This window comes from Mobula birostris, chromosome 2, assembly GCF_030028105.1.
Source record: "Mobula birostris isolate sMobBir1 chromosome 2, sMobBir1.hap1, whole genome shotgun sequence".
Taxonomy (NCBI): Eukaryota; Metazoa; Chordata; class Chondrichthyes; order Myliobatiformes; family Myliobatidae; genus Mobula; species Mobula birostris.
Window position 1 is genome coordinate 55579389 of NC_092371.1, and position 144179 is coordinate 55723567.

At 40.6% G+C, this 144179-nt stretch overlaps 3 protein-coding genes across 6 annotated transcripts in view; all 3 read right to left on the bottom strand.

Moving 5' to 3' along the window:
* Window positions 1-1562: 1562 nt before the first annotated feature.
* Window positions 1563-42993, bottom strand: LOC140186784 (protein-tyrosine kinase 6-like). 2 transcript variants are annotated; one of them, XM_072241360.1, is made up of 8 exons: window positions 42446-42993; window positions 41094-41212; window positions 38265-38428; window positions 35254-35422; window positions 31224-31382; window positions 26566-26747; window positions 6322-6475; window positions 1563-4989 (listed from the first exon to the last, which is right to left on the bottom strand). In XM_072241360.1, the coding sequence occupies exons 1-8, from the start codon at window positions 42760-42762 to the stop codon at window positions 4970-4972; spliced, it is 1284 nt and encodes a 427-aa protein (XP_072097461.1). In that variant the 5' UTR covers window positions 42763-42993; the 3' UTR covers window positions 1563-4969. The 2 variants fall into 2 exon arrangements, with proteins under 2 accessions (XP_072097461.1, XP_072097453.1); XM_072241352.1 differs by lacking the exon at window positions 1563-4989 and adding an exon at window positions 5088-6220.
* Window positions 42994-47670: 4677 nt separating this feature from the next.
* Window positions 47671-101831, bottom strand: srms (src-related kinase lacking C-terminal regulatory tyrosine and N-terminal myristylation sites). Its single transcript, XM_072277067.1, has 8 exons — window positions 101449-101831; window positions 65257-65378; window positions 63277-63437; window positions 58174-58318; window positions 55678-55836; window positions 49678-49859; window positions 47966-48122; window positions 47671-47885 (listed from the first exon to the last, which is right to left on the bottom strand). Exons 1-8 carry the CDS (start codon window positions 101829-101831, stop codon window positions 47671-47673), a joined length of 1524 nt encoding a protein of 507 aa, XP_072133168.1.
* Window positions 101832-113902: 12071 nt separating this feature from the next.
* The window catches only part of LOC140186793 (peroxidasin homolog), a 271446-nt gene continuing 241169 nt past the window's right edge, over window positions 113903-144179 (bottom strand). For 2 of the 3 annotated variants that reach the window (XM_072241373.1, XM_072241381.1), the window contains exons 19-23: window positions 144116-144179; window positions 133690-133813; window positions 128713-128800; window positions 120961-121074; window positions 113903-118031 (exon numbers count right to left, since the gene is read on the bottom strand). The exon at window positions 144116-144179 is cut by the window's right edge and continues 145 nt beyond it. In XM_072241373.1, coding sequence (XP_072097474.1) covers window positions 117933-118031; window positions 120961-121074; window positions 128713-128800; window positions 133690-133813; window positions 144116-144179 — 489 coding nt within the window. In that variant the 3' untranslated portion in view covers window positions 113903-117932. Of the gene's footprint in view, window positions 118032-120960; window positions 121075-128712; window positions 128801-133689; window positions 133814-144115 lie in introns of those variants that run through there. The other variant, XM_072241390.1, reaches the window with a different exon arrangement.

The following is a 144179-nucleotide window of genomic DNA, read 5'->3' on the forward strand; positions in this document are numbered from 1 at the left end:
TAATGAAATCTGGAAGTCCTCTACACATAGTAGAACTTATTCTCAGTTCAAGTTGTAGAAGTACTCTTAAGGAAGTCTTCCATACACTTAATCATGATAATTTTGCCTATAAATAGTCCTGTGAAATAAACACGTATCCTTGATCATTGTCTGTTCCTTTCATGAGTTGAAAGGAACTACTGCTGGATTCTAGAAATATTTTTCAAATAGCTTGTGTTCCTTCCAGCTGTTCATTGCAAAACTTGCTTGATATGACTTGACATTGGTGTTCTCTGTGCAAATGGTTTAGAATAACTGGTTCTCCTAGTGGTGAAACAGTTCTGGATCCTCAAAGAACCTTAGCATTCTGATTTTTTAGCTCAAACCTTTTCCTTTAATATTAGAAAAAGATATTGTCTTCACGATCTCCTTGGCCGTCTTGCTCGATGTATCTGTACATCCAGGGGAGGACAGGTTTATGCCTTGCCATGATAGTCAGCCGTTGACAGAGGAGGAGTTGAGACCTGTTATAGATCAGTCATGGCCATATTGAATGCTGAGACAGGCTTGAGGGTCCAAGTGGTCTACCCCTGCTCTAATTTTCTTGTGTTCTTGTTTGTTGAGACTAGAATTTGATCTGTGTATTCCAGCAAAGGCACAATCTCACCCGTTACTAGTGTGTCACATGAAGGGGCACCAGCTGGCTGTCATCTCATTCTGATTAGATTCACTTTTTGACTTCAGAATGTCATCATATACGCAATGAGTTATTGACCAGCTTTTCATCCCGGCTAAGACCAGTTGAGTGTGCCCTGGAATTCATCAAAAATACCAGAAATTGGCATGTGCTCAGTGAAAATGTTACAGAACTTCATATGACTTTGTGGATGATAGTTAATCTTTCTGGTTCTGAGTGTCATTGCTTTTCTTTAGTTTAAAGAAGTCATAACACCCAGTGACTCAGCTCTATTGTGAACATGTACAACAATGCTAACTCTGGATGTTCAAAATGAATCTGTATTGCCAGGGAAATGTATCTACATGTTCCCTTATCCATCTCCACAATGCCTTGTGATTTGTCAGCTCATGAGAAGTTTCTAACATGGAAACATCCACAATAGTTGAGTAGTCTTAAATAGTCCCCAACTCTGTCAAACTGGTTGGATAGACTCATCTAAAATTGTTTGTGTCACAATTAGGCAACTGATGGGCTTCTATGATGTTCTAGTTCCCTCGCACGTTTGAAAGATATATAAGCTGGTAGGCTGTTTGGACACCATAAATCACTCTTAATATGTAGGTGAGCAGCAGAATCTCGGGGAAGTTGATTGGAATGTTGGTGAGTTAAATGGAATTAATGTAAATGGGTGCTTTATAGTTGGCATATACTCATTGGGAAAAGGATTTATTTCCAAGCTGTCTGACTCAATGTTCGAGCTTTTGTCTCGATTGAGCGGATTCCTCCAACATATAGCTTCCTTTAGAGACAGCACCTATATCATGGAATCTCCAGATCATTGAAGTAAAAACAATACTTACAATTCAGTATTTGAACTATCAGCAGCTCTGTAAATTAACCTGTTTTTATTTTATGCACTTAATCATTGCAGAGCGTTGACAGCAACAGGATCACAACCGAACATACGCAGGTTCCAATGCCCTCATATTGTACATCCATGATTGGATTTCATTCAAATGACCCACTAATGTACATATGGTGGATGAATCAAGAGAGGTCAACTGAAGAGAGCTAGGTGATGCCAGTGCAAATGTAGAAACCATGTTTTTATCCTTATCCCTGAAGATTAAAGATTAAATATTAGCTTTATTTGCCACATGTACATTGAAACATCAAAACATACAGTGAAAGCTGTCATTTAGCATCAACAACCAATACTGTCTGAATATGTGCTGGCAGAAGCCCACAAGTGTTGCCATGCTTCCAGTGTCAACATAACACGCCCACAACTTACTAACACTTACCCACATGTCTTTGGAATGGGAGAGGAAACCAGAGGACCTGGAGGAAACCTACGGGGTCATGGGGAGAATGTTCAAACTCCTAGACAGTAGTGGGAATTGAACCCAGGTCACTGGGGCTGTGTAAAACATTACACTTACCAGTATTTTATCGTGCCACACTAACTCACTTATACCTGTCGTCAGGAGTGAAAGTAACTTAAATTTCTTATTGGTGCAGTCGAGTAAATTTCTTGCAATGTAAACATAAAATTGTCCACTACCTTCCTGTGTTTCCATTTGTATTGCAGGCGTACATTTATCTCTAACTCTAGTTGGCATTGGATCACAAAGTTAGATTGCTCAGCAGATTGCCAGGATAACCCATCATGATCTGGTTCAACGTGGAGACCAGCAATGGAGATGTGCTGACATTTGTCACTTTGAGTGTACTTGTAGTATTATTGACCAGAGACAGCTTGATTTTGGCTGGTTTAATTTTCATGGAGTACTAATCAGTTGAGAAATTCATTCATATACCATAATAAATATATCACCATTCCAAATTCTACTTTGACCGATTTAATCATTGTAAATAACTTTTACATTGTCCTGTGATTCAGCAACTGAGGATCAAAGATGACCTCCAGTGCAAATGGCCCTTTCTGTAACAAACGGAAAATGAATTATCTGAAGTTGTAGAATTTGATATTCAGTAAGAAGGTGCAATGTGCCCATACGTTGCTGTTACTCACACTCGGCTCGACTCATATTCGGCTTTTTAGAACAGGTGCAGGATGTCACAGACAGATAGTTAGGAATGGAGTGGGATGGATGATTGAAGTAACAAGCAACCCAAAGCTAAGATCGTCCCCAGTGTCTGAACACAAGAGCTCTGCAAAGTGGTCACCTGATCTGCATTTGTTTTCTGCTATACAAGGGAAACCATATTGTGAGCACTGGATACAGTACCTCACTTGGAAGAACAATTTTGGTCTCTGCAGTGTGAGAAGGTAAAAGGTAAAAGGATTTGTTGCATCTTCCCATGACGTCTTTGAGCCATGCAACGAAGACCCAATCCCTCATCTATGCCAATCTTTAATTACCCATCTACACTAATATTCCCTGTAAACCTCTTTCGCCGTACACCTAACCTATGTCTTCTAGTTTTTGACACCTCTGTTATAACATAAAGTTTGCTGCTATCTACCCTTTCTATGCATCTCATAATTTTGTATAGGGTCTATTCCCAGCCTCCTCTGTTCGACGGAAAACCAATTCAGCCTTCGCAGTGTCTCCTTCTAACTGAAACACTGATCTCAGGAAAAGCCACGACAGGCTTCCTCATTACTCTCTTAAGTGCAGTTGTTACTTCCTTAAAGTGTGGTGACGGAAGGAGATGATTGCACTTCTCCGTGGCAGAAGCAATGTTTCATATGAATATGCAGAACCTCCTCACTCTCATGTTCCATGCCACTGTGAATGGAAGCGGGAATCCAGTCTGCCTTCTTAACCATCTTATTTTCCTGTGCTGCCACCTTCAGGGATCTTTGCACATGTACTCCAAGGTATCATTTAACTGAAACAGTAAGTGATGGGAACACTCAGAGGTTTAGGCTATATCAGAGGGAAGGGAGAGTCAATATTTCATGCCAGAGACCCTTCATCAGAACTGAAAGGGAGTCAAAGGAAGCTAGTTAATCTGCAGGGAGGATAGGTTAGGGGGTGTCTCTGATCAGGTAAGACCAGGAGGTTTCAGGGATATAAGTTGTGAACAGGATTACCCATTGGTCACCCAATGATCAGACAAACATGTTTACAGCTTATTCCAATAGTCACCCCAGTTTTACCCTCTCAGAGATACTCCCCTCTATCTGTAGCTGGGCAAACTTCTTTTACCTACCTCACAGGTCTTCAACATGAAATGTTGACTCTATTTCTCATCCCAAAGATACAGCCTGACCTGCTGGGTATTTTCATTATTTTCTGTTTTCTATTTCATACTTTCAGCATCTGCAGTTTTTCTTGAAGCTCTCTCGATCTTTCAGTACTTCCATCTGTGCACCCATGGGGATGTCCCAGAGGGAGGGAAGTACTTGTTGAAGACAGAAGAGCAGATCAGAGAGTAAGAAAGAGAGTGGACCTTTTAGAATGCTGAGAAGGGAGGGAAGAGGGCAATGTATCTGATTGTAGAATCCCATTGATTCACTGGTCACAACTTTAGCATATTTATTGAAAGCCCTTTCATGGTGAATATTTATCTTATGTTCTATCAGTGAATTGCAAGTGCTCATTATCGATAAAGTTTGTGCTAGCCATCAAATGGGAATGCAACAGCGCACGTGTGTTGCTCTTGCCGAGAGTTTTCTGAAGGGGCAAGTGGTTGGTTTACTTCACCCACAATGTTGAGTCAACACTATATTGAGCCACATAGATCCATATAATGCCAGGAAATTTGTTACTAGCAGGAAAAAGAATTTCCTCCACCCACCCGCACCTGCAGCCCACCAACCATGCCAATTGGGAGAATTCTCATTGATTTGTATTTTTGATGATAATTGAGTAGAAGCATAGTTTATTGTGTACATTTGGTGGCTACTCAGTTTTGGAGACCGTTGTAATTTCAGAACTTGTGAGCCTTTACCTCAGCCTAAACCATTTGTATCATGATATTGGGATGTGGTAAGGCCTGCCTCCATTCTTCTGCATGGCAAAGTAGAGGAAAGGGCCCACAGGGAGGGGTGACACCCTCAGAAGAGAGGAGAAAATTTTCTCCATGAATGGCCCTGCAGTAATCTGCTGCCTGTACTGCAATCCAGCAGGACAACGTTCACTTTCACAGTAAGCGTACCACCGAATTTCTACACCTGCAAGTCTTCCCCTCCATATTTAGTATTCTGAAACGGCCATTCACTCTGTTTCTTCCTGGTTCACTCTTGCATCTTCTTCAATACTGGAAGTGCAACATCTGCCCTTTAACCTCTTTCCTTTTCATTTTCAGGGTCCCAAATAGTCCTTCCAGGTGAAGCAGCTATTCATTTGCACTTTTCCCTATTTACAAAGTTAATGCAAACCATTTGGTAAAATATCCAAGACATCAATATACTTTAAAAGAAGAAAATATACACATTTTATTTGCAAATGTCTACCTAAGAACCATTCCAAGCAAAAAATATTGGATTTATGCTCTGACTCGAATGATTCTTTCATATATTAAATGATTTGAATATTTCAATATTAACAGATGTTTATAAATCACACAATCATTTTGTCTATCTAGTGACTTGACCCCATTGCCACCTGACTTCCAATGCCTATTTTGATAGGAGTCTTGGTTGGGGTGCTACTGTATCTGGATGCCTACTTCACCGAAGGGAAAAAAATACTGCTGACCCTCGAGTATTTTCACCAGTTCCAAGGAAAGAAAATGTATTTACAAATATATATTCCAAAGAAAGTGACTTGCAGTGGATTTGGATGTTTTCAATTCATCTCTTAACCGAACTTTCATTACAATCATTAAAATATGTTTTGTTACGCTTAATTCAAAGAGGCAAATATACCCAGCCCTCATCTACACAACTTTCCTCTCCTCCCACAAAAAAATGATCAAAGTAAAATATTTTAAATTTTTAAAAGGTTTCTCCTAAGTATCCACAACACTTATAGGTAATAATCATTGGATATAGATAAGATTACTTTCAAGATCTTTATAACAGGGAACCACATGTTGCTAATGGTAAGAAATAACTTGTATTCTATGTTTTGTACAGCTCTGGTGATGCCATAGAAATTTAACTCACTATTTAATGTTGTAGAAATTTACATTTGAATGCAGTTAGATGCATTCCAGAAATAATACTGCCAAAACAGTTCATAGTTCTGAGATTAAAACAGAAAATGGTGAACACTCATCATTTATAGAAAGCGAGACAGAGGTGACATTTCACTAACAAAGGCTCTATTGAAAGGCATTGAACATGATGTGTTAACTCTGTTTCTCTTTCCACAGCTGCTGCCTGAATTGCTGAGTAATGCTGAGAATTTTCTGTTTTTATCTCAGAATCAACAGTTGCTTTAATTTTCACATTTCTGGCTTAACATAAATGATTTATGTTGAAGGCTAGCAGTTTACTTATTAACGTCGCAAATGATGGGCGGTTGGATGCTACTTTCTCCCAGCAGTCTAACATGACTTTGTGCAGCATCGTTGGACATCCATTAGGACAAGGCATTCGGTAACCTTGAGAAACCATACTCACTATTTCTTGATTTTTCATACCTGCAGCAAAATGGTTTAAGATAATAACATTAATTCTAAAAGACTTTTTTAAAATGCTTTCCGATGTGCAGAGCGATGTGGTAACAAAATATAAAGCTAACCTGGATATGGAGTTTTGCCGTAAGTTACTACTTCATAAAGGAGAATGCCAAAAGACCACACATCAGACTTCACAGAGAAATAGCCATGCTCAATAGCTTCCGGGGCAGTCCATTTATATGGAATTGTAGTAGATTGTGACACATACATGTCATCCTGGATTCAGACAAAAAAATGACATTGCAAATGAACAAGGAAAATGTATTTGGTCCCAGACACAATCTCTTACACAATAGATTCTGCAGATGCTGGAAATCTAGAACAACACATTCGAAATGCTGGAGGAACTCAGCAGGTCAGGAAACTTCTATGAAAATGAATATGCATTCGACGTTTCCGGCAGAGACCTTTCATCAGGACCAGAAAGGAAGGGGTAAGGCGTCAGAAGAGAAATGTGGGTGACAGAGGCAGGAGGACAGGCTGGGTGGCACGATAGTGTAGTGGTTAGCACAATGCGTTACAGTACCGGGGCCTGGGCACATTTCCTCCCGCTGTCTATAAGCAGTTTATATGTTCTTCCATGACTGCTTGGGGATCCTTTGGGTTTCCACCTACAGTCCAAAGATTACCAGTTGGTAGGTTGATTGGTCACTGTGAATTGTCCCACTTTTGGGTCAGGGTCACTGGGCGGTGTGGCTCAAGGTGCTGGATGGGCCTGTTTCACACTGTATCTCAATAAATAAATCACCCATCAATCAAGTGTGATAGGTGAAGACAAGTGGGTGCAAAATTATAATTATAATTTGTTGCAATGAAATGATATTACTCCTTAATTCACACCAAGCAGTAGAATATGGTACTAAGCCAGCCATATAAAATCCTTTCCTGGGTGATATATCTTTAAAGGGCAAATAGTTAAAGTAAGCAGAGAACTAAAAGCGATTCCAGGTATTAGCTATAACACTGCAGTACCACTAGATGGCGGTGCTATTCCAAGGAGCTTTATGTAGAATAAATTAGAAAAATCTCAACCTAAAAAATGGGATTAGTTAAAAAGGTACACCAATTCTTTAAGCCAAAGTCATGCATAAAAGGAATTTAGCATGTGTTCTAATATGTTTTCTCCCATCTTCAATGGAATCCTGTCCGTCTGGAAATTGATCTCGGAATTTTAAGCTATTATTTGTTCAAATGAACGTGTTATTTCCCCATAGTATTTTGCAATGTGATAACATAAGCAATGAGCCTGGTGTGCAGTATGAACTATTGACTGGTTTTGGATAAAAGGGTTGTGATCTATGGCATATTGTTTATGCTTAAATGAAGGGCAAGCCACTCAATATGTTGGGAGGGATACGCGAATTGGAAGGTCTCTGCTGGGACATTTACGCTCAGTGACCACTTTATTAGGTTCACCTGTATACCTACTCATTAATGCAAATATCTAATCAGCTAATCGCATGGCAGCAACTCAGTGAATAAAGTATGCGGACATGGTCAAGAAGTTCAGTTGTTGTTCAGACCAAACATCAGAATGGGGAAGAAATGTGATTTAAATAACTGATCATGGAAAGATTGCTGGTGCCAGATAGGGTGGTTTGATTATCTCAGAAACTGCTGATTTTCACGCACGATAGTCTCTAGAGTTTACAAAGAATGGTGCCAGAAATCAGTGAGCAGCAGTTCTGTGAGTGAAAATACCTTGTCAGTGAGAGAGGTCAGAGGAGTAAGGCCAGACTGTTTAAATTTGGCAGGGAGATGCTGGTAACTCAAATAACTACATGTTATAACAGTGGTGTGCAGAAGAGCATATCTGAAAGCACAAAACATCGAACCTTGAAGTGGATGGACGACAGCTGCAGAAGACCATGAACATACACTCAGTGGCCACTTTATTAGATACAGGAGCTACTGAGTGATTTTTGTATACAGTCACTCCTCCACCGTTGATTTACAAGTGTTGTTGTTCTGCAGACAGGAGGAAAATACTAAGTCCTGAGCATTAGAAGCTGCTAGCTGTGACCCTGATGATCAATATGGTAGTGGCCTAACTGTAGTTTTGTCCTCAAATAAGCTCCATAATGTGGGTGGATATGTTTTGCATTGAGTAACTGAGTTTCTAAATCTTTGGTTTATACTAATAAAGTCAGTTTGATTTCTAGTGTTATCACCTGGACTTTTCCAGGTCCACAAGCGTCTCGGATGGTTTTTAAAGTAAGTATTCATAATGACCTGATTATTCATCTGCCCATTTCTCACCTCTTTCACTTCTTTCCCCTAGTCCAAATTTTCCTATGGTATTTCCATCAGCACCTTGTCCTACTTTAGCATTTAGATCTCACATGGCAATAACAATTAATTAAAGAAGAAAACTTAAAACAAAAATTTACATGTAGAAATGAAAGTTAACTCTCTAAAAGATGCCTTGGTAGAATCAGCAAAGTCAGTGATTCCTAAAAAAGAATAAATGGATGACAGATGAAATCACAAATCTAATGGAAGAAAGGAGACGGAAGAAAGCAAATCCTATAGAATATAAGTCCTTAGATAAAAAAAGTTAAAAGCTTATGTCAGAAAGCCAAAGAAGAATGGTTAAATCAGGAATGTGAGCAAATAGAAAGAATCCCTTTTACTGATCCAAAAAGGTTACATCAACAAGTCAAGAATATCACTGGTAAAAAGCACTTCTGTTCTTCAGGTGGATGTTTGAAAGCAAAGGACGGTACCATTATCATGGAAAAAGATGAGATTATGAACAGATGGACTGAGTATATTCAGGAATTGTTTGAAGACAATCGAGGCAAAAAACCAGAAATTAAGAAAAACATTGAGGGTCCAAGTATTTTAAAATCTGAAGTTCGTAATGCAATAAATAAGATGAAGAAAGGAAAGACAGCAGATCCTAATGAATTAGTAATAGAACAAATTATCGCCCTTGAAGATTATGGAATTGAAAAACTTACTGATTTAATCAATGACATTTATGAGACTGAAATAATACCAGAAAAGATGAAAAAATCAGTATTTATCACTCTTCCTAAGAAACCTGGAGCAATAGAATGTGAATTACATAGGACCATAAGTTTAATGAGTCATATCATCAAGATACTTCTAAGAATTTTGACGACGAGCTAAAAGTAAGACACAAGCTGAAATAGGTAAAGAACAATGTGGTTTTGTGAAAGACAAAGGTACAAGAAACGCAATATTGATGTTAAGGATACTATCAGAACGAGCTATTCAAGTGCAAAAAGATTTGTTTGTTTGTTTTATCGACTACACAAAAGCATTTGATAAAGTGAAGCACAATAAGTTATTTGAAATATTACAGAAAACTCTAGATCTAGATTTGAGAGACCTCCGCCTAATCAGAAATCTGTACCGGGAACAAACTGCCGCTGTAAGAATAAATGGAGAAGTGAGTCAGTTTACAAAAATCAAGAGAGGCGTTTGACAAGGGTGTGTTTTCTCCCCTGATTTATTTAATGTGTACAGATGATGAATGTGGGTGGAGGAGGAAGACCTGCTTGCCTCCCTAATTGTACTTCTAAATTCTTCCTTTGATTTTCCTCTTCCCCCTTCTATTTCATCCTGTCACCCCTCTCCTCTTAAATTTTCCCAAATCTTCATGGCAGCCTGTGTGGTTTTAACTCCTTTGATTCACTCCCAGCAGACAGTGTACAAGAGAGACAGCAAGCGAGAGCTCTGCACGAGCAATCCCCACGTGCAGGTCAAGCTCTGCCATTTTGCAAAGGGAGGAAGCACAACAGTGATCGGGAGATCGTGGATCCGTACATTACACCAAAAGGTAAGTGAAGTACAATCTCTAGTATTGCTTTCTTCTCACATGCCTTTAGTCATATGATACCAATGGACGGAGGGACTTGGGAGTCCTTGCAAGACTCCTAGAAGGTTCATTTATGGGTTGAGTCTGTGGTAAAGAAGGAAAATGTAATGTTGGCATTTATTTCAAGAGGAATAGAATATAAAAGCAAGGAGATAATGCTGAGCCTTCATAAGAGACTAGTTAGGCCGCACTTGGAGTATTGGGCACTTTATCTCATAAAGGATATGTTGTCATTGGAGAGAGTCCAGAGGAGGTTCACAAAGATGATTCCTGAAATGAAGGGGTTAACGTATGAGAAGCGTTTGGCAGCTTTGGGCCTGTACTCACTGGAATTTAGAAGAATGCGCGGGGATCGCATTGAAACCTACTGAATGTTGAAAGGACTAGATAGGGAGGATGTGGAGAGGATGTTTCCTATGGTGGGGGTATCAAGAACTAGAGGGCACAGCCTCAGAATTGAGGGACAGCCCTTTAGAACAGAGGTAAGGAGGAATTGTTTTAGCCCGAGAGCAGCATATCTGTGGAATGCTCTGTCACAGACTGTGGTCGAGGCCAAGTCCGTGTGTATATTTAAGGTCTAAGTTTATTATTTTTTGATAGTCAGGGCATCAAAGGATATGGTGAGAAAGCAGGTGTATGGGGTTGAGTGGGACCTGGGACCGGCCTTGATGGAATGGCGGAGCAGACTTGATGGGCTGAATGGCCTAATTCTGTTCCTATGTCTTATGGTTTTATGGTCTCATGGACTTGGATGATTACCAAGTGAACCATCCCATACATACTTCTATTAATGCTGCTTTCTGATTGTCTGGGTGAGCAGCTCAGTTTTCCTTCTTTAACAGAGAAAATTGAGAGCATCAAATACATCTCCCCTGATGAGCTGATACCAGAATTTAGGAACTCATATCATGGTTGTGAATTTGCATCTCTTTGTTTTTGGCTCAGCACACATCCATGCATGCATTAGATCACAGTGGGAGTATATTTTTGAAAAAAGAGCATTTTAGGTGCTAATTGCTCTGACTGTTAGCAGTTTATTCTCACTTTGCTGGTTGCAATAAATAGAGCATCTGCTTTCCTTTGACATTAGTACCTTTTCCATGGTGTGTACATTGAGTATCCTAGATGTTACAGCATGCTTTATAACTGAGCGGAAATTACTTAAGTCAGCACCTTATTTTAAACTTACTGTTTTCATGGTCTCTACAACAAAATTTCAAAAAATGACAAAAATGGGTGTGAGGATAAATGAGCAGCTCTCAGAACAATTGTAAGAAAATCCGAGAGAAATATGAGTGATGTAGCCACGTAACAAGTCATTTGACCCACTGAGTCCAAGCTACCATTAACATTACTTCCATCAACACCCATCTGAAGTGGCATTTTGCAGTGGCCAATGAGCCAATCACTTGGGTTGTGAGGAGCCACACCTGGGTCAGGATTGAGCACAAGAAATTCTGCAGATGCTGGAAATCCAGAGCAACACTCACAAAATGTTGGAAGAACTCAGCAGGTCCAAGCATCTATGGCAGGGGCTCCCAACCTTTACTAGGCCATTAACCGAAGGGTCTGTGGACACCAGGCTGGGAGCCCCTGGTCTATGGAGAGGAGCATGCAGTTGACGTTTCAAATCGAGATCGTTTATCAAAACTGCTTAAATAATAAAGTTCAGTGGGGCAGGAGGTAGCAGACACAATGGGCCTACTCAGACAGTCAGATTTGTTGATCTTGGGCAGGAGGTAGAAACAACCAATGCAAGGTAAGGGAACCACGAGGTCGAAGATAATGCTGGCGAGAGCTCCAGAGATCATGAGGTTGGTGTCGATGTGGGAAACAATCGTCTGATGCTCCTGAAAGGGGCATTTTTCAAGAGGTAAGTAAGAGGAGGTGTCTGAGAGTTGCTGCCTGGCCTGAGCACGGTAGAGGTCAGCCCGCCAGACTGCAACATCACACCCACTCCCTGCGAGTTTGGGATTGGTGTAAAATGAGTCAATGGCAGTATGCACAGAGGGCGTAACGTTTGAATAGGAGAGAGGAATGCAGAAGATGAGACATTCGATGTCTCGTTGGCTGTTAAAGATGAAAAAATAAAGAGTGAGCAAAAGACCAGAGCAGGGTTTCCAAGAAGAGGAGGGGGGTTGAAGACAGGAGAAGCGGTCATCAGTGCAAAGTGGGGAATCTTTGCCAAAGGTGTAGGCTCAGAGATAGAGACAATGGAAGAAGAACTCGACGTCGTAGCGGGTGTGGAACTCACTGAGGTGAGGCACAGGGGGATAAAGGTAAGGCCCTTGCTGAGGACAGAATATTCTGCCTCGGAAGAGGGGATGGTAATGACATGGCAAGGATTAAAGCTGGCGTCAGAGGGAGGGTTGGTTTCTCAGTCCTGATGAAGGGTCTCAGCCCGAAACGTTGACTGTTTATTCCTCTCCATAGATGCTGTGTCCTGCTGAATTCCTCCAGTACTTTGTGCACCTTACTCTGGCTCTGGATTGAAGCTATGAGACAACGGCTCTACCAGCTAGGCCTCTGCTAATCCGTCGTGTACATTGCAAATTCGCATACACTCAATTCATCTGAAAGCCATGAAATTTGTTTTTATGGTTTGTTTTGTCTTCTAAGGTTGTGGGAATGTGCAATCATTGATAGGTTGGTTTTGAATTTGGGAATTAATGACTGCAGGTGCTTTCAACAGCTTGCAGCTTAGCCTGAACTGAAGAAACCTCAACTCCCATTTTCACTGCACTGGTGGTTGCCCCAGTCGGTGACAATTTTGTTGTCTATGATTGCCTTGATCTCAGCCGCGTACCTGGGGAAGATACTCAGATCATCAGGCTAAGGGAGGAACAGAATGAAGAGGCAAGATAGCATCAGGGAACATTCAGAAGAAATACTGCAGAAAGCCTTAAGGATCTAAATGTGAAACACTAGTCACACTAATGCTTTAAATAATCAATTGTATTATAGCGTTCCAGAATTAACTAGCAACGTGAGGTGCTTGCCTGGGGGAATCTCATGAAGCAAGAGGCTCACTGCTTCTTGATAGATGCAATTATGTTTTGATTAACCACTCATACACTCAGCTGAATCATCAGAGTGATGTACATTATACTGAGAATGAGAGACTGAAATGGAAGGGGATTCAATTTGAAAAATAAGAAAAGACCATTAAAGGCCGGACAGAACTTTATGTGCAGCGGTGGGTGAAGGGAGAATAGCTGACTTCTCAATGCTGAGAAGCAGTCCACTGGCATTTTAAGTACACAGTATTAGGCAATGCAATGAAGTCAAGCAACTTAACTAGCTAGGTCTAGATATTCAAATACAATAGTGCATCTACACCTTTCTTGAGTTTACTGTATGATTTTACCTATAAATATCACAAGTATCATTAGCCCTACCACTAATTCGAGACAACATTCTGGCATCTTTGTTCATCTATGCTCAATGGAGTTAGTTCTTTGTTGCATGATTTTACACTAAAAGAAACAGCTTTGAAGAATAAAGGTTAATCTATGGTGCATTGATGCAAAAAGGAAGGACTTTGATGACATCTTTCTTATGTGATGTATGATACAAATCTGAATTTAAAGCACAAATTGGCCAAAAGATTTACTATTTTTAAAGGTCTGCAGGTCACTGGTAAAGGATGTCAAAGGTCTGGATGTCCCTGACAAAGCCAGTATTTAATTACCATTGAGAAGGTGATGGTGATTCACCTTCTTGAATCTTTGCAGTCGGTCTGGTGAAGATGATGCATTTTGAGTTCCAGGGTTTAGACTTCTATATGATTCCAAGTCAAGACGATGTGTAACTATGTACCTGCCACCCTTATCCTTCCTGGTAGTAGAGGTCATGTTGTAAGGTGCTGTCACGTGCGTGATAATTTCAGTGCAATTTGTTGATGACATACAACAGCAATTAAAGGGAAGTTAATTTATTTAACCCTGCATTGATTTATGGAATGGATAACTTTGTTAACTGCCTTAATCTAGTGCCCTAAAAACCTTTTGAAGAATCTAGAAAATAAGGATCATATTAAACTGAAATAATAATTCAGATCAAATAAGCTGAATTTGAATATCCAACATTTCCATCTCAGGGGTCAGAGGATTACCGTTACTGTGTGTAGGGAATGGATATTCAGCGTGGTGTATGAGGTGTCAATCAGCAGCTGATTTTGGTTTTGACATTCTGGAGAATTATCTGAGTCAAACTCGTCCATCCAGGTAAGTGGAGAAGATTCCCCCACACTCCTGACTTGTGCACTGTCGATAGTGAAAAGGCTTTAGGACATCAGGAGACAAATTATTCACTGCTGGGTACTCATCCACTGACAACTTTTTTTTTTTAGCTGATCCAGTTGAATTTCCAATGAGTTTTCAATTGAGAATGATGATCTCCAGGATACTGATGATTGGGAGGACTTGGCACCAGTAATGGCATTGGTGGGTAGGAGATTCATCTCTCACATTTTGAAGATGCTTATTGCTTGCCACTTTTATGGCACAAATGATATTTGCAACCCATCAGCTGATGTCATAGTCTAGGTCTTGTTCTTACTGTGCATTCCCTTGGTAACCTGCAGATGCACATGAAGAAAATACTCAACACTGCTCAAACCAGATCACTCGAATTCAGCAATCAAAAACTGTCTAAGGATTTAGTGGTGAAGGCATTAACCAGGATATATGGCGAGAAATCAGCCATTTCTTTCTCAGGAGGGATCCACTGACCCCTGAGATGGAAATGTTGGATATTCAAATTCAGCTTATTTGATCTGAATTATTATTTCAGTTTAATATGATCCTTATTTTCCAGATTCTTCAAAAGGTTTTTAGGGCACTAGATTAAGGCAGTTAACAAAGTTATCCATTCCATGAATCAATGCAGGATTAAATAAATTAACTTCCCTTTAAGCCTTATGACATTCTTTAGAAGAAATAAGATTCAGTCTATTCCTCAGTTAGTACTCCAAGGATCTCTAAATCACAGATACAGTGTAATGTAAAAACAAAAATAAACGAAATAGCAATTCATTTTGAAAATATATTCAAACTAAAAAAGGATCATCGGTCATATGAAAAGTTAAAGTTTTAGGAACAGCTTCTTCCCCTCTGCTATCAGATTTCTACCTTGCTATTCCTCTTTCATAGAACCATAGAACCATAGAAACTACAGCACAGAAACAGGCCTTTTGGCCCTTCTTGGCTGTGCCGAACCATTTTCTGCCTAGTCCCACTGACCTGCACACAGAACATATCCCTCCATACACCTCCCATCCATGTATCTGTCCAATTTATTTTTAAATGTTAAAAAAGAACCCGCATTTACCACCTCATCTGGCAGCTCATTCCATACTCCCACCACTCTCTATGTGAAGAAGCCCCCCCCTAATGTTCCCTTTAAACTTCCCCCCCCTCACCCTTAACCCAAGTCCTCTGGTTTTTTTCTCCCCTTGCCTCAGTGGAAAAAGTCTGTTTGCATTCACTCTATCAGAATTTTATATACTTCTATCAAATCTCCCCTTATTCTTCTATGCTCCAGGGAATAAAGTCCTAACCTATTGAACCTTTCTCTGTAACTGAGTTTCTCAAGTCCCGGCAACATCCTTGTAAACCTTCTCTGCACTCTTTCAACCTTATTTATATCCTTCCTGTAATTTGGTGACTAAAACTGAACACAATACTCCAGATTCAGCCTCACCAATGCCTTATACAACCTCATCATAACATTCCAGCTCTTATACTCAATACTTTGATTAATAAAGGCCAATGTACCAAAAGCTCTCTTTACGACCCTACCTACCTGTGACACCACTTTTAGGGAATTTTGTATTGTATTCCCAGATCCTTCTGTTCCACTGAACTCCTCAGTGCCTTACCATTAACCCTGTATGTTCTACGTTGGTTTGTCCTTCCAACATGCAATACCTCACACTTGTCTGTATTAAACTCCATCTGCCATTTTTCAGCCCATTTTTCCAGCTGGTCCAAGTCCCTCTGCAGGCTCTGAAAACCTTCCTCACTGTCTACTACACCTCCAATCTTTGTATCATCAGCAAATTTGCTGATCCAATTTACCACATTATCATCCAGATCATTGATATAGATGACAAATAACGATGGACCCAGCACTGATCCCTGTGGCACACCACTAGTCACAGGCCTCCACTTGGAGAAGCAATTCTCTACTACCACTCTTTGGCTTCTTCCATTGAGCCAATGTCTAATCCAATTTACCACCTCTCCATGTATACCTAGCGACTGAATTTTCCTAACTAACCTCCCATGCGGGACCTTGTCAAAGGCCTTACTGAAGTCCATGTAGACAATATCCACTGCCTTCCCTTCATCCACTTTCCCGGTAACCTCCTCGAAAAACTCCAATAGATTGGTCAAACATGACCTACCACGCACAAAGCCATGTTGACTCTCCCTAATAAGTCCCTGTCTATCCAAATGCTTGTAGATTCTGTCTCTTAGTACTCCCTCCAAAAACTTACCTACTACCGACGTTAAACTTACTGGCCTATAATTTCCCGGATTACTTTTCGATCCTTTTTTAAACAACGGAACAACACGAGCCACTCTCCAATCCTCCGGCACCTCACCCGTAGACAGCGACATTTTAAATATTTCTGCCAGGGCCCCTGCAATTTCAACACTAGTCTCCTTCAAGGTCCGAGGGAACACCCTGTCAGGTCCCAGGGATTTATCCACTTTAATTTTCCTCAAGACAGCAAGGACCTCCTCCTTTTCGATCTGTACAGTTTCCATGATCTCACTACTTGTTTCCCTTAATTCCATAGACTTCATGCCAATTTCCTTAGTAAATACAGACGCAAAAAACCTATTTAAGATCTCCCCCATTTCCTTTGGTTCCGCACATAGCCGACCACTCTGATCTTCAAGAGGACCAAATTTATCCCTTACAATCCTTTTGCTCTTAATATACCTGTAAAAGCCCTTTGGATTATCCTTCACTTTGACTGCCAAGGCAACCTCATGTCTTCTTTTAGCCCTCCTGATTTCTTTCTTAAGTATTTTCTTGCACTTCTTATACTCCTCAAGCACCTTATTTACTCCCTGCTTCCTATACGTGTCATACAACTCCCTCTTCTTCTTCATCAGAGTTGCAATATCCCTTGAGAACCAAGGTTCCTTACTCCTATTCACTTTGCCTTTAATCCTGACAGGAACATACAAATCCTGCACTCTCAAAATTTCTCCTTTGAAGGCTTCCCACCTACCCATCACATCCTTGCCAGAGAACAACCTATCCCAATCCATGCTTTTTAGATCCTTTCTCATTTCTTCAAATTTGGCCTTCTTCCAGTTAAGAACCTCAACCCTAGGACCAGATCTATCCTTGTCCATGATCAAGTTGAAACTAATGGTGTTATGATCACTGGAACCAAAGTGCTCCCCTACACAGACTTCTGTCACTTGTCCTAACTCGTTTCCTAACAGGAGATCCAATATTGCATCCCCTCTAGTTGGTCCCTCTATATATTGATTTAGAAAACTTTCCTGAACACATTTTACAAACTCTAAACCATCTAGACCCCTAACAGTATGGGAGTCCCAATCAATATATGGAAAATTAAAATCCCCTACCACCACAACTTTATGTTTCCTGCAGTTGCCTGCTATCTCTCTGCGGATTTGCTCTTCCAATTCTCGTTGACTATTGGGTGGTCTGTAATACAATCCCACTAATGTGGCCATACCTTTCCTGTTTCTCAGCTCCACCCATAAGGACTCAGGAGACAAGCCCTCTAATCTGTCCTGCCTGAGCACTGCTGTAATATTTTCCCTAACAAGCAATGCTACTCCCCGACCTTTCATTCCTCTGCCTTTATCACATCTGAAACATCGGAACCCTGGAATATGAAGCTGTCATTCTTGCCCCTCCTGTAGCCAAGTTTCACTAATTGCTATAACATCAGAATTCCACGTGTCAATCCACGCCCTCAACTCATCCGTCTTCCCCACAATACTCCTAGCATTGAAATATATACACCTCAGAAGATTTTTACCACCACTCACAACCTTTCTATTAGCGAATTTGCCTGAACTTTTAACATCATTTATTTTCACCCCAGCCACACTGTCAGCTCTGGCACTCTGGTTCCTATCCCCCTGCAAATCTAGTTTAAAGCCTCCCCAATAGCACTAACAAACCTCCCTGAAAGGATATTGGTCCCCCTGTAGTTCAAGTGTAACCTGTCTCTCTTGTACAGGTCCCACCTGCCCCAGAAGAGGTCCCAATTATCCTGAAATCTGAAACCCTGCCCCCTACACCAGTTCCTCAGCCACTTGTTCATCCTCCAGAGCATCCTATTCTTATCCTCACTGGCACGTAGCACAGGTAGCAATCCTGAGATTACCACCCTCGAGGTCCTGCTTTTCAACTTCCTACCAAGCTCTCTATACTCACTCTCCAGGACCTCCTCACTCTTCCTTGCTATGTCATTGGTGCCTATGTGCACCACGACATCTGGCTGATCACCCTCCCACTTCAGAATGTCATGCAATCGATCAGAGACATCCTTGACCCTGGCACCTGGGAGGCAACAAACCATCCTGGATTCTCTGTCACGACCACAGAACCTTCTATCTGCACCTCTAACTATCGAGTCCCCTATCACTACCGCTCTCCTCTTTTTCTCCTCTCCCTTCTGCACTGCAGAGCCAGACTCAGTGCCAGAGATCCGGCTACTGCAGCTTGTCCCAGGTAAGTCATCCCCCCCAACAGTATCCAATGCGGTATACTTGTTGTTGAGGGGAATGGCCACAGGGGAACCCTGCTCTGCCTGTCCTTTCCCCTTCCCTCGCCTGACAGTGACCCAATTTCCTGTGCTCTGCTCCTTTGGTGTAACTACCTCCCTGTAGCTACTATCTATAATCTCCTCATTCTCCCGAATGATCTGCATGATTAGCGTTTATCTACCTACCTACCTATCTTTTTCCACAGATGCTGCCTCCAGCATTTTATGTGTGTTGCTTTGGATTTCCAGCATCTGCATTCTTCCTCATACCTATCTATCTATCTATTTTTCGTAGCTTATACAAATTTTTATGCCACAAATCAACAAATTTCATGACGTATGTTTGTGACATTAAACCTGGTTCTGATTCTGAAAATATTTGAGCAAAACCAGAGAAGAACAAACCAGAATAGATCTAAACGAAAAGAGTATCAATTAAGACGGAGGCTGGGAATTGTATTTTCTGTGAACTTCTTGCATGGCTGTACGTCGCAATAATTATCAGGCACCTGGAATCAATAAGGTTAAATAAAGAGCTTACATTCAAAGACAAATGCACAAGAACTTACAAAAGCAATGAGGTGACTTGAAAGCAAATAGAAAATGTTAGGTATTCAAAATAACTGTGACACTTCAAAAAGGGTTGATGGCTATAATTTATAAACGTATATTGAATTTACGAATGATATCTAACAATAAAATTAAATGTGCTTGTGAATTGGAAGTTCATTTTCAGATAATCAATGGAGTAAAATTCTTCATTTGGTTAATAACTCCTCTATTTGTGCCCGTCATTCCTTATTACAGTTCAAGATAATGCATTGGGCCCATATGTCAAAGGATAGACTAGCATGTTGTAGTCGTGCTGATACGCAACGAATGAAAGCAACACACTGAGTCAAGCAGGGTCTGGTTGAACTGTTTACTGTTTAAATCCGCGCGCGCTTAAGTGCCCGCTCCCAGCATCCTCCGGTCTTTGCGGGGCGGAAGTGGCATCGACTTCCGGGCTGAGGTCTGCCCCGCACTCAGAGCCCTCTCGGTTTCCGCTGGCTGCAGGCTCGCCTGCGATTGCTGGAGCCGGTTCGCTTGCCGCGTGGGCGAGCCGCCACATGACCGCCACCCCCACCCCCAGAACCGGCGCTAGGAGGTGCAGCCTGCACACTGTCAGTTCTTTTGGGTAGCCGGCCTCATCGTCGTGGGGGTGGCACCGCAATCGGGCTTTCAAGGTCCAGATGCGCCGGTTTGAGATGGTCAATGGTAAAAGTTTCTTCATGAACGCCGATGTTGAGAACGCAGGTCGTCCCATTATCGTGCACCACCTTGTACGGTCCTTCGTATGGTCACTGCAGGGGTGGTCTGTGCGTGTCTCAGCGAACAAAAACATACTTGCTCTGTTGTAAGTCCTTGGGTACGAAAGAGGGTGTTGTTCTGTGATGGGATGTCGGGACTGGGGAAAGTGTTCCAAGCTGCTCCCGGAGTTTAGTTAGGACTGCCGTAGGTGTGTCCTTCTGGCCACAAGGTGCTGGCACAAACTCACTGGGAACTGTGAGCAGGGCACTGTAAACAAGTTCGGCCAAGGATGCATCCAGGTCCTCCTTGGGTGCCGTGTGGATGCCAAGCAGCACCCAGGGGAGTTCGTCAACCCAGTCTGGCCCTTGGAGGCGTGCCATCAGGGCTGACGTCAAGTGCCTGTGGAAACGTTCCACCAGGCCGTTGGACTGCGGGTGGTAAGCAGTCATTCGGTGGAGCTGGGTTCCGAGGTGTTGTGCCAGTGCAGACCACCAGGCCGATGTGAACTGCACACCCCTGTCGGAAGTGACGTGGGCTGGGAGTCCCAGGTGGTAATCAGGGCTCTGGCGCATGTCTCCGTGGACATGTCAGCAAGTGGGACAGCTTCCGGCCACCTCGTGAACTGTCCACCATGGTGAACAGGTATCTCGCTCCTCTCGAAACCGGCAGTGGGCCGACGGTGTCCACGTGGACATGTTCGAACCGTCTATGTGTCGGCTGGAAGGGTTGCAGTGGGGCTCTCATGTGCCTCTGGATTTTGGAGGTTTGACAGTGTGTGCATGTCCTGACCCAGTGCCCGACCTGCTTGTGTAGACCGTGCCACACAAATCTGTCTGCGATCAGCCGGACGGTCGCCCGGATGGAAGGGTGGGCTAAACTGTGCGAGGCGTCGAAAACGCGGCGCCTCCAAGCGGTCCGGACAATGGGCCGAGGTTGCCCGGTGGACACATCGCAAAGGAGCTCATTACCTTCGGACCCCATGGGTATGTCTTATAGGCGGAGTCCTGAGACTGCAGTTCAGTACGCCGGCATCTCTCCGTCCAGCCGTTGTGCCTCAGCTAACACCGCATAATCCACTCCCGGAGACAGAGAGTGCACTGATTGGATGGTGGTGTGTGACAGCGCGTTGGCTACCATGTTGTTCTTCCCGGAGATGTGCTTGATCGTGGTGGTAAACTCCGAGATGTACGACAGGTGGCGTTGATGGCGGCCCGACCATGGGTCCGACACTTTGGCAAATGCGAAAGTGAGGGGCTTGTGGTCTGTGAAGACCATGAACTCCCTACCTTCCAGGAAGTACCTGAAGTGCCGGATGGCAAGGTACAGGGCCAGCAGCTCCCTGTTGAAAGCACTGTACTTAAGTTCCGGGGGCCGTAGGTGCCAGCTGAAAAAAGCGAGCAGCTTCGATGAGCTGCTCGAGCACCCCGCCAACTGCCACGTCAGAGGCATCCACAGTGAGGGCAGTGGGGATGTCGACCCGGGGGTGGACCAGGAGCATGGCGTTAGCTAGTATGTTCTTGGCTTGTTCAGAAGCCGCCGTCACCTCCTCTGTCCAGGTGACCTCTTTGACCTTGTCGGACATCAAGCCGAAAAGGGGCCGCATGATCCAGGCCGCTGAGGGCAGGAAATGGTCTAAAAGTTAACCATCCCAACAAATTCCTGCAGGCCTTTAACAGTGCTGGGTCTGGCGAATTGGCGGATGGCTTCAACTTTTGCCGGCAGTGGAACAGCTCCATGGCGGTTGATCCGGTGTCCTGAGCTCGATGGCGGGTAGGCCGAACTGGCACTTGTCGGGGTTGATAGCCAGGCCGTAGTCGCTTAGGTAGCGGCAGAGCAGGCGTAAATGTGCTAGATGTTTCTGGCGGGAGCAGCTGGCAATAAGTATGAAGTCCAGGTAGATGAACAGAAAGTCCAGATCTCGCCCTACTGCATCCATCAGGCACTGGAATGTCTGTGCCGTGTTTTTGAGCCTGAACAGCATCCTGAGGAACTCGAACAGGCCAAAGTGGGTAATGAGGGCCATCTTGGGTACATCGTCTGGGTGGACTGGGATCTGATGATACCCTTGGACCAGGTCAATCTTTGAAGAGATGTGCGTCCTGTGCAGGTTGGCCGTAAAGTCCTGGATGTGTGGTACCGGATAGCGATCGGACGTGGTGGCGTCGTTCAGCCTCTGATAGTTGCCGTACGGTCTCCACCATCCCGCGGACTTGGGCACCATATGGAGTGGGGAGGCCCACGGGCTGTCGGAACACAGCACAATCCCCATCTCCTCCATCTTCTTGAATTCCTCTTTCGCGAGACAGAGCTTGTTGGGCGGTAGCCTGCGGGCCTGGGTATGAAGCGGAGGTCCCTGTGTGGGGATGTGGTGCATCACGCCGTGCTTGGGGATTGTTGAGGAAAACTGCGGCACGAGGATAGATGGGAACTCCGATAACACTCTGGCGAACTCGTTGTTGGAATAAGTGACGTAGTCCAGGTGCAGGGGCGGTAACCTGGCCTCACCGAGGGAGAAAGTCTGGAACGTCTTCGCATCGACCAGTCATCGTCCCTTCAAATCACGAGCAGGCAGTGGGCGCGGAGGAAGTCCGCACCTAGCAATGGCTGTTATACTGCGGTCAGCGTAAATGTCCACGTAAAGCGGCTGGAACCGAACTGCAAGGGGATGGTTCTTGTGCTGTAGGTGTGGATGGTGCTGCCGTTGGCTGCCGTAAGTTCCGGTCCTGTTCTTCTAGTTTGGGTATCGTGGCTTTAGGGGGGTAGGACACTGATTTCCGCCCCCGTGTCCACCAGGAATCTGCACCCGGAGTGCTTGTCCCAAACGTAGAGGAGGCTATCTTGGTGACCAGCCGCCATAGCCATCAGCGACAGCTGGTCCTGGCGTTTCCCTGGAACGAGCATGGCGGTCAGCAGCGGCAGGCCCCAGAACCCCACCTTTGATGATAAAAACACCAAGACTCAGAAGTGGTGCCGCCTCTTGGTGTGGGTGTTACTTGCTCCGCTGCTGGGGTGCGGGAGGGCTGGACTCGCGGCCGTGCCGCAGCACTAATTTCAAAGGTGGTTCTGCCATTTTGTTTGGTGCGCCAAAGCACATCCGAGTGGGCAGCCACCCTGCGTGGGTCTCTGAAGTCTTCATCTGCTAGCAGGAGGCGGATGTCTTCTGGCATTTGCCCCAAGAAGATCTGTTCAAAAAGCAGGCAAGGCTTATGGCCGTCTGCCAGTGCTCGCATGTCGCTCATCAGGGCTGATGGTGCGCGGTTGCCCAGGCCGTCCATATGCAGTAACCGCGCAGCCCGTTTGTGGCGGGAGAGGCCAAGTGTGTGGATTAACAGGGCCTTGAGTGCCTTGTACCTGTCTGTTGCCAGGGGCTGATGCAGAAAGGCGATAACGCGGCCCGCTGTCTCCTGGTCGAGGGCGCCCACCACGTAGTAATACCTGGTGGCGTCTGAGACAATTTGCCTGATCTGGAACTGGGCCTCCGCTTGCTCAAACTAGACCAGAGGTTGGGTGGTCTAGAAGGTTGGCAGTTTAAGGGAAACTGCATTCTGCAGAGCCGAGTCGTTCATGTTGGGTCCAAATGCTGTTGGACCGTCGGGGTCACCGATGTAGTCGCACTGATACGCTACAAGTGAAAACAACACACTGACTCGAGCAGGGTCGGGTTGAACCGTTTACTGTTTGAATCGGTGCGTCCTTAAGTAACCCGCTCCCAGCAACCCCCGCTCTTTGCGGGGCGGAAGTGATGTCCGCTTCCAGGCTGAGGTCTGCCCCGCACTCAGAGCCCTCTCGGTTGCCGCTGGCTGCAGACTCACCTGCGACTGCTGGAACCGGTTCGCTTGCCGTGTGGACGAGCCGCCACAACGTATTTTTTCCAACATCAATTCTATTTGTGACAGATGCAATATTGAGGTGGCCACTTTAACTCATATGTTTTGGTCTTGTATAAAGCTGGACAAATTTTGGAGAGATGTTTTAAAGCATTATCAAAAGTCTTGGATCTGGACCTACAACCTAATTTTCTTACGGCAATATTTGGGATTACCCCATCGAAACCAGGAAATATTCCTGTTTCTGCTCAATGTATGATAGCCTTTTCAACTTTATTGGCTAAGAGAGCCATTTTACTGAAGTGGAAGGATTCTAATCCACCTACGCTCTTTTATTGGCTCTCCTCCATCATGTCCTGTTTAAATTTAGAGAAAATAAGAAGTCGGACATTAGATACATCCTTTAAATTTGAGCAAATCTGGCGACCTTTTATTCAATATTTTCATTTAATTTGATTTATTACTCTTTTTTTCAAAGTTCTAGATTTGATCAGAAAGCCTTTCTTTTTTTTTGGTCGTATCCTCAGAATGGACTGCCCAGTTCCTTTTTTCCTTTTTTAATATATAGTGTAATGGTTTTTTTTTCTTCATTTAAAATTCAAAGTTTTTTCTTTCCTCTTCATGTACTGATAAGAGGAGAATTGCTGTTTTCTTTTTTATTATATATTATATACTAGCTTAACACTATGTATGATTTTGATAATGTCTATTTCAATCTCTGTTTGTATTGTTATTGATATATATATTTGAGATAATTCTCCTCTTGTTTGTATTCATGTTCCTTTTAAATCAATAAAAAGATTAATAAAAAATAAAAAAAATAACTGTGACGAATAAGTACTACAATAAATCTTCAGTGTCATTGATCAGGATTTACATTGTACTATAATTCAAGACGAGGTCTTGGAGACCAAGTCCAAGTGGAGAAAATGATACAGGGTTATGGGGTGATTAAGATGTAGGGAACTACATGGGCTTACAACAAATGGTTTCAGACTCTTCCTAATGCAATAGAGTAGACACATGGGAAAAAAGACAAGAACAATACAGACATCATAGCTTTAACAAAAATGATGTTTTCAGGTCCTAATTCACCACTTGTGTCATAAAAAGGCAGGTATGGGTTTTGTTGCCTCCCATTTCCCAGAATGATCTTCTTTGATGAAGATAAGTCTGTGATGGGTGTTCTTTTGGCGATCAATGGTGTAACAAAACATAACCGCCTTCAAAAGCTATAAATGAAGATTGTCTCAAAGTCATAGACAGATTTTGTGAGTGAGTGTATCCTCATATTCATTGTGAAAGAAAATTGATGCAGTACACTCAGGATATAAATAGAAACACAGAAACATCGAAAACCTGCAGCACAATACAGGCTCTTCTGCCCACAATGCTGTGCCAAACATGTACTTACTTTAGAAATTACTTGGGGTTATCCATAGTCCTCCATTTTTTAAGCTCCATTTACCTATCCAGGAGTCCCTTAAAAGACCTTACATATCTGCCTCCATCACCGTCGCTGGCAGCCCATTCCATGCACTCACCACCCTTTGCGTTAAAAAAAACTTACCCCTGACATCTCCTCTGTACTTACTACCGAGCACCTTAAAACTGTATCCTCTCAATGAATGACAGGCTACCTAATGCTGATCAAAAATATTATCATCATGAGTCATTAAAGATATGCTCATAATAAAGAAGTTGTTGGAACAAATAGAAACATATAGATCTACAAGATTGATTAATGAACTAGAAAACAAATCATTTTAATGAGATGAAGGAGGGTAGGAAACTATCAGAGCCCAGAAAGAACAATAGTGACATAAAAAAATAGGAGATTTTGAGCCTGCTTTGACATTCAAACTGCTGTAGGCTGATCTTCTACCCTATCATGATTCCCTTGTCCAATCTGCATATCACCTGGGCCTTCAAACTGCAAAAAACACTTTGAATCTCACCCTTGAGTGATGGAGTCACAGTCCTTTTGATGAAGATTGATCTCTCTGGAGAGTTCAGAAAAAAAGTTCAATTTTGAACATCAGCTATTCAGAGTTGGAAAGTTGGTCTTTCGAAACTACGTAAAATATTTAAAGAAAATGAAAAGCTAATCCATAATAACAATAAAATTAAACATAAAGGACAAAAATTCAAACTGGTTGAGGGCAATTTTAGCACTGACACCAGGAATTATTTCTTCAGACTAACAATAACATACACGCAGAATGAACCAGGTTAAGATCACTAGAAGCAGAAATTGTGGGTTTTAAGTTATTTTGGGATAGATGAATGGTTTTCCTCATCTATAACTAACTTGTGATGAAGTGCTAATTTCCAAAAGTTGTATGAATTCATTCTAGCAAAATGGCTAATATTCCCGGTGTAATCTGTAATTGTAACATCTATCAGCAATGACCTTTGAGTTTGTATTCATAATTTTAGTTAAGTATAATTGCATTTTGAGTCATTTCTAATGTCACCACCTGTTCACTGTATTCCATCCTGGGGTGATCGATAAATCTAATGTCCTCTTTCTCACATTAAAATCTATGATATGAAAGAAAAGCAACATTACCTTCATAAATCTGGCTAATCCAAAATCAGCAATCTTGCAAATGTGATTATCTCCAACCAGAATGTTTCTTGCAGCCAAATCACGATGAATAAAATTTTGTGATTCAAGGTATAACATCCCCTCTGCTACTTGCATTACCATGTCAAGTAAATGTTCCAAGTTTAAATAGGATCCTTTTTTGCCTGAGAGAGCATAAAAATTGAGTTTTGCCATAAGCACTTAGACTTTTTCTTAAAGTCATACAGATCAAAGTCCATAATACATTTATTATCAAAGTACACACTGTATATGTTAACATATACTACCTTTAAATCCATTTTCTTACAGGCATTTACAGGAAAAACAGAAATATAACAGAATTTATGAAAAAAAGCTATGCGTCAAAGACTGACAAATAACCAATGTGCAAAAGAAGGCAAATAGTGCAAATAAATAAAACTGAGAATATGAATTGTAAAGAGACTTTGAAAGTGAGTCTGTAGGATGTAAAATCAGGCCCTTTGCTTTGAAACAGGCACTTTGGATCCCACGTCCATGTTGAAGTAACCATATATTCCAATCTCATTGTTAGCACATGATATCTGACCTTCTCTGCTAACTCAAGTGCTTGTTCAGACACTTCTTCAATGTTGTGAGAGGACTTGTTTCCAACACCCACGGGCAATGTGGTTCAGTTTCCAAACACTCCCTAGCTGAAAAATTTCTTCCTCAGACTCTCTTTCAACCTCCCAGCTGAAACCTATATTCTCTGGCTTGAGATACCTCTGCTGTGGGGAAAAGATATTCACCATCTGTTCTACATTGGAGAAACCAAATGCAAATTAGGTGACACACATCAAAGTTGCTGGTGAACGCAGCAGGCCAGGCAGCATCTCTAGGAAGAGGTATAGTCGACGTTTTGGGATGAGACCCTTCGAGGGTCAACAGCAACTTTGATGTGTGTTGCTTGAATTTCCAGCATCTGCAGAATTCCTCGTGCAAATTAGGTGCTGCTTTGCAAAACATCTGAACTCAGTGAAGTGTGACAACCCTAAACTCCATGTTGTCTGGCAGTTTAATCTTCCATCCACTCCTACTCTGACCTATCAGTCTTTATCCTCTTTCGTTGTTACGGTGAGGCACCTCGTCTTCTGTTTGGATATGTTATTTCCTTCTGGACTTAATACTGAATTCTACAACTTTGCATAACTTGATTTTGATTTGCAATAGCAATCCACCTGTTGGCTCAGCTCTTTTGTTGCTTCTTTCCCTCTTTTGTTCCATTCTTTCTGTCTCCCAGACTGACCTGCCAGTCATAGAACATAGAACATAGAATAGTACTGCACATTATAGACCCTCCGGCCCAAAATGTTGTACCGACCCTCAAACCCTGCCTCTCACATAACCCCGCACCTTAAATTCCTCCATATACCTGTCTAGTAGTGTCTTAAGCTTCACTAGTGTATCTGCCTCCACCACTGACTCAGGCAGTGCATTCCACGCACCAACCACTCTCTGAGTAAAAAACCTTCCTCTAATATCCCCCTTGAACTTCCCACCCCTTACTTTAAAGCCATGTCCTCTCGTATTGAGCAGTGGTGCCCTGGGGAAGAGGCGCTGGCTACCCACTCCATCTATTCCTCTTAATATCTTGTCATGTCTTCCTTCTCTGCTTTTCACAACTTTTACATTCTTTGGTCTTGTTTTTTTTGTCAATGTTCTCATACTCTAATTGTTCCCATTCAGTCACTCACTCAACATCCTTGTTTACAGATCATCTTCATGGTCATCTGGTTTTACCCATCAGAGACACCAAAGTGGAGTACTGACATTTGTCACTTGTGCTGAGAGTACAACACGGTTAAGAATGAAGTCAAAACTGTTGGTTTTTGAAGCATGGTACAAAGTACAGCTGCTAGGTCCTTCTGTCCAATGTGAGACACCAGCATAATTAGTTTGAAACATGTGGCAAAGTGTTAGCTCATTGGAGACTTTGGTTGCACACATGCTCTGCTGCGGAGGAGTCAGATTTGGCTGGCGACATTAAAGTTCAAATGGAAGTATATAATGAAATGCTTAGTGCTTTGGGAAATCGACCAAAAAACTAGCATTCAAAGTCAAGAATATGCAAAAGTTTGACAGCAACTTATCCTAGGGCTTTTCCTGAAGGCTGGAGAATATCTTTCCAGAATGGCTTAGCATCCAACTTCATTTGCAAGCTTTGCAGTCAAAATCTTCTGACCTGCATCACAGTTCCCATTGCAACAAATGTATCTGCCTGCCAACCTCGGTGTGTTGCAGGCGAAGTTCAGATCATGTTCGGGCAAGGCCAGCTTGCAGCTGTGACTGGTCAGAGGACTACCATCATAAAATGGTATATATTGTGCCAAGGGGCCTGTGGTGTCATGCGACAGTCGATGAATCCTGCATTCTAACAGGTTACTAGTCCTGTTTTGGACCCATCCTAGGTGATAGCAGAGCATTTTTAAAGGTTGGCTTTATTTGTCACATGTACATTGAAACATACAGTGAAATGCATAATTTGTGTCAAGTCAAATTAGTGAAGGGTCACCAAGTGTCACCAAGCTTCTAGCACTGAGATAGAAGGCCGACATCTCACTAACTCGACCTCTATGTCTTTAGAATGTGGGAGGAAACCAGAGCAGTTGGGGGAAACCCATGCGGTGATGGGGAGAACTTACATACTCCTTCGATAATAGCAGGAATCCAACCCCAATCTTACAGCTGGCATTGTGGAACATTGTACTAATCACTACATTACCACGCCATCCTGTTTTTTTGGAAATCTACCTCCAAAGGGTGCAGACCACTAAGGTTGCTGTCTGCTCCTCTACTTCCACCCAGGTCACGACACTACAGTTCGTAGCCGGGCTTTAAGGGCCCACTTGCTCAAAGCTGCCTTTCATTCATTGTATCCCCTGCTAAATGTTAGCAACCTTCCAACGGATATGCTACAACTGCAGGGTCATATTGAGTAGAGGATTTGTATGGTCATAATGTTTATGTGTGCGTTGTGATGGTTAATGAAAGATAAGATGTAAGTCTGCATGTGAACTGGTATCTCACTGGGATGAATTCTTCATGGACAGTCTCACTAGAAAGGCACTCTCTAAATCATTCCCCTCCTATGCTCTTTCTTCTCTTCATGCTGCAGCTCCCCAGATATTTATGAAGATGGTTCTTTTACAATGATGGGTCCACCACAGGTCTTGATACCTTCACAGCCAAATTTTCCAGGTGGCTTCTTGAGACAGCATGGTTTGCGCAGTATGCATGGTACACACACACTTGAGGGTTGAGTACCAAAGTCATTGATCATGTCAGTTGCCCAGAGTCTGTGTGGAGCTATGATGGCTTAAATGTAGATGTCAAGGTGGACTGTCTCAGTATAAAGGTAACGTGGCTGCTCCCCTGATACCACCCATTCACCTTCAGGATTCATTGCCTGTGGTTCAACACCACAGAAGGAAAATCCGTTTCAGGTTATCCAGCATTTGTAAAACAGTGACTGCATTTAGACTACTGTGTTCAGTTCTAGTTCCCTCATTAGAGGAAGGATACAAAAGCTTTAGAGAGGGTTCATAGGAGATTTACCTGGAATAGAGGACATGTTTTATGAAGAAAGGTTGAGCAAGCTAGGGTTTTTCTCTTTGGAGCAATGAAGGATGAGAGGTGCTTGATAGAAATCCATATCATTACAAGAGGCATAGACAGAGCCGACAGCCCACACAAAATGCTGGAGGAACTCTGCAAGTCAGGCAGCATCTCTGGAGGGGAATAAACTGTCGACATTTGGGTCTCAGCCCAAAACAACGACTGTTTATTCCTCTCCATCATTTTGTGTGTGTTGCTCAAAATTTCCAGCATTGTGTTTAAGAGTGGACAGCCAGTACCCTTTTCCCAGGATGGCATTGGCCAAACCTGAGGACATGCATTTAAGGTGAGTGGAGGAAAGTTTAGCGGAGAAGACAGAGGAAGGTACTTTACACAAAGGATGGCGGGTACTTGGAACACACTGCTGGGGGTAGTGGTAGAGTCTAATACAATAGGGACATTTAGAAGACTCTTTGATAGAATTATGGATGAAGAAAAATGAGGGTTGTGGGCTGTGTAGGATGGAAAGGTTATATAGGTCAATAGTTTGTTTTGCTTTCCTATTTTTCCCAGTCATGTGCATTACAACCATTAGTGACACACCCATTTCTGGGTGTAAATGGCTTGGTGGAAGTGTGGAAATCAGTAGAAGCCCTTTCATATTTTCTATCAGTCCTCTGTAGACACTTTCAGCTTAAAAAAACACAGCAATGACAGAATTATGTCATTTTCCAGAAGAAATTAATCAACAAATGGCTTGTATATTTTTGATAGCTCCTCTAAATGGCTAAACCGGAGATCCATCCTGTGCAAGAGTAAATGCTCTGCCTTGTATCATTAAGACGAAGTGCTGTTTAGGTTATTGAATTTCAAAGTGGCAGTGCTGGTATTAAGTGAGCAGCGACCTGCTCTGCACCTTCTCTGCGGATGCTCACTGTGAACATATTCCTACATACTGCAGGGCACATCTGAAGGAAAAAAGCCACTCATCCATCCAGCAATAACAATGGAAAGAAGCCAAAACACATTATAGGCAAACATTTTAAAGAAGATGTCAACTCAACTTCGTAAATAATTTAGCAGACTGCCATATTTCATTAGTTCAGTCACAATGTAGAAAGGATCAGCTGTCGTGCATACTGCATACAGGGATAATAGATGTGGATGGTGCAACCTCTTCATAATCTGTGTTTCCGTATGGAAATCTTTTGCATTCATTAAACCTAGGGTAGAAAATACGCTATATTATAATAAATGAAAATCAAAAGCCTATGAGTCTGAAAATAATAATTAAAAAAGCAAAAAATAAAGGAAACGAGATCAGGCAGCATCCATGGAAAGTCAATGCTTCAGGTTAAAGACTTCATCAGAAAATTATATAAACTGATCTTTTGATACAAAAGTCTTCAACTTGCAACAGTAACTCTGTTTCTCTGTCCACAGATGCTGCCTGAGCTCTGAGTGCTACTAGCATTTTTTTTTTTGGTTTTTATGTACGTATTGTAACTAATAACAAGTAATGGCAGGTGTGACTCAGTAATCAAATACTGAATAGCAATGGTGAAAGAAGCTTTCCAAAAAATGAAAACCATATTAGCAGACAGAAAGATGAGCATGTACACTAAAAACAGAATACTGCAGTGCTACATTTATTCTATCCTGACTTATGGAAGTGAATGCTGGACCATTTCTCTGGCAATGGAAAAGAGACTAGAAGCAGCTGTATTATGGTTCTACAGGAGAATGTTAAAAATATCATGGACCACACACACATCAAATGAAGAAGTTCTCAGAAGAGCCCAAGCAGTTTGATCACTCATACTGACAATGAGAGAAAGACAACTCAGATTCCTAGGACACATCATGCGGAAAGATGAACTAGAAAAACTCATACTTTCTAGAAAGATTGAGGGGAGCAAACCTAGAGGAAGACCTTGGCTTATGTACATCAAAAGCCTAGCCAGGTGGCTACATATCGAGGAAATGGAAGTCATCCAAAAAACGAAGGATAGATCTATATGGAAAACCATGGTCACCAAAGTCCGCATCGGATATGGTACCTAGACAGACAGACATTGTAATGGGTTTGTGTGACCATGTACAATGTTATTTACAGTACTATGCTTCAAGAGGAAGGAAATGGGATTAACCTGAATTGTGCTTTTGGCTGGCATGAACATAGTTGATTTTTTTCTATCTATTTCTCTTAACATTTTCATAAAACCTATTTGAAGGTATAATATCTTCAGAATCATAAGATGTTTTCTAAATTGATTAAAATAGATCTCATAATAGTCTTAACCTAGTTTCTAAATATTTCTGAAGGTATCTGGATCAAAACTCTTGCAAAATCTTTCATTTTCTTACAAATAATACAAATGGTCTCTTTACAACAAATTATTGGTAAATATTTTGTACTTCATTGAAAATAAGCTGAGAGGGTTGGGATACAGGATACAATATCAATTTGCTGTTCTAGAGACAGCATAATTGCTTCTTCATGTTTGGGCATTCTGAATTCAGGATGCAATTACAAACCTAACTGTTATTAAAAATACTCCACAAATCTGTGCATAGTTCGCATATAATGCACATAATGCATAATTGTGATCATAGTTTTATTATTAATCTTTCTTAATGTCCGTTCTCCAAGTTCTCATTTTTGCCCTTTAATGATATTTTATAAATTCTGGGTAATTGATGTCCTGTCTGTCTTCTCTTTAATTTCCTTCTTATCTGATGGATCACAACCTGGATATCACTGGCATTGCTAATGAATGGATAAATAGAAAGGGCACATGCTGTATGTTGCTGAAGAGCTTTAATAAATCCTGCTATTCAAAGTTGGTAAGCAGTGAACTATATAGGAAGTCTAGACTTTGATGACTATATTAACCTTAGATGATGAACAAAATATCAATGCACAAGTACAACTTGCATTGAATTCCTTTTTCATATATTTCCATAAAATAGAGATTGAGGCCACTCAGCCCTTCTTGTCTATGCCAGCTCGTAATCAATCAACCCCTTTGCCCCACTTACTTCCTTTCAAACTATTCTTATCAATATCTCCTGATTTTCATTCTAGCCACCTCAGTTAGGCGTGGTTTACAGTAGCCAATTAATTTAACCAGTAGGAATTTGGGATGTGGGATGAATATGGAACATGTGATTACAAGGATAACATGCAAACTCCACCCAGGAAGCACTGTAGGACAGAATGGAACCACAATTGCTGTTGTGATATATTGAACAGTTATGGACTCTATCAAGTAATTAAATCTATTTAAATGATTTTCAAAATATGAACAACTGATTTTCAGTCAATATTTATTGCATTATTAATGAGGAACCCCCAAGAGGACCTCAACTTTGTCATAGGGTTTGGAGGCTTGCATGCCTCAATGACTGGGAAGCTATATTTACTGGAGTCAGGGCTTCATGCTTTGGCTCTTGGTATGGTTACCCATGCCAAACAGGTCAAAGGGTAGAGGCCAAGATTAAGAGTGATCCACCAGTCCACCAGGTTTGGGAGTTCAGCTCAGAGCTAACAATCCTGACTAGTCAAACAAAATTGTTAGGAAAACAGCAATGAAGATTCCTATATATGTGTGCGATGGTATGGACAGACAGAGATGGAGGACTCTCATTGTTGCCCTAAATGGCAGCAGTGTAACAGGAAGTAAGTAATTTATTAATGAGGAAAGGTTGGTTCATGAAATCATAGAATGATTTCCTTTTAAATCTTAAGTTATGAACTCAATATTTTCTATGTATCGTAACATAGGTTGGAATAAGTTGCACCTACAGATGTTGCATGGTTCAAAGAAGCCAAAATAGGGCCCCAGTACACCTCAAGAAGTAAATACTGAACATCTGATTTTTTTTTATTGCAAGCCTTGCTGATTTACATTTCATCGACTTTGCAACATATCAGCGTGGGGAATCGAAGAGTTTTTAAAGCATGTTACAGTAAGTGTTGCACTGGCATAACAAAGTTATTGTAAGAGTACAGCAAATATTATAGCATAGAATTATTATTTGCATATAATTTTATGGAAATTATGTGGAATATTCCATTATGAGAATAATAGGTAGGTAGTTCCTTGATCAACATTATTGCAGCTGCATTTTATTCTAAATCATTTAATTAAAATCATTTTAAATTCCCCAGCTGCTGAGGTGACAGTTGAAATTATTCCTCAGTAAAATATCACATCCCATTATTAAAATAATCATGATGATATCAATCCTTTAGATAGCTATGTAGCTTCTATTGTGCTCCTTGATTTCAGTACTAACTTATATCAGTTTGTTCACAATCTTCAGATAAGTTCTGCCCTCTTCTATTTACATCTAATAGCACTCGAACAATTTTTCAACTTCATGATGAAGTTCAATATTTATGCTTAGATTTAAGTATCACTCTACAATATATTTTGTGGATCCTTCATGAATGAGCCAAATAAAAGATGTTATTTTAAAATGTTTCAAATTAATGTTAAATTTTGCAAGGGCATATATAGTCAAGAAATGTAATGTTTTGCACTTACAAAAAATATCATGTTCATTTCTATCAACATTAGGTAAGGCATTGAATAAGCCTATGATTCATTACCCTCTCAGTAAAATGAACAGGTATTTAATTGATTTTTTTCTGGAATGTAAATAAAGTATTTCTAACAGAATGGTTTCTTTCCAACATTAAAGAGGATGAGAAATTTTAAATTGAAGAGGCATTTTAAAAAATCACATAAACAACTCAACAGATAGCAGTTCAATTATTCATGTCTATTATTCTAGAAGTTAAAAATCCAGATAATCTGTACAATTATTATGAAATATACCCCCGTGCATAAGCTAGTTGAGACCAAGTATCTCTTAGTAAGCGGAATACAGGTACAAGCAGATCTTGATTAAGTGACTAGATCTATACAATTCTGATATGGTAAGCATCTGTAAATTAATGTATTAGCAGAAAGAGGCAATGGTAGAGATGTTTGAAGAGCTGTGCTATCATGGTTCAGAGACTACCTGTGTTCCACTCTAATGTAGTTTCAGTGCCCTTACAACTTATCTCCAATCTATCCTTACCAACTTCTACTGTCTTGATGGCGACTTGAACAGTATCATTCCAATATCCAGCATATACTTCTCCAAAATGTCCCGAACCCAGCTTTTCTGTTAAAGTGAATTCTGACCTGGGCCTCTCCCAGTTATCCACAGTCCAATGGGACAAATCTCTTATATTTGGTTGATGTTGCTTTAAAATACAAAATATGTAGAAGACTGAAATGAAAATTACTTAAAAAAGATAGAAAGTTCAAGTATCATGTTTAATTTCATACCAATTACTAGACACCTTTATGAACTAATTCAAGTCATTTCTACTCATCCTCTTCCTAAACTTTGTACACGCATACTAAGTTCCACTGTGCAACTTCTTTTTTTTACTGCAAACCTTATTCAGTTGTTAGAAAATATTCATAACCATTTAATTTAAATGGGATTAGTGTTCTCTACATTGGCATTCTGCAGAATGTCAAACACTGCTACTGTTCAGAATTTCAAACACTGAACACTGTTCAGACACTGCTATATAAATGACATAAATATGAAGAGAAAGCAGCATCCGTTTGAATTTAGGCTGTATGCTTATCTTTGATCATTCATTTGCAATTGGTTTAAATAGCAAATATAGATTGGTGGACTGTGACCCAATGTCAAAAGCACAAAATAAAAGCCAGCAGTTCAGTTCAGAAGAGAAATTCAGTGGAACCCCAAATGGTTGGTCATGAAATCATTGGTTCAAAGTTCAAAAATTTCAAAGTAAGTTTATTGTCAAAGTACATATGTCACTATATATAACCCTGAGATTCATTCTCTTGCAAGTATTTACAAATAAACACCATAGAATCAATGAAAAACCACAGACTCAATGGACAAACAACCAATATGCAAAAGACAACAAACTGTGCAAATACAAGAAAAAAAACAATATTGAGAACATGAGATGAAGAGTCCTTGAACATGGGTCCATAGGTTGTGGGAACTGTTCATTGTTGGGATGAGTGAAGTTATCCCCTCTAGGTCAAGAGCTAAATGATTGATTGTTCCTGAACTAGTGATATGCATTCTGTGGCTCTTCTACCTCCTTCCTGATGGCGGCAGTGAGAAGAGAGATTGGCCTGATGTTGGGGGTACTAGATGAAGGATGCTACCTTCCTGCAACAATGCTCCCTGTAGATGTACTCATGATGTAGTGGGTGTTACTCATGATGGACTGGGCTGTATTCAATACTCTTAGTAGGCTTTTCCATTCAAGGGCATTGGTGTTTTCATACTAGGGCATGATGCAACCAGTCAGTATACTCTCCACTGCACACCTATGGAAGTTTGTCAAAGTTTTAGATGACATGCCGAATCTTTGCAAACTTATCTGAAAGTAGAGGCGCAGCATGCTTTCTTTGTATGTTGGGCCCAGGAAAGATCCTCTGAAATGATAACAGCAAGGAAGTTAAAATTTTTGCAGTCTTCACCTCTCATCCCTGATGAGGACTGGCTTATGGACCTTTAGTTTCCTCCTCCTGTAGCCTTTAATCAGCTCCTTGGTCTTGATGACATCAAGTGAGAAATTGTTGTGGCACAACTCAACCAAATTTTCACTCTCCCTCCTATATGCTGATTCGTCACCGCTTTTGAATCGGCCAACAAGTGGTATCAGCAAAATATGGTATCGGAGCTGTGGTTGGTCTCACAGTCATAAGTGTAAAGTGGGTAGAGCAGGGTGTCTAAGCACACAGCCTGTGGTGTACCTGTGCAGATGGAGATTGTGGAGGAGATGTTGTTGCCAATACAAACTCACTGAGGTCTGCAAGTGAGGAAATCGAGTATCCAATTGCCTAGGCCTTGGAGCCTATTGATTAATTTTGAAGGGATGATAGTATTGAATGTTAATAAAGAACATCCTGATGAATGCGGCTTCACTGTCCAGATGTTCCAGGGTTGAGTGAAGAGCCAGTGAAATGGCATCTACTGTTGACCTGTTGTGATGGTAGGCAAACTGGAGCTGACCAAATTCTCTCCTCAGGCAGGAGTTGATATGTTTCATCACCAACCTCTCAAAGCACTTCATCACTGTGAGTGTGAGTGCTACAGTTACTGTTTGCTTTATAGGTAAACAACCTTGAGGTGGACAGTGGGGGTACAATATTAAAATTATGGAATATTACAATACATGAGAAAGTAGCAAATAGTCAGACATCTGATGAAATGGCTAGAATCATGGCTGATGCAGTATATGTAGATAAGTTCTAAGTGACAAGCTTAGAAAGGAACAGTGCAGAGAGAGAAAGGAGAATCTAAAATCGGAATTGTCGACTCATTTGAAAATTCTCGAAAGTGTCAAGGCAAGCTAATGCGTAAGTTAAAGTATATGAGGTCCCAAGCTTGGTTAATAGGTAATTGGATATAAAAAAAAGAAAAGTTTAGTTCATTTTGTTGTTGTGCAAGAAATATTTCCCTTGCATTCCAATGTAAAATTCCTACCACAAGTAAATAACGCAGCCCGTCTTATGTTGTGGATTGTTGTATATTGCTGTGTGTAGAATGCCTGCTGTGTTTGCTTAAGTGCTTTGTTTGCTTGGGCTGCATTAATAATGCAGAAGGAATATGGAAGTGAAATTAAGTTGGTTTCATAGGCTAGCATGCTGGGGAAAATTATGTGTATTGATGGTTTGATACTGAGTATATCAGATCCTAAGTCACCACAGGCTTCACTGAATGATTTTCTGATGCTTCATGCCAGCAATATCCAATAATACGGTTCATCCACATTATTGGATATTGCTGGCGTGAAGCATCAGAATACTGACTGATAAAGGGTAATACTATCAGACAGTATGAATCATTGATCTCAAGAAATGACTGGTTTACTTGTGTCCCCGGCACAGTAATATTATCACTGTGTTGTTAAATATGAAGTATCTATAGTCTCAATGTCTCGAACACTGAATTACTGTCAGACTGGGACTTCTTATTCCAAACATGCTTTAGCTTTGTAGACAGTTTAATAATCTTGAAATAATTTACTTAATGTAACTTACTTTCTGACAAGGTCTAGTTAACTGGAGACCTGGCCGAAGATTATTTAATTTGTAGTATTCCACCAGTTCTTTCAGACTGGAAAATTGATTGGCTACATTCAGGTAAAACTGCCCAGATTTGCTTTGGAAGATATGATAGTGTCTTACAATGGTTCCATCTAGTACTGAAGAGAAAAAGAGAAATGTAATTACTGTACAAGGCAGAGATTTTAGATCTATCTGTATCATTTATTTTCCCTGAACTCACTGGGAATTTTAAAAAGGTTAAGATGCAATAAATGAAAGCTTTCATTCAACATTGTCTAATTTGAACAGCTGCAGTCTTGCTGGATTCAAATTCTAAAAGGCCCCCTTCTTGTCTGTATTTATTGAAGGGAACAAAATTCAATAATGAAAGAAGTTTTAAAACATGATCAGAAATAACTTGAACAATAAAACATCATAATAAATTGAAATCTCTCAAAGCATTTTGAATGGGCTTAAAATGTTGATGTGTAGTGCAATCTTCATATGACTTTCTCATTTTAAGATTTCTTAAAAAATCAATATCTGCTACATGCTGCAGTGTTTATTAAGTCTTCAAAATTGCTTTCTGGTCGTTCAAGCACAGGGCTGTCCACACATCACAGAGGCATTCAATGGTGTACAGCACTCACTGGACATCATTTCACACTGCTGATGCAGGACCATGTCACAGAATCCAGCTCAAACCATGTCATCAAGTTTGCAGATAACACAATAGTGGTTGGTCTTATCTAGATAGATATGTGGGCCTGAACAATGAATTTCAGTCTGGGCATATCCTCAGCCAATGATCAAAGTCATGGATACATCCATACACAACCACTTATACACACACAAGAGTAAACTGGATATGATTGTAGACTATTTGGCCAATATCATTTGGCTCTTGATTTGACCTTTTTATGCAGAAATTGACTACCATGTTTCCTTGGTTACGACTGTGAAATTACATCAAATGTACTTCACTGGAAGTGTTTTGTGATCTCTTGAAGCTGTGAAAAACACAATTCAACTGCAAGTCTTTCTTTATTCCCCAGATGAGGTATAAGAACATTAATAGTTTTGTTCCCTGACTACTCTATGGACGTTGATGCTATATGGAGTTCTCCAATTTCTTTTTCAACCTAAGGGCTTTTAGAGGATATAACAGGAATTTAACCTACAACCCGAACTTCAGTAGTGTAGCCTTCAGTTACATAAATCATCCTAAAAAATTAACAAGAATCCTGACATTGTAAATCATGCCACCCAAAATAACATCCAGTCCATCCATTTCAAATCAAACTCACTCTGAATTCAACCAAATCATCATGAAAGCATTTCAATTGAGTTTGTTAAAGAGCAGTTTTTTTCACTCCTGAGTGGTATCACCTCCTGTTCAAGTTGCAAAGAAGGGAATCTTGCATTGGGATGCCTATCTGATGTATTGCTGAAAGTCTGCAAATGCAAAATATGTAGCAACCTTCAAAATTCAATACTTTCCAAAATGGCTTATTGCTGATGAAGCATTTGGAAATATATCAGACAAGTTCTCTGAAATAGGAAACTTTAAAAATTGGTGTTTATTGCGTAATTAATATGGATGAGGAATGTTGAGATACAGTAATTCACCTTTGAAAAACTTCATGGGTCTTATATGTCCAGTTGAGAAGGTAAATGGAGATTTGGTATAAAATGTCATCTGTAAGGTCACAGTACTGCAATCCTTCCTCAGAGCCATGCTAGAGGGCTAGCCTAGTGCTCAAGTGTCTGATATGAACAATGCGGCCATTTTCACCGAGCCCTGGGTGCTGCCTTCCATCCCACACCTCACTGCAAGACATTCTGGAATATCTTGCATTTGCTAGCTGGTCAGCAGTACATCAAACAGGCATCCCAATGTTGCCTATCAGGTTCAGCACAGGAAAGAAACCTGAACCCTCTCTGTCAGGTAGATATGTGGTAAGGGTGAGAGGAAATGTGGAGGTTCGGGGTTCTGGAGAACCAAAGTCAAAGTCAAGTGTTTTATTATATGTTATATTGTAAAATGCAATTTTTAAAAATGTACTTACAGTGGCATCACAAAGAAAGAGCTTCAGATACATAACATTCACAAGAAAACATGGATTTGACATAAATTATTCAAGAAGGAATGCAAATAAAACAAAAAAAAATCGTCTGCAGGGCAAAGTTGTCATAGTGTTGCTATACTGAAGTGTGGTCAACCCAGATTACGATAGGGTTGTTTGAACATCTACCTTCATAATTCAGATTAGCATGCTGTATAGAATATAGAGTCATGCTCAAACTTTAACACGTGCTCCATCAGAACTATATGTATCAAGATCTTAAATGAACAGATCATAATATTCTGACTTTAAGATCTGCTCACCAAAGAAACCTTTAGATAACCGGTAAATATGAAATGAAAGCACTAAGTCTCCAGATACCTGGAGCCAGACTGAGCTTTGGTATCAAAATGTAGTGCTGGCTTATATGTTTAAACTCTCCATCAGCATATGGAACCGAGCCTTTAAAGATTTTCTTCTACTGCTACTGCTACTGCTAAGAAGCGAAACTGTAGAAAAACCGTTAACTGTGGTATGCTCCAGTGCAAGAAAACCAGTTGTAACCACAAACCAACTCTGTTGTAAATGTAGGAATGCACTTATGAAACTCAAGTTATTATTGTATGATTTTCAGTACAGTATGCAATGGATAAAACACGTGGTAAAGTACACAATTCTTTGCAATATCCAAAAAAACCATGAGATGGTGTTAAATGCTAAATTGTGGGAAATGCAATTACTTTTGTAAAATACTTACCTGAGAGTGCATATGCACTTTCTTGACTGTCGCTTTCACGGATGAGGAAGGACCCAGTTATAGGCTGCGTGGAAAGGATACCCTTTGCGTTAGATCGGCTCAGTTTCCCAGCAAACCAGCTACAAAAAGTAAATAGAGGTGGTGTACACAGACGGAAGATCATATCGATTGTGCACTTAAGTAATGTACGGTTTTCTTTGCCAAGGTTTCTCTTCAGAAGTGTGCAGGTATAATATAAAAATATAGAAAACAGGTGCAAGAGTAGGCCATTCGGCCTTTCGAGCCTGCACCGCCATTCAGTATGATCATGGCTGATCATCCAACTGAGAACCCTGTACCTGCCTTCCCTCCATACCCCCTGATCCCTTTAGCCACAAGGGCCATATCTTACGCCCTCTTAAATATAGCCAATGAACTGGCTAATATTACTCCATTGAGATTTACTCGCGACAATGGCTGTTTCTCAACTCCCGTAAGTCAAATATTAATTTATTTTCAACGTTTTGGTACTTCTCTCAGACTGTTAGAAAAATGGTCATGTTACGAGTTATCTTAGTGTAAAATAAAGAGGAGACACAAGGGACTACAGACACTAGAAACTTGGAGCATCAGACAACATATTGGAAGAACTCAGGCTCGAAGGGCCGAATGGCCTACTCCTGCACCTATTTTCTATGTTTCTAACTCGGCGGTCAGGTAGCGTCTAAGGGGGGAAGTGGCCAGTCGGCATTTAGGGTTGAGATCCTTCATCAAGACCTTTCTTCAATGTAAAATAAAACACTGTTAATCCTTAAAGCACAAACATGCAAGGGTAAAATCCAACATAAACTACTGCAATGTTCTACCCTTTACAAAATTAGCAAGCCAATACTAAGCAACAATTCTAGACTCGGCTGCTGGTCTGATGTGGGTTAGGGACGAGGTAGGAAGAGGTAGATCAGAAAAATGTTAACTCAACTGTTTACTTTATTTAACCTTATACATACCTATCATCTTTTCTTGGTCATTTTACCGTTATCTTACACAAAACCACTCCTTTGCCAAAACAGTGGTCCAAACAATAACTAGTGAATACTTAACGGTATTTCTTCGCTAACGTCACCTAGTATATTTTTTAAGGTGCTGAGACAATGAGGAGCGTGTTAAAGGTCTGTCACCCACATCGATATTGGGAAAGTAGAATCGATTAAAATGAGAACCTTAAATAATTCACATCTCTGGGAAACAAAGACAGAAATTGCACGAAGAGTAGGTGATGATCGGAAAGTGCAAGAAACGCAAAGTTTAACTTCAAGATCCACTTGTTGTGGTACTGTATTTGGACACGGCTAGATAAATGTAATTTCACTTACGGTTCTGCGATTATACTTTCCTTCCTGGCAATGTAATTAGCGGGAATATATCCCGTGCACTTATCGCCATTTTCACGATTCCGTTTTCTGGCAAGCAACCAAGGTCTGTCGGAGTAATTGTCATAGTTAATGATTTCGAATTCCTCCCCAGTTTTGAAAGAGAGTTCATCGCTCGTTCTGGCCCAGAAATCATACAGCGCTGTGAAGACAGGATAACGACTATCTCCGACATGAGAAATTATAGATATTTTGTCGTCTGAGTTCCTCCTCGGAGTCGAATTTAAACAGGGGCAAATCCTTCTTAAGCTTTTGGCCATGAAGCTGGATTTGGGGGATGATTTGACAGATCGGTTGTCGCGGTGCCCTCTTCAGCTTCCTAAAACCTCATTGGTGTGTATTCTTACATTTCCAAAATGTGAATCTGCCTGATGTTTGTCTTGCTTCCTGTTGCTTTAATTGACGTAACCAACGAGCACTGTTAAAAATAAGACTATAAAACAGCGTATTGGCATGTTCGATTTTGGCGCTAGAAAACTCTGGCGTACTATATATGTACACAGCAGTCATCCAGGAAAGTTGGTTAGTCCAGGTATTGTTGCTCATTCTAAAGCGCCTTTGTATTGGGTAACTTGTGAATCACCGCAGGGTGTAGTTAAGTGTCACTCATTTACAGTAGGATTGGAGCTGGATTAATGGATGGCGAGGATGGCAGATTCCTCTCCTCTGGACCAGGTTGAAAAATCATCTGGACTTCCTCAAGTTGGATATGGTTCCCCAGTTCCTCTTTTCTCCTACCCCTACTCCTTACTCCAACTCATCTTGTTTTTTCCTCCAGTCCTGATGAAGGGTGTCGGCCCAAAAAGTCGCCTGTACTCTTCTCCATAGATGCTGCCTGGCCTGCTGAGTTCCTCCAGCAGTTTGTGTGTGGTGCTCAGATTTCCAGCATCTGCAGATCTTTTCTTGTTTCTGATTGTATTACTTATCTATCAGTCAGGATTCTGGAATGAAAATGAGCTGGAAGTCCACCAAGGGAATTGAGAAATACAACCTAATGCATTAAATGAGTAACACACACAAAATGCTGGAGGAACTCAGCAGGTCAGTCAGCATCTATGGAAAGGCACAAAGAGGTGACGTTTCAGGCCGAGACCCTTCATCAGGACTGAGTGAAGTCTTTGTTCCTTTCCATAGATGCTGCCTGACCTGTTGAGTATCTCCAGCATTTTGTGTGTTACTCTAGATTCCATCATCTGCAGAATCTCTTGTGTTAATGCATTAATTGAGTTTAGAGTTACATTAAAACAACTAACTCCAGTACAACATTCCCTCTATTTTTTTTTACAGCTTTGTGGAGTTCATTGCTCTGAGCAAGAAATTTTTACACAGCCTGAAAACTGCATGACACTTTAAATTTATTTTATGATAATAATATTATGAATACTTAGAATGAAAATTTAAAAGTTACATACTTTTGATTTATTAACTGAAGGGTATAGTGACCTACAGTATAACAAAGAAAATCTTTCTAGCTGCGTCCAATTCCAGCAGCATGGCAACAAAGGTTACGTGAGTGGGAACATTTCAGTTACTGTGCGGCTGCGCACCCACACAGCTTAGAGGGAACAGTACTTCAGTACTAATAATCACAAAAACTATTGGATTGTCATTAAAATTTCATCTGGTTCACATATAAATAGAAGAGGTTCTGTAGGTGCTGGAAACCTTAAGCAACACACACAAAATGCTGGAGAAACTCAGCAGGTCAGGAAGTACAAGGGGTGATTGATAAGTTCGTGGCCTAAAGTAGCTTAGCACATTTAATTTTCAACATAGTCCCCTCCTATATTTACACACTTAGTCCAGCGGTCATGGAGCATATGGATCTTGGACCTCCAGAAAGTGTCCACAGCAGGGGTGATTGATAACTTCGTGGCCTAAGGTAGAAGGAGATGAGTTATACAGCTCTCGTTACATGCACATGCAAATTTGAGTGATTATACAGAAAGTTTGAAGTTAATAACATCTCCTTCTACCTTATGTAACTCAGTACCCCTGCTGTGGGCACTTTCCGGAGGTCCAAGATCCGTATGCTTCATGACCGCTGGACTAAGTGTGTAAATGTAGGAGGGGACTATGTTGAAAAATCAATGTGCGAGGTTTTCTAAAATTGACTCCTTCTACCTTAGGCCATGAACTTATCAATAGCCCCTCATATCTATGGATGCAGCATCTATGCCTTTGGTCCACTCATGATCTTAAGGGAAGATTTACTGTTCATACCCTGTCTGGCCTATGTATGATTCCAGACCCCCTAACGTGATACTTGAATGAAATAAAAGTACATCTAGTAGGGCAGGTGCCATCCATAGGAAGAGAAACAAGATAATGATCAGATTCTGCTGGAGAGAGTTAGAGTAGGTTGACCAGGATATTGCCTAAATTGGAAGACTTTAGTAATAGGGAGAAATTGAATTGATTGGAGGCACAGAGACTGCAGATGCTGGAATCTGGAGCACCAGACCTGGAAGAAATTATTGAATTGCGTGACATTTGTTGAGGGGTGGTGGGGTGAAGAACTGCTGATTCATCAGATCCTGCATTTTGAAAAGTCCTATCCCTCCACAGATTCTGCTCGACCTGCTGACTTCCTCCAGCAGATAGACTGTTGGATAGACTGGGCTTGCTTTCCCCAGAGTGAAGGACGTTGCAGGGTGATCTGCTAGAAGAATTTAAAATGAAAGGCATCACAGGGTCAGAATCTTTTTCCCGTGGTAGGGGTATCAAAATACAAGGGGGCATAATTTTAACACGGAAATGAAGAGATTTGAAGGAGAGCTGCATGATACTTTTTTTTTACACACAGTGGTTGATATTTGGAACAGACTATCAGGGGACATAATGATATTGGTACAGTCACTACAGTTAAAAGACATTCAGACATCTACTTAAATGCACAAGGCATAGAATGATGCTGTCCTAATGTCAGAAATGGGATTAGTGTAGATAGGCAAATAGGTCAGCACGGATGTGGTCAGGTGAAGGGCCAAGTTCTGTGCTGTACAACTCCATAACTTTGAGAATCAAGAAATACAGAATGCTTTGTTTTTATTTCATATTCCCAGTCTCTACATGCACTGATTTCTAGTGACTCTTAATTACCTCCTCAGTTCCAGGGTGATTAGGGATGGGCAATGATACTCTAGGCTCTTTGGATATTACCAGCGGGTAGGGTAGTTAGGTTGTGATTGACTCAGGAAGCAGCATTTGTGTCTCTGGACCACACAAGTTGCAAATCTCATCCACCATGACCAAATATCATGAGGTGATACTCTAGTGTAGCACTCTTGGTAGCATTATGTTTCAGAAGTGACATAAATAGAGATCTTGATTAAAATTAATCAATACTAACCACCATGCCTCAGAAGATTTGATTCGTCATGGTGTTTTATCCTTCTTTTCATTGCATCTGTTGCCTTTATTTATTTTCTCTGGGGAGCCGGTAGGCCTTCTCCTTTATTAGTGCAGTCTTTCTGCCAGTAATGTTTTCACAGTAGTTTGGGTAGGACACTTTAGATGTTAATCCAGTGACAATATGCTTACACTGAGATTGGTACTTTTTTTTTAATAAAGCTATTGCCGTTGTCTTAAAATGGGTTATATCAAATGACCTTGACGACAATCATCTATGAATTTTTCCCAGCCACACCTTAAGTCCAACTCTCAGGGTGAGTCTGGAGTTATGTATGAGAATTATCAGACCATTGTTTAAGAATATTGATTAATGCTTTTGGATATTATATTACTTGAAATAAACTTCACTAAATGGTTAACATCCATTCACTAAATGGTTAAAACAGAAGATTCCATATGTATTTGTAAGAAGTCTTTCTCCCAAGAATAATTTCTACCCATTTTTCATTTAAACGTAATTTAATTGCTGGAGCACCAAAATGATTATAGCAATGACTTATTTCTGAGCACTTTTTATATTCAACATTGTTTTCTAAGTCTAGGGTAAATAATTAGCCAAGACTTGAATGAAATGTGAGGGTGAAGTTGGCAATTGTGCATGAATAGCAAGTGTGGGGAGACGAGACCTTGATTTTTTAGCATCATTCAGCAGTGCCCAATCACCTGCACATGACTCCCTGTTGGGGCTGATAACAATGAACAGACCCCAGAATTAAGAAAAATGATTATATAAATTGTCCTCTTTTTCAGAAGGATTAAACAACAAACTTAAGAAAGCTGCTTGAAACATCTAAATACTTCTACAAGGAATAGAAATCCACGATAAATAAGTGAATAAGACGTGCTCTAGTTACGCAATATCTTGTTACTGACATTTTAAAGTGTAGTTCAGTGGAATAGCTTCCCTCCATTGTGTTCTGCCTTACTTTCAAGAGAATAATTATGTACTGTAAATGGTAAAACCAGGCATTGCCATTTGGAATAAAAAGAAAACAGCCTGGGGAAGATTGCTGGTTTGTGGCTTGCAGTGATCATTTCTCCTGTCACTAATCTTTGAACACTAACTGCATCAATCTGGTACATGGCGCAAAATTGTTCACAAGCACAAAGCCATTAAAAATTATTTCAATTCTTCAAACATCAAAGTGAAGACTGATTTACCATGTTTGCTTCCATAAGGTACAGAGAGGACTTTGTCGTATTTCTCTGTTACAAATCTCAGGTTTGGGCCATTGGAAGGGCAGTGAATGGAAGCCTCTGATATGAGAACCCACTCCCCTTCCATCAAGTTATACATTAATTTAAACTTACAGTTGCTGATGGCAGTTGAAATTGTATTTCCTCTAAAAGTAAATTTTTACATTACTTACCTATTTTTGCTATCCAATTTCTTACAGTGTTTAATATATACCAATGCAAGGCTAAGAATTATTTTTGCTGACATCAGAAGGCCAGTACATAAAGATTATTGCACCATTCCTTACTCTGCTATTTTATATAGGCATCTTCATATTTATTTTCTGTAAATTGATGCTCTTATGACAGCACAAAACAACACAATGCTATACATTTTCCCCTTAGTACTGCTGACTGTAACGAGGGAATTAGCTGATTGTCGTAAACAACGGTATCAAAAGTTAAGTACAGAAACAATCCATTGTCATGAACCAAATGTAGAGTTCATTCTCATCCAGATCCATGTAGAATTACACTTCTTGTAATGATGTTAGACTGTATTCTCTTTGAGCTTGAACTCAGTCTTTCTTTTGACCTTGATCTTGGTTGTTGTAAAAGTATTGAGAGTATAGTGAATTGAGTTCCTCTGTTAGTGTACTGAAGGATGGTCTGTTTTCCTCAGATTCATTCCAACATCTGAGCATTATATCATATATGTCTGGGGTACAGGTTTTGGGACGAGGCATTCTGTATCCCTGGTTTACCTTATCCACAGTTTCCTGGTTTGTCATTCCTGCAACATCAAATTAAATCATAAATTCATTATAATAGACCTTATTGTCTTATACCTTAAAATTATTTCAATTTACTTACGCTCATAAGGATCATTGCCATAAGTCACAATTTCATACAGGAGAACACCAAATGACCATACGTCTGATTTTACTGAATATCTCTGGTAATTTGCGGTTTCTGGTGCAGTCCACTTTACAGGTAATTTGGTCCCGGCTTGAACATTATACACCTCATCCTGTTCATTTAAAACAAGTGATTTGTTATAATTACAAAATAACGAGAGAGATTTTTATTCACCCCTAACTCAGTTTTCCATGCACTCCATGTGTGAACGAAAGCAGATAGGGTGGTAAAGAAAATGTATGGTATCTTATTGGATGGAATATTGAGTATAAAAGATGGAAAGTCATATTGTAATTGTATAAAATTATGGTTAGGCCACATTTGGAATATTATGTGCAAATCTGGTCATCCCTTTAAAAGGATGTGGAAGCTTTGAAGAAAGTGAAGAAGACATCAACCAAAGTGTTGGCTGGACTGGAATATGAGCTACAAGGAGGATCCAATCAATCTTGGATTGTTTTCTCTGCACTGTTTGAGTCTGAATGCTGGCCTGACCGAAGTATACAAAATTATGAGAGGCGTAGATAGGGTCGATGAATCCTTTTCCTAGGGCGGAAATGTGAACTGCAAGAAGGCATAGTTTTAAGGCAAGAGGAGGAAAAACATTCAAAGAGATGTATAAGGCTTTTTTTTAACAGATATAGTGGCAGGTGCCTGGAATGTGCTGCAGAGGAAGTGGTCGAAGCAGATAACATAGCAACATTCAACAAACATTTGGACAGGCACATGAACAGACAGGGAATGGAGGGATATCGATCATGTGCTGGTAGGTGGGATTAGTTAAAATTGGCATGATCAGTACAGATAATATGGGCCAAAAGGACTGTTCTAATTCAGTACTGTTCAATGTTCTGTGAGGAAAGGCAATAACAAGAAAGAAATGGATAGCGTTCGGGGGTGGATGAAGTGCATTTTTCATTCAAAAGTACAGTTCTATTCAAACTAAACTGAAATACCAATAAAGACCAAGAGACTGCAGACACAAGACCAATGATTTGTGCATATTTGGAGTTGTACTGGTCTACTGCTTTTGTAAGAACGTTGTTAAGCAATTTCCTCTATTTCCTCCATCTCTTGCCTGGTTGACTTAGTAGCCTTGAGGACACAGGCCTGTATTCTGGAAAGGAAGATCTCTCCCCCAGAACAAGTAACAAGAATACAACTGTGGTTGTGAAAAGCCTGCATCAATGTGCCAAAAAAATCATCCCACAGTTTAAAAAGCGTTGAACCAGTGACTTGTCAAAACTCTTCCATCCAAATTAAGATGTAGGCTTAAAGTACATTTCCACACAGCAATAAAGTACAGACACATAAAATACTGCACAAAGAAGAAATATTAACCTCCAAAGCCCTAATGTTTACATGAGATAGAAACATTTCTGTTCGCACAGAATAAGCATCATCTGGAATAAATTGCATGAGTATTCATGATGGCTTTTCTCTAAGTATTACAGATAACACTGCAGAAATAAAATGTTCTGGATTACTGCAAAAGTAAATGCTCTAGGTGCTTGGAATTTGAAATAAGTGCAGGGAATTTAAGAACTACTCAGCAGATAAAGCAGTATTGGTGAAGAGAGAGACAGATGACATTTGTTTAATGTTTCTAGGAACTAGAAAGCAGGACTCTCACTTACAGTCAGGGCTATCGAGATTGCGAACCTTACCCGGATCAATCTCATTAATCCAAAATCTGCAACTTTGCAAACAAGATCTTCTCCAACAAGAACATTCCTTGCAGCCAAATCCCGGTGGACAAATTTATGCCTTTCTAAGTAAGCCATTCCTTCAGCCACTTGGCTAGCAAAATACACATGGTGAGTAATTGTTAGTGTTTTACCTTCATCTCCTAGAAACAAAATATTCAAAGATATTATCACCAACAATCACTTTATCATCCAGCAACATCTCACAAGAGGAGCATTGTGTTAGTAGAGAAAGCTTCACTGCTGCATCTATTTTGTTGATGCCATAAAAATCTCCTTGGTTTATTGTTTAAAATATGATCTCCAATGAGATTTCTATCTAACTGGCAGGCTGGAGTTGCAAGAATCTAAGATATGATGCACTTGACCTTTGGCAGTGCTGAGAGGCTCCCTGTTAGCAAGCAAATTGTCAACGGCATCAGTTTTATGTACTGTAATATGAATTTTGGTAAGAAGTTCAACTGGAAAATACTGGTAGTAAAACTTTGTAAAATTAGTTTTGCATTCTTTCAGAGGTAGTCAAAGTGATCTTTTCCAATCCTACATTTTGACAGGTCTCTACATAATTGGAAAATTGAAATAATGCTCACAATTTTCAGATCAATGAATGTTACTGCATACAGGAGCATAAATAGTATGTGTCAAACTTTTTAACATTCTTTGCTAGTGGGCTAGTTCATATATAGTGGAGGGATGGGGAAGTTAAGTACTTCAAATCAAACTTGAAATCAATGGAATTTCTAAATGATTTGCAAAAGACAAATATAAAAACATTGTAAGTGTATATATCATTCTTTTCGAACTTAGGCCATTTTTTCACTTGCAGTCATGCTAGGTTATTTTCAACATGCATTCAGATTTTCATGAATTTCCCGATTTTTAAATATTTAATCTGCTTTGTCCATTTGGTCACAATTTAAATTGGAAACCTTTCCACTCTCGCACAGGTGATTTATTCAGTGGCTCAGATTTGATTACCGTGACTTTGTTGACCAAACTTGCCACCCATAGTCACCACTCATCAGTCCCACGGTCTTCACCCTAAAGGTTTCATCACTTAGGACACGTTTTTGAGAGATTCTATATTTCTAACAATATGTCCAGAATCAATTCAAAGCTAAAGAAGAAAATGCACAGACATTTCCTATATGCAACTTTCTGAATTTGTGTGTAATCTAATTTCTTTATAAGTGAGACAAGAACACTTTGCATGTAATTGTGATTAAATTTCTTCTTAGAGTGGATAGAGGGTAGGGATCCCATGCAGCTTAGATAAGTTGATTAATTCTCATTACGCTTTCCCTTATCTGACAGAAGAAAGCAGCAGACTACATGTTATAAAAAATTCCCAAACGACAATGGCATCAGGCATCTGTAATCCTAAAGAAAAGCAATAATCTGCAGATGTAGGACAACTGAAATAAAGCAAAATATGTTGGAAACACTCAGCAGGTCATGTAGCATTTGTGGAAAGAGAGACAGAATCAATGTTTCGGGTCTGAGAACCTTCATCAGAATTTGGAAAGAGAAATGTTAGATTAGGTAATGGAGAAATGGAGTGGTGATGCAGTGGGAAGGGGGGTTGGGGGACTGGAATCCATGGAACAAAAGGAATTTCTCCTGGAGAGTAAGCCTAACACCTTATGTCAAATTACAAAGTCATTTTTGGGTACAATGAACTGGTTCAACTTTACTTGTTTAGCAATTTGTTGAACTGTTCCATAATATCCTGCCTTCATTTCTGGTCTTAATGCTGAGGCCCAGTGACAGAAGTGAACTGGACTTCCTCCTTCAAGTTGCCTAAGGGGAAGCAAAACCAGAAATGTATGTTTTTATTTTAGCAATTAGCTGTAAGTTTGTGGTTTAACTACATATTGCAATATCCACAAATACAAAGCCAGAAATGTTTCCACAAGTGTTTCAACAGTATTCTCTATGATTGAGGATTAGGATTCAAAATTAGATGACTTTACATCCAGTTTTCAACCACTGTACTGAAATCAAGAATAAAGAGTGGAAAAATAATTGCCACCTTATTTTTGACATCTTGACCAAAATTGACAGTGCCATGGCTGAGAGAATCACTGGAGTGCACGACAGTACAGATGATGCAATGTGCTCACCGGTCCCATCACATTCTCAGAATGGCTTAACATTGTTTCAACAGGTCAATATGTGATTTCAGGTGCCGAACTAGTTTAAGAGATGATAAAGAGACAATCAAAGAGCCCTAGTTTGGAAGTTGTTGCTTTGGGTTTACATATTAGAAAATAGAGAATTGAAACATAGAAAGCCTACAGCACCATACAGGCCCTTTGGCAAACAAAGCTGTGCCGAATATGTCCTTAGAAATTACCTGGGGTACCCATAGCCCTCTATTTTTCTGAGCTCCATGTACCTATCCAGGAGTCTCGAATCTATCTCCACCACCATCACTGGCAGCCCATTCCATGCACTCACCACTCTCTACGTAAAATACTTACCCCTGACATCTCCTCTGTACCTACTTCCAAGTACCTTAAAACTGTGCCCTCTTGTATACTTTAGATCCCCACTTAGACTCCACTTAAATCACTTGTATGCCTGGAAGCCAGACTATTTTAATACTGGAACAATGAAACTTCAGAACACCTGAGAGCTGAGAAGGCACTAAATTTAATCTGCTGATTTCCTCCAGCATTTTTTGTGTGTTTGTGCTGCACTAGATTTAAGATTTTGTTCAGTGTAAAATGCATTAGGCAGATCAATACAAAGTCTTTAGTTTTCTGGAAAAATCTAATAAAATTATGGCAAAAGTGTAATAAAATTCAGATATGGACAAGTGCATAATTCATTGGAAAGGCAGCAGGGTTCTCTAATGTTGGAGAGCTCCTCCAGACGGCCAGCAGAGGGCCAACATTCACTGCCTATTCCTAACTGTACAGCTGAAGCCAATTCTGATCTGCATCTCATAAAGAAAACATTGCTATTGTGTTGTCAGATGAGAGTTCAGGATTTAGACCCCAGTGACACTGACGAAAAGGTGATGTATTTCCAAGTCAGGATGATGTGAAACCAGAGTGAGAACTAGGCACTGTAAAATGTGTGTTGCCCTTGCCCTACTGATGGGAGAATTCATAGGTCTGAGAGATGCTGTTGAAGATGCCTGGGACGGGGACCTGGGAGTACAAGTAGAAAGTTTGCTGAAAGGGTTTGCACAAGTAAATGAGGTGGTGAAGAAGGCTTTTTATCATGCTGGTCTTCATCAGTCAGGCACCCAGGCAGGAATAGGGACATTTTGTTGCAGTTATATAAATCAACAGTGAGGTTGTGCTTGCAGGATTATGGACGGTCCCAGTCACTCTTTGATAAGAAAGACATTGTCAAGCTGGAGAGAGTAGTGCAGAAGAGATTTATGAAGATGCTGTCTGGATTAGGGGCCCTGAGTTACAGGGAGGGTTTGGCCATGCAGGATCTTTATCCCTGGGTCACAGGAGAATGAGACAGTACCTCATAGAAGTTTATAAAACCATGAGGGGTGCGGATAAGGTGGACAGTCGTAGTCTTTTCTCCAGGCCTGGGGAGTTCAAAGCTAGAGGGCACAGATAAAAGATAAGAGGGAAGAGATTTCAAAGGCACCTGAGAGTTAACTTATTTGCACAGAGTTTAGGACCAACTGAAATGAGCTAAAAGTGGTCAAAGCAGATACCAATGCAACAGTTAAGAGGTATTGCATAGATATATGGAGGGGAGTGACTTGGAGAAGAATGGGCCGTACATGGGCACTTGGGACTAGCAGGGAGAACAGCGGTTGGCATGGATCAGCCGGGTCAAAGGGTCTGATTCAGAGCTATATCACTCAATGACTCTATATGTTGCATCCAGAATGGGGTGGCAGCAGAGGGAGTGAATGTATAAGGGCTACTGATCAAGTTGATTCCTTTGTCCTGCTTAGTGTTTTATCTCTGAGGTACAATTGGAGTTCCATTCGTTCAACAACTGAAGAGTATTTCATTACACACTTGATACTTAAAAGACTTTGGGAGTTCAAAGTGAGCCAGTCACCACAAGATATCCAACCTCTGATTAACACTGATCAACAAAATAAGTTACATAGATGGTCCAGTTGAGTTTAAGGCTAATGGGAACCTCAGGGGCATTGACAATGTATGACTTACTGATATGTCATTGAACATCAAGGGTAGATGAGTAGACTGTCCTGAAAAAGTGACTTTATTACAAGGAAGATGGAGTACAAAAATAGTGCAACTGTACAAACGTTTGATGAGATCTGGAGTAATGTGTGCAGATTTTCTATCCATATTTCAAGGATATACACATATTGAAGTGTATTTCTAAAATGAAGATGTTATGAAGCACGTTTGAATGGGTTGTGATTAAGCTCATTGGAAACATCTGACACACTGAGACACATTAACAGGGCAGATAGCCATTTTATTTGTTATGTTTTCCTTATGGGGAAATCAAAAACTAGGGGTGAAACTTCAGAAAATAAGTTTATCCAATTAAGATGGAGATAAAAAGAAATTTCTTCTAAGAAATGTGAACCTTCAGCATTCTGTTACAATAGAGCAGTGGAGGCTGACTTATTCTGGGTGAAGTAAATACTTGAATGTGAAGGGAACCAAAGGTTATGGGCATGCAATGGCTCTGACATGAAATTGAAGTTAAGTCCAAGATTTGATCAGTGGTGGTCTTGCAGGCTTGAGAGGTTGCCCTCTTCTCACTGCTGTCATTAGGCATGAGGTTTAGGAGCCTTAAGTCCCACAATACCATGTTTTTCTATCATGTTTTTGGAATTGATTTGCAAAACCTTCCCCTGCAGTGTAATACTACAGACTACCTCGTAGTAGCATGGGATTGTCTCTGATCAGACCCTTTTTTTGCACTAAGGTCTTGTTTTTGCACAGTATTTTTTTCTCTCCTTCTTCTCCATCTTTTATAATTTATGTATAATTTATACTCGATTTGTTTCCTGAACCTATGTACCAGTGTTGTTGCTGCAAGCAGGTTTTTCCATTGTACCTGCACTTCACTGCACTTGTGCACATGGCAATAAACTGGGCTTGAATGGCCTCTCAATTCTGCTCCTGTTTCAGTTATTTACACTCTTTGTTGGAGATGATTACGGTCTGGCATTTTTGCAGTATGACTGTTAGTTGTCTTTTCTAAGGCCATGGCTAAATGTTTAGTGGTTTTTGCTACATATGGACATGGGCTGGTTAACTTTTCTGAGTAATTGTGCATAGAATTGAACATTGTGTAATCAATGGTGAACATTCACATTTCTGCCCTCTCATGGAGGAATGGTTTGATGAAGCAACTGAAGATGGTTGGACTGAGAACACTGAACTGGGGAAACCCTGCAGTCAGTAAAGCCCTGCAGACACACTTCCCGGATATCAAAGCTGGTGTTTAAATTCAGCACTTGTGACCATAAAAAAATATTAGAAATTAAAATATGATTAAAATGTTAAAATCATAAAATATTTTAAAAATGAATCTTTCCAGAAAAATGAGAATACTATTAATATCAGTTAAACTTGTAGAATAAACTCATGTAATTCAAAGGAAATGAAACTAATTTGTACAGACTGTTCCCTCCATAACTGCTTCTTTCCATTGAAATTAATCGAGTTGTTGCCCTAGCTGAGAAATTCTAGATCTAAGGTAGTGTACGCTCCTGAAATGACTTTCCACAGAATAGAACAAGAGTCCTGAAAGTTCTGAAAGCAGTTTGAGTAGAAGGCTTGGACTAGACTCAGGGGTCCTGATCTTCCACCGGTTAAGAAGGGAAAAGCAACAGATTCCAGTCGATCTGATGGTTCTCAAGGAAAAGATCCAGTTCAAAGAATCTTACAGCGTAAAAGGAGACCACTTGATCTCTTAGCCTATCATGCACATAAGCTTTCTGATACACTGCTCCTACTTGTCTGATTTTCCCCATTTCCCATTACTAACCAGATAAGTATTCCTTTAGGCTTCCTTTGCTCATGAGTTCTGTGATAATGTAAACAGGTTCTTCAATCGAACAAACTGCATAAAGCCGGATTAGGTTTGGATGGCTGATGCTCTTCATAATTTTAATTTCTTGAAGAAACATATCCACATTCATATCATCTGTAAATAAAACGGAACTCTAAATACTCAATATTTTATCTGATAAATTCTTTACAAATTTTAAATATAGTCTGTGTTACAAAGAGAAGTGAACTACACACAACAGTTTACTAATTCTGAAGAGTGGGCTAGAAAATGAAGACTCTCCTCCCACCAGGCAGTACTTTAGAGCAAATTTAATAATCCTGCACTGACAGAGGGAAAAGTGAAAAAAAGATACATTGCACTGTGCTATCCTATTTGCCCATGCACGGAACTTTAGTGAAAGTTCACACACCTCACAAGCTGCAACTACTTTTCATATGGAAGATGTTGCAAATTCCGCCAAAGCAAGCCAAAGATCCCTAAAGAATGCAAGGTGGCTGAAACTGCGTTGCAAGGCTCTGCAAATTTAGATCAAGTTTTAGATAACATTGTAAAACTACAACAGAAACTTATGGGTAGATCATGAATTCTATTTTAATACTTTCTGAAACATACATTGACTACGATATGGAGAATAATTATTCATTACCCACCTCAATCTCACTACTTTATGTATGTTTCCTGTGGTTACTCTAGTTTATTCTAATATACCAAATGAATGTGAATATACCAAATTAATGTGGGTTGGTAACTTAATTGGCCACTTGAATTATTGTGTAGGTGGAGTGGGAGAATCTGAATTTGAATTTATTTAAATCTTACATCCATCCCACACTGTGAGGGAGTAAAGATCTTTGCATTATGACTCCGTCACAATGTATTGACATGTGAATTTGTAAGTCTAATGGCTTGTAGAAAGAAGCTGTTCCGTAGCCTGTTGGACCTGGCTTTAATACTGTGGTAGCATTTGCCAGACGGAAACAGCTGAAACAGTTTGTGGTTGGGGTGACCAGTGTCCCTGATGCTCTTCCTGGCCTTCATTATGCACCTGCTGCTGTAAATGTCCTCAGTGGAGGGAAGTTCATGTCCACAGATGGCTGGATGTTGATAGGAATGCGGAAAAAAGTTGCAGCGAAAGTGAGTGGAGAAAGGGCTTTCCCTTTGAGCTGGCATAAACTTGATGGGCTTCTCCAATGAAAGGACATATTCCTGCATGCCAGCTGGTCAATATCGTGGAACCTGCTGCCTAGTTACGTAGTAGGAGAGTTTAGCAAGAGGACTGCAGTAATTCCAGACACAAGTCCAGTGCCATCGCCTCAGGATACGAGGGACAGTCCAAGAAAAGGAATTGCTAGAACACCGCACCAAGTAAAATCTAAATGAACTCTATTATAAAGAATATATAGAATTATACAGAACACTATTATACATTTATATATTTACATGTTCAGTCATAAAGAACATATCAGCAAGAAAATATACTTTTATTTCAAGAATGATAAATGAGACATATATTTTCTGACAATGCTATTGGTTCACTTTTCTGCACTGCAATTTCCCTCAGTTTTCTAACATGTCTTTTGATTAACTGCAAGCCATTTTTGCTGTGCAGTTTATAAGAATAATTTTATGAGCTAGGTAACGCTGCTGAAACTTTCTATACCAATGTTTGAAGACAGGACTGATTCTGTGACCAGCACTGTAGCTTGTAATTCCTTCACAAGCTCTACATTTCAGGAAATTATCCTGCCTCATTTTTATTTGAATATAATTAACTTAAAAATTACAGTTGTGATCAGGTTACTTATTTCTGACAGGGGAAGGAAGTGTAGGTGTGGATGGAGAGGAAGAGAGAATTTCAAACTCATTCAGTAGCAGTTAGATGCATTAACACAGGCCCAAATGTACATGGAAATGTCGGAAGTGGAACAAGCAGCTGTTCCCTGTTTGTGCCTCTTCAAGGGAATGAATATGGAAATTTCAAACTAGCTGATAGCTGTTTGCTAGTGATTCTACAATTATATTCTGACACTGGATTCCTTAAGGGGTCTTGTAGAAGTGTGTAATTCCCCACACTTACTTTGGTAATGTTTCATAATTTAATATGCTTGAATAACTTCCAGTTTGCAAATATTAAAATGTTAACATTCTTCCAGCTGTTTGTAAGTGGGACATTCTGGTCCAAATTCTGTCCCCATTCCCAGCCTCCATGATGGGATTTTTGTGCACAAGGTACAGTGATTGCCAAGAATCTGGTAGAAGAGTCTGTATCCAACAAGTTCCCACATTGGAGTTAAGGGGTACTGTTGGGATAAATGTAATTGGATGTAGTCTAGAGAACAGCAACAATTGTGTCCTCTGACTAAAAAAATAATGGTTGTGCATTAATACTACTGTTTTTCCAGCTCTATTTGTTCAATATGCACTTGCATCTATTTTTTGTACATCACATAAGCACATTATGTCACAAACCCTTTTTAAGCACTTTGATTGCCACATGCTGGTTTTCATTCCAAATTCCTTCCCAGACTTCTCCAAAGTGACCTTCTCCCAGTTTCTTTAACAAAGAAAACTCTTCTCTGGGTCTTTCCCATTCATCAGCATTATAAGTTTCTTGCTGCAATAGGAGCCAGAATATTAGTACACTTGATTTATTTTTCAATAAACCACTGACTTTCTACTTACTGTATATATTTTTGATCAAGTAAAGACTAATGGATTCAATTATGAAGCATAAATTTAATCAACTCACACCCAATTTAGTAATGTTTAAATGTCTCACTGGCAGTATTAAACACATAGTATAAGGGCCACATACTCTATGTACTCTACTGTGTAATTAGTTAACTAGTTAGGACTGGTTAACTTAAGATGGTTTACTCAAACTTAGGGCCACAAGGAATATAATTCTTGGATTCTGCAAAAGAATATTATTCAGCACGATACAGGATTCATTTAATCTTTATTTTGGTAAGGATAAGGTTTCATATTAAATAATTATTTAATAAAATGTTTAAATTTTCTTAACTTTATATTTTTATCTGCAATGGGAAACAAATACTATAAAGTGATAAACAAGTTGAAAGACATTCTGTAAGTAAGTAAAAAACAAGAAGATTTGGCATGACATGGAAAACTTTGACAAACTTCTACAGATGTGTAGTGGAGAGGATATTGACTGGCTGCATCACAGTCTGGCATGGAAACAGCAATGCTCTCGAACAGAAAATCCCTCAAAAGTAGTGGATCTGGCCCAGTCCATCATAGGTAAAGCCCGCCCCACCACAGAGCAAATCTACATGGAGTATTGTCACAGGAAAGCAGCATCAATCATCAGGGGCCCACACCACCCAGGCCATGCTCTTTCAGGAAGAAGATACAGGAGCCTCAGGACTGACACCATCAGGTTTAGGAACAGTTACTACCCCTCAACCGTCAGGCTCTTCAACCAGAGGAGACACTTTCATTCAACTTCACTTGCCCCATCACGTTACTGTTTCCACAACCTATGGACTCACTTTCAAGGACTCTAAAGTAAGTATATGTTCTGCACAGCATTGTGGGCCAAAGGGCCTGTATTGTGCTGTAGGTTTTCTATATTTCTATGTTTCTTCATTTCATGTTCTCGATATGTATTGCTTATTTATTATCATTGTCATTATTGTCACTTCATTTTCTTTCCTTTTGCATTTGCAGTTTATTGTCTTTTGCACACTGGTTTACTGCCCTGTTGGTGCAGCCTTTCATTGATTCTAGTATAGCTATTGGATTTATTGAGTAAGCCACGAGAAAATGAATCTCAGGGTGGTATATGGTGATATATAATGGTGACATTGATAATAAATGTATTTTTGAACTTTTTGACTTTTTTTAAAAATAAGGGTAGCCAGGGACAGAATGGGTTCCATGAGGGATCAAAGGGGTAATGAACTGTATGGAATAAAATGATGTAGATCAAGTCCTAAATGAATACCTCACCTGTATTTATCAAACTGAAGGACATGGAAAACAGTGAGCTCAAAGGGAGAATACTGGCAATCTGGAGCAGTCCAGTAATACAAAGATGGAAGTATTAGATGTTCTTGGATACATGAGGGTTGGTAACTCACCTGGACTGGATGAGGTCTATCCCAGGCTGCCATGGGAAGAAAAGCTAGAGATAATGGATGTAAATTTTTGAATCTTTATTAGCCATCAGAGATGCAATGCCAGAAGACTGAAGGATAAACAAATTGGTTCTGATGAGTGGACATTTTGAAAGTTATAGTACGAGGTAGGACACTCAGACAAATTAAGAATAAAATATTAAAGACAAAATTGAAGGCTCTTTATCCGATGAACTCATGGAAATAACGGGTACAATCTGATAGTCAGGGCACCACAAAATTAGAAAGTTGGGAACTAAATACTCGAGCTTTCGATGGAATAGGAAACTTAGAAAAGAAAGGATAAGTTGACAGCAAATTAGTATTAATTGACCTACAAAAAAGTAATGTAACTGTGGCTAACAGGAGGATCTAAAGATGATACGAAATCAAAAGAAATGGCTTATAATGTTGCACAGGTGCACATTAAACTTGAGAATTGAGAAATTTCAAAAGACAGACCAGGAATTTCATAAGAAACAGCGAAGTAGAAAATCAGAGAAACTGACATGGCAGTTCTACCTGTATGCAAAAATGACAGGGTTTGCAAAATTTAATGTAGGTTGTTTTCAGAATGAGACAAGAGAAATTATACTGGGTATAAGGAAATGGCAGAGATATTACATATATTTTTTTTTGCCTGTTTCACAGTTGAAGGCATAGAAAACATCTTGGAAATAGTGGCAGGTTACAGACCTGCAGTGAATGATGAGACCAATGGGATTGGCATTAGTTTAACAAAAACATACTGAAGAAATTAATGGGAATGAAGTTCCAAGACTGAAAAACAAGTGGCTATGGAGATGGCAGGTGCTAGGTGTCATCTTTTAAAAGTAAAATTCTAGAATAATTTCTCAAATTGATAAATTATGATAACATTTAAGAAGTGAGGGAGATGAAAAATATAGGAAGCTAAAGAACAGTTATCCCTAGCAACATTAATAGGGAAATTACATTAATTAGAATAAATTAACAAAGTGACAACAGTATGCTTAGAATATTATATTAGGATTTGGTGGATAACTTCTCTGAAGAGAATCATATTTATATAATCTATGAGAGGTGTTTTAGCTTGTAGCTAGCAGAATAGATAAAGGAGTTTGTGAACAAAATTAGAGCACATGGGATCTATGGTAACATATTCGCACAGTCCAAAGATTGATAGACAGGAGACAGGAAATAAGAATAAACAGGTACTTTCTGGTTGAGGTGGTGTGATTAGTTGGATGCTTTTGCTCCAGCTATTCACAATCCATATCAATGATTTGAATGAGGGGATTAGATACAATCAATTTAACACTGATAATAACCCTAAGCTTGGTGGTTAAGTTACGATGAAGACAACGAGTAGTGTCATGGAATATAGGTAGACTAAATGAATGATAACCTAGGAGGTAGAATTAATGTTGGAAATGTGAGGTGTTTCACATAATGGAAAATGAAGAATTTATTAACGAGTGAGAAATTCAGTAATATTGATATTTAAAATTACCTAAATGTGCTTGTACACAACACTGAAGATGAATATGCACGTATGGCAAGAAAATAAGAGAGCGAATGTTATATTAGACTTTCAAGTGTGTTTGGTCTTGGTGAAAACACATCTGATGTATTGTGCAGATTTTTGATATTCTTATTTAAGATTGAATGTGCTTGCCTTAGAGAAAGTGCAGAAAAGATTTACTAAACTGGCTCTTGGAGAAACAGGTTTGTTGTGTGGGGAAAGAAGGAGAAATCTGAGACTGTTCTCTACAGAGCTTGGTGGAACGAGAAGGGATCTCATTGAAACATACAGATTTGTTAGGGCACTGGATTCACCAGAAATGAATATAAGGATGAAGACTACTTTGAAAAGTGTTGCAATGATCCTGATGTATTGTATCATTTATCTATGCAATTACTGCTGTGTAATGATGAGGGACTCTTGCCTGTGGTTTGTGGCTGGTCTGAATTGAGGCTCCTCCCCTCTACCATGTAGGAAAGACAAAATCTAGAGGCAGAAACTAATAGAGAAGACAAAGGCAACGTGTTATCATGTTCATGATATTTACTAAAGTTCCTATTTATAGTTCAAACATCCCCTCTTCTATCTACAGATATAGATTCTGTTAATTGGCAATTTACATAGTCACTGATGATCAATTGATAAGATAATTAATGAGTAACTGAATTCTGAGGAAATTAATGTTAAGTATTCTTAAAATTTAATTCAGCAAAATTCCCTTGTTTCTGTTCTGAAGTTATTTTTAAGTGTCTTGAATGCTCTCATATGAAAAATATAATGGCAACCTTTACTTTTTGTTTTTGGCTGATTGGATATAATGTAGGAAAACATGAGGCTATCACTTTAGAAAGAGTGATAAAGCAAGTCGTCATTGAAATGGGCTGAGGCAACAGGTTGCCATGCACCAAAGGGGTCTGTAGTTCTAGCACATGAAGTCCATATAGGTGAAGCATTGATCTTGTCCTTTATACAATGTGTAAGAGGAAGGCTTGATGTAATTTATAAAAAGGTTTGATGGAATTTAAAGGTACTACTGAGGCCACACCTTGACAACTGCATGCAGCTTGAGATATTTTCGCATTGGAGACAGTGCAGAGAAGGCTGAAAACATTGATGTATGATAAAACATTGAGCAAGCTGGCACTACACCCAATGATTTTGGAAGAATTAGGTAATCTTATTAGAATGTGTATGATTCTGACCAGTATTGTAGAGTGGGTGCTGAGAGGATATCTCACTAGTTGGGGCATCTCAAACTTGAGGCATAATTTCAGAATAAGAGTTTGGTCAATTGGGACAGATGGAGCTGAATATTATTTCTGAGTGTGGACACTCTGGAATTCTCTGTCCAAGAGTCCTGTGCAGGTTGATATTGCCAACATTCATTTTAATGACAAAGGAGTCACGAGTATGGGAAGAGGGAGAAAAAAAAGTAATACTGAGGCCAAAATTGGATAACCCATGATCTTAAACAAGAGAAAATCTACAGATGCTGAAAATCCAAGCAACACAAATGAGCTGAAATGTCAGCTTATACTTTTTTTCCATAGATGCTGCCTGGCTTGCTGAGTTCTTCCAGCATTTTGTGTGTGTTGCTTTGTTAACCTGTGATCTTGCTAAATGGCAGAATGGGCTGAAGGGCCACTTGACCTGCTACTCTTCTTTTGATTTTTGAAGGTTTGTAGTTTAGAAACTTGATATAATCTGTTGGACTACATAATTAGATCATAAACAATGAAATCAAAGGTCATCCCAGAGAAAACAAGAGCAATAATATTATTTCAGATAATCATGCCAAATATTTTTCAGCATTTTTGCTATTCATGATAACATTTGGAATAGGGTAAAAGTTGTATATGGTACATTGCAAATCTGGGAAAATTCTGAACAGTTTGCTTTTAAACAGTATGATTTCCTAGAAAATACCTTTATGCAAGGTTTTGTCAATGGAAACCCAAAGATCTTCCATTGTAATTTGTAGAATTCCACAAGGTCAATAACTGTGGGAAACTTTTGGTTCTCGTGTAGATAAAAGTATCCCTCAGATGAAGTCAATATCCGATAGTGATGCACTTTATCATTTAGAGCTGCAAATGAAAAAAAGCAAATTTGAACTTCATGTTAATAAAGTTTGATTCTTTCAATATCCAGCCTCCATTGATAGAGCTGCATAATGATAAGCAGAAAAGGAAACAATCTAGCCCAAAAAAGGCTTTGTAAAAACCAAAAATAATATATTGTAAGTAGATAGTTGATATGTTATTTTAATTCTTCCCTTTGCCGTCTAATTGATATAACATTTCCTCCTATGCGTTTTTAAATTTCATTTTTAGATTCCAAGTGTCTCTGGAAAGTGAACAACATGAAGTGAGGAATGATTAGTGCCAGGAGCCAATAGTTGTCCGGGGTGGCAATGAGTTAATAGTAGATGCTGCCAGTACGTCTTGTGAAGGGAAGAGAAGAAGAAGAAGTTATGGTGTCCAGAATAAGAGGGGTGGGGTGTTACATGTCCTTGTGACTGTATCAAGTGATGAAAGGGGCTGAATTAGTTGAGTGTCGTAGGGGGCAAAACTATTTTTGGATTCTGTTGACAAGGGTTAAGATATAGGTATCTGTTCACCACATATCTGTATTTGTGAAGACTTTATCTTCCACATTGAATCTAGATTCTGAAAGGAAACTGACCACTGCCCAGTTTGATTATATTGTGTAACACATAATTAGGAACAGGCGGAAGTCAGTCAAGCCCTTGATCCTACTCTGTTATTTAGAAAGATAATGGCTGATTTGGCTGTAAAAGCTCCGCTGCCCATAGTAGTCTTTCACCCCATGTTTATGAAGTATTTATCTAATAGTGCTTTAAAATATTCTAAGGAAAGAGATTCAGATTTTCACAATCCTCAGAGGGAAAAAAATCATCTCATCTCTGCATTAAATAGATGACAATTATTCATAAATAATGTTCCCAAATTCTAGATTTCCCACACATAGGGAACAACTCCACATCTTCCCTAACAGGACTCTTTATGATTCGTATGTTTCATTCAAGTCCTGCCTTAGTCACCTAAACTCCAGCAACTTAACCTTTTCTCATAAGTTAACCTGTCCATTCTAGTCAAGTAAACCTTCTCTGAACTTTTGGTGAATATTCTGCTGCATTTGGGGAATATCCACTCTTTCATTCTCTTTGGTCCTATGTGAGAATCTTTTAGAGAGAGATCTGAAGTATGTCTATAGCCTTCTCACCCCATCGTAAGGCATTGCAGGCAACAGGGAAAATGCCAGTGGGAGGGATAACAATGAATTCCTGTTGTAATAGGGCTAGCAAAGCCTGTTGCTTGGTTTCTGAAACAATCATATTTATGTTACAATGAGAAAAAAAGAGTTAAATAAATTTTGTTGTTGTCACCATCATGTGACTGTTGCACGATAAACATGGGGTTTCATCTTTAACAACTGAAACGGAGCAAGAGGCAGAGAAACAGAAGGCTCCTTCACTCAAACAAAAATTCCTACATTTCTTCTAAAAACATCAAATAATCTGTGTTCAAAAGACAAATGAGGATCTAAGGAAAACATAGGAAAGGAATGGTGATGGAGAATTTGCTGAGATTAAAATGAAACTGTAGAGAGCAAAGGATTTAATGAGTAATTTGTGGAAATGGAATAGGTAGTGATGGGAATGGAAAGGCCATCTAGTAGCAAACCAAGTAGCATCGCAATCTATCTTCTATCTGTTAGTTCAGAAACAATGCAGTGATTTGTGGTATCCTCATCGCTACAACACCTGAGATTAGCCGCCTGAATATGGAACCTGGCACCATCAAGTTTACACTGCCAGATACCACATTGTACTAATATGTGTATTAAAGATCAAAAAGTTCAATGCAGTCAAGTTTTACATACCAGATATTGAAAAACCACCATTATCAATCTTGCTTCTGCGGACCAGGAAGGCTCCATTTTGATTTTGGGCAGATGTAAGTAATTTTTCCGCATCAACTCTTCCTATTCTTCCAAAGTACCACCTGAAGAAAACATGGCCCACTTATTTTATTGTGAATTAGCAATTTGCTACTGAGTTTAAGAATATATATACTGTACGCCGAGGTAGCAAATTCTACTCAGTGAATATACTTGGCTTGAATGCATCAAAACTGACAGCACACTAGCCTCACTTCTGTTTTCTTCTTTCAACGGGGGTAGAAACAAAAAAAAATCACACTTTACTTTTCTGCCAGGTGAAAAGAACTGAACGGCAATGAGAATCTTCTCATTGTCTGTCCAAGAAAGATCATTGCTGTGAGAATGTAGCATTTTGTTCAACGTCAATACACCTTTTGTTGAGGTGCTACATGAGCTGAAAAATAACGTATATCAAAAACTGCACAGCAAGGCAGGGGAAGAACTATTTGTTATTGGTTGTGATGCTGACATTGTAAATAACTGTCATCTATTTGACTTGGAGTGCTTTGCTGTGGAAGTTTATAAATAGATTTACACTGTTTGCACGGAGGAGGTGAAAGACATCTGCTGATTTGAGCCATTACTATTCTAAATTGCAGGAACACAACAAAATACTATTCCTAGTTCTTAGACAGCATCAGAAAAAAGCTTGCTAATTTTTAGGGGACAAAGTGCATTTTTTTCTGTTACAAGAAAAGTGCCCAACACAGTTAGAAAAACCTCTTTGAAGACCCTTGCCCTAACCGTGGTTTGCCTTTGTAAGAAGTAAACAGAGTTGCTAGTAGCTAGTGAGGAAAATGAATCACTGGTAACTGGAGTTGCATGCAAATCTGTGCCATTACAAGTCTTTCATGAAGACTTATCAGAGGGGCTCAGAGAAAGGCTTACAGCAGACTCAATGATTCTCTTGCAGAATGTGGTTGCAGATTGCACACATTGGTGAAGGGGAGTTCTCTAATGTAGTTGATTTCTTTAACAGTTACCTGAATCCATGGAAACTGGCATTCGAGTGTACAGAGCAATTTGAATGTATCCTGTTGTAGTACTAGCCTGAATGGAATGATTTATAAATAACCCTGTAATTTGCAAAGCAAGAACTGCCTCCATAAGTTTAACAGACAAGAATTGTCTTTTTGAAGAATAGGCAAAACAATAATCTCCACTCAGATCGCCGACTGGAACATCCAGAAAATCCCATTTTCTAAAAGGTGGTGCAATGTTCTCAGGAGTTGAACAGAAATACAGTGGAATATCCAAATCTGGCAAAGGTAATTGTGCTCACATTATGCCTAACTGGCAGCACAAGACCCCCTTGAAAGAGTCTTTTAAATAATGAATACTACCCAGTCACCCCAGTGGTTCAAATCTGATGACCATTTTGTTTGTGTGGACATATTTTGAACTTAGACCATGCAACATTCTACGATAAATTGCTGAATGAAAAATGGACCTTGCAAAAGATTGCTTCAAAAAAATGCCAGCCACTGAGAACATTGTACTTCAGACAATTGAACAGCAAAAAGACGAACCCCCTTTGTTCATTAATGTTGTAATTTTCAACCATTCCACTTTATACTGACATGAAAGGTTGGTGTGGGGAAGGATATGTTGTTTAATTATTCCAATCTGCTTTTCAAAATGTAGTTTCCCAAATTAAGACAATGGCTAAAGGGTTGCGCTACCAAAGACACTTAACATTGAGAAAGGATCTAGCACTTTCCCAGTGTATATGCAGAATAAACTCTTCTCGGGCTTCCAGCTGGGTACAGTATGGATTATAACTGACGTTCGATATCATGCTCTGCCATGGGAGGGTTTATCATCGAAACATCGCTTATAATCCATACCTGACCCTGGCTGGAAGCCCAGAAGAGTTTATTCAGCACTTAACATTATTTCCAGACAAAATCCTAAACTACGAGTACTTGCGAACCATTTCACTTTGCTGGAAACTATAAAACTGGGTACGATGGCCGTTTTGCGGATTTTATTGCTGATTTTTATATGAATTCTCTCATTTGTATTGAGAATGGCAAAGGGTCAGACTGATCTCTATGCTGAGGGAGGTGAAGCAGGAAGACCCACTTTCTCTCACTGTATTTAACATTGCGATGGATGTCTTGTTGTGTTCACTAGATTGGGATGGTTCTGAATTCCATCTGTACTGCCCAGGCTTTTGCTGATGATAGGGCAAGGAGTCCATGGACCCTAGGTTGGAAACCCCTGGTCTAAATGGACTTCAAAGCATTTGACAATGTCTACCATCCAGTTTTCATCATAGTACCACATGGTATGCTGACCCAGAATGTTGGGTACTTGGGATCCAAGGCAAGCTGGTGAATTGGTTTGGTGATGGGAGAGAGAGGGAAGAGGAAAAAGGAAGTTCTTGTGATTGGAAGTCTGTAACTAGTGGCATTTGGTTTTGGAATCTTTGCCATTTGCGGAGTAGTCGATTTGAATGTCTAGGTAGAAAGCATGCAAATAACACTAAAATAGTGTTGTTAGTGAGAAACGCATTTCAAGGCCACAGCAAAATAGACTGGATACAAATTTATATCGAGCATTGGCAAATGAAATTGAAATCCAGACAGGTGCAAGGTGATGCCTTTTGGGAACTCAAACCAGGGTAGGATATACAGTATACACAGTAAATGGCAGTGCACTAAAGAATGTTGATGAGCAGGGACCTTGGGGTTCATAGTTTCCTGCAGGTGGTAATACAGGTCAGTAGGCTGGTGAAGAAGCCATGTGGTATGCTTTCCTTCATACGTCAGACTATAGAATATAAGAGAAAGGAATGCTGTGGTGTAATTTTGCAAACAGCTCATTAAGTCAAAATTGGACTAAGTGTACTACTATAGGGAGGATGTGATTGTGCTGGAGAGAGTGCAAAGAAAACCAGAATGGACAACTTGAGGACATGTGATCTGAAGTGAATATACAAGATTGTGACAAGCCTAGATAGGGTAGATGGCCAAAATCTCTTCCCTGCAGTAGTGGTATCAAAAACAAGGGCATAGGTTTAAGGTGCAGGAAGGAGGATGAAAGAGGATCAGCTATTTTTTACATAGTAGTTGATACCTGGAACGTATTGCATAGGAGCTGTTGGAATTGCATACAATTTAAGAGGTCTTTAGACAGACATTTGAATTGGCAAGGCCTAGAAGGAATTGACATAACATAGCCAAATGGAATTAGTGTAGACAGGTTAACAGGTCATCAAGGATGTGATGGTCTGACAGTCGGCTTCTGTGCTGTATGCCTCTGACTCTATTTGCGCCAAAGGAATGAAGTCCTGATGTTACATACATACATTATTAAAATGTATAAATATTTCATTTTGTCAACTTCATTACAGAGAATACAATATAATAATTCTCCGCAGATGGTCTGTATTTAAATATTTAAATATTTTCCTGAGAGCCCCATCACGCATCAAAACAATGAGGTAGGTCCCGACTTTTGTGTATCAGCAGTCATCGACAGGCTCTGGAGCCCTAAGGAAGACGCGGGATTGGAAAGGTGAGAGCAACCATTTTGGTCTTTTGAGGAGAAACTATGGAAAACCTATTAGGGGAAATCTAAAGGGCAGACAGGCAAGTCTGATTTTTTTTTAAATTAGGTTTTCCCCCTTGGAATCTGTAGGGAACACACATTCGGTAACCTGGCGTGCAGCTCAGAACCTCTGATTCTATTGTTGGAAGGGACATTTATAATTTTTGCATGTATATTAAGTCTTGCATTCATTTCAAAGAAATTGCAATACAGGAAGTCAGTCTTTTGGCCCATTGCATCAGGTTACTCCACATAGGAGCTTCTTAGATTAATCCCATTTCCTGATCTATAATCTTCTCAGCTGCAGGTCCAATGGATCCATGAACTTAGATTGCTGTTAATAATGCTGAGCATACAGGACTGTGGAACTGATCTGCCATACACCATGGACATTGGGCATATGTCTATCATCAGGTTATTGATGCCAATTTTTATTTCTGTATATGAATTTCTGACTGTTGACAATACAAAATCTATCCCTTTCTGTGAAGGGAACATGGATTTTGAGGTCACTGGGGAGTCTGAGTAAGATAACCATATTTGATTCAGATTAGAGAACTTCATTTTTGCTGGCACTGAGATGCAGTTGTTGTTGATCATTGTTTCCCCAGCAGAGTTTGTGCAATTTGGGCAGCTGTATTCTTGGTTTTGTCTCACCATCTCCTTCCTATCTTGGCCACTGTGTAGTCAAAAAATGTTATCTTCCATTTTCAATTTTGTCAAAACTAGTTAGTGAAGCTGCTCATTGTCTTGCTTGTTAATTGCAATTATTGAAAATTCATTTGAGCTGCACTTGAAAAGATAGCAAGTATATTTTTTTTGACTTTCATGTTTAATATATGTCGAGAATATTCAGTTTTACTTCCTAGGTGAGCAGTACTTCCATCTTCCCTTTTAAAGCACTCCTGGAGATAAATTGTGTTCATAGATACCCAAAGGACTTCAACATTTCTCAATCTGAGTCACTTCTAGGCAAGCAACCTGTGGGTATAAGTCTTACTTTAGGTCCCGAGTGCATGATCTAAGCTAACTATTTGGTACTGGGCAAGCCCTGTTTTTTCTGGAAATGCTGTCCTACAGATTATATTACAATCTTGTGTGCACCATCTTCTATGAAAAATCTTTTGAAAGAAAAATTGGGGAAATGCAATGTTCACTGGAAAATTAGTTTCCTTTCATCTTTGATCAACCAGATAGATAAGTTTATGGAACACTTGGACAAGTGGAGAGGTAGTTGACAGTATGCAACACATACCTGAATGCCATGTCTATTACTTTCAGTCTTGCTTTGAATATCAGCTGCATTTTGTACAGAACAATTCATACAAATAGTGAGACAGACACTTATTTCAATGGATATTTCAACTGAATTTTCTTGAAGGACCCATCGGAAGGAGTTAAATATTTAACTAACTGATGATTCTTGTGCCTACAAACATTAGCTCATGTCAGCCTTTCACTCCTGCAACACAATTTACTATCCCCAAACCCTTTTAATTGAGCCCAAGGCTCAATCCCTACATCCTGATCCTCAAACTTCTGATCGTGACCACTCTCTAAAGCCAATGCTCTGTCTTCCAGATTACATTCTGGGCATCACTCTGCTGCAAACTGAACTTGCAACCTTTACTCTACAGAACTACAGAGGGGATCTTTGAATACATTAATGATTAATACATTAATCATTTGAGGGTCTGTAGTGCACAACAGCTTGGGCTTTTGACTTTTCCTTTGGAAAAAATATTATAGGGCAACTACATCTTTTAGATAACTTGTTTTTGGACATAGTATGATCAACCACTACAAAATAGTTTTGTGGTATAGTGGGCAGCAGCAGCCCTCCTACAACATTACCCAGTCAAGTTAACTGGATATTCACCATTCGGCAGCAATCAGTTGCTGCAATTACCAATAAACATGAAATTCTTTTCCGTGGTGGTTTGCTTGGTGTATCTGACGCTGTTAGTTAAAGACGCTAAAATTGCAGTTCATTTCTTGTCAATTTTATACGTTAACTTCAAGTATGGTGAGTGTGAACCCAGGTGTTTAGCTTTAGAGAATAGTGGACAAAAGGATTTATAATTCTTGAAACTGCACTACCCAGCTAAAACTAATTTCTTGCAAAAATATTTGCTGAATGATTTGAACGGATTTTTTTGTTCCTTTACCCTCCCAGAATTGTTAATCTATTTTTATTGTGACTCACAGAAGCACCGGCCAAAGTTTCCACATTCTTTAAGTTAAACACAACCTTTTACTGCATTTGGAAGGAAATGAACCAAAACATAAAATATGAGGATACTAGTCAATAGAATAAGTTTCAGCTGAAACTTATTCTATTGACTAGTATCCTTAAATTTTATGCCTTGGTTCGATTATTCATTTTAAGGCTAAAATATTATCTCACAGATCAGCAAAGCTGATTTAGTTTATTTTGTATGAAGGAACCAAAGGCAGATACTGGCATAATCTTATGGACCCTTCTAAATATTAACACACTACTAATAAAGCACACAAGTACTAATTCAACACTGGAGGTCCAGGTAAATAATGACGCAGTACTAGACACCGTCTATAAATATTAATATTGTCTCAAGACTGCACTCCTGGAAATGTTCCTGTAGGACAGGAGTTCCCAACCTGGGCTCTACCGACCCCTTGCTTAATAGTAGTAGTCCACGGCATAAGAAAGGTTGGGAACCCCTGCTGTAGAGATATTTGCAATCCTAAAACATTGCAAGTTTCCTTGTTTCCTCATGGAAGGTTCTTAGCCTTTAATATAGACTGTTTATTCCCCTCCAGAGAGGTTGCTTAATTTTCTGATTTTGTGTGTGTTGCTGATCATTTCCAGCATCTGCAGAATCTCTTGTGTTCCACATACTTTAGGTTTTTGCAAATATTGTCATGCACTTAGGAAGTCAGTATAGCCCATTCCATGAAGATTGCGAGATTACTGTCTCATTATGTGTCATAATTAAAGCACTTTTGCAATTTCCTGTACAGCGATTCACTTTAATGCCCCCTTATGGTAAACTATGCAAGCTGATGCACAAAATGATAGGGGCCCTGCAGACTTGGTGGACAACACAATACGACCAAGGGTTAAGTCTACTTAACCAGATTCTCCTTCATGTAAGGTGATCTCTGCTTTTAATATATATATATAACCTTTTTGCAGTTAGGTATGGAATTTTTCTTTCATTTATACTCAAATTACATTGTTTATGGATAATTGGTTAATTAGAACATTTTCCCAACATGTTAACAACACAAAATTCATAAAAATAAACACAGTACAAGCAGACAAAGCAGTTAACTTAAGAGTGGATTATGTCCTACAATGATGCTAAGGTCTCAGCTTCCTGCACCTCTGCCTCCTTTAGTATCATCGATGAGAAAAGAGCTAGGTGTTCTGCTTGGAAATGCATTCCATCTGCCTGGCACTGTTAAATCCCCGGTTGGAGGATGAGTGCTTCCAAAATATTTAACACAGTGAAACTGAAAGGGATTTAAGTGTACTTCTCAGTCAGAAATATGTAGCATTAAATTCCTTTGCAATTTTAAACAAAGGCCAAACATTCGAGTAATGTCATTCTTAGCTGACTTCTGGCCATGCTGCATTTCAGTGGGCTTAAATCATTATTTTAAATGCAGGAAGCTCAAACGAGTTGACCTGGTGCTTGAGTTGCTGCTAATAGTAATACAAATGGGTTTTTGCATGCTTCAGCATAAAATTGACAGATATCAGTTGCATGCAAATTGCTTCACTTAACAAAGGTAGGCTATGTTACCCTTATATTGTAATACATCTTCATTATGTGCTGCATCGTATGACCATTATTGTTCTTGGCAAACCTTTCTACAGAAGTGGTTTGCCATTGCCTTTTTCTGGGCAGTGTCTTTACAAGTTGGGTGATCCCAGCATAACCAGGACATGTGATATGCACCAGCTGCTTACACAACCATCCCCCATCTGCCCCCATGGCTTTCCATGAAAATGATCTGGGGAGGAGGGGTGTGTGCTAAGCAGTTCTACACCTTGCCCAAGGGTGACCTGCAGGCTGGTGGAGGAAAGGATTGCCTCACACTTCTTTTAGTAGAGACTTACCCTTACTCCGCCGCCCAAATGATGTAATTAGACTAAATTATTACAGGAAGTTCTGTCACATTATGAGCAATAAATTTTATTCATATAAAACTACATTTTAAGTATGAATCATTGGTTAAATCAACAGAATGGAAATGTTAAGAGACATTATGCTGTCAACGTGGCATATTTTTTCCTCAGAATTCTACAAAAGTAAAGATTTAATAAACCAGCTTCCACATATCTATTCCACAAACTTATTCAAAACTCAAATTTCAACTATATCACTGATGATGTTCACATTTTTGGTGTGAAAATATTACTATACTTAATTGAAAAGTTACGTGTTGAAGAGTGATTATGGATGGTATGTATTTAAATGTAAAATATCTATTATATTTGGTCAAGTATAATTATTAGCAAATGTCAGGGTAGTATTTAATTCATATTTCTCTTAAGACATACATCAGCAAAAACCTAGCACTCTATTATTGAGAGTGAGAACACTCAGTTAAGCTATTTCCTTTATTATCACTCTCACTGCAAGGATTATTTTCATACATTGGGTTATTTTACCCCATGCTCCTTTGTTCAATAGTTCAGAGATTCACAAGGGTATCTGCACTTTCTTAAAGCTGTTCTGGATCAGATAGGAAAGATCTGCTACCTTCCTTGGATGAGATAGCTAATTACTGCCACAATCAAATGTACTGTCATGAGTCTACAAATTCTAAGCAAGTGTTCTACGTTGCCAAGAATGGATATATTGCAGGGTTTCCAACCCAGGGTCCATGGACCCCTTGCTTAATGGTACTGGTCAATGGCATAAAAAAGGTATTTTTACCTTCTGATGATGATTTTATTGGGCATGAGCCAGTTTAAAACTACAGAATTGCTCAATAGCAAAACCTGCAGTTCACTGCAAATCTAATCTAAAATTGGCTAGATTCAATTTAGAGTACTGGTCCCCATTGGACATACAGTGGCATGCAAAAGTTTGGGACCCCTGGTCAAAATTTCTGTTACTGTGAATAGTTAAGTGAGTAGAAGATGAACTGATCTCCAAAAGTCGTAAAGTTAAAGATGAAACATTCTTTTCAACATTTTAAGCAAGATTAGTGTATTATTTTTGTTTTGTACAACTTTAGAATGAAAAAAAGGAAAGGAGAACCATGCAAAAGTTTGGGCACCCCAAGAGATTTGAGCTCTCAGATAACTTTTACCAAGGTCTTAGACCTTAATTAGCTTGTTAGGGCTATGACTTGTTCACAATCATTGTTAGGAAAGGCCAGGTGATGCAAATTTCAAAGCTTTATATATACCCTGACTCCTCAAACCTTGTCCCAACCATCAGCAGCCATGGGCTCCTCTAAGCAACTACCTAGCACTCTGAAAATTAAAATAAATGATGCCCACAAAGCAGGAGAAGGCTATAAGAAGATAGCAAAGCATTTTCAGGTAGCTGTTTCCTCAGTTTCTAATGTCATGAAGAATGGCAGTTAACAGAAACGGTGGTGGTCTAGTTGAGGTCTGGAAGACCAAGAAAACTTTCCAAGAGAACTGCTCGTAGGATTGCTAGAAAGGCAAATCAAAACTCCCGTTTGACTGCAAAAGACCTTCAGGAAGATTTAGCAGACTCTGGAGTGATGGTGCACTGTTCTACTGTGTAGCGACACCTGCACAAATATGACCTTCATGGAAGAGTCATCAGAAGAAAACTTTTCCTGTGTCCTCACTACAAAATTCAGCATCAGAAGTTTGCAAAGGAACATCAAAACAAGCCTGATGCATTTTGGAAACAAGTCCTGTGGACTGAAGTTAAAATAGAACTTTTTGGCCGCAATGAGCTAAGCTATGTTTGGAGAAAAAAGGGTGCAGAATTTTATGAAAAGAACACCTCTCCAACTGTTAAGCACGGGGGTGGATCGATCATGCTTTGGGCTTGTGTTGCAGCCAGTGGCACAGGGAACATTTCACTGGTAGAGGGAAGAATGAATTCAATTAAATACTAGCAAATTCTGGAAGCAAACATCACACAGTCTGTAAAAAAAGCTGAAGATGAAAAGAGGATGGCTTCTACAACAGGATAATGATCCTAAAGACACCTCAAAAACAACAATGGACGACCTCAAGAGGTGCAAGCTGAAGGTTTTGCCATGGCTCTCAGAGTCCCCCGACCTAAACATCATCGACAATCTATGGACAGACCTCAAAAGAGCAGTGCATGCAAGATGGCCCAAGAATCTCACAGAACTAGAAGCCTTTTGCAAGGAAGAATGGGCAAAGATCCCCCAAACAAGAATTGAAAGGCTCTTAGCTGGCTACAGAAAGCGTTTACAAGCTGTGATACTTGCCAAAGGGGGTGTTACTAAGTACTGACCATGCAGGGTGCCCAGACTTAGTCATCATCTGTGCTTTAACAACAAATCAAAGGTTTTGAAAATAATTCAGGAAAGGTCCCCACAATGTTTGAAAGTCTTGACTAGATTCAGAGATTGAGCATCGAATCTTCTCTAAATTTAAACATGACATCACATCACATAACCATTGGGCGTGAATAGGAGGGAACCAATGGGAGTGAATAGGAGGGACCACATCTTTCCACTTAAGCAAGAGTGTCCTTCTGGCATAAGAGAAATAAAAGCCAAAATGTGCAAGTCGGATGACCTCATAATAATATCCTTTCCTCCAACAATACCAAATAAAGCGGTCAAAGGATTAGGCTTAAAGTTTACTTTAAAAAGTATCAAGAAAGTTTGAAATACTTTTTTCCAATATTTTCCAAGACTCGGGCATGTCCAAAACATATGAATGAGTGAAGCTTCTCCATTATTACACTATCACAATACGGAGTTATATCTAAATAAAAATGAGACAACTTATCCTTGGTCATATGGGCCCCTTGGACCACTTTAAATTGTAGGAGAGAGTGGCAGGCACATAACGATGAAGAGATAACCAATTTAAAAATTGGTTAGCTCCTGGGCCCTCAGAGGCTCCATCTTCCTCTCACCCCAACCCTCCCCTCTCCACTGACACCACCAGCCTCCCTCCCCCTCCCCCCTCTGATCCCACTTCTCGTCCGTGCCGGGTCTTTACCATCCCCTCTGACCTTCAACTCTCTGAGGCAGAGCGCTCTGTCCTCAGTAAGGGCTTCACCTTTGTCCCCCTTCGCCCACACCTCAGCGAGTTCCGTGTTCGCCATGATGCGGAACTCTTCTTCCACCGTCTCTGTCTCCGAGCCTACTTCTTCGGCAAGGACTCTTCCACCCCCACTGATGACCCCTTCTCCCGTCTTCAACCCTCTTCTTCTTCATGGACACCCGGCTCTGGTCTTTTGCCTGCTCTGGATCTCTTTATTGCCATCTGCCGACAGGACATCAACCATCTCGACTTCACCGCACCTTGTCCCCATTCCAACCTCACTCCTTCGGAACTCTCTGCTCTCCACTCCCTCCGCACTAATCCTAACCTTATTATTAAACCCGCTGATAAGGGGGTTGCTGTTGTAGTCTGGCGTACTGACCTCTACCTTGCCAAGGCACAGCGACAACTCGCGAATACCTCCTCTTATTTACTCCTCGATCATGACCCCTCTAAGGAGCACTAGGCCATTGTCTCCTACACCATCACCAACTTTAACAGCTCAGGGAATCTCCCATCGACTGCTACTAACTTTGTAGTTCCCACACCCTGCACTTCCTGTTTCTACCTCCTACCCAAAATCCACAAACTTGCCTGTCCTGGTAGACCTATTGTCTCAGCTTCCTCCTGCCCCACCGAACTCGTTTCTGCATACCTTGATACTGTTTTATCCCCTGTTGTTCAATCCCTTCCCACCTATGTTCATGACACTTCTCATGCTCTGAATTTTTTCTATGCTTTTAAGTTTCCTGGCCCCCACCGCTTTATTTTCACCATGGATGTCCAGTCCCTATATACCTCCATCCCCCATCAGGAAGGTCCCAAAGCTCTCCACTTCTTTTTGGATTCCAGACCTAACCAGTTCCCCTCTACCACCACTCTGCTCCATCTAGCGGAATTAGTCCTTACTCTTAATAATTTCTCCTTTGGCTCCTCCCACTTCCCCCAAAATAAAGGTGTAGCCATGGGCACCCGTATGTGTCCCAGCTATGCCTGCCTTTTTGTTGGCTTTGTGGAACAATCCGTGTTCCAAGCCTATACTGGTGTCTGTCCCCCACTTTTCCTTCGCTACATCGATGACTGCATTGGCGCTGCTTCCTGCATGCATGCTAAGCTCGTTGACTTCATTAACTTTGCCTCCAACTTCCACCCTGCCCTCAAGTTTACCTGGTCTATTTCTGACACCTCCCTCCCCTTTCTTGATCTTTCTGTCTCTATCTCTGGAGACAGATTATCTACTGATGTCTACTTTAAGCCTATGGACTCTCACAGCTACCTGGACTATTCCTCTTCCCACCATCTCTTGCAAAAATGCCATCCCCTTCTCGCAATTCCTCCATCTCTGCCACATCTGCTCTCAGGATGAGGCTTTTCATTCCAGGATGAGGGAGATGTCCTCCTTTTTTAAAGAAAGGGACTTCCCTTCCTCCATCATCAACTCTGCTCTCAAATGCATCTCTCCCATTTCACACACATCTGCTCTCACCCCATCCTCCCACCTCCCCACTAGAAATAGGGTTCCCCTTGTCCTCACCTACCACCCCACCAGCCTCGGGGTCCAACATATAATTCTCTGTAACTTCCACCACGTCCAATGGGATCCCACCACTAAGCACATCTTTCTCTCCTCCCCGCACCCCCTGCTTTCTGCAGGGATCGCTCCCTATGCGACTCCCTTGTCCATTCATCCCCCCCCATCCCTTTCCACCGGTCTCCCTCCCGGCACTTATCCTTGTAAGCGGAACAAGTGCTACACATGCCCTTACACTTCCTCCCTCACCACCATTCAGGGCCTCAGACAGTCCTTCCAGGTAAGGTGACACTTCACCTGTGAGTTGGCTGGGGTGATATACTGCGTCCGGTGCTCCTGATGCAGACTTCTATATATTGGCAAGACCTTATGCAGGCTGGGAGACCATTTTGCTGAACACCTACGCTCTGTTCGCCAGAGAAAGCAGGATCTCCCACTGGCCACACATTTTAATTCCACATCCCATTCCCATTCTGATATGTCTATCCACGGCCCCCTCTACTGTCAAGGTGAAGCCACACTCAGGTTGGAGGAACAACACTTTATATTCCTTCTGGGTAGCCTCCAACCTGATTGCATGAACATTGACTTCTCTAACTTCTGTTAATGCCCCACCTCCCCTTTGTACCCCATCCATTATTTATTTATTATTATTATTATTTTTTTCTCTCCCTCCTTTTTCTCTCTCTGTCCCTCTCACTATACTCCTTGCCCATCCTCTGGACTTTCTCCCCTCCCCCTTTCTTTCTCCCTAGGCCTCCCATCCCATGATCCTCTCCCTTCTCCAGCCTCATAGCCCTTTTGCCAATCAACTTTCCAGCTCTTAGCTCCATCCCTCCCCCTCCTGTCTTCTCCTATCATTTTGGATCTCCCCCCCCCCCCCCACTTTCAAATCTCTTCTTTCAGTTAGTCCTGACAAAGGGTCTCGGTCTGAATCATTGACTGTACCTCTTCCTAGAGATACTGCCTGGCCTTCTGCGTTCACCAGCATTTTGTGTGTGTGTTGCCTAAAAATCTGATTCCAAGTTTTCTCAGAAATTGAAGTCTGTAAATCTTGTTTGTAAAGATTTTTAATTTTATCTCAAGGAACACTTCTCATTCCCAGTAGCACATTATAAATATTAGATATAGATCCATTATAAAAAGGTTTCAAATTAAAAATTACATCTAGTAGATTCTTATCAGGACTTTTTGGAAATGTACTTATTTGAGACCGTAAAAAACCTCTTATTTGTAGATATCGGAAAAAATGAGTTTTGGGTAAACTATATTTAGTTGACAGTTGTTCAAATGAAAAGAGACATCCCCCTACAAACAAGTCCTGGAAGCATTTAATACCTTATCTATCCCATTCTTTAAAAGCCACATCAATCATAGAGGGTTTAAAAAAAAATTAGAAAAAATGGGATTCGAAAGAGAAAATCTCAATAAGCCAAAGTATTTTTGGAATTGTATCCAAATTCTCATCGTGTGTTTAACTACCAGATTATCAGTTAACTTACTCAGAGACAAAGGAAGTGAGGATCCAAGAAGAGAAATAATAGAAAATGTATTAACAGAGTTAGCTTCTAAAGAAACCCACATCAGGCAATCCTCATGATTTATATAATATAACCAGAATGTAAGATTTCTTATATTAACTGCCCAATAATAAAAATCTAAAGTTTGGTAACGCTAATCCTCCATTCTTTTTATCTTTCTGAAGATGAATTTTATTTAATCTAGAACGGTTATTCTTCCATATATAATAAGATATAATAGAGTCAAGAGGATCAAAAAAAGATTTAGGAATAAAAACCGGCTGATTTATGAAACCAACTACCTCTATTTTGTATGTCCCTAACTTGGTGGGAGCTTTCGCACAAACCAAAGTATCATTTAAGAACCAAGGTATCATTTAAGAATGCCATTGAATCCAGTGATTAAAGGTGGTTAATTCATATGGAATTAATAACATGTTAAAACTCTTCAGAGGGTGTGCATATGATACCGAATTCCTTCCCAACAGAGGAGATAAAAGATTTGAACTATGGATAAAGAAAGGTCTTACAACCTACCTCTCATTTATACATAAAACAGTATTACAAAGTTTCCAAATCCTGCAGGACAAACATGGCCTAGAACACAATGACTTTTTTAGGTACCTTCATGTATGAAATTATGTTAACCAGAGTTGCAGATATACAGACCTATCAACAGTAGAATTAGAATTTTTCAAGATTCTTAATTCGGCTTGCGGTTCAATGCCTAGTAAATCAGTTTCTCGATTATATAATGCACTCTCCCATGCTAAAAATGTAAACACATTGTATATTAAAGAGAAGTGGGAGAAAGAAGCGGGGTTGGTACTTTCAGAGGAGGCTTGGGGGAAAATCTGCAGCTTTCAATGGTCCTCGACTAATTCTTTGACTTGGAGAGAACATTGTTGGAAAAATATTATAAGATACTTCAAGACCCAATATCAGGAAAAATATAAAGATACAAACGTGACGTGTTGGAGAAGGTGCGGCTCCAAGGAGGCAAATCATTTCCATATTTTTTGGGATTGTCCTAAATTAAGTCTATATTGTTCTATGAATAGAATATTAGTTAAAGTACTTAGGACCCAGATACCTCTGAACTTTGAGACGCTCTATTTGGGGCATGTATTGTTTCTTGAACGGAAGGAAGATATAAAGTTGCTGCAGGCCCTTTTAGCGGCAAGTAAGAAATCAATCACTAGAAAGTGGCTAAATCCAAAACCACCTACATTAGAAGATTGGCACGAAATTATTTTGGAAATATTTAAAATGGAAAAGTTGACTTACTCCCTGAGAATTCAAAAAGAAAAATTTTATCAAATCTGGAATAAATGGATTGAATATATAACCTCAATGCGAGCAGACTTTAGATGACTCTCTTAATGATTTATACTGCTCTTCTCATCAACACAGTAATATTGCCAATGTAAGCACCCCTAGTCTAAATGTTTACTGTTTTTGTTTTTTTTTGGAAAATAGAGAATTAATACAAGTAAAGGAAAAGATTTGGGTAAGGGATAAAAAATAATAAAATTAAGTAAATAAGTACATAGGGATTGGATAATTACGTTTGGGGGCAGGAGCAAGTATGAACAAGTTAGGATATAAACACCCACAATGGTTGTTACATAGGCTTACATACAACATTTTGGACCAGAAGAAATGTTCCAGAAGAGATATATGGAAACTATTACTAATCCACTAATATTACTATTTTTCTTAAGAATTAATTCCACTACTTAGCCTAATAGATTAGAACTTCCACTGTACATAATTATCTATTTGTGTCTAATTTCTTTTTATATCATCTCAATGTGTACTTAAGAACGTATAAATAATTATAGTTTTATACATATAAAAAAATGGAAAAGGTTATACATGTGAAAAAAGTACATGATACTTGTGAATTCCTTATCCAAATAAAAATAAAATTTAAAAAAAATCAAAAAAAAAGAATCCAGTGATTAATAGTGCAAATTTTATTCGATACATCAACTTTACAAAGTAGTTTCCTATTTCTCAACTATACACCTAAAGTCATTTCTTGACTCACAATAGCCTTAAAGTGCAGCCATTTTATCTCTTTACAGAGCAATGGACTAGAGGTGGTTATTACCATGTTCTGTGATCAAAGCTATCAGTGAATAGACAATGCTGAGGATGTTCTACGAGTCTGTGGTGGCCAGTGTGATCATGTTTGCTGTTGTGTGCTGGGGCAGCAGGCTGAGGGTAGCAGACACCAACAGAATCAACAAACTCATTCGTAAGGCCAGTGATGTTGTGGGGATGGAACTGGACTCTCTGACGGTGGTGTCTGAAAAGAGGCTGCTATCCAAGTTGTATGCCATCTTGGACAATGCCTCGCATCCACTACATAATCTACTGGTTGGGCACAGGAGTACATTCAGCCAGAGACTCATCCCACCGAGATGCAACACAGAGTGTCATAGGAAGTCATTCCTGCCTGTGGCCATCAAACTTTACAACTCCTCCCTGGGAGGGTCAGACACCCTGAGCCAATAGGTTGGTCCTGGACTTATTTCCTGGCATAATTTACATATTACTATTTAACTATTTATGGTTTTATTACTATTTAATTATTTATGGTGCAACTGTAACGAAAACCAGTTTCCCCTGGGATCAATAAAGTATGACTATGACTATGAATACAAATGAAATGCTGTGTTCTAGCAGTTTAGAATTAGTTTGATTGCTTCAACTGCTGTGTCTCTCTAATCTCACTTAATAATAACTGTTCTTATTGATTGGTACTGCGATATACTCTGCTCAATAATTTTCTAGCAATTGATATTATTGGTACACTCTTTTACATTTATCTAATGCAGGAGTTTGCATCCTGGGTTCTATGGACCCTTTGCTTAGTGGTATTAGTGCATGGCATCAAAAAGGTTGAGAACCCCTGATCTAATGGGACTATTCTGATTTTCTTCCTCCCCCCACCTTCCTATTCCAACTTTTCATCTCATTTTTTTCCAATCCTGGTGAAGGGTCTTGTCCTGAAGCATCGACTGTTCACTCTTTTCCAGCTGCTGACTGGCCTACTGAGTTCCTGCAACATTTTTTGTGTATTTTCTGATTTTTGAATGGGGTAATAAATAACATGTGTTTTGCTATAATATCATTCTTTTGTAATGACTTTTTTATGATTTTAGTTTTCTACTCCTAGCATTTGGTGATTATTAGAAATAATGACATTACTACTGTTACAATTTATAACAACTTTTATATAGAAATAGGAATGGGGACAATTGGAAATTAAACAGACTAGGCAGATTCAATATGGATTTATGAAAGGAAAACTGCATTTGATCCATCTTAACAGATTTTTGAAGATGGCGTATACGCAGTCCTCTCAGTAGTCCTTTAAATAAATTTACTATGCAAACAGAGCTTCTTAGGAAAACAAAGTAACTGGGAATAGGGAGTGCAATGAGAATTGGAATGGTGAGCGAGTGTGTGATTTTAAGCAGTTATTGACTACATAAATGATGGCGAGAAAGGAAAACTAGTAATGGGAATGGTGGGAAAAGTATTTGGTAATAAAATTGGAGAAGGAAGGAGACATGACTAATAAAGGAGATGGAAACAGTCGGAGAGAAGCAGCAGGAATTGTGGGGTGGGGGAAGGGAAATTAAAAGTTGCCTTACTGGGGGAAGGAACTGATGTAGGAGAAATGGAGAGCTAACAACATGTACAAATGTTATAACAGTAAGCTTGCCAGATTTAATGAATATGTTGGTAAATGATACCATAAAAATTCATTTAAATATTGACCTTACTTGATAATTCTCTGCCCTGTAATTTGTCTTAAATATGAGACAGAAAGAATCAAACTAGGATGGTAGTAAGCTACAAAATTGCTTTATTTATTGAATTGAAAGATTCTGAGCAATACTGCTTGTTAAAAGTGTGTATGCAATGCTTCAGTAAGCATTTTTCATTTTTTAGAAAGTATGAATTATATGACTGCTTAGCACTGCATATTAAGAATTGGGAAATGACATTTTAGATCAGCTGAAGATCTTTATGCAGTTTTTCCTGTCAGCAAATATTAGTACTATCTGCTCAGAAGCAGCTTAAGTGGCAATACCTTTGTGTTGTGTGACAAGTAAGTAAGATGCTTGTGAAGAATTAGCATCTCTTCAGGAAAATAAACCAGCATGAGCTTGTTTACCAATATCCAGAATGAATAATGGGTTTAAATTGGGATGTATTTCAACAAAAGCCACGCCTTCAATGGAAATCTGTTCAACTTCTACACTTGCCTTGACGGAGTATGACTTCCAAAATTACACCAGTGAAATTTACCTTTTTCTGTTGTCAGTATGTTAATTTACATTCCTATCCTGTCTCACAGGGCCTAAGGTCATAGGTTTCTATAGTTACAGGTGGCTCACAGTGCAGCCCAATCACTGATAACACTCTTAAGGCAATATACATCTGGCAATAGTGGAAATAAATTCTGATATTAGTAGACTGGTTTCCCTCAAGCTGTGCAAAAGTACCTACTGTATACATTCAACATGTTCTAGCATTTCAGAGTCAGAATCAGGTTTTTTATCACTGGCATGTGTCGTGAATTTTGTTAACTTAGCAGCAGCAGTTCAATGCAATACATGATAATATAGAAAGAAGAAGAAAAGTAAATCAATTACAGTAAATATATATACATTAAATAGATTTTAAATAGTGCAAAAATAAAAATAATATACATAAAAAAGTGATGTAGTATTCATGGGTTCAATGTCCATTTAGGAATCATACAGCAGAGGGGAAGAAGCTGTTCTGAATTGCTGCGTGTGTGTCTTCAGGCTTCTGTACCTCCTTCCCAATGGTAGCAATGAGAAGGGGGCATGCCATGGGTGATGGGGGTTCTTAATAATGGATGTCGCCTTTCTGAGGCACCGCTCCCTGAAGATGTCTGGATACTACGGAGGTTAGTACCCGAGATCGAGCTGACTAATTTTACAACTTTCTGTAGCTTCTTTCGGTCCTGTGCAGCATCCCCCCCCCCCCCCATACCAGACAGTGATGCAGCCTGTCAGAATGCTCTCCATGGTACATCTATAGATGTTTTAGTGTTTTAGTTGACAAACCAAATCTCTTCAAACTCCTAATGGAATATAGCCACTGTCTTGCCTTCTTTACAGCTTTATTGATACACAGGGACCAGGTATGTACAGCAAGTTTAAATGTGTGATTTTAAAATATGAACTTTTGTTTATATGCTTAAATTGAAATTTGTAATTACATGAGTGGGATTAGGAAGTATTTTAAATTGTCATTTTAATCTTCCTTTCAAATTTGTACACCATTGGAATAATGTATCCAAGTATGTTGAGAAATTTGTGAACAATGAGATGTGAAGTGTTATAACATGTTGTAATTCTTCTGAATACACATTAAGCGAGTGGGCAGGAAGACTTTAGATGGAATATAAAGTGGGAAAGAGTGTTGATACTCAGTTCGTGAGGAAAAATGGAATAAGTAATAGGAGAGTACATATTAGAGAGTAAGTGTTAACTTACTAAGTAGGCTGTGTTCCTATCTGGAATGCAGAAAGTTTTCATGAAGTAATTAGACAAACTATATGTACATGTGTTGTCTGTAGCTGTACACTACATGCATTTTAGGTAAGGATTTATGGCAAAGTGAGATATTGCTCATATCCTGAGAGTCCCATGTACATAAGTTTAGAGTCATGGTTACTGGAAGGAATACAGGCAATGTGTTTCCTACATTCTTTTGAAGTTGCAATTACAGGTGCAGAAATTGGCAGATTTCAGTCACAATCTCTTAAGTAAAGCAAAAATTGCTGTACTCACAAGTATATCCTTTCTTAGTCTCAGAATTGGGCATGATATTCCAGATGCAATCGTACCATGGCTAATTTAATTGCAGCAGACCAGCTCTCCTGTTGCACCCAAATCCTCTTGCAGTAAAATTCCTAGTTTGCTTGCTAAACCTTCACTAAACTGATCTATATGTCATTGAAACTGCTCTATGTCCTTCTCACACTAACTCCTCTGCCCAGTTGTTGGCTCTATTGAACACAACCTATTCATCCAACTCACTGGTACAGGTTATAAACTTGTAGATTACCCTACATACAAATGAGCTCCCGCAACATCACTTAAATATAAAGTTCTTAAGTAAGTACATATATTCAATCCTAGATCAGCATAACTAGTCTCCTCTCACTTTCCACTTTTGGTAAATATTCTTTCTTATCGGTCTGAAGTGCTTTTTAATGGTATTCATTACAACCTGGATGGCATAACAAGTGACTTTTGTGTATTTCCTGACTAATGGGCATATGTGAAGAATAAAACCCCTTCACTATCAGGGGGACAGCCTTCAGATTGTGAATAGCTGGGGCTTCAAGCAATGAATGCTGCATCACCTCACCAACCTGAAAATCCAAAACTGACTTACTTATTCAGCGCTCTCTGTCCATTAATCAATCCTCATTCCATGACAATTTATAATCTTAGTTCTATATGGCACTGTTTAAAAAGCTTCTGAGAGTCTAAGTACATCACATAAACTGTCATAGAGGAGTACGGCACAGGGACAGGCCCTTTAGACCATCTAGGCCATTCCAAAATCTATTCCCGTTGATCTGCACTGTACTATAGCCCTCTATACCCCTGCTATCCACCTACCTATCTGAACTTCTCTTAACTGTTGAAATTGAGCTCGCATGCACCACTTGTGCTGGCAGCTTATTCCACACTCTCATGACCCTCTGAGTGAAGAAGTTTCCCTCATGTTCCCCTTAAACTTTTCACCTTTCACCCTTAAACCATGACCTTTGGTTGTAGTCCCACCTAACCTCAGTGGAAAAAGCCTGCATTTACCTTGTCTATACCTTCAATATCTGTCTTGTCCTTATTTCTTTTGCTCTGTTCCTCAAGAGTTTCCAGCAGATTTTTCTAAACATGATTTCCCTTTCATAAATCCAAACACTGTCAGTTATCAATATCCTTAATAGCACCTTTGTGGTTTTCATGAACTTAAAATATTACTCTCTTTCCACTGTTACGTACCCCGTAACTGGGTTGCCAAACCAGCAGAAATGGATCACTCACTTGGAGTCTGGATTACTGGAACTCAGAAAGTTTTATTAAAGAAATAAGCAACACAGTACTCTAATCAAAAGGATAATAAATACAACAGTTCAGCAAGGATAAACACACATGTACACAGAACTAGGATAATAGGATCAATCAAGCTCTATCGTCGTCTAGGGGTAAATGACCAGTTTCAAAGTGACGCAAAGTTCAGTTCAATTGAGCTCAGTTCAGTTCACAGTAATCACTGCCGTGCCGGTGGACGGGGGGGGGGGGGGGAAGGAGAGAGAGGGCGAAAGCGAATGAATATTCAAAACGGCTTCCACACAGACCTTCGATATCCCTCACAGTCAGCTTTTGGGCGAGCCCTTTGTAATGTCTTCTGAGGTCACCGACTGTGACCCCTCCATTTCAGATACGATCGTTCCTCTGCAGTGAACCTGGCACCCAGGCAAGGGCGGACACACACCAGGTTCCCGCCGATCGTACCTTTCCACCCTGTGCGTCTATGGCTTGGTCCCGTGACCAGCCCTCCAAAAACTCCCATCGACTTGTGGGAGGCGCACCACTTCCAGGGTCTCGTTACCTCGTGGTGTCGTGTGTGTCCTGCCTTAGCGAACCTGTCCCTTTTTATCCCCCTGCTGGGGTATCGCCTGTCCATCACACTTCAAACAGTTCAGGGTTCAAAAAGGAGCCGATCTTGACAGCTCTCAGACCGGTGTCCCCTTCCGTTAAACTCTCTCGTCTCTTCATTAACATTTCCAAATGCTGCTCCATTGTCTTCCTTATCTCTCTTTCTCCTGAAGACAGGTGGCAGATCAACTGCTGATCCCACTGGTGCCAGCATAGGACAGTTAACATCTTAGTCTATGCGTACTTTTTGTAACCCTCTTTCGTCACACCCCTCACCTTTAAGGATTTTTACCGGGATAAAAATTACAAACATGAATACATTATTAGATACACACAAATATACATCTTCATCAGCTATTTGGCTAATACAGAGAATTTTAAGTTGTCAACACCTGACAGACAGTCAGCAATCACATTTTCTGTTCCTTTTATATGTGTTATTAATAATCCCCTAAACCAGGCTCCAACTTAGTAAACTTCATAGTGGCCGAAAACACTGATGAATTGTGATCAGTGTAACCTCTCATTGGGTTTCATCCCGGACCACGATAACAAGGGTCATCCCATCCCGACTTAGTTTTCTCTCACAAGGGCTTAGTAGGAGGGGGAGGGATAGTAACCGCAGAGTTATTGCAAAACTTCCTACAGTACCCCACCATCTCCAAGAGCCTTCTGAGGGCCCTTTTGTCTGTCGGGGTTGGGATGTCAGAGATAGCCCGCGCCTTAGCTTGCATCGCTGCCAGCTGCCCCTGTGTTACCACAATTCCCAGATAAGTGACCTTCGTGTGGCCGAACTCATTTTTTTCAAGGTTCACTATCAAGCTGGCTTCAGACAGCCGTATTACATTGCCAATATACACTTCTGTGTTCGTTAGCCCTTTCGTCACTGAATTACTCATTCTATAGCGATGTTGTTCACTAGGCTGACCTAGCGTGACAAACACCACCCAACGTCCCAGTTCTTTGCATCGCCTCGGGACAATCAAACACACGTGTGCGAGCCGTTTAATTACTTCTCCTAAAGAGTTGCTTTGTTCGGGGATTAAGGGAGAGACCTTATCAGCAGAGCTGGCCAAAACAATAGCCTTCTCCCATCTGGTCGATACCATACTCATCTTTTCAAAATGTGTTTTTTTTTCTTATCAGGGGGACCCTAGCTTCATTGATTTCCGCGCTAACACCGAGTAGGTTTGTTAGCATATCAAAAGCCTGTGACCGTCTCAGTTTGCGTCTGCCATAATCAATAACATCCTTCCTCCTGTGCAGCCAGTAAACCTCTTTCATGATTCCGCCGACTGTTTCCTTCAGCACCTCAAAATGTCCACCGAGGGGTACCTTGTGGGCCAGGTTAAAAATCTCATCCCCAGAGATTTTTGGCACCATCCCCCATTCCTCATCTGCGGTACTTGGTCTCCCTTCCTTCCTTAGCACTTCCCCCTTCACACCATAGCCTACTGGCTCTCTTCCTAACTCTGTTTCACAGCGAGCTGTTTCCTCGTCTTGCTCCTGTGCCTGTATAAAGTCCTTCTTTTCTAATGATAAATCTACCTTAATTTCCCCACTTCCTCCTGTTTCATTACGTTCCTTCTTTTCACTTTCTACCCCCTCCTCGTACAAGGCTGGCAGAAACATCTCAGCTAACTTTATATCAGCCTCTGCAGCCTTCCTCGACATCCGCCGAGTTACTGCGCAAACGGGATAAACCTGCGAGTCCATGGGCGGGGCCTCAATGCTGGCAGGCTGATTTGTCAATCTCACGGCTGGGAACACAATTCCCCCCGCGAGGTCATTACCGAGTAAGACTTCCACACCTTTCATCGGTAATTCGGACCTCACCCTGATCGTGACTAGTCCAGAGACCAAGTTGCTTTGTAGGTGTATCTGGTGCAAAGGGACTGCCTCTGTCCCTTCCCCAATACCTTTGACCTTGACCTCCCCAGTCTGGGTCTCTGAACTAAACTCTAATACACTCTTCAATATCAATGACTGACACGCTCCCGTGTCTCTCCAGATCCGTACTGGAACTGGGTTTAACCCCTCCTTCACCGACACGAATCTGGCCGAGATAAACCTCTCGTGCCCTTCCTGAACTTTGGCAGACCTTTCCTCTCCTAGCGATTCATTTACCAGCTCGATACAGCCAGTCAAAATCGCCGTTTTTCCTTTTCCCGTCTCCTTCTTTGGGGCAAAGCACCTGGACGCAAATTGTTCGACTTTCCCACGATTATAACAGACGACCCCAGGAGACTTCCTACCAGACTGCTCCGGGTCTACCTTATCCTTCTCACTAGTCCCCGGCTTATTTTCTGACTTTTCTGGCGGACTCTCCCCGCCGTCCTGACTATCCTTCTGGTGGCCTTTACTCGGGACAAACTTCATTCTATGCGTCAACGCGTACTCATCCGCTAACTTAGCAGTTGCGGCTAACGTGACTGCCTCTTTCTCATCTAGGTAGGGCCTCATACCCTCAGGGACACAACCCTTAAACTGCTCAATCAGGATCAGCTGTAGCAGTCTGTCATAATCCCCATCCACCCCCTTCAAGGCGCACCAACGCTCACAATATGTCTGCATCTCACGGGCAAACTCTAAATACGTGCGGTCCCACTGCTTCCTCGCATTCCGGAACCTCTGCCGGTATGCCTCCGGGACCAACTCATAAATCCTGAGGATAGCCTCTTTCACCACCTCATACCTCTGGGCATCTTCCGCGGACAAAGCTGAGTAAGCTTGTTGGGCTTTCCCTTTTAATACACTCTGAAGCAAAACAGCCCACTTATCCCTCGGCCAGTCCTGACTTGTAGCAATTTTTTTGAAATGGAGAAAGTACCGATCCACGTCGGTATCGTCAAATGGGGGAACCAGCCTAACCTCCTGGGTCACCCGGAACCCTCCACCTTGGTTCGGCATGGGCCCCTGCGCTGCCATCATCTTTAACTTCTCCAGCTCAGATTCCCTTTCCCTCTGCCTCTCTTCTCGCTCCAACTGTCTGTCCCTCTCTTCTCATTCTAACTGTCTCTCTCTCTCCTGCCGTTCTAACTGTTTCTCTTTCTCCTGCCTTTCTAACTGTTTCTCTTTCTCCCACCTTTCTAACTGTTTCTCTTTCTCTTCGTGTTCTAGCTGTCGTACCCGGAACTCGTGCTCGAGTCTCAGTTTTTCAAGCTGCACCTGTACCGCGTCTCCACCAGGTTTTTCAATAGACACCACCTCCAGCTCCCCTTGGGGAAACACACCTTTAGATACATAGTGCTCTACGATAGCTCTGTGCATCTTCTCTCTCCTCATTGTTGACTTCCCCTTAACAAGATTCAACCGTTTGGCCACAGCTGCCAATTCCGCTTTCCTGGCATCCTCTAATGCCTCCAAGGTCGGCGCCTTTAGAAATTCCTCAATCGCCATTTCTGCTGTTTGCCTTTTCTTTCTTTCGGGAATTTTAACCCAATCAATTTACTCTGTCCCAAATTTAGCATTCAAAATCGCGGATGAGAACCCCACTTATATTATATACCCCGTAATTGGGTTGCCAAACCAGCAGAAATGGATCACTCACTTGGAGTCTGGATTACTGGAACTAAGAAAGTTTTATTAAAGAAATAAGCAACACAGTACTCTAATCAAAAGGATAATAAATACAACAGTTCAGCAAGGATAAACACACATGTACACAGAACTAGGGTAATAGGATCAATCAAGCTCTATCGTCGTCTAGGGGTAAATGACCAGTTTCAAAGTGACGCAAAGTTCAGTTCAATTGAGTTCAGTTCAGTTCACAGTAATCACTGCCGTGCCGGTGGACGGGGGGCGGAAGGAGAGAGAGGGCAAAAGCGAATGAATATTCAAAACGGCTTCCACACAGACCTTCGATATCCCTCACAGTCAGCTTTTGGGCGAGCCCTTTGTAATGTCTTCTGAGGTCACCGACTGTGACCCCTCCATTTCAGATACGATCGTTCCTCTGCAGTGAACCTGGCACCCAGGCAAGGGCGGACACACACCAGGTTCCCGCCGATCGTACCTTTCCACCCTGTGCGTCTATGGCTTGGTCCCGTGACCAGCCCTCCAAAAACTCCCATCGACTTGTGGGAGGCGCACCACTTCCAGGGTCTCGTTACCTCGTGGTGTCGTGTGTGTCCTGCCTTAGCGAACCTGTCCCTTTTTATCCCCCTGCTGGGGTATCGCCTGTCCATCACACTTCAAACAGTTCAGGGTTCAAAAAGGAGCCGATCTTGACAGCTCTCAGACCGGTGTCCCCTTCCGTTAAACTCTCTCGTCTCTTCATTAACATTTCCAAATGCTGCTCCATTGTCTTCCTTATCTCTCTTTCTCCTGAAGACAGGTGGCAGATCAACTGCTGATCCCACTGGTGCCAGCATAGGACAGTTAACATCTTAGTCTATGCGTACTTTTTGTAACCCTCTTTCGTCACACCCCTCACCTTTAAGGATTTTTACCGGGATAAAAATTACAAACATGAATACATTATTAGATACACACAAATATACATCTTCATCAGCTATTTGGCTAATACAGAGAATTTTAAGTTGTCAACACCTGACAGACAGTCAGCAATCACATTTTCTGTTCCTTTTATATGTGTTATTAATAATCCCCTAAACCAGGCTCCAACTTAGTAAACTTCATAGTGGCCGAAAACACTGATGAATTGTGATCAGTGTAACCTCTCATTGGGTTTCATCCCGGACCACGATAACAAGGGTCATCCCATCCCGACTTAGTTTTCTCTCACAAGGGCTTAGTAGGAGGGGGAGGGATAGTAACCGCAGAGTTATTGCAAAACTTCCTACAGTACCCCACCATCTCCAAGAGCCTTCTGAGGGCCCTTTTGTCTGTCGGGGTTGGGATGTCAGAGATAGCCCGCGCCTTAGCTTGCATCGCTGCCAGCTGCCCCTGTGTTACCACAATTCCCAGATAAGTGACCTTCGTGTGGCCGAACTCATTTTTTTCAAGGTTCACTATCAAGCTGGCTTCAGACAGCCGTATTACATTGCCAATATACACTTCTGTGTTCGTTAGCCCTTTCGTCACTGAATTACTCATTCTATAGCGATGTTGTTCACTAGGCTGACCTAGCGTGACAAACACCACCCAACGTCCCAGTTCTTTGCATCGCCTCGGGACAATCAAACACACGTGTGCGAGCCGTTTAATTACTTCTCCTAAAGAGTTGCTTTGTTCGGGGATTAAGGGAGAGACCTTATCAGCAGAGCTGGCCAAAACAATAGCCTTCTCCCATCTGGTCGATACCATACTCATCTTTTCAAAATGTGTTTTTTTTTCTTATCAGGGGGACCCTAGCTTCATTGATTTCCGCGCTAACACCGAGTAGGTTTGTTAGCATATCAAAAGCCTGTGACCGTCTCAGTTTGCGTCTGCCATAATCAATAACATCCTTCCTCCTGTGCAGCCAGTAAACCTCTTTCATGATTCCGCCGACTGTTTCCTTCAGCACCTCAAAATGTCCACCGAGGGGTACCTTGTGGGCCAGGTTAAAAATCTCATCCCCAGAGATTTTTGGCACCATCCCCCATTCCTCATCTGCGGTACTTGGTCTCCCTTCCTTCCTTAGCACTTCCCCCTTCACACCATAGCCTACTGGCTCTCTTCCTAACTCTGTTTCACAGCGAGCTGTTTCCTCGTCTTGCTCCTGTGCCTGTATAAAGTCCTTCTTTTCTAATGATAAATCTACCTTAATTTCCCCACTTCCTCCTGTTTCATTACGTTCCTTCTTTTCACTTTCTACCCCCTCCTCGTACAAGGCTGGCAGAAACATCTCAGCTAACTTTATATCAGCCTCTGCAGCCTTCCTCGACATCCGCCGAGTTACTGCGCAAACGGGATAAACCTGCGAGTCCATGGGCGGGGCCTCAATGCTGGCAGGCTGATTTGTCAATCTCACGGCTGGGAACACAATTCCCCCCGCGAGGTCATTACCGAGTAAGACTTCCACACCTTTCATCGGTAATTCGGACCTCACCCTGATCGTGACTAGTCCAGAGACCAAGTTGCTTTGTAGGTGTATCTGGTGCAAAGGGACTGCCTCTGTCCCTTCCCCAATACCTTTGACCTTGACCTCCCCAGTCTGGGTCTCTGAACTAAACTCTAATACACTCTTCAATATCAATGACTGACACGCTCCCGTGTCTCTCCAGATCCGTACTGGAACTGGGTTTAACCCCTCCTTCACCGACACGAATCTGGCCGAGATAAACCTCTCGTGCCCTTCCTGAACTTTGGCAGACCTTTCCTCTCCTAGCGATTCATTTACCAGCTCGATACAGCCAGTCAAAATCGCCGTTTTTCCTTTTCCCGTCTCCTTCTTTGGGGCAAAGCACCTGGACGCAAATTGTTCGACTTTCCCACGATTATAACAGACGACCCCAGGAGACTTCCTACCAGACTGCTCCGGGTCTACCTTATCCTTCTCACTAGTCCCCGGCTTATTTTCTGACTTTTCTGGCGGACTCTCCCCGCCGTCCTGACTATCCTTCTGGTGGCCTTTACTCGGGACAAACTTCATTCTATGCGTCAACGCGTACTCATCCGCTAACTTAGCAGTTGCGGCTAACGTGACTGCCTCTTTCTCATCTAGGTAGGGCCTCATACCCTCAGGGACACAACCCTTAAACTGCTCAATCAGGATCAGCTGTAGCAGTCTGTCATAATCCCCATCCACCCCCTTCAAGGCGCACCAACGCTCACAATATGTCTGCATCTCACGGGCAAACTCTAAATACGTGCGGTCCCACTGCTTCCTCGCATTCCGGAACCTCTGCCGGTATGCCTCCGGGACCAACTCATAAATCCTGAGGATAGCCTCTTTCACCACCTCATACCTCTGGGCATCTTCCGCGGACAAAGCTGAGTAAGCTTGTTGGGCTTTCCCTTTTAATACACTCTGAAGCAAAACAGCCCACTTATCCCTCGGCCAGTCCTGACTTGTAGCAATTTTTTTGAAATGGAGAAAGTACCGATCCACGTCGGTATCGTCAAATGGGGGAACCAGCCTAACCTCCTGGGTCACCCGGAACCCTCCACCTTGGTTCGGCATGGGCCCCTGCGCTGCCATCATCTTTAACTTCTCCAGCTCAGATTCCCTTTCCCTCTGCCTCTCTTCTCGCTCCAACTGTCTGTCCCTCTCTTCTCATTCTAACTGTCTCTCTCTCTCCTGCCGTTCTAACTGTTTCTCTTTCTCCTGCCTTTCTAACTGTTTCTCTTTCTCCCACCTTTCTAACTGTTTCTCTTTCTCTTCGTGTTCTAGCTGTCGTACCCGGAACTCGTGCTCGAGTCTCAGTTTTTCAAGCTGCACCTGTACCGCGTCTCCACCAGGTTTTTCAATAGACACCACCTCCAGCTCCCCTTGGGGAAACACACCTTTAGATACATAGTGCTCTACGATAGCTCTGTGCATCTTCTCTCTCCTCATTGTTGACTTCCCCTTAACAAGATTCAACCGTTTGGCCACAGCTGCCAATTCCGCTTTCCTGGCATCCTCTAATGCCTCCAAGGTCGGCGCCTTTAGAAATTCCTCAATCGCCATTTCTGCTGTTTGCCTTTTCTTTCTTTCGGGAATTTTAACCCAATCAATTTACTCTGTCCCAAATTTAGCATTCAAAATCGCGGATGAGAACCCCACTTATATTATATACCCCGTAATTGGGTTGCCAAACCAGCAGAAATGGATCACTCACTTGGAGTCTGGATTACTGGAACTAAGAAAGTTTTATTAAAGAAATAAGCAACACAGTACTCTAATCAAAAGGATAATAAATACAACAGTTCAGCAAGGATAAACACACATGTACACAGAACTAGGGTAATAGGATCAATCAAGCTCTATCGTCGTCTAGGGGTAAATGACCAGTTTCAAAGTGACGCAAAGTTCAGTTCAATTGAGTTCAGTTCAGTTCACAGTAATCACTGCCGTGCCGGTGGACGGGGGGCGGAAGGAGAGAGAGGGCAAAAGCGAATGAATATTCAAAACGGCTTCCACACAGACCTTCGATATCCCTCGCAGTCAGCTTTCAGGCGAGCCCTTTGTAATGTCTTCTGAGGTCACCGACTGTGACCCCTCCATTTCAGATACGATCGTTCCTCTGCAGTGAACCTGGCACCCAGGCAAGGGCGGACACACACCAGGTTCCCGCCGATCGTACCTTTCCACCCTGTGCGTCTATGGCTTGGTCCCGCAAGCAGCCCTCCAAAAACTCCCACCGACTTGTGGGAGGCGCACCGCTTCCAGGGTCTCGTTACCTCGTGGTGTCGTGTGTGTCCTGCCTTAGCAAACCTGTCCCTTTTTATCCCCCTGCTGGGGTATCGCCTGTCCATCACACTTCAAACAGTTCAGGGTTCAAAAAGGAGCCGATCTTGACAGTTCTCAGACCGGTGTCCCCTTCCGTTAAACTCTCTCGTCTCTTCATTAACATTTCCAAATGCTGCTCCATTGTCTTCCTTATCTCTCTTTCTCCTGAAGACAGGTGGCAGATCAACTGCTGATCCTACTGGTGCCAGCACAGGACAGTTAACAACTTAGTCTATGCGTACTTTTTGTAACCCTCTTTCGTCACCCCCCCCCCCCCCCGCCAACCCTGACCTGTGCCAAGCACCAGAAATGGGAAGAATAAGATGATTTGACAGATGAATGTGTGGCTGAAGAAGTGCGGCAGAGGGCAGGGATTCAGATTTGCAGATCAAACTAATCTCTTCTGGGGAGTGTATGACCTGTATAAAAGGGATGGGTTACTCCTGAACTCAGGAGGGTCCAATGTCCTTGACAGTAGACTTGATAAAGTTGTATGTCATGATGAGAGGCTTAGATAGAGTAATTAACCCAGGGTTTCAATGGCATAGTTTTAAGGTGATTGGAGGAAAATATAAGGGGAATGTTTGAGGTATGTTCTTTGTACAGATAGTGATAAGTGCATGGAACACACTGCCAGGAGTGGTGGTAGAGATAGATACATTAGGGGCATTTTAGAAACTCTTGGATATGCATATAGATGAAAGAAAAATTGAGGGCTATGTGATGGGGTGGGGGGGGGAGAGGGTTACATTAATCTTCAAGTAGGTTAAATAGTCAGACATTGTAGGCCAAAGAAATAGTATTATTCTATGTTCTAAACAGTCTTGAAACACTTGTATCTGACATTTCATTGTCGTGTTCATGTGAAAGTATTTTTTCCCCCAAAATTGCACTCTTCAGTCATGGTGGACTGTGAAGGTTCGATCAGGACATCAGTAGTGGCGGGGGTCATTAGTATGAAGTTTACGAAACAACAGGTCAGGACAAGTGGGGGTTAGGAACTATGAATGGGATCTTTGAGGTGAAGTGATGATAGTTGTTTCAAAAGACATTTGTAGTGGAATAAGAGAGTGATAACAAAAGGAGGCTGTAGAAATCCGGTAGTATAACCCAAAAACTAAAATCCACAGTCATGGTACTAATCAGGCTGTGCTGCATCAAAGAAGCAGGCCCAGTTGTTAAAAACTTGCATCTTTCTGTGGTTCTTGCTATTTCCAGACCTCAAATTTTCCCAAGTGAAACAAAATCATGTTGCACGCCATTTGACACTACATTACACATGTAGATGTCTCCACATGGAATTGTACCATATCTATGGAGAATCCTGAATAAATTTCCAATTTCATGAATACAATACAGCAAGTAACCAACTACATTTTGTTATGATAAACAAAATTGAACTACATGAAAGAATTTCTAACCCAAACTTAATGATCATCATTCATTCAATGAAATGTAACATAAACACATCCAATAAAGTTCCACAATAATATAAGAGATATGACTGCAGTGAAAATGCTAGTTCCTGAGCAGATCTTAGAGATAACAAATTACTTGTAAATTATTTGCATTGTCCCTTCTACATTATCCTCGTAGATTGGTAATGTAACATTGTCACTTTGTCACTTTCCAGTGAAAAGGATTGTGCATCTTTAAATGAGATAACTTCTTTATTCATAATACTTAACACTGACTTTAAATTGCAATTTCCAAATGGCCTATTTAGCAGTATTGTTCCAACCATGGATTCGGCAGCGCAGCAGATACGGCAATTGCACTCATGAATATACACGTGTCAGCTAATTATTATTCCATTGTGATGGTACTTAACTCCACTCATTTTGTTGTAGTCCTTGTCAAGACTTGAGCAAAGCACAGCAACATTTCGCTGCCTGCTTGCATTCGACCTTGCCTGAAAAATTGGATTGTCGAGTCAATTGACTCTGAAGACTAGTGGTATTAATTTTATATTTAGTTACTCCTTTCAGTCGCAGTGTTGGCGTTGTTTTCCATTTGAGAGTTTTTGTTAATGGCCCTATTTGTCCTGGTGTTTATTGTTTTTTGTCCCCTCTAACTCTGTTTGCATTAAAGGCTGTGAACTATCAATCTGCTTCAATGTCTCTCGCTTCACACTTGGCCCATGTCCGAATGTAGTGACAGCAAAAGAATGGAGTTAAATACCATCACAATGAGACAATAATTAGCTGACACGTGCATATTCATGAATGTATTTACCGTATCTGCTACGCTGCCGAATCCATAGTTGTGACAAGGATAGTCTGAAGTTCTGCTTTATATGGGTAAAAATTAACTTCACAACTAGGCATAATTTTAAATGTTATGCTAATAATGCTATGATAATCTCATTTTTGAAAACAAATTCAGTACAAGGGATTTCTAAGTTCAAAGTACTGTACATTTATTATCAAAATATGTATACAATATGCAACCTTGAGATTCGTCTCCTTACATGCAACCACAAAACAAAGAAACCCAACAGAACCCATTAAAAAAAAAGATGCTGTGCAGAAAAAAACAAATTGTACAAACAATAAAAATAAGCAAATAACATTCAGAACTAAAGTTCAGGAAAGTAAGGCCAATCACAGCCGACCTAGGTGCTGTTAGATGCAGGCCACAGCCTCAGTTCAGTGCAGATGAATAAACCTCGTGGAGCAGTGAGCTGAGTACCGGCCAAGACACAACACCCTGACCTTTTCATTCTGGCCTGGCTAAAACTGGCTAAACAACGGGATGCTCCTTGCTCTTGGACTCAGGCCCCACTAGCTCAACTCTGCCATGCCTTGGTTCTGCCACTTCGAATCGCCTCCTAGTTCACTCCAGCAGCCAAATATTGGCGCATTCCCCGCTCTCAGGCTGGGCCCCACCACCTCAATTTTGTCCATACACATCGTGCCGCAACTCTCCTGCACCTTTGCGACTTCAGTTCACACCACAAAAAATGCCAGGTCGTGCTGGCAGTTCAAAAGCTCGACTCCAAACAGGAAGTTACAGGCTATTGATTGCAGTGATCATTTTTGAGGCAAAAGTGTGATTAGTAAAGTGGTTAATAGATGTTTTTGCTGCCAGCAGGTCTTCGCTGTGCTTCACCAGTGCCATCTTGAAATGGATTTGTTAAACTACATGGAAAATTTTAAAAGGGGATTTTAATTTTGAAGAGATTTCGAGGTTGCTCCGTTTCTGGAGCAGCATGCTCAAAAACTGACTTCGTCCAAATGGCAGGCATTAATTTATCTGTTTGGCATCAATTCATTCTTATGCATTTATGCATCTAATGTGGAGTAATCCAGGCATTCTTCAACCAAGAACATTAGTCCAGACTGATTATGTGGAGATATACTGCCTCATGCTTGATAGAGGAAATTTCCAGAACTTGTGCCTAGTTGCTAACCTCAATCAGAATGACTATTATGGAAAATGGAAAACACCAGACAAATCTTTGCAATATTCCTCCATAAAATTAGATGCAGATGAAAGCATTGATAATATATTAATATTAGAAACTGTCCACATCATTAGATGGCTCAAGGATTGCGTCATAGATTTAAAAGACATGTCTAAAAAATATGAGACCCAGGATAAACTCATAAGAAATAAGAAATAGGAGCAGGAGTAGGCCATCTAACCCGTCGAGCCTGCTCCACCATTCAATAAAATCATGGCTGATCTGGCCATGGACTCATCTCCACCTACCTGCCCTTTCCCCATAACCGTTAATTCCCCTGCTATGCAAAAATCTATCCAACCTTGTCTTAAATATATTTACTGAGGTAGCCTCCACTGCTTCATTGCGCAGAGAATTCCACAGATTCACCACTCTCTGGAAAAGCAGTTCCTCCTCATCTCTGCCCTAAATCTTGAGGCCATATCCACTGGTTCTAATCTCACCTACCAGTGGAAACAACTTTCTATCTTATCTATCCCTTTAACTATTTTACATGTTTCTATAAGATCTCCTCTCATTCTTCTGAATTGCAGTGAGTACAGTCCCAGGCCACTCAAACTCTCCTCATGGTCTAACCCCCTTGTCTCTGGAATCAACCTGGTGATCCTTCTCTGCACAGCCTCCAAAGCCAGTATACCCTTCCTCATGTAAGGAGACCAGAACTGCATGCAGTACTCCAGCTGCGGCCTCACCAGTACCCTGTACAGTTGTAGCATAACCTCTCTGCTCTTAAACTCAATCCCTCTAGCAATGAAGGCCAACATTTCATTTGCCTTCTTGATAGCCTGCTGCACCTGCAAACCAACCTTTCATGATTCATGCACAAGTACTCCCACCCATCTGCACAGCAGCATGCTGCAATTTTTTGTCATTTAAATAATAATCTGCTCTTTCATTTTTCCTTCCTCACATTTTCCAACATTGTACTCCATCTGCCAGACACTTGCCCACTCACTTAACCTATTTATATCTCTCTGCACACTCTCCGTATCTTCTGCACAATTTGCTTTTCCACTCAATTTAGTAACATCAGCAAACTTCGATACACAAGTATATAACTCCAAGATCTGGAGGCTGGTGCTGGTATTTGCAATGACTCCCGTAGGCTAAGGTTTTTTTTGAAACAACATGTTCCTCTACTTGAGATAAAAAAGTGCAAATATTTAGGATTGATATTTGAGGAGACTTGGTATGTCACAAAAGACTCTACAGATGTACAATAGAAAGTATTCTGACTGGTTGCATTACTGCCAGGTATGGAGACTCCAATGAACAGCATCGCACCATTAAGGACATCTTCAAAAGTTGGGGCCTCAAGTAGGTGGCTTCCATCATTAAGGATGCTCATGATCTCAGACATGATGATTTCTCATTACTACTATGAACAGGAGCTTAAAAGCCCAGACTCAATGTTTTAGGAACAGCTTTTTCCCCTCTGCTGTCAGTTTTTGTTTTGGTTCATAAATACTACATCACTATTGTAACTTGTTGCAATTTTTATGTCTGCACTGCATCACTGCCACAAAACACTAATTTTCCCAAGATATGTCAGCAATAATAAACCTGGTTCTGAAGTAAGGAATCTGGTTTCAGAATAAGTGTCCAAACATTTCAGATGAGGAAGAATTTTTTCTCTTAGAGAATCATGGATCTTTGGAATTCTCTCCTCCACAGAGATAACTCCCATCATGGATGGTCCCAAGACTGGCTGTGAGAGGAGGAGGGTTGGGCATCGGGCCAGCAATTCCAACCCATAAAAACCCAGAGCTACAGAAACACCAACTAAATCTCTAAAGGCCTCATCCCTAAGAGAGGAAGGATACACCAGGAAGATGGGCTACAGCTGAAGACAACCTGAAAGATTTGCCCGAACGGGGGACTCTGGCAAGCTACTGTGGACAGCCTTGCCCCAGTAGGGGTGATAGGGCTTAAGTAACTAAGTACTCCACAGAGTTAGACACACTGAATATATTTCTGGTCAGTAATTGACAGGCATCTCAGCTATATGGGAGGCCAGGGGTATGGGAAAACACTTACAGCCCAAGACTCTCATTCTCAAGGACTGGTGGAGCAGTCTCCAGCTCTGACCAGCCAACTCCTGATCCTTATTACTTTCCCCTATGTTCTCAGAGGAGATTGTTTATGAATCCCTGAACTCCTCATTTTGGCAACTGAAGACACAGTTGACAAAGGTGAAGATGTTTATTTAGGGATGATTAAGAGATCAAGTTAGGTAAGCACAGAAAGGTCTCTTATTTTAGAGACTTGAAACAGGGTTCTGGGCCAGTGATAGGTCTAAAGGAGACACAGATGAATGGGAGGAAGGTAGAGCAGCCAACACACAATAACCCCTGACTATTGTCGTACCTGGAGTTGCTGCAGGCAACAGAGTTCATGTGAAGTTTGGCCATACTGTACTTACAAAATAGTATAACAAATTTTACTCAGGTTGATCATCGACACAGTTTTAAGGCCTGTTTATTGCTGCTGCAATGAAAGGTAAGACCTGACACGCCGAGCAATATGCAGAGACATTAGGTAGAGTTGACCACAGAGATGAAATGGTTCCAGCAGACTGCCCTAAATTATTATTTTAAAAAAACCTTAGGCTCCGGATTGGTATACCGGCTCGGGTAGCAAATACAGAAAAATAAAACTTCAGGATCCAAGGTCCTCCTTCTAGCAAAAGGAAAGCACCAACGCTCTCTTAATAACCTGATTTCATTCAAAGATCACACATCCTTTTTCAATACACAAAAACACGTTGGACAAAATTACTCACGGCTGTTTCGCAAGATTTTCCTTGGTTATTTTCACATAATTGGCGGGGACCAAGCCCTGGGTTGCGGCCGCTTTGGAACCGGTGTTTTTTTGCGCATATAGGTAGTCTCCTTCATTCCGGATGACTCTCAGTTTCTCTCCCTTCTTCAGTGACAATTCCTCTGAGGTTCTGGCCTCGAAATCGTACAGAGCAGTGCAGATGGGTCCGGCTTCAATGGGTGCGGCAGGAGTTGGTCTCACCGGGACCTTAGCTTGCGGGTAGGGACCCGAGATAGTAGCGACCTGTTGGGGTCTTTGGACCGCGTCCGAGGTTGGGTCTTCGGGCCAGATGCGATCCCAGAGTGCCCGCAGACAAGGCAGCCAGCCCCGCAAGGTTTCTTCCATGACACACGCACCCTCTCACTCACCAGCCTTGCAGAGATTTCCATGAAACTGCCTCAAACTCGATTTAAGTATTTTCTGTTAACAAAAGGCTGTGGAACATTGATCAATCCACCCAGATTGCTACCTGTGGGAATGTTTTTATCTCCTGGCTTTATCTGGTATACTTTTGGGGGTTGGTCCTCTGAACTTTCTGCGGTCGGTAACAATACTGGTAGAACTGGTTTTCAAATGTCAGCGGCTGCTATGTGGAAAATGCTTTGTGTACATACATCTATTGATGCTTCCGGACACATCTTCAGTCATGTTCCTGGAATCATCGGGTGTTTCGGGTCTTTCAACATCATACAACCTCCTCCAGATGAATCAGTTCACTCAGGTAAACGTGAAATTGGAAGACTATTTTGTATCGCCGGTAATTTGCACAGTAGCGCTTCAAATTTACGCCAGTAGGGCAAAGGTGCTGCCAATCACTGCTAGCACTATTAACACCCGAGAAATAAAACGAAATATTGTGTATTTCGAAACAAAAATGCTTAGGAACACCGAAATGATACACCTTGGTAGCCTCTGCTTTGGACTCTTTCTTCACCTTTGTTTTCTCTCATCTGTCACTGCTGGACGTGAGTTGCCATTGTGCCTCCGGTTTTCACTCGTTACTGTCTTAATTCAGCCCAACCTTAACATAATCCTTTCGCCTTGTGTCTCAGCCAAGTTTCCCACTTGTCCGGTTCCATTTTAACTGTTGGCGATTTGCAATACCTTTCTAAAGAAGGGCACATCCCTGGATTGTTAAATTGTTTGCTCTCTCCACGGAATGACCGCTGTTTCATTTTTTTATAAACCAATCTCTTGTTGGATTTCAACAGGTGGTATTAGATAATGTGGTCTGCACTTTCAATGTAGATACACTGATCAATGGCAAAATTGGCCCTTTGGCTCAACAATTAGTTTACCTTCAATGCAGACTAGTAATCAGATTAGTTCATCTTATTCCTATATCTCTAATTTAATCTTGAATATTCACAGAGCTGTTGTCTCAAGTACTAAGCATCACTGAGCAAACACTAAATAGCAGGAGCTAGACACCTGCAGTTCCACATCACCAAGTTCAAGCACAACTACTTCCCTTCAACCACTGGGTTCTTGAACCAACAAGCATAATCAGTACAGTTTAGCAACATTGTGACCACTTTAAACACTGTGCAAAAATGGACTTCTTTTTGTTCTACTTGTGTTCATTCTTGTAAAAGTTGTGTATAATTTATGCCGAATTTGTGTTTTTCTTGTGAATACTGTTATATGATGTTATGTGTTTATGATATTGCCACAGGTAAGTTTTTCATTGCATCTGGGCATTTGTGCACATGACCATAAAGTTGACTTTGACTTTTAATTGCAGGAGAGAAATCCACAGCTGCACCATTCAGGGTGATGGTAAATTTACTGCTTCCATTTATTGATTATCTCCATTTTATGTCACTTCACCCCAAAACCATTCAAAAGTAGACACATTTCCTCCAATTCATATTCTATGAACTCACAATATTTTTCTTCTGGTGCTGAGACAGTACACAGAGAATCCCTCGTCCACAACTGCTCAAAGAACACTCAGGGTGTCTAGAACCTAGGATCACATAAGAACATAAGAAATAGGAGCAGGAGTAGGCCATCTGGCCCGTCGAGCCTGCTCCACCATTCAATATCATGGCTGATCTGACCATGGGCTTATCTCCACCTACCTGCCTTTCCCCCATAACCCTTAATTCCCCTACTATGCAAAAATCTATCCGACCTTGTCTTAAATATATTTACTGAGGTAGCCTCCACTGCCTCATTCGGCAGAGAATTCCACAAATTCACCACTCTCTGGAAAAGCAGTTCCCCCTCATCTCCATCCTAAATCTACTTCCCTGAATCTTGAGGCTATGTCCCCTAGTTCTAGTGTCACCTACCAGTGGAAATAACTTTCTTGCCTCTATCTTATCTATCCCTTTCATAATTTTATATGTTTCTATAAGTTCTCTTCTCATCCTTCTGAATTCTAACGAGTACAGTCCCAGGCAACACAATCTCTCCTCATAGTCAGCCCCCTCATCTCTGGTGAACCTCCTCTGCAACGCCTCCAAAGCCAGTATATCCTTCCTTAAAGGAGACCAGAACTGCACACAGTACTCCAGCTGCGGCCTCACCAGTACCCTATACGGTTGCCGCATAACCTCACTGCTCTTAAATTCAATCCCTCTAGCAATGAAGGCCAATATTCCCTTTGCCTTCTTGAAGCCTGTGGCACCTGCAAACTAACCTTTTATGATTCATGCACGTGTATCCCAACTCTCTGCTTTGTATTAGTTAACCAATTCTCTATCCATCCTAATACATCAGCTCCAACTATATGCATCCTTATCTTATGGATAAGCTTTTATGTGGCACCTTATCAACTGCCTTTTGGAAATACAAATAAATAACGTCCATCTGTTCCCTTCTATCCACTGCGCTCCTTATATATCCTCAAAGAACTCCATTAAGTTTGTCAGACAGGACCTGTCTTTGCCGAATCCATGCTGTATCTGCCTGATGGATCCATTTCTTTCCAGATTACCTCGCTATTTCTTTTTTAATGATAGCTTCAAGCATTTTCAAACTAGAGCTGTTAAACTAACTGGCCTATAGTTACCTGCTTTTTGTCAACATCCTTTTTTGAACAGTGGTGTGACATTTGCCATCTTCCAATCTGCTGCGACCTGCCAGTGTCCACAAAATTTTGATAAATCATCACCAAAGCCTCTACTATAACTTCTGCCATTTCCTTCAGTACCCGGGGATGCATTCCATCAAGACCAGAGGACTTATCTATCTTCAGACTCACAAGTTTTCTCAGCACTACCTCTTTAATAATAGCTATTGCATTGAGGTGTTCACCTCCCATCGCATCCACAACATCTCCCCTCGGCACGCTAGATACGTCCTCCACCGTGAAGACTGGCACAAAATAGTCATTCAAAGCCTCGGCCATTTCCTCATTACCCAATATCAATTTCCCTTCTCGTCCTCTGAGGGACCTACACTCACTTTAGCCACCCTTTTCTGCTTTATAAAAACTTCTACTATCTGTTTTTATATTTTGTGTTAGTTTATTTTAATAATCCAGTTTCCCATTCTTTATTGCTCCCTTCATGGTACATGTTGTTTTTTAAACTTTTCCCAATCTTCCACTTTCCCACTACTCTTGGTGACTTTGTATGCATGAGCTTTTAGTTTGATGCCTTCTTTCATTTCCTTAGTTATCCAAGGCGGGCTCTCCCCATCCTTACTGTCCCTGCTTTTAACTGGTATATACTTTTGTTGAGCACTGTGTAAAATCTCTTTGAAAGTCTTCCACTGTTCCTCAACTGTCCCACCATATAGCCTGTGTTCCCAGTCTACACTAGCCAAATCCTCCCTTCTCCTAATACACTGGTTTTAGATTGAAATATTGCACCCTCCATTTGTATGAGAAGTTCTGTCATACTGTGATCACTCTTTCCAAGAGGATGCCTAACTACAAGATCACTAATTTTACCTGTTTCATTACACAGGAACAGATCCAAGACAGCATGTTCCCTTGTCGGTTCAGTAACATGCTGTTCATAAAAGCCATGGATGCACTCTATGAAGTCCTCCTCAAAACTGCCTCGACCAACTTGATTTATCCAATCTATGTGCAAGTTAAAGGCTCCCATGATAACTGCTGTTCCATTCTTACATGCCTCAGGTATTTCTCTGTTTATTGTCTATGCCACTATAATGTTATTATTTGGTGGTTGATAGACACCTCCCACCAATGACTTTTTCCCCTTTACTATTCCTAATCCCTACCAGAAGGATTCAACATTCTGCTCCTTAGATCGTACGTCATCTCTCACTATTGCCCTGATCTCATCTTTAATTAAGTGTGCTGCCCCACCTCCCTCACCTTCCTGCCTATCCTTCCATGTTACCTAATATCCTTGGATATTTAATTCCCAATCCTCTCCACCCTGCAACCACGCCTCTGTAAAGGCCACTAAATCATACCTCTTTGTACTGATTTGAGCCACAAGTTTACTGAGCTTGTTTTGAATACTACAGGTATTCAAGTAAAATGCCCTTACACTCATTGTGCTTTTAAAATCATGTAATCTTTTACTCTTTTACAATTGATTTTTCTTCACTCCACTCTTACTCTTCTCTTCTTTATCGTTTGTTTTTCTTTATCTTTATCCACATTTTTGTTGTTTACTTTATCCATACTTCTCCAATCTGTTGAACTACACCCCTGCTATTTAGTTTAAAGCCCTATCCACAGCCCCAGATATGCAATTTGCTAGGATCCAGGTCCTATCACAGTTCATGTGGAGGCCGTTCCATTGGTACAGCTCCCTCCTTCCCCAATACTGGTGCCAGTTTCCCACAAATTCATACCCACTTCTCCTACACCAATCCTTGAGTCATGCATTTAACTCTCTAATCTTCTAGACCGTATGCCAATTTGCACATGGCTCAGATAGTAATCCAGAGATTACTACCTTTTTATTTCTGCTCTTTAATTTACTCCCTAGCTGCTCAAATTCCCTCAGCACAACCTCTTTCCTCGTTCTACCTATGTCGTTAGTTCCAACATGGATCATGACAACTGGATCTTTCCCCTCCCACTGCAAATTCCTCTGTAGGTCAGATAAGATGTTCTGAACCCGGGCACCAGACAGGCCAACACAGCCTTCAGGATGTGCTATCCTCATGACAGAGAACTCTGTCTATACTGCCCCCAATTACTGCTATATTTCTCTTCTTTCCCCCCTCTTGAATGGCTCCCAAAACTACAGTGCCACAGTTAGGTTGCTCATCCTTCCTACAGCCCCCACTGTCATCCACACAGGGAGCAAAAATCTCAGACCCGTTGGACAGGCTCAAGGGCTGAGGCTCCTCCAGTGTTGTCTCTTGGATCCCACTACCCGCTTCACTTGCAGTCACACCCTCTTATCCCTGACCACAGACTGAATTTGAGGCAGCTGACCTAATGGGTGTGACTACCTCATGAAACAGAGAATCCAGGTAACTCTCCCCCTCCCTGATGTGCCGCAGTGTTTGAAGCACAGATTCCAGGTCATCAACTTTGAGCCTGAGTTCCTCGAGCAGCCAACACTTGCTGCAGATGTGGTCACCAGGAACCACAAGGGGATCCACCATCATGCAGCTGGAGCACATCACCTGATCCTGCAACATCCCTTTATTTAATTAGCTGTGATTTAGTGACTTCTTATTCAACCACTACAAAAGCCTTACTTGCTACTTACCTGTGCCTTCTCGCCAAAGCCTCAACTTCCCACTCCTACTCTGGTCCCCTCACACAATGGCCGCTCTGCTTTGACCCTGCTTTACTTTTATTTGCTCCCACTAATGAATCACAAATCGATTGGTCTGCTGCTAATGCGCTGATCTCCACATAACGCTCCTTTTTTAAACTCTTCTTCCCAAAACTGTAAATGTCCAGTCAAAATAGAGGAATGAGTGTACCAGCTTCCAGTCTACTTACACACTCTGCTCAGCATCTCTGGTCTCACCTGCAGGAGAATCTGTGATGCCCACATTGGTTCATTGGTCATCTCAGTACCAGCCTGGAATAAAGACATCCTTGATCCCAGGGGACTGCCTACAGAAAAGAACAGAAGGACTTCACGGTGAGCTGCAGGGCATATTACAGTTTATGAAGCTTTTTTTTACTTCCATCTAATCTCTTGCAAGAAAATCCAGAACTCAGTTAGAGATTTCATTTAAATTATTTTGTCAACTTTGTGAAATTATGCTTAAACATACACTCAGTGACCACTTTATTAGCTACACCTGTACGCCTGCTATTAATCCAATTATTTTATCAGCCCATCACGTGGCAGAAAATCACACCACAAAAACATGCAGACGTGGATGAGAGGTTCATTTGCTGTTCAGACTAAATATCAGAATTAGATAGAAATGTAGTCAATGTGACTTTGACCGTGGAATGATTGTTGTTGTAAGACGGGGTGGTTAGAGTATCTCAGAGATTGGTGACCTACTAGGGGTTTCTCGCACAGCAGTCTCAACAGAGAAAGCAAAAAAAACAACCAGTGAATGGCAGTTTTGTGGGTGAAAATGTTTGGTAATGAGAGTGGTCAGAGGAGAATGGCCAAATTGGTTCAAGCTGGCAGAAAGGCGACAGTAACTCAAATCAATTACGTGCTACAACAGTGGTGTGCAGAGGAACATCTCTGAACACACATAACACAGCAAAACCTTTAAGTGGATGGGCTGCAGCAGAAGACCACACTGGGTTCCATACCTACTAAAGTGGCCACTGAGTGTACTTTTATTTTATGCCAAAGAGTTGACTTCTATTCAGAGTACGAGAAATGTATTTTTAAATGCATCGCCTCATGCACATTTTCAATGTCGTAATTTCTTTTCTAATTCTTTCCTCCAATCTCTGCAAAACACTCTTTGTGACTTTCTTTAGTCACCTAAAAAATTAACTCCTTTTGAAAAGTGGTTTTATCTCCTACAATTTTCTTACTATATGATTTTATTTCAGTTTGTTATATTTACTTTAATTAACAATTCTACTGCTCTCCTGTGTAGTAACTGCAGACATACTTTTCCAAAGCGTTTGTCAAATGGACAATTAGGGGATTTATCTTCTGAAAGAATTCAGAGAGTATTGGCAAATGTAGCTTGAATAGCTTTGATATCCTGGGATGAGAAGACTTCCAATAAGGAGATTAAGCCGGATTGGCCTATATTTCCCTAATGTTAGGTGATCTTCCTGACAAGTTTAAAGCCAAGTGTCAATGTAAGCAAGCTGAGGAATCCATCAAAAACCCTGTGTCAGGCTAAGTAATGAGATCAAGAGATATTACTTCATTCAGAGGATTGGGAATCGATCCAAATTGACTTAGTCATTGAGTACAGTATATTCATGGCAGGTTTTGGCGATATCAAAGTATATGGATTACGGCTGGAAGGGAGAGTTTATATCGAAGTTTACTGCAGTTTTATCAAACAATGAAGGCTTAATAAATTGTACATTCCCACTGCAATCTCTATTATCCATTTCCAGCTATTTTCTTTTTGCCTAAGTATTAATCTATGATATTAAATCAGTTGATAGCTCAATTAAAATGGATAGAAAAAGCACAACAAAAATAGGGTAGCTACCTTAGAGACAAAATCAATGATAATTTTCTTCCAAAAATTGTACATATTTAGAGCACAAAACTATAACAAAAATTAATAACATTATTAATTATAACAACCATTAAATGAAGAAACGGGATTTGGTTTATTCAGTTCACAAACTTGTTAGCTGGCCATTCTTTATTCTCAGTATAACTACAATGTCAGATCACTCACACATACATACATTCTAATATTATCACTCCAGGTGGGAAGCAGATTCAATATATAGTATTATTCGCCTGTGTGCAAGAGGATCTTAGCACTTCACTAGCTCAAAAAGGGTTAAATCTAATATGTATTTAGAAGGCTGGTTTAACTTTCATAACTATTCATATAATTTATTTCAATACTTTATATTTCAACACTCAACCTTTTTTTTGTTACAGTTAGTTTAGATCCATATGTCATTGTATATTTTTGCTGACAAACTACTCTGCCTGTATGGGCTTGTCACTCCTTACACTATAAAATATGTGAATAATTGTTGGCAATTTTCCATTTAACATAAGCTTATACATGCCTTCTGTCAGGAATACTATTGCAGAGGTTTTATCATAAGCAAAAGATATTCAGCAGATACTGGAAATCCAGGGTAACACACACAAAGTGCTGGAGGATAACTCAGTGGGTCAGGCATTATCTATGAAAAGGATAAATAGTTGATACTTTGGACTGAGGTCCTTCAACAGGACTGGAAAGGAAGGGAGAAAGTGCCAGAATAAGAAGGTGGGGGAGGGGAAGGAGCACAAGCTAGAAGGTGATAGGTGAAGCCAGGTGGGTGGGAAAGGCAATGGGCTGGAGAGGAAGGAGTCTGATATGGGAGGAGAATGGACCATGGGAGAAAGGGAAGGAGTAAGGGCACCAGGGGGAGCTGATAGGCAGGAGAAGATGAGGTATGGGGCCAGTGGGTAATGCATGAAGAAGGAAGAGGGAGGGGAAAAGAACTACCAGAAGGAGAAATCAATGTTCATTCCTTCAACTTGGAGGCTACCAGATGGAATGAGGTGTTTCTCCTTCAAACTGAGAGTGGCCTCATCGTGGCAGAAGAGGAGTGGATAGACAGACATGTTGGAATAGGTTTGGGGATTTGAATTAAAATAGTTGGCCATCGGGAAATCCTGCTTTTTTCAGATAGAGTGGAGGTGCTCGATAAAGTGGTCCCCCAATCTACATCAGGTCTCACCAATGTAGAGGAGGCAGTGTCAAGAGCACCAGACAGACAACATCAAAAGATTCGCAGGTCAAGTGTTACCATATCTGGAAGAACTGTTTGGGGGTGAGGGAGGAGGTGAATTGGCAGGTGTAGCACTTCTTCCAATTGCAGGGCTAAGTGCCAGGTGGGAATTTAGTGGAGAGGGATGAATGGATAAGGAAATTATGGAAGGAGCAATCCCTGAAGAGTGGGGGAAGAGGTGGAGATAAAGCTGCATTTGGTAGTAGGATCCCAATGAAGATGACGGATGTTGTAGAGAAAGACATGCTGGATGTGGAAGCTCATAGGTGGTAGGTGAGGACAAGAGGAACTTTATCTCTGTTATGGTAGCAGGAAGATGGGGTGAGGGCAACATCAATGGTGGAGGAAGGGAAACTAAGTTCTTCCAAGGAGGAGAACATCTCTGATGTTCTTCATACGGCTTCCTTGAAATTTACACAGACTTGCATCATAATTTTATTATAAATACAGTTATAGTGATTAAGTCAACCTTGATGGTTTATGATAATATTTCCTCAAACATCCAAAACTAACACACAGGAGTTCCAAAAACAAAACTTTTTTTGTGATATTGACAGCATCTCTTCATGCAAGAGGATGTGGCTTGAATTCAATCTGAAACAGACTGATAATCTCACATTACCAAATATTTAAGAGCATTAACATGCTGCATAAATTTGGGTAAAACCTGTCTAGCGTGTAGCAGTTCTTGCAAACTACAACATATATAATCTCTCAGTGAGTTGACTGTGATAAGCATCCACAGCCGAGCAACCATTGGATATCATCTTTCCAAACTATGTGAAGATCTTTGTGAAACTAAGAGGAGGTCCTTCACTGAGTGTGAAATTGTGTTTCAAAAGGATTCCTTGCCTTTAACAGTGCGAATGGACAAGGTCAACCTGAAGATAAGGCATAACATTTCTAAGCTTACAGCTCAGAGAACTTGCTTCCAAACTCATCTACCATTTGGTCACAGGTATTGCCTGCATATTCTAACACTATATTAGGATCAACGCCTGTTGTTGCATTTCCATCATGTAATCAAAAATCAGGGGAACAATAAAAGTGACTTTATCGTTAATAAATTCCCAATGCAGAAGAAAGCATATTATTTAAGGATGAAATATATTGCTGGAAAAGCTTGTGTGTTTTTTGACTTCAGGAAATTGAAAGCAACACACACAAGTGACTGGAGGAACTCAGCAGGTCAGGCAGCACCTATGGAAAAGAATAAACAGTTGACATTTCTGGCTGAGATGCTTCTTCAGGATTTGTGTTTAGGAATTAAAGTTGTTTCTGAAGTGTTGAAACATTTTTACTGTAATATTTTACAGGATGTGGACATGGTAGCAAAGGCCATTTTTTTAAAGAGAATATTCATAAGTTTGCAACAGCACAGGAGGCGATTGACTTTATGCCACTTTGTATAGTAATTCAGTCAGTCTGTTAATCTAGTCCCTTTGAAAAATCTATTTACATAAGCATTCATTGCACTTTAGGACAGTCCATTCCGATTAATAACTCACTGTGTTAAACAATTTAAAGCCACATCTCAACTTATCTTTCTTCAATTACTTGAAGCCTGTGTCTTTCTGACCCTTAGCATCTCCATCAATGGGAATATTTTCCATTTACCCGATGTAACCCCTTCAAGATTTTGAAATAAAAATTATGCTCTCGGAAAAGGATACCCCAGAACCCCTTCTAAAACCTTCCCTCATCCCTGAAAATCATGGCAATAACATTTTCTGGCATTCAAAGTGCCAACCGCTAATTGGATGTGGTCTTCCTTAGCTCTGTTATTAAAACATTATTTCATGTTGAAATTATATCACAAAATTCTACTAGTTAATAATATGCTGATCATACTGAAAAATGTTGTCTTTTTTTACTCTTACACTGCCAATTTCAAGGTCTTGTTGTCTAAACCTGTAGTGTGCCAAGTGATGAATTGCTTAAGTAATAAATATATAATCTAGGATATGCTTCTGCAAAAAGAATCTCCGATCAATTAACCCAGATGAAACAACAGGTAAACATACCATCTGCTTATTATCCTTATAAGCATTTCAGCTTATAAGGTAACGATTACATCAAAAGATTTGGGGACACACACAAAATACTGGAGAAACACAGTAGGCCAGGCAGCATCTATGGAAAAGCGTAAACAGTTGAATTTTTGAGCCAAGACCATTCATAAGGATTGGAGAAAAAAGATGAGGTTAGAGGAAGAAAGTGGGGAGGAGGGGAGGAAGAAAGAGTGATTGGAAAAAGCAAGTAAACTTCATAAAAAATACATTATTTTATTGGCAATATTTCCATCATAATATTTTCTGCTGGAAATGTGCAGTAGCAGAAGACATATCATGAATAAGTTTCAAACAATAGAGAATCTGCAGATGCTGGAAATCCACGCAACAACACCTTATATTCCATCTGGATAGCCTCCAACCCGATGGCATGAACATTGACTTCTCTAACTTTCGCTAATGCCCCACCTCCCCCTCGTACCCCATCCGTTATTTATTTATATACACACATTCTTTCTCTCACTCTCCCTTTTCTACCTCTGACTATACCCCTTGCCCATCTTCTGGGTTCCCCCCCCCTTTCCTTCTCCCTGGGCCTCCTGTCCCATGATCCTCTCATATCCCTTTTGCCAATCACCTGTCCAGCTCTTGGCTCCATCCCACCCCCTCCTGTCTTCTCCTATCATTTTGTATCTCCCCCTCCCCCTCCCACTTTCAAATCTCTTACTAGCTCTTCCTTCAGTTAGTCCTGACGAAGGGTCTCAGCCTGAAACGTCGACTGTACCTCTTCCTAGAAATGCTGCCTGGCCAGCTGCGTTCACCAGCAACTTTGATGTGTGTTGCTTGAATTTCCAGCATCTGCAGAATTCCTCGTGTTTGCATTTTTAAACACACACAAAATACTGGAGCAAGTCTGCAGGCCAGGCAGCATCTATGGAAAAAAGTACAGTCAATGTTTTGGGCCGAGACCCTTCGGCAGGACTAAGTGTTTTGACCTGAAACATTGACTGTACTTTTTTCCCACAGATGCTGCCTGGCCTGCAGACTTCCTCCAGCATTTTGTGTGTGTTGTCATGAATAAGTTTAATGCAAAGTGCAGTTGAATAAACTTTACTGTGAAACATGAAAAAACCAGTGAAGCACATTTGGCCTTCGCAGACCAGGAACAATGTGAAAATCTCTCAGAAATATATAGGAACAAACTGCAATGCACCACCAAAATATAAAAACAATCTTGTGCATCAGAGGCCCATCACTGGAGATGTCTTATTTATTTGACATATCAGTGATAGGGGAAAACTGCAATTTTCGCTACGGGTTCTTGACCAACATTGCTGTCTTTATCCTCTGGTTGAAAGTTACCACAATTACCTGTTTGTAGAGGGAGCAATTGATAATGTAGCATCCAACTACAAGCACACCTCCTGTGGAATACGGTGGATTCCGGTTAACTGGCATACATTGGGATCAGTACATTTTGGCTCAATTAAACAGCTACCCCAATTAGCCGAAGTTTCATGGGAATAGTTAAAAGGTATAAAATAAGACCAACTACCATTTAATTGAGTAACTATTTATTTATTTAAATGAAACACAGAACAAATTTAAACACTACCAATATCTCTACAGTACAATAAAATTGTATATTAGTTCCTAATAGTTATCAACAGAGGAAGTCATCTGTCGTGTTCTTATAATTGACTGTAAATGAACAAAATCAGCACAAACACGGTGCAGATATTGAACTGCCTTCAAACAATGCTTCTGACGATTGCTTTCTCCAAGTCTTCATTTTCAGTGTAATATTCAAGATACCTTCAAATTCATTGTAACTCCTAACTCGTTGAAGTACTGTAGTTAGAATTGCTTCATTTCACTCCTGGCTGCTTCTGACATCTCCAAGCCTGAATGCTTGCAATCATGGTGAGCAAAACGGTTCTGAAATGTCTTACTGATTATTTCTTGCCAATTATCAGTGGCAAGAGCACTGCTTTTTGAACACAAACATGCGCAGCTGATGTGATTACTCTAAGCATAGTGTAGTATCTAATGGCCATGCAAGTCCACGTGACTGATGCTCATTTGAAACCCCAATTAAGCAGGATTGTGCCTCAAAAAAACAAAAGGAATCTTAGCTATTCTCTTAATTTGTTTTTGTTCTTTAAGGGTTGTCCCAAATAAACAGCTGCCCTGGTTAACTGATGGCCCGATTAACCAGAATTCACTGTATATGGCTCAAATGCCTCACTTTACCAAGCTGAAAGTTTCCAAAGAGTTGAGGAAAACTTAAAATAATGTATAAGAAAGTCATAAATAAATAAAACCATTGGATCTCCAAGTAAAAGTTTAAGTTTGCAATTCAGATATTTTCCTAATCGAGAATGTAATAGTTAGAGAATCAGATATTGCACAGAAAGAGCAAAAGTACATGAGCTTTTAATTGAAGCTTAGTTCAGACTGGCTGAGTACATGCAGTGTCATGTAGCAAGATTCGCTTTCATAGATACAGGAAATTAGAACTCGATAGGCAGTGGAAACAGATACAAGCCTTAGGGGTAAATTACCAAGTACATCATGGTAAAGAGGCAACCAGATTCATTGTTGTGATGTTCCAATCACTGAAATCAAATGCTGTAATTTTCTAATGTTTATTAGTGGCTGGCACATGATCCTACTGGCAGTAGTACTCAGAAACCGCCCGCTAGGCCTGCGTGCTGATACTTTATGTCACCAAAGGATACATTTGCCACTGTATGATCATTGCTATGTGCCTTACCCACCGGAAGCACAATTCAGAAAAAACACCATTGATTTTCCCTATTTCCCCATATCAAGGAAAAATTATGACCTGCAGCACACATTTTTCCCAGAAATCTCCAAGTGAAAATCAAACAAAACTGTAAGAGCTGGAAATCTTGAAAAACAGAAAATGCTGGAAATACTCAGCAGGTCAGGCCACATCAGATTCAAATTCTGACAAAGGGACTTTAACTTTAAATGTTAATTGTCTTCCCCAATTTCCACATATTATCCAACAATGTGATGGACATCCTGTTTTGTTTATTAGACAGGGATAGATAGAGATTCCACTTTAGAACAGAAAAGACTTTCTGCACCATCTGGGCTTTTGCTGATGATGTGACTTTTGTGAGCATTTCTCATAATACTATGTTTGAACACTTCTAGGTCCTGGAATGCTTTTGTAGGAAAACAGGCTTTGAAGTGACTCTCATAAGACTGCTCGACCTTTTTTTTTTAAATGAAGCTTAATTTTTAACTCCAATAATTCGTTCTACAATAGTTTTAGTTTTATTCATCCTGATGATTGCGAGAAATATTTTGATGCAGGATTTGATCTCTGGATTAGCTGTTCAATCAATCAAGAATGGGGTAAGTTTCTCCCTAGAGTTAGACAAAATCCAACCCAAAAAGTTGAGATTTTTCAAACCCACGTCATCCTTCGTTTTACTATTCCTTGACTTTAAATGAGGCCTCTCAAAATGTTTTGGTCAAACTCATCAAAACTGCACAAGGATTCACTAAGGAGTATTCACATCTCCCTGTGTGCATGAGCATGGACCTTTTAACTTAAGGATCTAGAATGGTGGTCTATCAATCCCCAAACAGGAACCTCAGATCCCCCGCCTATAATTAGGAAGTATACTAATTTTAAGAACTTAGCTGACAGAATGGTGGATCTGACTGTCCAGTTGATGAGTATCAACATTGATAACATTTTAGTGAAATGTAGAAAGTTTGGAAATTAAAAGGCCCATTGTTCATGCACATAGGGAGATGTAAATATTCCTTAATGAAGCTTATGGTTTTAGTGAGTTTGACAAATGTCACTTATTATATAGAAAATATTGTTAGGGACAAAGCCAGCAAGGTTGAGGTCTGTGTAGGAAGAAACAACTGGAGGGAGAACAAGTTTGACTGCTGGAGTTGGTTGGATCATCAAGGGAATTGGAGTTCATTATTACAAGAATGATCCCCAATCCAATAGCTGGTTATGGGGTTTTACATCCCTTAAAGAAACTGAGTACAATGTGGCCTCGTTCCTGCAGTTAAACCCATACCTGTCTAGGAATACACTGACCTTGATCAGACCCAATATGGATACAGTAGGTCTTGTAGAAGATGTGGGTGAGCTAGAGAAATTCTGAGAAGGTGCTTGCAGTAAAATAGCCACAGATCTACAGACATAAAAGGGTTTTGGATATATTATGTTCTAGGTGTGATACGGCTAGTTTTGCTGTTTTTAAAGAACAAAGGTTTTATGTCGAGAAGAACATGCTTGGATGCAGGATACTGTCTTCTTTAAAGAAAGAAGAGCTTCAGTGGTTGATGCTTGCATTCCCTTTGAAAACAACTCTGGAATTCTGGGCGCCATTTTTATCACAAAATCTGACAAGTACAGAAAAGTACCTGGAGTCCACTGTAAAGGACGATCTCAAAGCCGCCACAGTCATATTCCTGGGTTTTATCAATTGGTGCCAGAGTTACAGTACATAATTTTCAGAAAACTCAAAGATATTGGATTTTCTAGGCACCCAAAGTACAACACCATTATTTCATGCTGCTCTTTTAAGAGTGATTAACATTTTAATATTATTTATGGACCATTTTATATTTCTAGTTTGTGCTTTCAGTCATAGTTAAGGATGCAATTTGTGCATCAGGAGTTTTGTGTTTTAATTTAATTGTTTATTCTTGTAGTTTTACTTACTATATTGTTACAAATGTCAAATCACTATTATTCTCAAAATATCAAATGATGTTATTATAACAAATGATATCTTGGATGGTCTGAATGTTGGCTCTATATTGGTAGGTAGCAATCTATCTGGTGTACTTAGAAGTATTTCCAGCATTTTCTGTTTTTACATCCCTTCATCAGTAATCTATAATAACTGCAATTTAAAACATCCAGACCGATCAATGCACATTACTGTGCAGGTCAGTCTTTGCAATATACTTAGGGATAAGCAGGTTGAATACACCCAGTCTATTCTAGGAAATGGGTCCATGTCCTTCGAAAATATTACTGGCAAAAAAAAAAACAGCAGTTTCAATTTAACCCTGACGTAACAAGTCCAATCTTCTGTGACATAATTTACTGAAAAATGAGGGCTGAACAAAATATAACAGTGTATATATAAAGTGACAAGTCCAACAAATTTTTTAAACGGTACAAAGTATAAAATTCAAGACATAATACCGATAGTTTTACTGATTAAACACTAAATATAGCACCATGATCTTGAGAAACCATCTGTTTTGAGGTAACTGATCCTTGTATAGAAGAAAATAGGTTTTATGTTTACAGAGATCCTGACATGACATTCACTGTAAAAAGGAACACATTTCTTTATAACAGTGCATATTGTAACCAGCAAATATATGATAACATTTTACACACTTGAATCACTTCTGGTTAAGTCCATGATGATTGAGTGTTGTGTTGATCAGGATTCCGGTACTTGGGTGATGCGGAGAGAAAGAGAGATGAATCTGTAACAATTGTACAGAACAACTCAAATAGTCATGGATGTATTCAGTGCCTGAATGTCAACAGAGATGATATAATCTGCTGATTGTACTTTTTTGGATTGTTCGTAGTTGGTTCTACTCCTCTTCGCAGTCAGGGCAGCATTTGCCTTGTTTCTTCAACGGATTTCTGCAGTTCTGAGGACAAGTTCTCATTACACATTTGGTCTCTGTATCCTGTAGGTAACAAGTGTTAAACAAAATACTTACAGATGATGTACAAAAGATGCAATCTGACAGATTGACTTTTATAATTTTTTTTATATAACCATGGATTCTGTGTATGGTGCTTATCAAAATTTCTACCCTGCATATACTCCCTAACTCCTGCACATCATAACTTCGTGAAAATAACTTCATCGTAACAAATTCCTATACTAATTCCTTATTTATGCTGTTGCTTCCATAAGCCACTCGGAAAGCCTTCCAATGTCAATGCTAATTCACTATGAAAAACAACATAGGTAATCCATTTATGTAAAAAAAATCTGTTGAAAAGATAACAAAATTTGTCGAGAATAACATTATTACTAATGCTTAGAATCTTTCAGAGGAGACAGCTCCCATTGTTGTAAAATTAAACTGTTTTAAGATAGACTCTGTTATGTTCAACCAGAATCCAATTCAAAGGTATTATCTGCAGTGCCTATAAAAAGTCTTCAGTCTCCTTGGAAGTTTTCATGTTATATTGTTTTACAACATTGAATCACAGTGGATTTAATTTGGCTTTTTTTGACATTGATCAACAGAAAAAGACTCTTTCGTCTCAAAGTGAGAGCAAATCTCTACAAAGTGATCTAAATTATTTACAAATATAAAACACAAATAAGTGACTGTTTAAGTATTCACTCCCTTTAATATGACACACCAAATCAGCACTGGTGCAGCCAGTTGGTTTTAGAAGTCACATCATTAGTTAAATGGAGATTATCATGTGCAGTCAACACGTTTCAACTGTAAAAATACACCTGTATCTGGAAGGTCCAACTGCTGGTGAGCCAATATCCTGGTAAAAACTGCACCATGAAGTCCAAAGAACAAGCAACTCCATGAAAAGGTTATTGAAAAGTAACAGTCAGGAGATAGATAGAAAAAAATTTCCAAGTCACTGAATATCCCTTGGAGTACAGTTAAGTCAAACATCAAGAAACAGAAAGAATATGGCATGGCTGTTAATCTGCCTGAAGCAGGCCGTCCTCAAAAGTGAGGACTGTGCAAGAAGGGGACTAGTGAGGGAGGCCACCAAGAGACCTATGACAACTCTGGACGAGTTACAAACTTCAGTAGCTGAGATGGAGAGACTGCGCATACAACAACTGTTGCCCAGGTGCTTCACCAGTCACAGCTTTCTGGAAGAGTGCCAAAGAGAAAGCCACTGTTGAAAAAAAAACCCACATGAAGTCTCAGCTAGAGTTTGCCAGAAGGCCTGTGGGAGACTCTGAAGTCAGCTGGAAAGGTTCTATGATCTGATGAAACCAAAATTGAGCTTTTTGGACATCAGCCTAAACACTATGTTTGGTGTAAACTCTGCACATCATCAAAAACACACCGTCCCTACTGTGAAGCATGGTGGTGGCTGCACCATGCTGTGAGGATGCTTCACTGCAGCAGGCCCTGGAAGGCTTGTGAAGGTAGGGAGTAAAATGAATGCACTAAAATACAGGGAAATCCTGGAGGAAAACCTGATGCAGTCTGCAAGAGAACTGCAACTTGGGGAGAAGAGTTGTTTTCCAGCAAGACAATGACCCCAAGCATAAAGCCAAAGCTGCACAGGAATGGCTTAAAAGCAACAAAGTTAATGTTCTGGAGTGTCCAAGTCCAAGAATTTGTGGCTGCACTTGAAAAGGGCTGTTCACTCACCATCCTCCATGCAATCTGACAGAGCTTGAGCAGTATTGTAAAGACGAGTGGGGAAAAATTGTAGTGTCCAGATGTTCAAAGCTGATAGAAACCTATCAACACAGACACAAGGCTGTAATTGCTGCCAAAAGTACCTCTACTAAAAGCTGACTTGAGGGGCGTGAATACTTTTGCGATCAATTATTTTGTGTTTTATGTATGTAATTAGTTTAGATTACTTTTTAGAGATCTGTTTTCACTTTGAAACAAAAGTGTTTTTTTCTGTTTAAAAAAAAGCCAAATTAAATCCACTGCAATTCAATGTTGTAAAACAATAAAACATGAAAACTTTCAAGAAGGGTGAATACTTTTTTAGGCACTGTAATACAGAGGCTGCTTTCTATAGGGAATTGTTTGTTACCTTGCCATTGCATCTGTCCTCCCCCCCAGTCACTTAAATCATTATACAGGAATGGCACCTTTAGCAAGACCTACTATACATTTACTGCACCTCCCAAGTACATTTGATGAGGCCACTTCAGGGGTCACTAATGGCCAGAATTTAGTTCAATTCTTTTACAAGCAATTTCAACTGAATTAATTTAAACAAGTCATTATTTTGAGACACAATGAGCTCAGCCTCATGCTCTCAATGTTGATCTCTGAGACCATCTGTGTTTAGCTTTCTTTGTGACTGCAAGGGTTTCCTCCTACATCCCACAAACATGTGGGTTGGTGCATTTGGTCACTGTAAATTATCCCTAATATGTTGATGAATGGCAAAATCTAGGGGTAGCTGGTAGGGAGAATAACATGGGATTAGTGAAGGATTACAGGGAATGGTCACTTGATGATTGCCTGGGCTTGGTGGTCCAAAGGCTTGTTTCTGTGTCACATAATTTTGTGATGATAACAGATAAAATTCTACAGTGTGTGACTTTAACTAAACATCCATTTTAAACGTCCTGGTCTAGTTGTGGTTCCCGTGGAGAATGTGTATTCTCGTTTATGTCATAATACCAGGTTCACTAAAATCTTTACAGTCAATCCTTGCCTCAATACTTTGATTAATTTCTATTTTGGCAACAGTTATTTTGTCCACCCATTACACTTACCCAATTTTCCTTCACTTTTACAGAACTTATACCCCCACTCTGGGTTTGTGGGCACAGCTGGAAATATTTGATTCAATGAGCAACAGTCCCATTCTGACTTATGCTAAATGAAAATACTATAATTTCACGACATTATGAATTTAATTTCCTACCTTACAGTGGCAAAAAGTGCATGAGTCTTTCTCCCAATATTCACCTTCACGTCTTACATTTCCATCCTTGTCAATGCAGCCTGTTAATTTCAAGTGAGCTTCAAGAATCTCGATCTATTTATTAAAAGATATGATAAAAATTAACTATAAAATGAACACTGATTTTTCTCATATTACCAGAATCTGGAATTTCTCTTTGCGCGCTAAGAACAACATTATTGCTCAGAAACATCAGAAAGTCTGCAGATGCTGGAAATCCAAAGCAACACACACAAGATGCTGGAGAAACTCAGCAGACGGCTGCATCTATGGAAGTTAATAAACAGTCAACGTTTCAGGATGAGAGCGTTCTTCAGGACTGAGAAGGAAGGGGGAAGATGCCAGAATAAAAAAGGGCGGGGGGGTCATTGGATCCTTGGGATTGTAAGTTTCCATTCTCACCAACTTTTCCAATATCTTACCTTTACATAATACTAATTTTCTTAGGTTCCTCACTCTCATAGACAGAAGAGGTACTGCAGGTGCAGGAAATCTATAACAATACACACAATGTGCGGAGGTGCTCAGCAGGCCAGACAGCATCTATGGATGGGAATAAACAGTTGATGTTTCGGGCCAAGGAAGGGTCTCGGCCCAAAACGCCGACTGTATACTGCCATCCATAGACGCTGCCTGACCTGCTGAGCTCCTCCAGCACATTGAGTGTATTCTCCTGCATATCTAGTATTTTTAGGTAATTTTTTGTGTATTCTGCCATGCACACAGATACGTAGCTTTTGATCAATCTGTCTGCATTTCATAATCTCTATTCTAAGTTCTGTTTCTTGCATCATCAAGCTAGTAATCTTCTGATGATTCAGTCAAGATATTATTCTTCATATGAAAATGGACAATTAACACCAGTAGAATATTGAAACATGAAATGTGGAACTTACTTGTGCTGTTGGTCTAGGTTTCATCAGTACAAAAAGTACTGATGTACTTCACCCAATGAATCTTCAGAATCCAATCATAGTTGAATTGAAGTTGACATGAAGACAAAAATTACTAGACGGAAAATTCTACTTCAGATCTATAGGCAGAATTGGCTTTTATGGGCAGAATTGATTTGCCCATACAAGACAGAGGAGTCAAATGAACTCATTTTGGCTGGAGGTCTGTACTAGTGGTGTTCCATAGGAATCTGTTCTGGGACCTTTGAAAATATGGATGGGTGGGTTAGTAAGTTCATAGATGAAATAAAGGTTGGTGGCATTGTGGATAGTGTAGGTGATTGCCAAATGATGTGGTGGGATATAGATTAGTTGCAGATATGGACAGAGAAATGGAAGATGGAGTTTAATACAGCCAATTGCGAGTTGTGGAATCTTTGGGAGATTAAATGTAAAAGGACAGTGCACAGTTAATGGCAAGACACTTAACAGTGTGATGTACAGAGGGATTTTGTTGTGTAACTCCGTAGTTCTTTGTATGTGATTGCAGAGCATGATATGTAGTAAAGAAGGTACATGGTGTGCCTACCCTTATTAGTCAAGAAATTGAATGCAAGAGTCAGCAAGATATATTGCAGCTTTATAAAACTCTGGCCGCAGCTGGAGTATTGCATCAGGCCTTGGAGAGAGCGCACAGGAGGTTTGCCAAAATGCTGCTTGATCAGATGGTGTTTGCAATGAGGAGAGGCCGAGCAAACTTGGGTTGTTTTCTTTGGAGTGCTGGACACTGAGCAGAGAGCAGAGAGGTTTATAAGATTATGAGAGCTAAAGATAGAATAAACATAGACAGCATATTTTTCCCAGATTTGAAAGTCTAATACCAGAAGGCTTGCTTTTAAGGTGAGAGGAGTTAAGTTCAAAGGAGTTGTGTGGGCAAGTATTTTTTTTAGACAAGAGTGTGGTGTGTGCCTGGAACGTGCTAGCAGGGGTGGCAGTGGAGGAAAGTACAATGGAAGCATTTAAAAAGTACTTCGATATGGACATGAATATGAGGAGAATGGAGGAGTATCGGCCTTGTGTATGCAGAGGGATTAGTTTCGTTAGGCATTTAAATATTAATTTAATTCAATACACTATTGAGAACAGAAGAGCCTGTTCTTGCGCTACCTTCTAGTGCTGTGAGTTCTGAGATGTCTGATAAGGCCAATGTAGGACTTGCCATAGGAGTGCTAAGAGGTGCTTGAAGGGCAGCAGATGGGTAGCTTTGGCATTGGTGTGCTCCTTCTGCCATTTACATTTATCTGTGCTCTCAACACAAGATTGTCATAGCTGGGTGGGAGTAGTGGGGAAGTGTAGTGGTGATAAACTCCCACAATCTATTAAATTCTCCCAATGGCGTGCAACTCAAATAGCCCCTGACAACCAAGTCCAACTCCTGGCCTTCAGGTGTGGACCTAGCTAGTAGGCCCAGCGGAACCATTTCTACTGATAGCAGAAGGTGCAAAGGCAGGTTACTGGGTGCCTTAAGATCAATCACTCCATGTAGGTGGGGTTCATCAGCTGTGGTTGACGGCTCATCTAGGAGAAAGAAAACTCTAATCTCAAATCTCCACTGCCTTGTGGCTATGCCCACTTATGGAGAAGGCATAATAATAGGCATCTGTTAGTCTTGTGAGACCACGGATTTGCGCCTTGCAAGGTTTCCAGGGTGCAGGCCTGGGCAAGGTTGTATGGAATTCTGGCAGTTGCCCATGCTGCAAGTCTCCCCACTCCACGCCACCGACGTTGTCCAAGGGAAGGGCACTAGGGCCGATACAGCTTGGCACCAGTATGGAGAAGGCTTCTGGAGTAAAGCATAATGAAAAATCTAGGGCTGGGGTTTCGAAGGCAGTCTTATGTTGAGTTTAATGCTGACAGCAATGCCTCTGCTGACATGAAGTTTTCAATGCCATCCGGAATGCTGCTTCTCCATGGAAAGGGATACCCACAAATTGTTGGGAATATTGAGTTATGGGAAAAGTTTATCCACAAATTGGTGGGAATGTTGTGCTTTTTCAAGGCCACGCTTTCATCATTTCTTCTATTTGAGGAATGACAGAGCTCAGAATCTCTTTTGGATGAATGGTCTGGCATGTGATCAACTGCCTTGCCCATTAAGGCAACTTAGGGATTCAGTGCTCGGTAAGGTTGAATGCTGAGTGGTCAAGAGTGAACACTGACGTTGCATTGCTTATTCTGCCAGTGGAATTGGGAGATTAATATGTCAGCGAAACAAAACCACCCCCATTCCTGATACACAACAGGTTTTCTTGAAATTTTGGCACAAATTATATACAGTAATTTTTAAAGAAGTTTTGCTTTATTTGTCACATATACATCAAAACATAGAATGAAATGTGTTGTTTACATCAAATCAAATCAGTGAGGATTGTGCTGGGGGCAGACTGCAATTGCCATACTTCCAGACCCAACATAGCATGCCCACAACTTACCAACCTAACCATAATTGTACGTCTTTGGAATGTGGGAGGAAACCGGAGCACCTGGAGGAAACCCACACGGTCAAGGGGAGAACATACAAGCCCCTTACAGACAGCAGCAAGAATCAAACCTGGATCAGTGACTCTTTGTGCTGTAAAGCAATTGTGCTAACTGCTTTGCTACCATATGGCTGGAGGTTTATACAGGGATCAATGCCCGTAAAGGACAGCATCATGTAACTGAATGCCTATTAACAATTTGATTTAAATATCCTTGTGCACCACAGGCACGTTAATTAAAAACTTGCAACTTTTTTAGAAAGCATTTGGTATGCTTACCTTTATTGGTTGAGAGACATTGAATATAAAAAATTGGGACATCATGTTGCAGGTATCAAAGCATTGGTTAGACCACATTTGGAGCTCTGGACATCACAATGCAAGAATGATGTGGTAAAAGAGAGAGCAGAAGAAACTCACCAGGATGTTGTCTGGAATAGAGGGCTGTTGTTACAGAGAAATTGGTTTGACTGGGTTTGTATTCATCCGACTGAAACATATAAGATTATTAAGGGATTGGACACGCTAGAGGCAGGAAACATGTTCCCGATGCTGGGGGAGTCCAGAACCAGAGGCCACAGTTTAAGAATAAGGGGTAGACAATTTAGAACGGAGTTGAGGAAAAACTCTTTCACACAGAGGGTTGTGGTTCTGTGGAATGCTCTGCCTCAGAAGGCAGTGGAGGCCAATTCTCTGGACTCTTTCAAGAAAGAGTCAGATAGAGCTCTTAAAGATAGCGGATTGAAGGGATATGGGGAGAAGGCAGGAAAAGGGTACTGATTGTGGATGATCAGCCACGATCAATGTGAATGGTGGTGCTGGCTCGAAGGGCTGAATGGCCTACTCCTGCACCTATGTCTATTGTCTATTAGAATGTGGAGGCCTGGTTTTATAAAATTATGAGGCAAATATAAGTAATTTTTTTCCTCCCCTAGAGCTGAGCTGAATAGAACTAGAGCACTTAGAATTAACGTATGAGGAAAGAGATTTAAAAGCAATCTGAGGGGTATGTTTTTCACACAGAGGGAGGTGGTTATGTGGAACAAACTATCTGAGGCACATACAATTACAATGTTAAAAAGGAATTTGGACAGCTAATTAGACAAGAAAGGTGTGGAGGGATATAGGCTTAATGCAGAATGCCGGGAAATGGGATTAGTGTAGGTCAGGTTGAAGGTCGGATATGAACAAGATGGGCCTGTTGCTGTATTCTGTTATTCTATGAGTGTTTGAAAATTAAATAAAGATTAGTAAATGCTCTGCAGCTGTAGCACAACGAGCTTCAGCTTGTTGCTTTGGGAGAAGTTAGAACAAGAATAACAAGAAGTAAGGTATGTACTCAATGAGTTAATCTGCTTCTAATGCCAAGATTCTTGGTACAACCAGCATAGAATGAGTGCGTACAGTCAGTTTACATAAGTCAGAATCGGAATCAGGTTTATTATCACCGGCATGTGATGTGAAATTTGTTAACTTAGCAGCAGCAGTTCAATGCAATATGTAATCCAGCAGAGACAAAAAAAAGATAATAAATAAAATAGAACATAATAAATAAACAAGTAAATCAATTACGTATATTGAATAGATTTTTTTAAAACGTGCAAAAACAGGAAAACTGTATATTAAAAAAAAAGTGAGGTAGTGTCCAAAGCTTCAATGTCTATTTAGGAATCGGATGGCAGAGCGGAAGAAGCTGTTCCTGAATTGCTGAGTGTGTGCCTTCAGGCTTCTATACCTCATATCTGATGGTAACAGTGAGAAAAAGGCATGCCCTGGGTGCTGGAGGTTCTTAATAATGGATGCTGCCTTTCTGAGACACCGCTCCCTAGAGATGTCCTGGGGTACTTTGTAGGCTAGTGCCCAAGATGGAGCTGACTAGATTTACAACCTTCTGCAGCTTCTTTCGGTCCTGTGCAGTAACCCCTCCATACCATACAGTGAGGCAGCCCATTAGAATGCTCTCCACAGTACAACTATAGAAGTTTTTGAGTGTATTTGTTGACACGCCAAATCTCTTCAAACTCCTAATAAAGTATAGCCGCTGTCTTGCCTTTTTAATAACTACATCAATATGTTGGGACCAGGTTAGATCCTCAGAGATCTTGACACTGAGGAACTTGAAGCTGCTCACTCTCTCCACAGGACAGGAGTTTCCTGATTAAGCAATCATGTGCTCAAATTTTATGTGTCTTTTCACCTAGTATTGTCTGCAAGAAAGTCTTCCTTGACTTCCAGGCCAAAAGTTAGCAAGCTAAAACAAATACAGGTGTTCCCCGCTTTTCGAACGTTCGCTTTACAAAACCTCACTGTTACGAAAGACCTACATTAGTACCCTGTTTTCGCTTTCAGAAGGTGTTTTCACTGTTACGAAAAAAATCAGCACGCGAAAAAATCAGCGCGCGATAAAAAGCCGCGCGCGCCCCGAGCAGCCGCTCTCCCCAGATTCAGAACGGCATTGCTTTAACACGATGCATTGAGCAGCCGTTTGCAAGATGGGTTCTGAGGTATTGGAAAAGCCTGAAAGAGCTCGTAAGGGTGTTACATTTAGCGTAAAACTAGACATGATTAAGCGTTTCGATCGTGGTGAACGAAGTAAGGACAAAGTGAGTTTGACTTGTGGAAACTGATGAAGATGATGTTGAAGAGGTTTTGGCATCCCATGACCAAGAACTGATAGATGAAGAGATGATGCAATTGGAAGAGGAAAGGATAACAGTCGAAACCGAATGCAGTAGCGAAATGAACGTGAAGCCACTGCGTGAGATTTTCGCTGCAATGATAAAGTACGACTTTAATTTTGAAAGGGTACGTCGGTTTAGGGGATATTTACAAGATGGTTTCAGTCCTTACAAAGAACTGTATTATAGAAAAATGCGCGAGGCTCAGCAGTCAAGCACACCTTCCACATCAGCCACAGCAGATGACGAACCTCGACCTTCGACATTGAGGCGGGCAGTCGTAGGAGAAGATGAGCCGCCTGCTCTAATGGAAACAGACGACAAGATGATACCCCAGTGTCCCACCACCCCAACACCCAGGCCGCGGACAGATACTGTACCGATTCACGAAGAATGCAGCAGTAGCCGGGAGACACACAGCGCATCTTTAAGAAAAATGCCGAAATAAACATTCTAATTAATTAGGTGCCACCCCACACGTAAATGTCGGCCCAGATCAGAAGCGATGCAATCGGCAATCGGCACTGATCTGAGCCGACAATTACTTGTCGGGCGGCACCTAATTAATCAGCATGTTTATTGCGGCTTTTTTCTTAAATATGTGCTGTGTGCCTCCTGGCTACCGCTGGACTCCTGCATGCTTCGCGGCAATGTATCAGTCCACGGCCTGGAGGGTGGGTGCCACTGCACCACCCAACCTGCGACGATTCAGTCTAACACACCATCATCAGTGTGCTCAGCACTGAACCAATTCCGGTAAGTGATACTACACTGTACATACATTATTTCTACTTTATATCGGCTGTGAATTTTTACGTGTTATTTGGTATGATTTCGCAGCTTCATAGCTTAAAGGTTACTAGAGGGCGAATTGTGCCACGTTTCTGCGGAGAGCGCTTGTGTGAGATTTTCTGCCGAGAGTACTTGCGTGACATTTTCGCTACGGAGAACAGTGCAGTAATGATTGTGGAAAAGTATTTCTATTTTATATAGGCTGTGTATTAATCATATCATTCCCGCTTTTACTATATGTTACTGTTATTTTAGGTTTTATGTGTTATTTTATTTGTTATTTTTGGGTCTGCGAACACCCACAAAATTTTCCCATATAAATAAATGGTAATTGCTTCTTCGCTTTACGACATTTCGGCTTACGAACCGTTTCATAGGAACGCTCTACCTTCGGATGGCGGGGGAAACCTGTAATTTAAATTTATTGATGGCTGTTTGCCCAACAGCACTAGACAGATCTTAGGACAAATCAACAACATCACTCAAAGATGTTGACGTGCAAATCCAGTTAAGGAAATAGAGAGAAATAAACTGGGACAATAGAGGACTACTATTGTCAGGCTGCTATTAAGGCACAGGGTTAATATAAAATACGGGAACCTCACTGATTTTGTTATAAATGTTTTTCCAATTGTGCTTGATACTAACTTGAGAAAAGAACTTTCACTTTGTTAAACTCCAAATTTTAATTAAAAAATGGTTGGTGTAATATGAAGTACAAACAATTAAGATTCTAAATTAAATGTGAAAACTGAAGAGCATTATGACTGAGGAACATCTGAAGGAAATGCTAAAGAGTGAAAATCTTACCTTTCTCCTTAGTTTTTCCAGTTCAGGTGCACAGTTATCAGCCTGTGTAGAAGAGGAGTTGGAAATCTTTTCCTGAGCTTCCACATCTCTAGAGGAAATAGACATAATCCCTTAAAACACTGACAATTTATGGAAACATGACATAAACTATAACTAATTGACCAGTGACAACAAAATATCAAGTAGTTGCAAATTTTTTTTTACATTTTAGTATTAAACAATAAAGTTAACTATTCTAGACAGCTCCATACTGGAATTTACAGACCTTTTATTTATATTTTATTGACATAATATAAAAGTTATATTTGATAATATTGACCAAAATGAGCAAACGAGATTTTCTATTTACTATTTTTGCAGAGAGATTAACTCATTTTAAATAGTTAAAGTAATTTAAGTTGCAGAGAAATGCTACCATATGTCTGCATTAATTTGCTGACAGCATTTAATGGCTTCATTTTTTATATATTCTTCTATCAACAATTTTTTTGAAAGAAAGCCTTGATTTAAAGTGGTCATCATGCTAGGTCTGGAGGTGCAGAGAAAAGTATGTGCAACTGGTGGCTTTTCAAGTGCAGTCCCTGCCCTTTTTTCAGTATTATTTTTCAATTTCCATAACCAAATTATGTTCACTGTGCATAGTAACAATATGTTAGATGCATCTGTAGCACAATATTTACAAGGATTAATAGTTGTTCTATAATTATTGGCATGCTACAATTTTGCAATGTTTAATTTTAACTTTTAATGTTAACAGATATTAATACTTGTAATATTAGTACTTATAAAATTAATGTAAAAAGAGCAGAGAAGAAAGAATTTCTCTTACAAGAGAATGAAAGTTAGTGCAAGATATGCAAGTTCATTCATTCAAAACCTCCTAAAAGTAAATATTTTTGAGTCTGTGTTTTTTAAAATCATCTGAGGAAACAAGAATGTACAAACTGAAGTATCACTATTAGGGCACAGCAGTTACTAATCAAATTGCATTGCTCTCTTAGAATATAGACGTCAAGTAATTCTTTACTTCAATGCAGTTAAACATGCTGTACATGCAAAATGGGTGTGTAAACTGGTAAATTAATTAACTGGTAAAGGTTGAGATGCACATTTTGGTAGAATGAATAAGGCTACATACTTCCTGGAATTTAAGAGTTCAAATAGGGTGAATAATAAAGAAGGGGAGAACCAGTGTTATGTTATTAAGTTTTCAGCAATGCACTAAGGATAATTTCTGCGGGATGGAATTTGAAAGCTTGGGAATACTCTGTACATTTTGGAGTGCCCTTTGTATTTATAAGCTCCACATCAAAGTGTGAATAGAAGGCATGGGCAAGACACTTAAAATATTTAGAAGAATGCTATCAGAACTGAGAGATAATAAATGAGGAAAAATTGAAGAAGCAATTGCTTTGGATAAAATAACTTTGTCAGATTCTGTCATGATCTGAGCCAGTCAGAGACACAAATCCAAGCACATTAGTATCAAAACTGTTTTTCACAGATCACAAAAACTGATAGGAGAACAAGATCACTCTACATTTATGTTTCTTATGCATAGTGAACACCAATTGCATTTTAAGCTTTAGTCAGAATTAGAAATTCGACAGACTGAGGAACACAAGATATATAATTATCATAATTTAGTTTCACAAATTATTAACTAAATTTAAACAATTGTAGCATCTTTCAGCCAAATCAAAACAGAAGAAATATTTAGTCAGAATTTACAGGATGAGTAATTTAAACAAGCTGAACCATAGCTACAGTAAGAAAATCTCCACAGAATGATGAACTTCCAAGTATGTTATGTCGGACTAGATGTTAATATCCCTTATTTCCACCCCTGAGACATGCTGCCTAGACTCTGTGGGGTGGCCAAGTGAGTGGTGGCACCTTCTGGGTTATCAAGTGGGCACCTTCTTTCCTCAGTGTTTCGTTGATAGGCCCACGACACCTCCGGAGGGTTCAGCAGTGAATCCCGGCATCCTGGGCTCACCCCCTAGATGCCTTTCACTTACTTGGGGGCCAGAATGGAATCCTTTCTCTTCATCCAGAGCCACTGACTACCCTTTTCAGCTGCTCTGGAGAGGTCTTTGACTGCTTGTTGGTGTGTCTTCCCTCGTACTCCCAACTCCCGGAGTAGCCTTGATGTTGATGTGGGTACAAGTCCTACTTCGACCGGTCGGACCCTTGCTTTCCAGCCTCGTTGTTGTGCATCGGCTGCAAGCTCAGCACACCTCAGCTTCTTGCACTCGTAGGCCTCCTCTGCTGCATCCTTCCAGGGCACTGTAAGCTCGACGATGTAAACAAGATGGAGCGAGGCCAACTATAGCACAAGGTCTGGTCTGAGGTTGGTTTCTGCGATTTCAGTTGGGAAGCAGAGCCACCACCTTCCAATCACGTGCTCCGTCTAGCCACCCGGTGTCTGGTCTCGATGTATCGAGTCTGGCTTGACCCTCACCTTCCCGGACAAATGCTGTTAATGGCCAATGGGATGAAGGGGGAGGGAGAGCGTTGACGCTCATCTGCCGACTTTCCAGCACGACTGCAAGACACCGTAGCACCTGGTTGTGCCTCCAGGTGTATCAGCCTTGCGTAAGGCTGGTGTTGCAGCTCACCAGAATGTGTTGCTGAAGTCGGGCAGAGGGAGCATGTGGGGTCCTCTCCAAACCACTGGCTAAGATTCATGGGAGACGACAAGACATCGCAGGCAGCCCTGATGGTGAAGTTCGCTCTGAATGTCCCCATCTCCCACAGCTCTTTCCAGGAGATCTTTCTTTTCTCCACTCCCTCCCATCTCATCCATTGCCCTTACCTTGCCTGAGCGACGGCCTTTGCGCACCTTGCCGCCTCCTCCTGCCAACGAATCTCCTGCGTCTCTGAGTCGGAGCAGCCTTGTTCCAGGCTGGTGTACTGTCCCCAAGGCCAAGACCGCTCCTCCCGTGCTGCACTCGGCCCACGATGTCCCTATGCTTGAGAGCCGCCTTTGCTTGCTCGGTTGCTTCTGATGGAGTCCATTTCCTCCCAGTATCCAGGATGTTGGCAGCTTGTGCTACAAATGGATCACTCGCCTCTGTTAACATCATCTCCCGTCTGACTCTGGCGCACTTGTACTCCTCTGAAAGACTGGAAATGAGTCGCTCTAGGACTCCTTTGCCGTAGAGCCCTATGCTGCTGAGGCAGCTGGGAAAACCAAGCCACTTCCTTACGTATGAGCTGATCAGTCTCTCCAGCTTTTCCACCTTCGAGATTGGAACTTCATACAGGGTTGGTGGCCACATGAGGGATGGAAGGAGCTCAAATTGCATACACCACAGCTTCAACTTGCCAGAGGGTGTGGTTCTGTCGATGCTCTTGAGGCCACTGACGGCATCCTTCCTGAGCTGATCTACCTGCTCTGTGTCTTTGAGGGATGTGTTATACCACTGACCTAGGCTCTTCACAGGCTTCTTGAAGACTGTTGGAATCCTCTCATCACCCATGTAGAAGCGTCGGTCTGCCAGCTTCCCCTTGACGACAGAGATACTTCTGGACTTGTTCGGCTTGATCTTCAGCCGACCCTGCTCGACGTTCTCTTGAAGCTTTCTCAACAGATGTACAGTACAAGCCTTGGTCATGGTGAGTGTTGTGAGATCATCCATGTATGCTCTGATAGACGGCAGCCTCAAGCCAGGTCTTGTGTGCTGTCCTCCAACCACTCATCGAGATGCTTTAATGATCACCTCCATGGCCATGGTGAAGGCGAGCAGGGAGCTGGTACAACCGGCCATGATTCCCACTTCCGGATGTTGCCACACTGTGGTGTAATCTGCTGTTGTCAAACATAGCTGCATGTCTTGGAAGTAGGCCTTAAGGAGGCTTGTGAGGGCCACTGGGATTCTGAAGAAGTGGAAAGCAGTCCAGAGGAGGTTATGAGGGACTGAGCCGAAGGTGTTGGTGAGGTCCAGGAACACCACATAAAGATCTGTTCCCTCCTTCTTGGTGACCTGGATCTGATGCCAGATGGTGCAAGCATGTTCCAGACAGCCAGAGGAGACCGAGATCCCTGCTTTCTGCATTGATGTATCAATCAGATGGTTTCTTTGCAGATATCTTGACAGACTATGAGCTACCACCCTAAAGAAGATTTTGCCCTCGATGTTTAGGAGACTAATCTGACACAATTGGCCGATTTCTGATGAACCCTTTTCCTTTGGGGTCAGGATTCCTCCGGCTCTCTGCCAGGATGTTGGTACCTCCTGCTTACGCCATACCACCTTCATGAGCCTCCAGAGGAACCGCAGGACACCTGGTGCATTTTTGTAGAGCCTGTACGGCACTCCATTGGGACCTGGGGCTGATGCAGCCCTTGCTCTATCAACAATTTTCTCCACCTCACTCCATCTAGGTGGGCTGATATCTAGTTAGTGTTCCAGTGGATGGATTGGTGGCATGTCAGGTGGGAGGGTGATCTCTTCACCCTAAGGGACAAAATAACAAGTGGTCTTTCTAAATAAATGAAGAACTCATAATACAGCAGATCTGTTAGTCTCTGTAAAAGAGAGGGAAAAAATCTAATGTCTTGCATGTGAAGTCCCTGTTGGACCTACAAGTTATTTAAAAGGGATGGAAAGAACAGGTGCAGGTCACATACATGAATGGTTTCTCTGTAAAGTGAGAACTTTATAAGGCATTTCCTAAAATAATGGAAATTAATTGATAAATCTCATAAAGCAATGAAAATGTTTAAACTAACACCGGCCAGCTTGCTAACGTCAATCCACGTGATCTGTACAACAAATAACAATAATTATTCTGTAAATTTTCATTACACAATGTATCTTAAGTAAGGTTTGAAATAAGAAATTTGAAATAAGGCACATAAGATTACCAAGTTATAATCCTCTTCCAGGTTGTTCTGATCTTGCTTTCATAACAAAACAGGTTCTTTTAATTTTCTTTTTCTGCAGAACTGAAGAATGTACATTCATTTACCTCTTACTTTGTTTTGTCATCCATTTTGGCTGTGCATCTTTGGATTCTGGGAAACTATATTCTTCTGAACGCTTGCTCTGGAATCTTTGTGAGAGAGTATTGAACTGTCCACGATTTGCACAGTCTAGTCAAACAAACAAAAGTATTTCACTGCATTATTATCAGTATCCAACAATTCTAGTGTGAATGACGACTTTTCCATTCATTCTCTGAAACATTCACGAGCATTAATAATGAAATCCTTTCAATGTACTTAACAAAAATGGAAATTAATCAATCCTATTCAGACTACATTTTCCTTCTGTGAAGAGACGTTAGCAAATTTGTAGAGATGGGTGTTTGCAGTGCTCCCAGTAATTCACAAGTAAGTAGTTTCTTAGATTATAAATACTTTTCCATACTATTCACTCTGGCTAACCTCTAAATCCCACAAGCTGGGACAGAATTAACTAATATCATTCGTCACTGACAAGGGCAAATATTTTTCCAAAATTTTCCCCTTATTGGAAATTTTGAGTTTCCATCAAGATTCTTTCACTTTCTTCATTTTCTTTGTTTCATGGCTGTCTGTGGAGAAAATGAATCTCAGGGTTGTATACTGCATACATACTTTTGTTAGGGCGTTTTTGGGGTTAGGACATATAGCAACTAACTTCAGCCACCTACCTTTAGATCTAAATATGGACTGTAGGTTAAATCTAAAATGCAACTCTGGACAATGGAATCCTAGAGTTGTGAAGCAGTTCATTGTAGGACCAGACAATGTGGAGATTCGGTGTGAAGAGAGGGGTGAGAGAGTTATGAGTGGTTCAAAGAAAGCAAAGCAGATACATTGTAAACATAGAACTATCCTTTGATCTTTAGCATATAAAATCTGATGTAGTGTTGGGTCAAGTAGGCCTCTTCCTCTGAAGGGGTCTCAATATGATGCTTGCTGTGTCTCATTTTGTTGTATGAAGAGATTACTTCATATCTACAAGCTACTTCTCTCTGGTGACTTTGTTCATGCAACAACATTTGGGGCCTCATCCAGGGATACCTTCTTGTGACCCATTGTGTGGTCAGTGATCTCAGCAGTCTAAGTGGGTGAGTATTTTTTAAAATTAAATTGCTGCCCTATTTGAGTAGACTCTCGTTAAGTTGGCCTTTCCTGGTACACATTTATTTTTTGCCAGAAGGGTCAAGAGGAGATACTGTTAAGGCATTTTTAGGGTTAGGACATATAGCAAATAACTTCAGGAAGTAACTTCAGCCACCATTCTTCAGATCTGAATATGGACCGTAGATTAAATTTAAAATGCAACGCTGGACAATGATATCCTAGGGCTGTGAAAACAGCAGTTGATTGAAGGACCAGACAATGCTGATTAACATTGACAGGGTGGGTGCGAAGAGGGGGGTGTGAGAGTTATGTGTGGTTCAAGGAAAGCATTGTAGATACATTGTAAATAAAGAATTGTCTTTTGATATATAGCATATAAAATGTGATGTAGTGTTGGGGTCGAGCAGGCCTGTTCCTTCAAAAGGGTATCAATATGATTCCTGCTGTGTCTCATTTTGTTGAATGAAGATACTATTTCATGTCTACCAGCTACTTCTGTCCGTGACCTTGTTCACGCAACAACACATACTTTGACAATAAATGTACTTTGGATCCTTTGATATTACGTGTAGCTGACATTAATGACTTTATGAAGATTATGCAAACCTGTAGTGCACCAACTACACATACTACTGCTTATTTCATTTTCAGTCTTAAAACCATGGCACATTTATTCTTTTTCCTTCCCAAGAACAACCTGCAGTTGCACAGTGCATTTAATATTAAACAAAATCTTCAGAGAATTGAAGATCAAAAAAAAACTGCAGATTATGACAATTTGAAATGAAAATATAAAATGCTGGAAAAGCTCAGCTAGTCAGGCACTGTCCATGGAAAGAGAATTAATGTTTCAGGTTGAAGTCATCAACTGCTTATGGGGGGATTTTGACCAGGAACAGCTAAATTTGCTTTTCTTTCCATAAATTTGCCTGACCCACTGAGTTTCTCCAGTATTTTTAAACTTATTTCAGAGAACTTAATGGATTTACAAGACTGTTGTCAGGGCTGGGGAAAATTAGCTATGCAAAGAAATTAGATAAACTAGACTTCTTTAGAGCAGAGGAGGCCAAGAGATAATTTAATTAAGGTATATAAAGATATGAGGAGACTAGATAAAATATATGAAGAGGGCAAACTTCCTTTAGCAGAGTGGACAAAAAAAAAGAGCAGCGATTTGAAATAATTGGTAGAAGGAATAGAAGTTTGCTAAGGAAATATTTTTCCACATTGAGGTAGGTAGAAATTTTGGAATTCACAGCATGAAAGGGTGTTACATTTTCAGGAGCAATGCTCCTTGGATTTGGATGTATGCTTGAAGAGCTACATTCTCCTGGGCTATCAACAAAATATCAGAAGGTGGCGTTGGGCTGGGTAGTTCTTTTCGAACAGTATGGATGTGATGGAGAAATGGCCTTGTGTGACATCAATTTTCTTCAATCCTTTTCCTATAAAATGATGATGTTTTCATAGCCATGGTGAGAGGTGAATTTTAAAATGGTCCTCAAGGATGCTTAGGAAATGGAAAAAAAAAGGTTTACAAAAAGAGTATGGGAGTAGCAGCAAGGAAAAGGAATACAGGCAGAGCCAGAGAATAGACAGCTCAGAGTTCTGAACATTAGAGGAAATACCAGACTGAAGAAAGAGAGAAGACGTGAAACTATTTAAGCATAGGAGCCAGTATGGGTGAACATGGATTGACATGGTGGGTGAGTGGATGTAGCATGATAGGATAGTTTTGGATGTGCTGAAAACTAGATGGAAAATAGAAAAATAGCTGGAAAATATATTTAAATAAACAAGTTGGAAAACTAAGTTTCAACAATGAGAATTGCAGCAGCAGATTTACTGATATGACCATTGAAGACAGTGAGAGGGAGGTGAAAATAACAGGTATTTGAGCTGCAGAGGATGTCTAGCCAAGTTGATGTTTGACAAGTAGTTAGAGAATAATGACTTATGAATGACATGTATGTGCAAGGTAACCTCCTGCTCACCAATGACACTATTAAGAGGAAGAATGTAAATGTGGAAGGGACCAATGGCAGATGGATTTAAGATATTTCAAAAGGTATGGATTTGGGGATGATGTGGATGTTCTTGTGAAGATGCAGAATCTAAATGAGGAAATAAATGTAGTTGAGGAAGATTGTGGAAGAGAAACATCTGAGGACAATGATCTAGACCAGGGGTTCTCAACTTTTTTTTATGTCATGGATCAATATCATTAACCAAGGGACCCCAGGTAGGGAACTCCCGATCTAGACTAATATGTCAAACACTGTGGATGAATCAAGGAGGAAAATTGAACTGTAGAGAGGTGGTGTTATTAGTGATTTTGATCAAGATCTGAACCAGGGAATTACTGGGCAATTGACCTGCAAAGTGACAACAGAGGGTTTTAGGATTGTAATTATGGTGATATTGAAAGCCACTTTGGAATTTCTGTACATGCATTATTTAATATGACAAATCTAAACTTCCTTTTGGTGATCATAACTCTCCAATGACAATGTTATTTTGCAATTGAGGAAACTTTTCAATACATTTTGTTCTAAAATATTCTGAAACTGAGTACTTGTTAGAACATAGAAAAGAACAGCACATTTGTGGGCCCTTTAGCCCACAAATCCCTTCTATATAACCCATAACCTTCCATTTTTATTTCATCTATTTGCTAAGTGTTTCTTAATTGTCCCTAATGTATCAGCTCCACCACCATTCCCAGCAGCGCATTTCAAGCACTTACTATCTGCGTTTAATCCTACCTCTGACTTCTCCTCCACTAACCTTAAAGGATTTCATCTGGTATTTGGCATAGCCACCCTGGGTATAAGGTGCTGGCTGTCCACTCTCTCAGTGTAGTGGGGAAGAGACAGTAGCTTACCTCTTTGCAGACTGTGAGCTTGTGACGAGGGTCTGCAGAAAGACGGAAGGGCTTGTGCTGTTTTTCATCCTGAGCAACTGTGACAGAGGCCTCTCTGATCTACAAGTTGTTCCTGGGGCACCCACGGAAACAAACATCAAGTGCTGCTGGTAGATCATTAACTTAGTGAAAGATGCTCTTTGGTCTGCCTGAAATTTGTTGGTCTACAAGCACATCGTAATGCCCGTAGAGGAAAGCTGCTGACATGCACATTCCAGGCTGCAGTAGTACCTGCAGAGGGATGAACTGAGACTTGTTGCAGCCACTGCAAGGGCTCTTGGGGAAGGACCATGGTGTAGGGTTCTTCTCCCACTGCAGAGGGAGGTGGTGGCCGAGGGGAGGAAGCCCTTCAATTATTGTAGTAGTTAGTATACCACCCCAGTGCGATTACTATGTAGGAATGTAATAGTAGGGAAAGCATTGTCCACGTATGTAAAGAATTATGTACTTTTGTCATTTTTATTATGAATAATTTGTATTTTGTTAAAAAAAGTGCCTCTATCAAGTCACCACTCATCCTCCTTTGTTTCAAAGAAAAAAGCCTTAGCTCGCTCAACCTTTCCTCATAAGATATTTTCTCTAATCTTGGCGGAATATTGGTAAATTGCCTCTGCCCTTTCACTGAAGCTTCCACATGCTTCCTTTTATGAGGCAGTCAGAATTGAACACAATACTCAGAGCCTTTTGCCGGATGTTTGCAAATATTGAGAGCTCATTTTGTCCATGAGATCCTCTGCCCGCACCTTGATTATATTTCTACTCAGTTCACTCTCCCGGCCATGACAGCTAATCATGTAAATTTTCCCTTCTTCCTGCACACTCTTTTCCTTCCAGTTAAATCATTCCCTCTGTAATCCCTCTTCCTGACCACCCTCTGTTCTTTAGAACTATTGCTCCCACTCCAAACACCCTTCTCTTTGCAAATTCCTTTAATGTGCTGTCACCTTTCAAATAATGTATATGCTCACTTTCCTGCAGCCTTATTTTTGAAACTTAAATCAAGTTCCTTCCTTTAGTGCAGTACCAGTCTACTCTTGCTAAAGCTGTAAATGAAATCTTGTTTCTCAGTGACACTGACGAAATAAAGCTTCTTATTATTCTAGATTAGCCTGCAGGCTTTGACACAGCTGCTTAAACCTTCTCTAATCCCATTTCTCCAGCATCCAAATGGGTGGGACTCATTTTTCCAGTTTTATTTCTGCAGTCACAGATACAAGGCTTTTCTTCCCATTCCTGTGCTGTTACCTCTCAAGTACTCCATGAATACACCGTCAGGAATCTCTAGTGATAGAAGAACAAGAGTGGGAAGAGAAACCATTACTCAGCTCCATCCTCCCCCTGGACAACATTATCCATAGCTACAACATACTTGAAAACACCTAGCACAACTACCTTTCCTGACTGATGCTAGCACTTAATTTATTCTGAGATCTAGCCTTGGAAGAGCAGGACTAAATGCTGGGAAGTGTCTTCTGTCTCAAGTCGTTGTCATATGCTGAACAACACCATTTGCAGTGGACACACCTGACTTGATTATATGACCAAAACTGCTTCCTTCCATAATATTGCCCCTGGTTGAGTTCACCTGCTGAAACCCCCTCATCCATGCCTCTGTAAACTCTGAATATGGCTAATTTAAAGGCTGCCTGGCGGGCCTCTCATTTTACACCCTTCACAGATCTGAGCTCTATTACTCCTATAATTTCACTTAACACCCACTTTGTTGCCAACCACCTTGATTTAAAATTCCCGTTCTTGTACTCGTGTCTTTGTCCAAACACTATCTCTGTTACTTAGAACTCTGCAAGATTTACTTGCTCCTCCAATTCTCGTTTCTTGGACATCCCAAGTTTAATCATCACGCCAGTAATAATCAACTGTTCAGGTCTTAAGAAATAGCAATCATTCTCTGATATTGTTTGCCTCCCACTCATCATCCTCATCCACAATATCCCAAAAATCCTACGTCTTTGATGAGCTGTTTCTAATTTTGTCCAAAATTGTTCTTATATATTGGTATTGAATTTTGCTTGATAGCACTCCAGTGAAGACCAAACGGACCTTTGCTAATTGCTACACAAGTTGTATTTGTGCTAAGTGACAAAACTGATTAGAAAGATAGAAGAGGAGAGCATACTAACAAAAGTTACAGGTTTCTTACTTCATATGTGGCTACTAACTTTGAGTCTCAATTAACTCCAATGCATCTGAGAAGCAACTTCTTAAAATGTTTTTTTTTAAAAACACTGCTTTGTCAAATCTATCTGTACTGACATCTAGTTTTGTTCGTGCCACTAGGTGGAGGCAAGTACACCACAGGGCAGTGTTTTAGCACATGTGCCAATTGGCTTCCATCCACAAAGCTGATTCTTTGTTCACAATCACGTGCTTTTTGAATCTGGGAATTGTAGCTTGACACAATGTTTTAATTTAAAACATGTCAAGCCAATATTTATTCTATAGTGTAATCAAGTAAAACTCGAACATTCCTTCAAGTTATTCTATTAAAATTATAAATACTTTTTAGTAGCGTGGCACTGTCAGCACTGAAGCTGTACATAAAGGGAAATCTTATTCACAAAAACGCATCAGCCACTGCTTTATACAGCTGCAGAGATGAGAAAAGTTCACAGCTCAGAAAGGGATGGATTGTACTTTCTAATAGGTTTTTAAATAAATCATAATGTTTTGCCCAATGTGAGGCATTATGCATATAATCATTTACTGTAGTCAGAACCAAAAGCGTGAGTAGAACTTAACATAGAACATAGTGCGCAGTACAGACCTTTTGGCCCGCAATGCTGTGCCAACCTTTTAACTTACTCTAAGATCAATCTAACCCTTCCCTTCTACATAACCCTCCATTTTTTAAATTATCCATAAACATTTTGTACGTTGAGGAGCATAAAACAATACTGGGCATTATTTTGTATTTCTCAAAGCCAGAATGAGTTTTAAATGGAAATTATATTTTCAGTCAGATTCATATATCAATGTCAGCAAGACCAAGGAACTCATTATTGACTTTTAGAGGAGGAAACCAGAGGTCCATGAGTTAGTCCTCGTTGGAGGATCAGAGAACTTTAAATTCCACGCTGTTATTATTTTGGAGGAATGTCCTGGGCTTGGCACATTAGTGCAATTACAAAGAAAGCACGGCAGTGCCTCTACTTCCTTAGGAGTTTGCAAAGATTCAAAAGACATCTAAAGCTTTGACAAAGTCCTGACGAAGGGTCTCGGCCTGAAACGTCGACTGCACCTCTTCCTACAGATGCTGCCTGGCCTGCTGCGTTCACCAGCAACTTTGATGTGTGTTGCTAAAACTTTGACAAACTTCTTTAGATGTGTAGTGGAGAGTACATTAACTGGTTGCATCACAGCCCAGTATGGAAACACCAATACCCTTGAACAGAAAACCCTACAAAAGATAGTGGATATAGTCTAGTCCATCATGGGCAAAGCTCTCCCCACCACTGAGCACATTTGTACGAAACGTCATTGCAAGAAAGCAGGACATGCTCTCTTCTCTCTGTTGCCATCAGGAAGAAAACACAGAGGCCTCAGGACTCACACCACCAGGTTCAGGAATAGTTATTCCCCCTCAATAATCAGGCTCTTGAATCAAAGGGGATAACTTCAGTCAACTTCACTTGCTCAGTCATTGAAACATTCCCACGAACTATGGACTTACTTTCAAGGGCTCTTCATCTCATGTTCTCGATATTTATGATGTATTTACGTATTATTATTTCTTTCTTTTTGTATTTCCACAGCTTTTGTCTTTTGCACACTGGTTGAACTCCTAACTTGGTGAGGTCTTCTTAATAATTCAGTTATGGTTATTATTCTACTATATATTTATTATGGTGGCAAGAAAATTAATCACAGGGTTGTATATGGTTAAATATATGTACTTTGATAGTAAATTTACTTTGAAATTTGATATCCTGTATTATTTTTCTAAACACACAAAAAATGTATAATGCTTCTGCATTTCAGATACTTAAATAAACTGAAGCTATTACAATAAGCTCAGTGATATAACATGCAATATTTCACTACTACATGATTTTATGTGACGTATCTTCAATATAAATTCAATTTGAAATTCCCAGTAAGCATCAAAATTCCTTGACTTCTGTTTGATTTCTAATATTCCAGAAGGACATCATCAGTAGGTAAACAGGCAACTGAGATATGTTGTGTCAAGATCTCTGAGGATCTAAACTGCTCCCAACATATTGATGCAGCTATAAAGAAGGCAATACAGCTGCTATATTTCGTTAGGAATTTGAAGAGATTTGGTTTGTCAACTAAGACACTTGAAAACTTCTATTGATGTACCATGGAGAGCATTCTGACAGGCTGTATCATTGTCTGGTATGGGGGGGGGAGGGGGGTGCTACTGCACAGGACCAAAAGAAGCTACAGAAAGTTGTAAAATTAGTTGGCTCCATCCTGGGTACTAGCCTCTGTAGTACCCAAGACAGCTTCAAGGAGCAGTGTCTCAGAAAGGTACTGTCCATTATTAAGGACCCCCATCTCCCAAGGCATGCCCTCTTTTCATTGGTACTGTCAGGAAGGAGGTACAGAAGCCTGAAGGCACACAATCAGCGATTCAGAAACAGCTTCTTCCCCTCTGCCATACAATTCCTAAATGGACCTTGAAGCCATGAACACTACCTCACTTTTTAAAAAATATATATTATTTCTGTTTTTGCACTGTTTTTTATCTATTCAATACACACACACACATATATATATACTGTGATTGGTTTACTTATTTTTATTTATTTATTCTTTCTATGCTATCATGTATTGCATTGTACTGCTGCTGCTAAGTGAACAAATTTCACAATACATGCTAGTGATATCAAACCTGGTTCTGATTCTGGTTCCTATTCCACAGAAATCAGAACATTATCCACCAGTAGATGCATTAAATTGGATCATATTGCACTGCTTTTTTTCCAGTGATTTTACCCAAAACAAATTGCAATAGTGACCAACAGTACCAAATCGTACCAACCACAAAATTGGGTGAGAACTACTGATTGCAATCTACGTGAGCTTGTCCAATGGCTGCTCAAAGTTTGGTGCATACCTAATGATGCAAATTATTTTAAATTTGTGCTTCTACCTTTACCGACATAAACTAGAGCACCTAGCTCTAGAAAGCGACATTTGTTGAACAAATAAAGGACAATATAAGCATAGTAGGTTGTGGTTTTCCAACAAATTGAAATTAAAATGTCACATTGCTGACACTTGGATGCTTCACACAGAAGACTCAGATAACAAATAATAGAGAACACCTCCAACAGTCCTTTTTGTGCTGAAATTAAGGAGTACAAGTTCAATGGTCATACTTCTTCATTCGGGTAAGATTTAGATCAGGCAGCACATACTGAAATGGTGCAGAGAGCTCTCTGTGATACACTGTATGATCTGGCAATGACACACAGCAGCCAGTGCAAGAGGCAAAGCAGTTCAGAGATCTAGGGCTGAGGGCCTGGAAGTTCTTGCAGAGACGGCCAGAGCAAGAGTAGCAGGACAAGGGTGGTGGTTTCTTTGGGAATTTTCCAGTATAACGTCTTCTCACCAAGTTAAGAAATTATACAATGCCCAGATGGGTAATTCAGAATTTGCTTATTAAGAGGCACACTTCTCAAGCAGTCTGCACGTTCAGAAGATTACCTTGAAAACAAGCAACCGCCCCCCATACTTCATTCGAGCTGAGCCTGAGGATGATGGAATATGGTGGAACAATACTGGAGGTGAAGTAGCAATGGAAGAATTGAATGGAAGAATGAACTGCCTGAATGGCTCAATGATCACATATTCCTGTGGTTCATCTCTGACCATAGGGAACATAGTTCTCTATACTGAAACAGCACCAGTTAATGAGCTTCTTCCACTCTGGAACCATAAGATAGCGAACAAACTTCTAGCATTACAAAATACAAAATGAGCCCTGAAAGATTTTTCTCTAAACACGCTATCCCCTATAAATCTGACTATTTTAATATGTCTTCACTCGCCTCTAAACTAATATGTCCTCTATAATGGTAAGCATTTTATCGCCCATTTCTCCAGTGGCTGGCCTCATTGTCTACTGGGAGGAAAATCAAACAAATTTTCCATTGCAATGGGTGAGTTGCTTTAACTTCCTTTCTATGACCCTTTAAAGGCCATCTGAGACTGGCATCATCCCGGCCTTCTGACCCACCCTCTTCATGAAATGGTGAGCTAGTTACCTTAGTTGGATCTTGGAAACTGAATACTGCTTAAAACATTGCTCTGAGGGTACTTTTTCTCTAAACAAATAAACTTAATAACTGCAGGTCAATCAAGTCAAATGGGTCTTTAACTAAAGATAGTACGTATTTACTGAAGCTTACCTTCACAGCAGTCCTGCCACATCCGCAGGTCGATTTGAGGAATTTCCCTGCAGTTGACAAAGCC

Excerpts from the sequence above, each read along its gene's own strand:
- srms (XM_072277067.1), bottom strand. The coding sequence starts at position 101,831 with ATGGAAGAAACCTTGCGGGGCTGGCTGCCTTGTCTGCGGGCACTCTGG. Across the intron at positions 55,837-58,173 it reads AATCAAAGTGCTTAAAAAGG|ATGATATGAATGTGGATATG; the intron begins GTTTGTGACATA and ends TTTTATTTACAG. Across the intron at positions 49,860-55,677 it reads CCTAAAGGAATACTTATCTG|GAGATGAAGGTAAAACACTA; the intron begins GTTAGTAATGGG and ends TTTTGTTTCTAG.
- LOC140186784 (XM_072241352.1), bottom strand. The coding sequence starts at position 42,762 with ATGGCCAAAAGCTTAAGAAGGATTTGCCCCTGTTTAAATTCGACTCCG. Across the intron at positions 26,748-31,223 it reads TCTGCTAAATTATTTACGAA|GCAAAAAAGGATCCTATTTA; the intron begins GTTGAGTTGACA and ends ATGCTCTCTCAG. Across the intron at positions 6,476-26,565 it reads GATTAGCCAGATTTATGAAG|GATGACATGTATGTGTCACA; the intron begins GTAATGTTGCTT and ends GTCTGAATCCAG.